The 143,257-nt window shown below is 47.5% G+C and overlaps 4 protein-coding genes across 8 annotated transcripts; 2 read left to right on the top strand and 2 right to left on the bottom strand.

Moving 5' to 3' along the window:
* The first annotated feature begins 12,407 nt into the window (after positions 1-12,407).
* CCR9 (C-C motif chemokine receptor 9) lies at positions 12,408-21,048 on the top strand. The gene is made up of 2 exons (XM_068558801.1): positions 12,408-12,428; positions 19,960-21,048. Exons 1-2 carry the CDS (start codon positions 12,408-12,410, stop codon positions 21,046-21,048), a joined length of 1,110 nt encoding a protein of 369 aa, XP_068414902.1.
* A 15,901-nt stretch (positions 21,049-36,949) lies between these two features.
* Positions 36,950-123,416, bottom strand: FYCO1 (FYVE and coiled-coil domain autophagy adaptor 1). 5 transcript variants are annotated; one of them, XM_068559335.1, is made up of 18 exons: positions 123,286-123,414; positions 113,252-113,394; positions 110,134-110,240; positions 108,381-108,506; positions 104,061-104,167; positions 94,646-94,789; positions 91,277-91,367; positions 87,873-90,317; positions 86,721-86,813; positions 85,901-86,019; positions 83,566-83,733; positions 81,470-81,619; positions 80,496-80,707; positions 78,932-79,076; positions 53,983-54,078; positions 50,166-50,376; positions 42,852-42,961; positions 36,950-40,849 (listed from the first exon to the last, which is right to left on the bottom strand). In XM_068559335.1, exons 2-18 carry the CDS (start codon positions 113,304-113,306, stop codon positions 40,774-40,776), a joined length of 4,455 nt encoding a protein of 1,484 aa, XP_068415436.1. In that variant the 5' UTR covers positions 113,307-113,394; positions 123,286-123,414; the 3' UTR covers positions 36,950-40,773. The 5 variants fall into 5 exon arrangements, with proteins under 5 accessions (XP_068415436.1, XP_068415438.1, XP_068415437.1 ...); XM_068559337.1 differs by lacking the exon at positions 110,134-110,240 and having other exon boundaries at positions 123,286-123,415; XM_068559336.1 differs by lacking the exons at positions 36,950-40,849; positions 42,852-42,961; positions 50,166-50,376; positions 53,983-54,078 and adding an exon at positions 72,903-74,032 and having other exon boundaries at positions 123,286-123,416.
* On the top strand, positions 67,239-72,566 carry CXCR6 (C-X-C motif chemokine receptor 6). Its single transcript, XM_068559340.1, has 2 exons — positions 67,239-67,304; positions 70,775-72,566. Exon 2 carries the CDS (start codon positions 70,796-70,798, stop codon positions 71,819-71,821), a length of 1,026 nt encoding a protein of 341 aa, XP_068415441.1. The 5' UTR covers positions 67,239-67,304; positions 70,775-70,795; the 3' UTR covers positions 71,822-72,566.
* Positions 123,417-129,491: 6,075 nt separating the features above from the next.
* Positions 129,492-130,502, bottom strand: XCR1 (X-C motif chemokine receptor 1). The gene has a single exon (XM_068559105.1). It carries the CDS (start codon positions 130,491-130,493, stop codon positions 129,492-129,494), a length of 1,002 nt encoding a protein of 333 aa, XP_068415206.1. The 5' UTR covers positions 130,494-130,502.
* Positions 130,503-143,257: the final 12,755 nt, after the last annotated feature.

Below are 143,257 nucleotides of genomic sequence, written 5' to 3'. Positions count from 1 at the left end.
ACCTCAATACATAAGGCAAATACTAACAGCCATAAAAGGGGAAATCGACAGCAACACAATCATAGTAGGGGACTTTAACACCGCACTTTCACCCATGGACAGATCATCCAAAATGAAAATAAATAAGGAAACACAAGCTTTAAATGATACATTAAACAAGATGGACTTAATTGATATTTATAGGACATTCCACCCAAAAACAACAGAATACACATTTTTCTCAAGTGCTCGTGGAACATTCTCCAGGATAGATCATATCTTGGGTCACAAATCAAGCCTTGGTAAATTTAAGAAAATTGAAATCATATAAACTATCTTTTCCGACCACAATGCTATGAGACTAGATATCAATTACAGGAAAAGATCTGTAAAAAATACAAACACATGGAGGCTACACAATACACTACTTAATAACGAAGTGATCACTGAAGAAATCAAAGGGGAAATCAAAAAATACCTAGAAACAAATGACAATGGAGACACGACGACCCGAAACCTATGGGATGCAGCAAAAGCAGTTCTAAGGGGGAAGTTTATAGCAATACAAGCCTACCTCAAGAAACAGGAAACATCTCGAATAAACAACCTAACCTTTCACCTAAAGCAATTAGAGAAAGAAGAACAAAAAAACCCCAAAGATAGCAGAAGGAAAGAAATCATAAAGATCAGATCAGAAATAAATGAAAAAGAAATGAAGGAAACAATAGCAAAGATCAATAAAACTAAAAGCTGGTTCTTTGAGAAGATAAACAAAATTGATAAACCATTAGCCAGACTCATCAAGAAAAAAAGGGAGAAGACTCAAATCAATAGAATTAGAAATGAAAAAGGAGAAGTAACAACTGACACTGCAGAAATACAAACGATCACGAGAGATTACTACAAGCAACTCTATGCCAATAAAATGGACAACCTGGAAGAAATGGACAAATTCTTAGAAATGCACAACCTGCCGAGACTGAACCAGGAAGAAATAGATAATATGAACAGACCAATCACAAGCACTGAAATTGAAACTGTGATTAAAAATCTTCCAACAAACAAAAGCCCAGGACCAGATGGCTTCACAGGCGAATTCTATCAAACATTTAGAGAAGAGCTAACACCTATCCTTCTCAAACCCTTCCAAAATATTGCAGGGGGAGGAATACTCCCCAACTCATTCTATGAGGCCACCATCACCCTGACACCAAAACCAGACAAAGATGTCACAAAGAAAGAAAACTACAGGCCAATATCACTGATGAACATAGATGCAAAAATCCTCAACAAAATACCAGCAAACAGAATCCAACAGCACATTAAAAGGATCATACACCATGATCAAGTGGGGTTTATTCCAGGAATGCAAGGATTCTTCAATATACGCAAATCAATCAACGTGATACACCATATTAACAAATTGAAGGAGAAAAACCATATGATCATCTCAATAGATGCAGAGAAAGCTTTCAACAAAATTCAACACCTATTTATGATAAAAGCCCTGCAGAAAGTAGGCATAGAGGGAACTTTCCTCAACATAATAAAGGCCATATATGACAAACCCACAGCCAACATTGTCCTCAATGGTGAAAAACTGAAACCATTTCCACTAAGATCAGGAACAAGACAAGGTTGCCCACTCTCACCACTATTATTCAACATAGTTTTGGAAGTGTTAGCCACAGCAATCAGAGAAGAAAAAGAAATAAAAGGAATCCAAATCGGAAAATAAGAAGTAAAGCTGTCACTGTTTGCAGATGACATGATACTATACACAGAGAATCCTAAAGGTGCGCCAGAAAACTACTAGAGCTAACCAATGAATTTGGTAAAGTAGCAGGATACAAAATTAATGCACAGAAATCTCTTGCATTCCTATACACTAATGATGAAAAATCTGAAAGTGAAATTAAGAAAACACTCCCATTTACCATTGCAACAAAAAGAATAAAATATTTAGGAATAAACCTACCTAAGGAGACAAAAGACCTGTATGCAGAAAACTATAAGACACTGATGAAAGAAATTAAAGATGATACAAACAGATGGAGAGATATACCATGTTCTTGGATTGGAAGAATCAACATTGTGAAAATGACTATACTACCCAAAGCAATCTACAGATTCAATGCAATCCCTATCAAACTACCAATGGCATTTTTCACAGATCTAGAACAAAATATTTCACAATTTGCATGGAAACACAAAAGACCCCGAATAGCCAAAGCAATCTTGAGAACGAAAAATGGAGCTGGAGGAATCAGGCTCCCTGACTTCAGACTATACTACAAAGCTACAGTAATCAAGACAGTTTGGTACTGGCACAAAAACAGAAACATAGATCAATGGAACAGGATAGAAAGCCCGGAGATAAACCCACGCACATATGGTCACCTTATCTTTGATAAAGGAGGCAAGCATATACAGTGGAGAAAAGACAGCCTCTTCAAAAAGTGGTGCTGGGAAAACTGGACAGGTACGTGTAAAAGTATGAAATTAGAACACTCCCTAACACCATACACAAAAATAAACTCAAAATGGATTAAAGACCTAAATGTAAGGCCAGACACTATCAAACTCTTAGAGGAGAACATAGGCAGAACACTCTATGATATAAACCACAGCAAGATCCTTTTTGACCCAGCTCCTAGAGAAATGGAAATAAAAACAAAAATAAACAAACAGGACCTAATGAAACTTAAAAGCTTTTGCACAGCAAAGGAAACCATAAACAAGACCAAAAGACAACCCTCAGAATGGGAGAAAATATTTGCAAATGAAGCAACTGACAAAGGATTAATCTCCAAGATTTACAAGCAGCTCATGCAGCTCAATAACAAAAAAACAAACAACCCAATCCAAAAATGGGCAGAAGACCTAAATAGACATTTCTCCAAAGAAGATATACAGATTGCCAACAAACATATGAAAGAATGCTCAACATCATTAATCATTAGAGAAATGCAAATCAAAACTACAATGAGATATCATCTCACACCGGTCAGAATGGCCATCATCAAAAAATCTAGAAACAATAAATGCTGGAGAGGGTGTGGAGAAAAGGGAATACTCTTGCACTGCTGGTGGGAATGTAAATTGATACAGCCACTATGGAGAACAGTATGGAGGTTCCTTAAAAAACTAAAAATAGAACTACCATACGACCCAGCAATCCCACTACTGGGCATATACCCTGAGAAAACCATAATTCAAAAAGAGTCATGTACCAAAATGTTCATTGCAGCTCTATTTACAATAGCCAGGACATGGAAGCAACCTAAGTGTCCATCATCGGATGAATGGATAAAGATGATGTGGCACATATATACAATGGAATATTACTCAGCTATAAAAACAAACGAAATGGAGTTATTTGTAGTGAGGTGGATGGAGTTAGAGTCTGTCATCCAGAGTGAAGTAAGTCAGAAAGAGAAAAACAAATACAGTATGCTAACACATATATATGGAATCTAAGGAAAAAAAAAAAAAAAGCTCATGAAGAACCTAGTGGCAAGACGGGAATAAAGACACAGACCTACTAGAGAATGGACTTGAGGATATGGGGAGGGGGAAGGGTAAGGTGTGACAAAGAGAGAGAGTGGCATGGACATATGTACACTATCAAACGTAAAATAGATAGCTAGTGGGAAGCAACCGCATAGCACAGGGAGATCAGCTCTGTGCTTTGTGACCACCTAGAGGTGTGGGGTGGGGAGGGTGGGAGGGAGGGAGATGCAAGAGGGAAGAGATATGGGAACATATGTATATGTAAAACTGATTCACTTTGTTATAAAGCAGAAACTAACACACCATTGTAAAGCAATTATACTCCAATAAAGATGTGAAAAAAAAAAAGATTACAAATCGAGACTTAGATATGGAGAACCTGGAAAGTAGAGGACTGAAGCAAAACTCATTTATTCTCTGCCAGAGATAGTGTCAGACACTTGGAATGTGAGGATGAACACGGGAGAACCCAGACATGGCTCTCCCACTGGCCCCTGTGACAAAGTCAACTTGGGCCTTTCCTCTGAGGTAGACATCAGACTACCTCAGGGCTACAGCTACCATTCCACAATTAGTCCCTCAATGACCCTGAACTCCAGGCTCAGTCCTGGGCCCTGGGACCCAGAGGGCCTACCCACCACCCTGCCCTCTAGAACTCATCTAGGTGAGAATGCAAAAAGAGAAATCCCCGCTGCAAAAGGGAACTGGCAACCTCCCATAATCACCCAGCTCTGAATTCTACTTGCAGAGAGAGAAACACAGCAAAGAAAACAAACAAAAAGAAACAAAACAAAAGAATGGGGCATTCCCTCCAAGGAATGAACCCAAACTGGATGACAGCAAAAAGAATCCCATTTGTCCTAGGCTCCTTAGAGAAATCAGAAGTTCTCTCTACTACCTCCTTGCATCTTCCAGCCTCATGCCTCCTTTGCAGCCCAGGGGAGGGGACCTGGGAGTTCTAAAGCAGCTCATCCAGAACTTCTGGACCAAGTTCCAGAACACCTGGACCATGGGGGCAGGGGAGGAGCCACACAGAAGAGGGCATCTTCCCACAATAGCATATTTACCCCTTCTCTTCTTCCCTGACCACCTCCCCCAATTCCCTTCTTCCCACCAGACTCACCAGCCATCTGGTGGGCAAGCAGTGTCTACTTGGGATGTCCGTACCTGGTGAAGAAGCAGCTTGAGTCAAGAGGAGGTAGAAAGTACAGCATCTTCCTCACCCAGGGCTCTTGCACCTGTAGTGTGTGTCTCAGCCTCCTGGAAGCTTTCCCAGGCCTCAGTCAAACATAAGGGAGAAGCAGCTTCACTACTCTCTCTGCCAAGACACCCAGAAATCAGTTAAGGGAGCATTTTCATCCGTCTATTGCCCCTTCCTTCTCTGTCATTATTTGCCAATTCAGAGGGAGAAGTGAAAGGCGAGAGCATTTGGTTGATTCTCAGTCATGCGCCGTTTTAGACACGATGTTCAATGAATGTGGACGAAGGAAGGGAATTCACAGCTCCCTCAAGGCTGCTGAATCAACCACTGCTTTCATTCTTACTGCTCACTGCTCTGTACCTTTCATATGGGCTATTCGTTGGCCTTTCCATTTAGATAATAAGGTAATAAATCAAGCTGCATCTTGTGCATCGCTTTGTTCTGTAGGAATTAACAGTGATTGACGGGCCATGTGCCTAGGAGAGCACCACCAAGGCCACAGGATGATAAGTATACTGAAAAGATGAAATGAGTCTCCACTGCAGTGTAGTTGTGATTTTTCCCCAGAACAAATCTAAAAAAGAGGTCTTTGCCATAATGACAACAAGGAATCAACTTGGGTCTTTTTTCTGTTATGGACATCAGAGGTTGTGGACTGCAGCTTCTCTTCCACAATTATTCCCTAAATGCCCCTCAAATGCCAGGCACAGCACCTGGCCCTGGGACCCAGAGTGGGTGCAACTGTGTCATGATCGAAGGCCCCACCATAGCCATGGCTGGTGAAGACTTCCTCTGTGACTCTGTTAAAAATATAACATGTATTTGTTTAGGCGTTTTCAAAATTTCACCTAAACATCCATGATTAATAAGATGAAATGCATCCTTGATGTTAATCTATCTGATGGATAGTGGTCACGTCAAAATAAAATCTTACTGTATTTGACCCCAATTTTAAGGTGTTTCTGGTTCTCCAACACTCCCTGTATTCCCATATATGTGTCACGTACATGACCTTCTAATAAAGTAGCGCCATTCGATGGAACGTTCAGAGGTGACGGGCCTGCTCTGCATCCGTGCCGTCCACTACGGTAGCCACGGCTACACATGGCTGTCGAGCACTTGAAATGTGGCTAGTGTGACTAAGGAACCAGTCACATTTTAAACAATTTAAATAGGCACATGTGACTAACAGCTACGGCATTAGACAGCACAGCTGTAGGGGTTTAGGTATATCTAAGGCCAAAAGGGTTACATTGGGATGCACGGTGCTGGGGGGTGATGACCCCATACAGGCCTGTTCAGACAACGCCACCCAAAGAGATCCTATAAAGGTACACACTTTAGCCTGCCAGAAAAGGCTGACCTCTCTGGATGGGACTCTCCATTTCCCCATTCCCTGAAAGTAGCCATGCTGTCTAGGAAAAGAAACTGTTCTCAGATGATCAATCTGCATGTGCGTCTTCAGAGAAGACGGTTTTTCCTTAACCCAGCATTTCTCTGCTTTTCATTTCTGGTTGCAGATCACCGACTCTGCTGAGTGCTGGAAACTGCAGCTGGTGACTCCCCTCTCCCCACCCTCCTGGCCACCCCACCAGTGACAGCACAGGCAGGGGTGGCCTGGCTTCCTTTCTGGTGTTTTCGTCGGGTAGCTGCCTGCTCAGAGCTCACAGAAGGCTTGCCCCTCGTCCCAGGCAGACAGCAGGCCAGCCCCATCCCCAGACCCGGAGCTGGCGGGGCGGTCTCCTCCAGGGGCCTCACACGCTGCCCTCCACCGTGAGTATCGCCCTTCCTCCTCCTCCCCGTCCCAGTGTCACCCGTGTCCTCCATTGTGTGCTGCCACGATGGCTTCTAAAACCCACTCGTTTGCTCAGTGGCCTTGAGAACCAGGCACTTGGCTAGAAGCTGCCAGGGAGGCAGAGGTGAATCCGGCGGCGCCCTGGCCAGGCTTCCAGGACAGCCTGCCACCCACATGTGTGAAGCTTAGGTTCAAGGCAGTCTGTTCTGTGATTTGTTCCTTAAAGGAGGGAGAAGCAGGAGGGGGCACAGATGGCAAGAAGGTGGCCAGGGACTGGGAAAGTGAAGCCCCGATGAGGTCCCTGGGTCTGAGAGACTGTCCCAGGGAAAGCATGCTTTTGGCAGCATTCTCTGTAGCAGTGAAAAACTGGAAACAAACGAACTTTGCACCGAGAGGCGACTGGTTAAATGAATTGTAGAGAATCCGGAGAGTGGAACACTTGGCAGCCACCCAATCTGGTGATACGGCCTCAAACTGAATTGGCATATAAAGTGGTCCATGAAAGACTGTTCCCTAGAGAGCAAGACAGAAAATGGTTTGTGCAGTCTGATTTCCTTTCAGAGTGTGTGTGTGCATTCGTGTGTGTGAGATTGTGTTACAGAGAAAATGTCTAAAAGGCTGCATCTCAGAAGATGAACAGTGGCTATTCTAGGAGAGAGGTGTTTGAGGGGTTTTTTTTTTCTTCATTATATATGTTTGCTTTGGGGGGATTTTTTTTTTTTTTTTGGTTGTTGTTCATTGTGAATATACTCCTTTATAATCAGAAAAAAGCAAAGCCACTCTATTTTAAATGACTCATCAGTGACTACTGTTTTGTCCTGTCAACACACTCTCTTTAGCTCTCAGTTGGCTGTTACTGCTTGGATGCGCTGCGGGGGAGCCGCTGCTGAGTGCGGGGCTGGGATGTGGGGCAGCCACCAGCGGGTGAGGCCCGCTCCTCCCTCCCCTCGCCCAACAAACCAGAGTTCATCTGCCATTTCAGCACCTGGAGTTTGACAGCCTCTTTTTTTCCAGTATCTGTCCGTCTGTTCGGAAGCCCCCTCACATGCAACCCACTCACAGCCCCGGGCCCAGCACAGTGCCTGAGGGGTGGGCACCTGGCCCAGGCCGGGGCAGTAGATAGCCTGATAGACAGCTCAGAGTCCCTGCTTTCGTGCAGGGTGAAAAAGGCAGAGCTTCCAAACAAAAACAAAAAAGCGAGAGGTGATTCAACCTCCGTGCACAAAGTCAGACAAAGATCAAAGTCAGGACCTGACTTCCTGACTCACTTTAGTATCAGTATCCAATTCACTGGGGCTGCTACCAGCAACTCCATGCTGATTTTCATGTTGGTTACTTTTAAGGACAGCAGAGAATAGAAAAATAATGGTTAGATATTAATGGATTCCAGGCAAACTTTTTAATAGGCACTTTCCACTCTCGGAGACTTAACAACTCCCTACCTCTAAGGACCCTGCACATACCTTCTGCTTTCTGGCGTTCATGCCTTTGTGGATATGTTTTGTGTTTCCCTGCCCTGGAGTCATGTTCTCTCCCCTTGCTCTCCAGCCTGCAAGGGTCAGCAAAAATGTCACCTCCTCAATGAAGCCCTCCTGGATTTTCCCCAGCGCTGGAGACCCAGCTTCCTTCTCCCAATTCCCAAATCGTCTCACAGCATTTCCCATTATTGTTATTTGCAGCCACGATGTATTCCCTGTACTTGAATGTGAGCTTCTTGAGGACATGGATCATGTCTTGTACAGTGTTTAAGCCAAGCAAGTGTATCTGGTGTCAAGTAAGCTGTGGGATGAAAACTGCTCCCTCACTGTTGCAGAGTTCTCTGCATTCCGCTAAGAGCCTTAATGCACAGCATTGCACTTGACCCTCGAAACAAGCCCTTGGAGTAGGCTGGGCTATGACGTGCATTTTACAGAGGAGGAAACCAAGCCTAGGGGAGGGCAGGTTGCTCCTTGCTGAGGTCCCACAGGCAGCAAAGGATGGACCAAGGAGCAGATGGGGGCCAGTGTGCTACCCCCACCTCACTCCACTGGGCTTCGAAACACAAGCAGGCTTTTCAGATTGGGCAGCTGCACTGCCCCGGATGAGGCCACACCGAGCAGCAAGGGGAGAGATTTGGGGCAGCACTGAGTCCAACGCTCGTGTTCTCCCAACAGACAGTTGAGAGGTTCCTTGCTTTCAGTGTGTTTTGTCACATGTGGGGTTTTTCCCCTCTGTTTTTCTCTCCTTCTCAGGGGCGAGAAGAAAATGAAAGCAAGCTCTGAGACTTTGCAGTTTGTGGAATAAAATAGACAAAAAGTATTCTGACAAAGAGAAGAGAGGAATAGATGAAAAGGCTCTCAGCGGTGTCTTTAGGTGGTGGGTCCATGGAGGAATATATTTCGTTTTTATTTTTACTCTTGGGCTCTCTCCAAATCTTCTAAGAGCCAGAAACACATTTATAATGGAAGGAAGAAAAACCTTTATAAAATGCTAGTGTAGGATTCCAAAGTTGCAAAAAGTAGCCTGAGCAAGTTACTTGCTAGATTTGCTCTGCCAGTGCTGCTTTCCAGGCCAGCTGGAGGAGGCTACGAGTTCCTCCTTTGGACGAGTTTTGCAAACAGGTGTACAGAATGGAATAGCACTAGGGCTGCTTTTTTTTTTTTTTTAAGCTGACAAGTTATTTTTATGATAGCCCTTAAAATAGAATGTCACACACAAAGTAAAATATTTAAATAGTTTACAAAACCTAAAGGAAAAAATGAAAGTCTCACTTTCCACTGGTCATCCTTGTTCAAGCTCCTTCCAGAAAACGTTTCAGTACTGATCAGCTGTGAAGTGTATAACCTTTTATATATTTCTAAAAAGATCATGCATCATAATCTTCTACACCTTGCATTTTTACCTATAATAATCTTCGTGACCTCTTTGTATCAGCGTGGGGTCTATTTTATTCTATGTATTGACTACATGTGGTTTACTGAATGGATGTATCAGAATATTAACTATTGCTAGATACGTAGGTTGTTACTAGTTTTTTGGTTCTACAAAAAAAAAAAAGAAATGCTGCAACATATATGCCTGTACATGCATCTTTATGTTCTTTGTGTGACTACTAAGAGGGCATGTTTTCAGCAGATGAACTGCTGAGTCAGCGCTGTTGTGCTTTGTATGTTTTGAAAGATTTTTAACCCTCCAAAAAGGTCACAAAGATTTACACTCCCCACTGCCGAGTGGAGACTTTTCCCCCAAACTCTTACCAACATCATTACCATCAATCCTTATTTTCAACCTATAACTATAACCAAAGCCATTCTTTCATGTGGCTTCCTTCTTTGGGCATTTGTTTTCTCAGATATTATCTGGTTAATATTCAGTCTCTTCATGCAAGTTAAAAGGAAATGACATAAGCCACAGGTACTAGAAATACATGAAATGTTTTCTAACGAATGTCTCAAAAACCATCTCCCTATTACCCAAGCTGTATTAAAATTAAATTAGCTGAGTTGAGATCTTTCAAACTTAACTGGGCAATTTTTTACAAAGATTTTATTTTTTTAGAGCATGATTCAGAAAAAAAAACCAGAGAGAACAATAAAGTCAATGGGGCAATATGTAATTTGGGGGGAGATCCTTTGAGATGAAGTAAATTCCTCATCAAACATTCACCCACTAATTTCATCATCCATTGGTGATTTTCCAATTACGTTATTCATTCTGTACTTATTAGTTGGCACCATAAGAGGATATTACTTTTCTCATGTATTTACTCATTTATTTTCATTAGTATGGATTCATGGATCCTCATTTAATTGAATGTGCTATAAAGACTGCTATCATTATTTAATTTGATGCTTAAATTGCCTCAGATTTGGCTAGTGGAACCCCATCAAGTTGGCGCCTATGTCCTTTGACAAATCCTCACCGTCTTTGAACACTTGCATTCTGTGGCAAAAATCAGTCCCAGGTTCATCCTATAGTTTCCCTGCCCTAACTCTGGAATCAGACATTTCTCCTAGGAATCCTGGTTTCTTGGCAGGAAGAAAGATATTTAGAAACCAAGATCTGGGCACTAGAAGGTCATTCTACCGTGTGTCATGGCTTTTAGGTCCTCTCAGCAGACAGAGCCAGGAAATATGCTCAAATACATAGCACCTGTCCATACAAATTTATCTATCTATCTATCTATCATCTACCTCTCCATCATCATCATCATCTGTCTAATCTCATCTAACCCTAAAACGCATGAGTTCATACTGAGCCCTCAATTCCCACAGAATAGCACAAGGCACTCACTCCAAGGCACTGTGGAGAAGCTACTGGCAGGAAGGGTGCAAGGAGGAAGTTCTGGCCGCCTCTCTCCTTGCCTGCTAATGGCCAGATATGACTCTGAGGAGGGACGAAAACAAAGTTTTCATCAGATCTTGCTGTTCTTCCTTTCTCTACTTTCACCACTTTATTGAGGTCCAGCTACAAACACTGCAAATATATGAAGTGCAGAACCTAAGTTCTGACATACGTATATAACTGTGAAACCATCACACAATCAATACAGTGAACATACTTATCACCCCAAAGGCTTCCTGGCGTGCTCTTATCCCCCTCCTGCCTTGCCCCGTCCTCCCCTTCCCTCTCTCACCATGAAATTACTGATCTACTTTCTGTCATTACTGATTAGTTCACATTTTCTAGAATTTTTTGTAAGTAGAATCACACAGTATGTACTTTTTTGGGGTCTGGCTTCTTTACTTAGCATAATTATTTACCCACGTTGCTGTGTGTATCAGTAGCTGTTCCAATTCCATTGTATGGCTATTCCACAGTGACTTATCCATTAGCTATACTTGAAGGACATTTGAGCTGTTTCCAGTAGTTGGCTATTACAAATCAAGCTGCCATAAACATTCATATATCGGTCTTTGTGTGGATATAAGCTTGCATTTTTTTTAGGTAAATACTTAGGAGTGGGATGGTTAGATCACAGGGTGTGTGTTTAACGGGTTTCCAGAGTGGTTGTCCCACATGTTATGTTTTTTAAACGACTGCACTTTTAGAAAAGCAGGGACAGTTACAACGTTGTGTTACGAAAAAAAAGCCCAACAGGTTAGGGCTGGATTTATGAAGGACAATGTTTCCTTCCAGAAGCTTGGGGTGGGCTGAACATGTTTCTTGGAAATACGGGCACAGACCCCTTCCTTGAAGGGAGCCAAGCTGTTGTTCCTTTGGTCACAGAGGGGGGAGTTTTGCAGAGATTCAAAACACAGGAAAACAATAGCTGAGATTTATCTCAGCTCGGAGGCCCTCTGCATTAGACAAATACCTTTTCTTTGGTAAACAAACCTAGGACTTCCTTTTCCTGCTGGAGCTGGGGTACAGAGTAAATAGGCCCTGAATTTGTAAACAGAGCACACAGGTAGGTGCTGGGGCACGGGGCCCCTCCTGGAGAGGGACTGATACTGACAGACGCCACCGCACTCCTGTGTTCTTGCCACCCGGTTACCCAGAGGCCCCTCCCCTGCAGAGTCAGCCCAGCGCATTTTTAAGTCACTGCTGTCCTGCCATCTTCTGGAGTCCTTTGGTGGATAAAATGGGGGTAGGTGGCACCTGATAGAGAAGTTGAGTCAAGAGAAAAAGGGCTAAGATTAAAAGGATGTGCTGGGAAGATGTCAAAGCCACAAAGGGCTCTCAGAGGAGAGGTTTCTTTCATTTCTAGGTTAACAACCAAGATGATACTGAAATCTAGACTTGACTTGAAATCTATTTGACTTGACATCAGTATAACACGGACTCTAGCTCTTGCTTGGGATTTTTTTTTTCCATGAGAACAAACAGATTTAATGCTTAATCTCCATCTTTAGGTACTAGTTACTGTTCAGTTAAGAGCCAGTCCTCTTTTTGATTTTTGCCCTCTCTTTCTAGAAGCAAGCTTGCACCTGACCCACCATGGTCCCCACAGAAGTCACAGTGAGTACAGCCACGCCCCTCGGGTTCCTCAAAATGCACTCTATTTTGGGGCCTCTTTTCAGGGAGTGGGAAGGAATCCATTGTGGCGGAAGGATTTCTCTGTGGTTTCCCAGGGTAAGAGCTCTGCTGAGCAGTGCCCAGGACAGGGGGTTGATGCCCAGCACAGGGGGCTCTGCAAACGTGAAGCGCTAGAAGGGCTTTGGGGTATGTGGGAGCACAGAGGAAAATGCTACTTTAGATTTTACTAATAGGTGAGGGTTGTATGATCTTTAGGATGTCTTTGTCCCATGTGTCTGTTCTGAAACTCAGACAAAAGAGGGCAAGAGAGAATCCATTCAGTTTGTTTTTAAAAGACCCACGGTGGGCATGTTAGTTTTGTTTCTTACATAACATTATGTAGCCTTTACAAAAAACACATAATGATATATATTTCTCTGAAAGAGGAAAAGAGGCCAACAAAAATGAGTGAGTAAAGTCATTATCCAGAGAATTGTTTGTGATTTTATAGTCAAATGTAATTAATTATAGAATCAAATCAAATTCCCATGCTTTTGTTATATTCATAAATGCTCACAAAAATATCTAAAGGTTTTAATTTTGCTTTTCTCAAAGTACGAATCTGGGTTTTACATGTAGGTGTTGAAATCAAACCTTCTTAGTGGAGCTGACAAACTGTCCCTCACAGTACACTGTAGGTTCCCACCATCTGTGGAGATTGGTGGTTGCCACCCCTGATGTCAAATAAGTTATTTATCATATGCTAATGATATTTAGTATTGCATATGTCACTGCATATCCCGTAACAACAACAACAACAAGGCAATTATTTTGGACCTGGTGAAGTAACGAGGTAAGTCTCTATTTTTCTAACCAGAATTAGACCCTTAGTTTCTCCTGAGTTAGAATTTGCTCTTCATCCCTGATGCTGGAAACGGGGCTGACACTCTCAGTCATTCGGTTTTATCCTCTGGAATCTTGGAAGATATCAAGACTCTGCAAGGCAGCTCCAGAGAGGAAGAAAAATGCACCCCAGTAATGACCTTTTGTGGTCAAGAGGTGTCCAGCACCACCTACATGGGGACAAGATGGGGTCTCTGTGGCTATGACCCTGGGAAACAGCCATGACGTCCCTGTGGCCACCTTTCTGAGCACTGGCCATGTGCCAGCAACCAGCCAGGGTGCCACTTTCCTGCAGCCTCACGGTAAAGGCAGAGCCATGCTTACAGATGAGGAAACGAGGCTGGGAGAAGGAACGGAAGGTTCCAGGTCTCGTGGCTACAAGGAGGAGGAGCCCTAGAGGGTGCTCTCAGAGTCACGGCTTCACTGGGTTCCCCCCTGTGGGCAAATGTCAACACGCCGAGGTCCAAGCCTCGCTGTGTGGAAGTCTCACTTCCTCAAGGGTGGGGACAGAGCACCTTGGGGCGGTGCCTGCCACCTCCCACTGCTCCTAACGACTCCGCATCCCTCCCTGCCTGTCTCCCTCCCCTCCCATTTCCCGTCTCCTGTCCCCAGACGCCCATCTTGGTACTAAGGAGCAATGAGGGACACAGTTTTTGCCCTCTACCCTGGCCTCTCCCCAGAGGTGGGAATGAGGGGCCTGGAGCTGGGGGAAGGTTTCCAGAGACAATGTGAATCGGTGAGGGAGGCCTCGGAAAGCTCTGGAGACCTTCTTCCTGCTCCAGGAGCTGCACGACGTTCACTGCCTGGGCTGCTGCTTCGGGGCCAACGTTCTCCTGAGGGGAGGAGGACACACCTGCCCGGGCTCGGGGGCCGAGGCCTGTGGGGCAGAACCTCGCTGGGGGCACCAGCAGGCAGCGCAGGCCCCTTGCCCGGCCGTGCCCTGAGGTTTGCCCCCAGCATCAGGCAGCTCCCGGCTGCTCCGGGCAGAGGAAGCCACAGGGCATCCTCTGGTGCCCAGAATCTTTCCGGGGTTGGGAGTGGGGAGGTAGGGCACCTGACGGCCACTCTGCTTGGGCTCCGTGAGGCCCAGCTCAGGTGCTGGGACCCAGATGCCGTGGCTCACGTTTGGTGTGGCCACTTTGACAACATCAGCACAGGAGAGCTGGGCTTTGGGTCAGCAGGGATTAAAAGTGCCCCAGCTTGGGACTGAGGGGCTGGGGGGATGGCTCTGGCCTTGACCTTCCCCCAGTGGCTGAGGGTTTGGGCAGAACCTTCCATTCCTTGGGTCTGTCTCCTCCTCTCTAAGATGGTCTCTAACATCTGAACATCATTCTAAAACCTGTTGAGCTTCCAAAAAAATTTTCCAGAGCAGAAACAAAAGCTTACGTGAGGAGAAGGCACCCCATTGCTGAGTTCCAGGCCGGCCACGGGTCACGCTGTGACACATTCTCTCGTCTACTTAGATCTATGACTATAATGCGCCTCTTTTCTTGATCAAAATGCTAAAAATCATCCAAAATAAATGATATAAATCCCCCAATTAAGCAGCCCCCTGGGAGTAACAGAGCCATCCCACGATGCCGCCCTGTCTAGGGCACCTCTGAGCTGTGGAGCTGCCGTCAGGGCCCTGCACACAGAGGGACCTCCCCTCCCCCCACCCCACCCCCATCCCAGCCTCGAGCTCGACAGGCGAGGCCTGGCGCAGGAGCCATCGACCTCTCTAACATTTTGCTCCAATTCTATTTCCATCACCGAGGCGAATGGTGTCCTTTGGAAGTGGTTTCCTTGCCTGGCATGTACTCTGTGCTCAGTAAATATCGGTCGAATGAGTGAACAAATCACATTATTTATCGGCAAGGAACTAGAAATAAAGAGCTGTTTCTCAAGCCTAGGACGAGCATGCCGTTTTCTTAGGCAGGCAGGGAATGAGATGGCGGCATTTTCACACAAACACCATCCCGGCCAGGTCTGGGCCCTGTCCACCCCAGCGAATCACCACTTCTCCCACTGGAAGAAGATTCTAGATCTGGCTCAGACCTCTGCTCATGGGGGTCCACAGGCTCCGAATAGTGGTCTAGTTGGTAAAGACGTCATGTTTTTAAGAGTGTCTGAGAACAACACAGTTTGCTAAGAAATGCAAGAGAAACCTTAGGTAAGAAGATTTCTAGACATTCTAATATGATGTGGAAGAGAATGGTCAGCCCCTTCAGAGAGCAGGGCCTGGACACTTCCCAGCAATAACAACACCCTGTCTCACTCCGTCTCCACTGCCTGCCTCGTGTTCCATAACAGGCTTGAGGCACCGTACTGGGTGCGTACAACAGAATAGAAAAGAAAGGACATACATTAAAACAGGGTCAGAGGAAATTGACAGAATAGGGAGAAAAGACCAAGAGAAGGAGTTAGAACTTGGGTTTTCAGCCTAAAGCTGTGCTGTCTGGTGAGGTAGCCACGAGCCACGTGGGGCCCGTGAGCACATGAAACGGGGCCACTCCAACTTAGATGCCCCGTGAGTGTAAAATGCACTCCATTCAAATATAGTCTCCGCAACAAAAGGATGTAAAATATTTTGGTAACTTTTACATTGCTTATGTAACGAAAAAATATTTTAGACATACTAGGTTCCAATAAAATACATTATTAAGGTGAATTCCACCTGTCTCTTTTTCACTTCTTTCACTTGGCTACTAGAAAATGCAAAATTAACCCAGAGTTGCCTTATACTCCTATTGGACAGCGTTGGTCGAAGGATCTTATTTGGTTACTATAATTGGGCTACCAGTTTGACTGAGTTTCCCAATTAAAAAGGGAATCCTGATTAAGTCACAAAATTTATATGGTGCATGAGCGAAAAAAAAACACCTCACCTGTTCTTCAGGAGATACGAAAGCCCTTCTTCACTTCTCTTTTATATTTAAATGCCAAATAAATATCTAGGCTAGGTCTTGGTGAGTAGGACACAGAGCTATACGGACAGGCCCTTGGAGGTCCCCTCTCGGTGGAGAGGGTGGGCTCCACGGGGAGCCCCTTAGATGCCACCTCGATGCAGACCCCGGGATAAACTCATGGCAGCTTGTGGGAAGTCGTTCTACGCAGTGCTCAGGCCAGGAGGCTCCAGCAGGTGCTCTTGGATGCACGCGAAACCGTGTGGATTTCAGATGCTTACACTGATCTTCTCTCAAGATGTTCTGACCCAGACTTTGAAAACAGCCTTTGTGGGTAGCTTCTCCAGCAAGAGCAGTGTCTCTAGGACTCAGAGAGCAGGGAGGGAGGGAGGAAGGAATGGCTTGGCAACCTCAGAATTCCTCCCGGAAGCCAGGTGCCCCTCATCTGGAAGAGGGGCCCGTCCCTACCTGGAAGGTCAAGGATTAAATGCATGCATGTCCTGTACTCCGCACTGGGTCTGATGTGCACTAGGTGCTCTGACAGTAGGGAATCAAATAAATTGGTAACTAATTGACGTTTACATTTGCTGGAAGATTTTCAAAGGATCCTTGGGTATTTACCTATCAGGCATGGACAAAGCTATGAGCACAAGTCTCGATGCAGGTGGACAGTTTGTCCAGGCTCCCCGTAGCCTGGGACGTGAATTCTTCCTTTGTCATCCTCAAAAAGATGGCCAACGCTTTGAACTTGTAAGGATGATATAGGCTTACCTTGTAGTCTTGATAAAATTCACACAAACCCAGGTTTTTTGTGTGTGAATTCAGTCACTCTTAAAATATGTCTGGGGAGTCCCTAACTAAATATAATTCTATGCTGAAGCACTGGTCCTCCAACCCTCACCCAACAAGAAAACGTGCTCCTTGTGCTTCAAGCAGGACACAGTGTCCCCACTCTGGGACACAGTCTTGGGGAGCGGTGGTCACGGGCTCGTTTACCAGGCCATGGAGAAGGCTGGGTCTCCCGGGACACTGGGACTGCTAGGGGTCCCCTCTGTGAGACCCTCTGTGCCACATCTGTGAATGGGGATGCTGTCTGCCTCCCTAACTCACAGCCTTGGGTGCAGGCTCATGTGAGAGTCTATTAAAGCTATTTAACCCCTGCAAAATGTAAAAAACCCACCCTCTACAGAGCAGCTGGACGCTTACTCACTGTGGATTCACAGTTGACACCTGCTCATCTGCTTGGCTTTACTGACTTTCCTCCAAAATGTCACCCTCCCAACTTCTTAAACCTCCAGTGATACTTCTGTGGGTCTCCGTGCTCTACATGTTCTTCCTTCCACCTGAAAGTTCTTTCTTTCTTCTCAAAGTCTACTCAAACCCCACCTCTTAGGGGATGCCCTTCCCAGTGGGGCCATTGACGGTGCCTGGCTCCCATGTCCCGCTTTGGCAGAAGTCTCCTGGCATCTTCACTGAAATACGAGTCATCTGTAAGATCTGTCCTCCCAATGATCTGGGCCTGTAGACAACGGCCAAAGCTGGGAGGGAAGTCTTTAAATGTACGCTGAGAATGGGTGAACCAGGCCTGGGGACGAAGCACATTCAAAATGGAGAGCTTTCCTCAGCTCTTCCCAGAAGCGGGCCGTTCCCGGCTGCTGGCTCCTGGATCTGGCCCCCGGGGGTCTCTCTGCAGTAGGACTTTCTCTTGGTCGCACACTAGAGGTGGATCAGGACCAGATTCCAGATTTTCCTAATTGTAGTCCAGGTTACCCTGGGTATCCCCCTGGCACTTCCTGCCGGTCGGGGCCCAAACGGAATGGACCCATCACCTCAGCTCTCGGCACGAGCTTCAGAATTCAGGAGACCACAGCCTCCTGGCGTCTACTGCACCTTATCAGTCCACTCAGTGTGTCCTGATATCTTAAAAAGCACTCAGTAAACACACACACACACACACACACACACACACACACACACACACACGACAGGTTCCATGCTCATGTAAGATTAGGAAACATTATTAAACAAAATTCAACAGATTCTGAAGGACTTCTCAGAGCCTTTACTATGCTATCATGCCGTTAAAATAAAACAAGCTCTGCAGGACTTCTCAGAGCCTTTAATATGCTCATGATTATTGTGAATTTCAAAGAAGGTGATATAGTGAGCAGAGATTCTCAACTATTTAACTACTGGTGTTCCACCCAAAACATGGTTTGGGAAATGCTGGTTGAAACTATTAGAAATAGATGGAGATTATAATGTGTGTAGAAGGGGAGCTCCCAGCTAAAAGAAGACTGGTAGAAGATGTTTTATTATTTCAATATGAATAGTTTAATACATAAACTAAATATTTTTACTTAAATATTTATTGGCATTAAATATTTAATATTTAAAACAAAATGAAAACCTAGTGGGGATCTGAGGTTACTTCTAGTCCAAATGCTTCTAGATGAACTGAACAACTGCTGCATTTCCGGAGCAGAAATGAAGGGAGAGATGAGATTTGGCAAGGCGTGTGCCTTGGGGCAAGGGAACGAGAGCTAGTGGTCCCTGGCAGGATTGGGGGCCCTAATGGGGGCCCTAGGAGGGGGGTGCTGGTGGGAAGTGAGAGCATGTGAGAATTTGTAAGTGGAGGCCTTGGAACATGTCAGATACGGGACCGAGTTTCCCCTCCACCAGGTAACCCTCGCCTCCATTCCCTCCATCCCAGGCTTGACTCAAGGGCTCCATCTCCAGCCTTTATTTCCTCCTCCCCCAGCAGGGGTTCTAGGAAGGCGTCTGAGCCAGGAACCCATTGAAGCTGTAATGAGGGGTGTGTGTGTGCATGCGCATGAGCACACGCGTGTGCACATTGTGAGGGTGTGTGCGCACGTGTCTGAATGTGTGCATGTATGTGTGTCGGTATGTACATGTGAGTATGTATATTAGTGTAGGCATGTTTGTGTGCACGTGTGTTTGTAAATGTGTGTGTGTGTGTGCTTGTGAGGGCTGGTTTCATGGGTGTGTGACCCCTACTGCTGCACACTTCATGCTTAGAAGTGTCACTTGCTTGATTTAATGCTCTGCTATCTTGAAATTCTTAACAAATTTTGAACAAGGGACCCTGAAATCACGTAGTCTGTCCTGGTTCTTATGTATGTGCGTGTATGTGAGAGTGTATGAATATGTGTGTGTGTGTTCATGTGTGTGCACATGTGTAAGTGGGTGCATGTGTGACTCTTTGGTGCTTCTCAAACAGAGGATCCACAGCTTTCAGAAGACTCAGGGGAACCTGGACCCAGAAAAGTTTAAAAGCCTCTGAGGACCTTTTTGGGAGGGTAGAGTAGAGAGAAGGGACAATCAGAACCATTCACTTAGTTTGATAAAGGTCCGCCCACCAGTGGTCCCAGACCCTCTTTCCCACGCCGTCAGAGCATCTGTCATGCAGCCTGTGACTGTTCCTTTGCTTGAGTGTCTCCTCCCAGAGTAGGTAAGTTCCATGAGAGCAGGAACCATGTCTGACTCTTCAGCATGTACCCATTACCTACCATGTCGTAGGTGCTCAATAAACATTTGTTGAATAAATAAATCATTTACAATCCAAGCAGATGCTCTCAGAATTCCTACTTCCTACACATACATTTCTTTTGTCTTATCACAGACTTTGGGAGTGGAAGGTTCAAGGGCTCCATGCCTCTGACATCATCAGATAGAACCTCCAAAAGCATGCCCTTGACCCAATGCCATCCTGTGTCTCCTTGCAGAGCCTGATCCCTAATATGGCAGATGACTATAGCTATGACACCACGTCTTCCATGGAAGATTACGGGAACTTCAACATCACTGACTTATTCTGTAAGAAAAACCACGTCAGGCAGTTCGCAAGCTACTTCCTTCCACCCTTCTACTGGCTCGTGTTCATCGTGGGGTCCTTGGGCAACAGTCTGGTCATCCTTGTCTACTGGTACTGCACGAGGGTGAAGACCATGACTGACATGTTCCTTTTGAATTTGGCAATCGCTGACCTTCTCTTTCTTGTCACCCTTCCCTTCTGGGCCATTGCCGCCGCTGACCAGTGGAAATTCCAGACCTTCATGTGCAGACTGGTCAACAGCATGTACAAGATGAACTTCTACAGCTGTGTGCTGCTGATCACGTGCATCAGCGTGGACAGGTACATCGCCATTGCTCAGGCCACGAGAGCGCAGATGTGGAGGCAGAAAAGGCTTCTGTACAGCAAAATGGTCTGCTTTACTGTCTGGGTGATGGCAGCCGCACTCTGCATCCCGGAACTCCTGTACAGCCAAGTCAAGAAGGAGTATGGGATTGCTATCTGCACCATGGTTTACCCCAGTGATGAGAGTACCAAACTGAAGTCAGCTGTGTTGACTCTGAAAGTCATCCTGGGGTTCTTCCTCCCTTTTGTGGTCATGGCTTGCTGCTATACCATCATCATTCACACCCTGAAACAAGCCAAGAAGTCATCCAAGCACAAGGCCCTGAAGGTGACCATCACTGTGCTCACTGTCTTCGTCCTATCCCAGTTCCCCCATAACTGCGTTCTGCTGGTGCAGACCATCGATGCCTACAGCACGTTCATCTCCAGCTGTGCTGTCTCCACCAACATTGACATCAGCTTCCAGGTCACTCAAACCATCGCCTTTCTCCACAGTTGCCTGAACCCTGTTCTCTACGTTTTTGTGGGTGAGAGGTTCCGCCGGGATCTTGTGAAGACCCTAAAGAACTTGGGTTGCATCAGCCAGGCTCAGTGGGTTTCATTTACAAGGAGAGAAGGAAGCCTGAAGCTGTCATCTATGTTGCTGGAGACAACCTCGGGAGCTCTTTCCCTCTGAGGGATCTTCTCCTTGAGGTGGATGGTCCTTTTGGAAGTAACAAAAAATACAGCTACGGCTTCCCTTACTGGTAGGGCCAGAGGGAAAGCAGAGAAGGAAAAGGAAGTGAATAAAAGGAAATAAAAAACTCAGAAAGGGATGAATTTGAATAACGTTATACTTTTTGTCAGGATTTGCCAAGCCAGAGTCTTCAAAATTGACTGGCCATCCCAGGGGGCTGCTGATTGGCTCCTGGCTGCAATACCTGCAGTTTTCAAAGGAGGACTAATGAGCAGCATTGCAAGCCTCCCTGGCTTTGCCACTTGCCTGAGCGTTAATGCAAAGCCTCCTCCTCTGGAGGAGGCTTTGATTTCTCAGTGCACAGTGAATCGCTGTGCCTTCAGTTCTGATGCCACCCCTTCCAAAAGAAGACACAGAAGCACTGGCCACTGCCATAGTCCACAAATGTACAAGGCTTCATGAAAACTCCCATCTTTGGAGAATTTCTACCCTGGTTTGGGGGGCTGATACCATGCCAGGTCTTAGAGATTCCTGCTCTAGAATCTTTCCAAACAACCTCAGATCTAATGCCCTTCTGGTCTCCTTGATCTGTTTTGGGCCAGTGAGGGTCCTTGTTCCTGTTCTGAAGCTATCTGCAGCACTGGTCAGTGAGGCCCTGGGTAACTGACCCTGGGTAACTGACCATACCAGCACGTCATCCGGATTCTGTTGGTTTCCAACCCATTTCTGCCAGAGGTTCTGTGATTTCACACCTGGCTGCCACGCTGATCTGATCAAGGATTCAGCTTGTCCAGTGGTGTCATGGAAGTGGTCCTCTCAGCCCATGCAGGGAGACTAAGAACCTCAGTTGGTGGGAACCTGGCTCCATTATGGGCTCACTGTGTTGAGTGGCTTGTGTGATGGTCCACTCTGTCTGCTCCCTATAAAACGGGCTGGTCCTATTTGCCCTTTTGTTTCTGAGGCCACTGCAAGGATATCTGCTTCCATGCTTCTCTTCTTCATACTGTATAACGCTAACATGTTAAAAAAAAGCTTTCAACTTAGAGATTAGGCTGAAAAACAGTTAATAGAACTCACCTTTGCTCTGTGTCTTTCTTTTAACTATTTGGCAAATTTATCACATTTAAAATTTTCATTTATTAGAAAAGTGCTTTTTAAATGACTGTTTAAAAACATCCGTTACTTTTCACTTTCTTCACCCTGTCTCTGTATTTTAAATGTGTACAATTAGAGATCAAATAGCCGTATCAGAGTGTGAAGAATAAGAGACTAGGATAGGGAAATAACATTTCCAAAATACCATAAAATCATCTTGGTTGACCAATTTTTAATTTCTCCTCTGTTCAAACTTATCTTCCAAGTTTTTCCAGGTTAGTCCAATGGAATTTCCAAGAAGGACAATTACAGCAGCACCATAAACCATACGAGCTTTGCCACTTGCTCCTGAGGAAGCATCTCATTTTCCCAGCAGGCTGTGAATTGCTGTGGTTTCAGTTCCAAGGCCATCCCTTCCAAAGGGCACACAAAAGCTCTAGACTCTGCCATGGTGTCCATCTTCTCCCCACCCACTTCTAAACTACATGTCAGTGCAAAATAAGGTGAGCAGAAAGTGGGCAGCAACAAGGGGGAGCAAAGGGTAACACAAAGGCTGCGCCAACCCACCCCGAGTGTGGGCAGTTGGTGGCAAATAAGCATTGGCCTGGGACCAGCACAACAACATGGGTCCCGGCACAACAAGAACTGCCTACGGTCAAAGGGAAGGATGACTTCCCCAAGGCAGTCTATGGACGGAGCTGTCTATATGGCCACCTTTTCCAGGAGGAGACCCAGATACCCTTTGAGGAACCTAGAAGAATAAGCAATAGGCATGGGCCAAACCTAAATAACACTGTGCAGTTAAGTGGAAGAACTCAACTGAGTTTGGCTCTTCCATCCCATGCCGTTTTGTTTGTTTGTTTGTTTTTGTTTTTTTTTATACAGCAGGTTCTTATTAGTTATCTATTTTATACATATTAGTGTATACATGTCAATCTTAATCTCCCAATTCATCACACCACCTCCCCCTGCGCTTTCCCCCCTTGGTGTCCATACATTTATGCTGTACACCTGTGTCTCTATTTCTGCCTTGCAAACTGGTTCATCCATACCATTTTTCTAGATTCCACATATATGCGTTAATATGTGATATTTGTTTTTCTCTTTCTGACTTACTTCACTCTGTATGACAGTCTCTAGGTCCATCCACGTCTCTACAAATGACCCAATTTTGTTCCTTTTTATGGCTGCGTAATATTCCATTGTATATACGTACCACATCTTCTTTATCCATTCATCTGTCGATGGGCATTTAGGTTGCTTCCATGACCTGGATATTGTAACTAGTGCCGCAATGAACATTGGAGTGCATGTGTCTTTTTGAATTATGGTTTTCTCTGGGTATAAGCCCAGTAGTGGGACTGCTGAGCCATATGGTAGTTCTATTTTTAGTTTTTTAAGGAAGCTCCATACTGTTCTCCATAGCGGCTGTATCAATTTACATCCCCACCAACAGTGCAAGAGGGTTCCCTTTTCTCCACACCCTCTCCAGCACTTATCGTTTGTAGATTTTCTGATGACGCCCCTTCTAACCAGTGTGAGGTGATACCTCATTGTAGTTTTGATTTGCATTTCTCTAATAATTAGTGATGTTGAGCAGTTTTTCATGTGCCTCTTGGCCATCTGTATGTCTTCTTTGGAGAAATGTCTATTTAGGTCTTCTGCCCATTTTTTGATTGGGTTGTTTGTTTTTTTAATATTGAGCTGCATGAGCTGTTTATATATTTTGGATCCCATGCCATTTTGATACTGTGGTTCTGGTACTATATGTCCTAGGGGTCCCAGTGGAGCTGAGGATTGGGGGAGGGATGGAAGGAGGGAGGGGTGAGCCATGATTACACTTGTTCAATCTACTCCAGCCTAGAGTTACTTAAGGGACACCATGATGGAGACTTAGTAGGAGTTCAGAGGTAGATAAGGCTTTGGTCAGTGTACATTAGTTGAGAAAAAAAAAAATGCCAGGGACTGTACCTTTTTCCCCTCTGATTTTTAAGAAAGGAGATGTGGGAACACCACAAGAACTACGAACCCTGCATTGCACCCTAACGCACAATGACCACACCTAGTTCCAAAGACTTCTTTTAGGACCCGACCGTCACTATTGGACTGTCCCAGTCCTAACGCAGCTTCAATGCAGGATTAAAGACATGCTGCAGCTATATTATATTTTAAAGATTTTAAGTATCCTTTGTTGGCAAATTGCCTTAGTTTTTAAATGACTGCATAAGTAGGACCATTTTATATTCAAATTAAACTAGGTTTTAGTAGCAGATTTATCCTAAGATAAAAACGTTGGAAGAATCAACAAGGGGAAACCCACAAGGAAGTTGTGATCCATTCAACATTTCTATAAAATATGCTGTGTGCATACTTTTCTGAAATAATGATAAAAGAGGATTATAATATAATTACATTTGACTGGAACTCTATAAATCAGAAAAATCAAGAAACTGAATGAAATGTGATGTGTGTTTATTATAAAAAAGAAATTGCCTTTTCTACTGAAAAACAATTTTTAAAAACTAATCTTAAATCAACACATCACAACATGCACACTCAAGTGGGGATTGCCATTCTGAAGTAGTCAGCTTGCATGACTAGAGATTTGGTCTTTGGCCTGTCTTTCAGGCCTACAGAATCCTCATTTGTTCATTCAGCAAACATTTGTGTGCACACCATGAGCCAGTCCCTTTCTATTCACTGAGGTTATAATGGGAATATGATAGTCCTTTCTGTCAAGATGCTTACATTCTAGCAATATGGGAAAGCCAAGTCTCAGGTGAGACCCACCCCCCCTCGGCTGAGAACCATGAGGTTGGTGTCACTGCATGGCTTATAAGCTGGTTTGTAGATAGTTTCCAGGACAAGCAGCCTCTTTGGGCGAGTGAGCCCTTGGACAACAACTTCGTGTGTGTGTTCCTCATCTGGTCTATGTGCCAAACATACCCCATACACAGTGCCTTGGATATAGCAGATACCCTATGCTGAATGAATAAATTTGTTAAAGTTGGTCATTTCTCAAATTTGTACTTCACATATCAGAAATCAGGTGCCGGAAAACTTCCCCCCCAAAATTAGCAACGTTGAGCAACGGGACATTACGTCTATTGGGCAGTAGTGCTGTCCTGTTACCCGCAGCAGCTTGAGAGGAGTTGGTGGTCAAGGAGGGCTGGCTAGAGTGGTACTGGACACCACTGCCTTCCCACGGTCCACTGAGTGGCTCAGACCACCGCCGCCAACCCCTGGAAGAGGCGTGTGGTTATGATTTCCTCCATCTGTCCATAGCGGCTGCTACAAATAGTCCTGTGCAAGGAAGCAACCAGCTCCAGCGAGCTCCTTCCACTGTGACCTGTCAGCCTCACAGAAGGCCATCACCATTGTAGTGTGGCGGTTATGCGGAGTGCTTGTATGATGGGCTTAAACACACAGCAAAACTGCCATGAAGCTTAAACCTTTGGACACCTCCAACTGTCTTTCTGCTTTAATAAATGAAGAGCTGGCACATGTGTTTTGTGGTTGTAATCTTTCAGCAGGTGTGCTTGGTTTTCCAATTCTGAGTTGGCCTCATTGGTTGGAGCTTCCCATGGGTTCCAGGTCAAAGCATCACCCCATGCCACCCCTGGATCTCTGTCCATCAGTGGATTTGACCTCTCTACACTGGAGCTGCTCCTCCTCCTCCTCCACTCTGGTCAGCTTGTCTCAAAGTGAGGTCTGGTCAAGGGGCTCTAAGTGACTTTGAGAAAAGGGAAATAACCAGGGCCTCCAGCACCCACACCTCACACATTTTAGATGCTCCAAACAAATCTCTCTCTTCATTTGACAAATGTTTACTGATTGTTTACTATGTGTGATTAACAAATATTGTGGCTTTAGAATTACCATCACAACCAAGACATGGTGCTTCTGCAACACAGTTTCTTCTGCCCCATTCCATATGGCCCTCCTGTTACAACTGCGTCTAAGCCCAGCATCCTCTTGGGACATGGAGTGTTTCTCTAGTCAATTCTGTATTATTACTACAGACAACCCAAATAGCTAACATCCCTTTCAATGTTTGTTTTATAAAATCCTATGAAAGACATGCAAATGTGTTTCTCCAAAACGAGACCCTTTATGAGTTCCTCTCCGCTCTTGTACACAGGATAAGTAAAAAATCTCTGTGGTTAATGGAGAGGCACCAACCGGATGTCCTTTCGTGAAATAACTTGTAGGGAACCTGGTCAGCATGTAATCTCCAGCTGCCAGTTCCTTCAGGTCTGCCTCCGCTGCACAGCGCAGCCCTGGTCGGAGCCACGTGACCCAAGGTCCATTCCCCTGCGTCCAGCGCCTGGAAGCGGGTGTACAGGGTGTCAGCCTGTCGGGGGGGCTCTGATGGGCAGCATCTGCTCCAGAGCTTCCTGCCAGGCTGGCAACACCTGTTGGGTTTGCTTCTCAGTTTGACTCCTCCCTCTGCACAATCCTGTCTCCCCCAACTTCCCTTCTTAGTTATTGATCCCTAATAGACATCTCGCCCCCCAAATTCTAGCTCAGCATCTGCTTCTAGAGAAGGAAGCCTGCAACAGTCTTTTCACCAGGGGCTGCCAATTACAAGAGCGCGTTTGAGACCCGCTGGGTAAAGAACACGGGGTGTCCAGAGCTACAGAGAATTCTGTGAGCATCCGTCACAGAACTCATCTCAGGAGGCTCGGAGCACGAGCCTGCCTGATCTTAATTCAACCCTCAGCAGACCTTCGTGCACACCAGTGGCCTGCCAGGCCCCGCGGGTACCGGACAGACACAGTCTCCCCTCGTGACCTTTCAGCCGTCATCTCCTGCTTGCTTGCTCTGTGCCAGGTAGACATGGTAACTCACCCCGTTTTACAGATGAAGGGGCTGAGCTTCAGAGATCAGGAATTCGCTGAGCATCATGCCATTAGTAATTGGCAAGGCTAGGACATGACCCTGGGCATGTCTGGCACTCAGGCCTTGGCTTTTGCCCATGCTGCTGTCCCGCCTTTCCTGACATGGTCAGACATATCAGCCATTGCTTTGGAGGGTCGACCAACAATTTGCCAAGTACCAGGTTGAGTACCAGGGGATGCAAAGATGGATGGGCACAGCCTTGGCCAGCACTGCTTCATATACCACTGCACACAAACTCTAAATGATGACATGTGACAGCTGAGGCCGTGCTGAGCCCTCCTTCAAAAGTGGGCCATGCGGGAGGACCAGCACAGGACAATGTCATCATCCTCACGGACTCAAGAAGGTTCCTCCCTGCTCCCTCGCCCGGGCTCCCCGCCAAACACATGCAGTTGTGGAGCCTCAAATTCTTTGTGAAGGAACCACAGATTCCGCTGCAGGTCTGCAGACGTGCAGGTCCAAGGAGACTGCACCCAAATCTCGCCAGACTTCTGGACACTCACCTGTCCTCCTCACCCCACTCTGTCCCCACCTGTCTTTCCTAGCTCCTTTCTCACAAACAGACTAGCCCATCCGCCAGCTGAACGCCACCAAGTGTGGCAATACCACATGGAACAGAAGAATCACCCTGCCAAGCCCTACTCAAACTCCTGACCCATAACATCATGAGATATAATAAAATGGTTATTATTGTTTTAAGCCACTGAGTTTGAGGTAATTCATTATGTAGCAGCTGATAAACAGAATGCTGAGAAGCCAACAATTTCTGGTGTTAGTCTTTCAGAGCCAACACAATAACGTGACCATCCCGGGTGAACCCCCCGGAGCATACGGCAAAGACCCAGCTTTAAAGAAGAGGCTGGACGAGGTATCAGACAGTTCACCCTGCAGTTCTCTAGGTGACTCTGGCTGGATCCCCACCAGTCAAGTTTCCTACCCCGCCTCCTTAGGTCTTTGGTCAAGCACCACTTTCTCCTCCAGGCCTTCCCTGCCCACCCTCAGTCCTCCCCCGCCAGCGCCCCCGCTTTTGTTGTTCTCCACAGCTCTTAGCACCGCCTGATACACAACTGTAAACTCCACAGGGTAGGGATTGTTTTTCTGTTCTGTTCATTGCTATTTCCCTAGCACCTACAATAGGCTTCACACATGACAGACAATAAACGTGTGTCAAATGAATCAGTGGCCCCTCCAATTTCAAATATTTGGTTTCATGAAGCACCCATGCTCGTGAAATCCTGTATCTTGGGAAAATACAGCAATTGACAACAATACTTTAACAACCTCATTCAACAGAAACTTATGGAACATTTTCTACGTGTCAGGCACCGGGCTCAGGTGATGCTGAGCAAAAGCAGACACAGGCCCAGCGCTCAGGAAGCTCGCAGTCCACAGGTGACAGACCCTAATCAGACTGTCACAAAGAGATGCTTTTAAGATGCTAGAAAGTGCGTTACAGGAGGCTCTGACCTACTCTGGGGATGGGGGACAGGGAAGGTCTCCATGAGAAAGTGACATTGAGCTGAGAGCTGAAGGATGAGCAGGAATTACCTACAGGAAGAAGGGGAGGGAGGGTGTACTGGGAGGAGGGAGTGGCACGTACGTACAAAGGCCCTGTAGCACCCATGCCTGTGCCAGGCTAAGTACTTAGGAAAGTGTCCCTGCCATTGAGTTGGTTCAGGTTATCTCCACTCATGTTCTTTTCTTTTTAAACTCTTTAATTATGGAAATTAAAAAAACTTACATAAATGTAGAGAGAACAGCATAATGAACCTCCACATACCCATCACCCAGCTTCAACAGTGATCAACATTCTCTCCATTCTTACCCCGCCTACACCACCCACTCTTTTCTTCTTTCTTTCCTTTTCTCTTCACTCGTTGTTTCAATTGCCTCCCTTCCTTCCTTTGCTCCTCCCTTCCCCTCTTTCTTCCTTCACTCCTACCTTTCTCCCTTAGCTCCTTCCTTTCTTTATCTTTGCTAGAGTATTTTAAAGCAAATCCAAAACATCACATAAATTCCTTCAAAAACCATGCTCTTATCCTTTCAAAGCTCCAGATATAAACAAATGAATGAATGAATGAATGAATGAATACTGGATGGAAACTTCCTATCTGGCTGGGCCACTCCTTACCAAAGGGACCAAGGGAAGTACAGAGACAGTTGGGAATGAATAAGCAGACTCTAAAAGGTCTCACACTGTGGGCGACACCTTCTCAGTGGGACTAACAATCCAGGGAACTCAGAATACCCTGGGAGACTAACAAATGCAGAGTGAGCCCCAGTACTTTCTCTCGTTCAACTTTTGAACTTTTGAACTTTTTCAACCAGAAACCCTCTAAGGGCCAGAAGAGATCTGACTCACTGAGACAGTGTGGGACCATCAGCTCTAATGCTCACTGGTGTCACTGAGATAGGAAAATGATCATCACAGTTAAGGAGCTGAAAGAAGACTGTGGCTTCTTTCACTGTTGATTGGAGGTTATGAGCGTGAGGGAGGTCAGACTGGAGAGAAAGGTAGGGGTTTCCTCAGACCCAGACGATGAATTTAGATTTTATTCCACTGTCAGGGATAAGATATTTAAGTGGGAGTGTGACTTGATCTAAATCATGTTTTAAAGATCTCTAAAGCCCCTGGGTGAAGAAAGGTTGGCAGGGGTTCTGGGAGTGGGAAGGAAAGGGTAGAAGCAGAGAGACCAGTTGGAAGGCTGCTGCAGTTGTTCAGGAAAGAGACGACGGTGGCTGGGCTTAGGGTGATGGTGGCAGAGGTGGTGGAGAGAGGTGGATGACTTTGAGACTCATTCTGGGAGTAGAAGCAACAGGTGCGGGTGAGGGTTGAGAAAAAGGAAGGAATCAAGGATGACTCACGTTTTGAGCTTGAACTTCTGGGCGGTCGGTGGTGCCACCACTGGGGAGGGGAGGATTAGTGGAGAAGAAGCTTGGGGGTAGAAATCAAGAGTTCCATCTAGGTCCATCCAAGTGGAGATGTCACCTAGCTATCCATGCAAGATTGGAGTTCAGAGAAAAGATGCAAATCTGGAGGTCACCCACATGAAGATGACAGTCATGCCCATGGGAAGTGCTAAGATCAAGACAGAGTGGAAAGGATGGGGGCTGAGGGTAGGGCAGGATGCAGCTCTAGGAACCCACTATTAGAGGCTGGATAGAGGAGGAGCCTGCGTGGGGGACCAAGCAGCGACCACTCAGGTAAGAGAAATGGGAGAGGAGTGCTACCGTGGGAGGCAAGCAAGGGGGGATCAAGGAGGGGTCAATTGTGTTGAGATGTTTAAAGGTTGGAGGCTGAGGACCGGGAGCATTTCTGGACTTGGCTCCGTAGCAGCTGGCTGTGGCCTTGATGTGAGTGGCTTCTGAGGCCTAATCAAGGCAGATTAGGGCTGGGTGAGAAGCAAATGGGAAGTGAGGATATGGAAAGGGGATGTATAGACAACATTCATGTCAGATCTGCTGTGATGAAGTATAAGGGGTCATCCAATAGAACAATTTTTTTGATACGGTGTTCTCTTTTTGTCTCACTCACAATTAAATGAAAGGAGTGATTTTAGAACGCGCTTGTACTCTGTTCAGCTATGTCCCAGTTACTGTTGCCACAAAGCTCAGCAGTATGAAACAATAATCATTTATTGTGCTCCCCATTTTGAGGGTCAGGAATTTGGAAGGGGATTGGCTGGGCGTGTCTAGCATGAGGCCTCTGGCTGCTGTCAGATGCTGGCTGGGGTTGTGGTCACCTGAAAGCTGCACTGGGAGGGTCAGGCCACTGGGCCGGAAGCTGAGCTGCCTGCCAAGTAGGGTGCCAACACATGGTCCCTCAGCACAGGGGTCTCACATAGCAGCTGGCTTCTCCTGAGCAAGGGTCCAAGAGGACCAGGGGGAAGTTGTATGTCTTTTTCTGACCTGGCACCAAAAGTCAGTCACATAGCGTTACTTTGGCTGTTCTCCCCAGTCAGAGCAGTGCCAGGCCAGCCCAGGTTCAATGGGGGAGTGGCCCCAGACCCACCTCTTATGGGAGGAATGTCTAATAACTTTGGGTTGTGTTTCACAACCACCAGAAGCTGCTATTCTGTAAATTAACTTGTCTTCAATGATCCCAACAGCTCAATCCCTCAACTACCTAGCTGACTGATACCCAGAGAGGAGAGGAAAAGGGCTTGGACAAGGTGTATGCAGAGAGCTTTCTTGATAACAACAGCTATCACATTTCTGAGTGGCTCTTTATGGGAAACACTCCATAGGGCCCTTTTTGATCTTATGTGGTTTCCGCAGCATCCTTATGAAGAAGCTACTGTTATGTCTCCCATTTAACAGATGGAGAAAGTGGGGCACAGAGTACCCCCATCGCCGCAAGCCACAGCTAGCAGGTAGTGGTACCAGGAATCCATTCGTGCCTTCTTGATACTAGAATCTGACCTCCCAGATACTGCTATACCTTCTCCCCAACTGGAGTTCAAGCACTTTTGTTTCAGTGGTCAACTCCCACCATGGAGCCTAGGAATAGCTCTCTTCTCATGTGGGTAGAGTCAGGATGGTGCGGTGGCCCCAGATGGGTCAGCCCTGAGGTCAGGGGAGCAAGAGGCCTGATCAGATTGTGGCTTGCTCCCAGGCCCTCCCTTTCTGGCTTCATGAGGTCATGCTTACAGGAGCAGTGGCCCTCTGGTCAATGTAGGAAGATATTAACAACTCTGTTATGACTTGAGCTTGGAGGAATTGGGCATTTGGTTGTTTACTGGGAAACTGAGATAACCATAAACTGAGGTGAATTTGTTCTTTTGATAAATTAGTTTTCAAATTTTAAAAGTTAAACTGGCAAGCAGTAAAAATAATGCTATGGTACAAAAAGTTATAAGAGAAAAGTAAAAGCCACCATCTCCAAAGCCCCATTTCCACAGGCAGCCATTCTTCAACCCACCCACCTTGAACATGCTCTTTCCTGTGTTTTGCTGTCACAGACAATGTGTCCATGAAGAGTCTTGTGTGTATCTTTGTGCACATGGATGAGTGGATCTGGAGAAGGTCTGTGTTTTCCTGAAGGAGAGTGAGAATCGGGGTGGAGGGGGAAGTGCAAGAAGGGAAGATTGACTGACTCTGCGGTAGAATGATAGCAAAAATGGTCCGAATTCTCCACCCCTTGTCCCCAAAGCCTTTACAATGTGACCCTGCAGTTCCTCCCATCAAGGAGTCCCTTTCCCTATACCTTGAATCTGGGCTGGCCTGTGACTTGCTTTGGCCAACAGAATGTGTTTGAAGTGAGGCTGTGCGCTTCTGAGACTAGGTCTCCCAAGGCTTGTGTACTCCTTGCTCTCTTGGAAACCTGCCCAGCAGGCATCTGAGCAAGCCTGGGCCACCCTGCTGGGGGAATGGGAGACTGTGAGGAGCAGAGCACAGTCGTCTGGCCAAGGCCATGCTAGCCCAGCCCCAGGTGACCAACCAACTGACCACAGACACGGGAGTGAGCTCAGCCAAGGTCAGTGAGCAGCCAGCCGTCCCAGATGTGAGAGAGCACAGCTGAGATGAGCGGAACTGCCTAGATGACACACAGCTGACGGAGGGCAGACACATCAGCGAGCCCGGCAAGAGTGAGTCCAGAAGACCTTCTAGTCAACCTACAGATGTGTGAGCGAAATAAATGCTTAGTGGTTTAAGCCACTGGTTTTGAGGCTGTTCATTATGCAGTGTTATTGTGACAATAAATAACTGATAAAGCCTCGTGTATGGAAGATGATACACAGTAAGGGTCTGAAGGTCAAGAGCTGCCATAGCATAGCCTGGTATATGGAAGGTTGTTTTTTAATCACTGGAGAATCTATGTTCCAGTGAAATGGTAACGGTTTGGAGAAAACTACTTCCACAGCCGTCTCAGCCTAGTAGTGACATGTTCTCCAAATGGCTCAAACTTATCAGGTTCCCTGGGTCTTTGGTTTCCTCATCTGTAAAAGGTGGCTGACTTATGGCAAGAGCCTATTAAATTATATATGCTATTAATTATGTTATTATTAATAAACCAGTGCTGCAATGAGATGATCTTTCTATTCTTTTCCATGAAGACCTGCCAGAACCCGAAGGTCCTTAACCTTTTTTTTCCCCTCATGCACCCCTTTGACAATCTGACAAAGCCTATAGCCTCCTTTTCAGAATGTTTTAAAATGAGTAAAATAAAATAAATAGGATTATAAAGGAAACCAATTACACTGACGCATAATTCTCTAACTATTAAAACAAACTTGTGAACTAGTAACACACATGCCTCTTTATGAACACGTTAAATAAAATCTACCAGCAGGCCTAATGACAACCTTCATTTCACAATGGAAATCAGCATAAATGATATTTTGAGAGTCTGCAACAACTTTCGTGTAACTTGAAAATATCTGTCATTTCCACCAGTGACCGAGTCACAGGTCTTGCTAATACATACTAGTGTGACATGTAGTCTATATTCATAACTGAAGGAAGACCTAAATTTTAGTTAGATAATAGGGGAAATATGTCATTTTCCAAGTCCATAGACCTTCTGAATTCTGTGTATGGACCAGCTTAGGAACCCATATTTAACCCAAACTCTTTGGTACCAAACTCATATTTCTTCCTCTAATTTTTAAATTGTGGACACATATGGGACTACTTTGGATTTGGGGAAGGGAATGTCTTTCCATTTACAAATGACGCCAGTTAACAACATATCCCTTGAATACAAATACAAGCCATAAAGAAGAAAATTATGGTTGTAAAAAGATTTTACCTGTAGAATAGTTTCATAACAGGTGATTCATTTAGAAATATCTTCCTCTCCAAGAGTGAAATTTCCATCACTGCATCCTAGTGCTTGGATCAGTGGATTGAGGGATAGGTCCTGGTTCCAAGATTTGAGGGTCACTGGTAGAGTTAAATTAGAAGACATATCCATTAGCTGATTTTACCCCTTTCCTCAAGTTCTAACCAAAATGATGACACAGTAGTGATCATCAACGACTTTCTGGTCCATGGGTCACCTCCACCAGAATCACCTGGCAGACTTGTGAATGAACCAGACCTGATGAAACAGAGTTGATGTAGGGAGTGCCCATGACTCTGCATTTTAATATGCCACCAGGTAACCCAAATAAGAGGACTTTCTTCTAAGAAACTCTTTGCTACTTGCTTTGTATTTACTGACACTTAATAAATGAACAGTTTGACTCTGGAGCAAAATTGAGCCCTGGGTGAGTCTTGGGCTTTTCCTGATAGCTTAACACCTGAACCCTTGATCCTAAGGAGCCAGTGTGCCTGATCTGTGCCTCATGGGTCCCTATCCCTCTTCCACATGTGCCTTATGGGTCCCTATCCCTCTTCCACAGGGTTATCTTGGGGGTGTGAACGTGTGATCCTCTTGCTGAGAACACCCAACAGTCCTGTGGGGTCCTTGCTGGTGAAGAAGGGCTGTCTTTACAAAGACCTTTGTTTCTACACATGGACCCTGTGTGTTGTGCAAAGGCCACTTGGAGGGCTGACCTGCTGCCACGCCCAAGGGCCGTTGTGTGAATGCACATGGGGCCTTGAGGTCGGCCTCCGAGACTGGGGACAAATTGGATTACCTTCTCCGTGTCTGCAGTCACTGCCTTTGGTGTCTGTTCTGTAAACCTGCCATTTCCCCACTACTCCTTTCCTCCCACGAGAAAGGCGGCTTCTGCTAAGCTGGCCTGCGGTGTGGCACCCCTCCAGGCCTCCTCCGGAAAGGCCCTCCCTGCTGCTGGCCCTCTTTTCCAACTCCTTCTTCACTCTCCTATGCTTTCACCCTCCCCCCCCCCCCACCCGCTTTCCTTTCTAACGCCAGGGAGAAGACAACGCCTGACCCACTGACCTGGCAGACGGATGTGTGACCTCCCAGGAATGGTGTCCTTCTCTCCTTGGGGCTCAGTCAGAGGCCACCTTGGGAGTGGAAAGCTGGGAGGCCTCCCTGAAATCACCTCCCCTTTGAGGATTCTGTGGAGCCACAGGAACAAAGCCAAACCTGCTCTGGAAATGAGGCCTTCCTTGGGGAAGGGCACTCACGCATCTCAGCTTTGGCGAGGCCTGGCTCCCTTTGTTCATTTTTGAGCTAAGAAGACAACTCATTCCAGGCTGAAGATGGGGCTGCCAAGTCTGCGATAACCTCAGCACGAACCTGCCAGGAGGTGTGAGGAAACCACACCAGCCTCCATCCTCCCCCAGAGCTCGGGGGATGGGGGAGGGACCAGGAGACACACATCAAAGACCAGAGGTTGGCAATCACACTTCTGCTCGGCTTTACCATCTTTCTTTAGAAACCAGCAGGTGTGGAAAAAGTAAAAGGCTGACCTTTCTTTCAACCCTAACCCACTCTGAGCGGCTTTCATAATAACTCTGCTCTCCCCTGGGTTTTGATGGCTTCGGCTTCAATCTCTCCCCCCGAAAAAGTCCGTTTTCTCATCTCGGGCGACAGGTTTCACCATCTATTTGCTTTTCAGATGTGCGTGGGTGGCGGGCCCCACTCGCCAGATTTTTCCCACGCATCTTCAAACCGAAAGGGCTGACCCTGCAGACAGTGTCCTTCTGAGTCACCTGGGGAATCTCTACGTTCTCCAGCACCACGCGGCGACCGGGCGGAAGAGGCGGGGAACCGAGTGCCACGGCGCGTATGGGCGCCGAGATGGGCCAGAATGCCTGGAATCGGGTGGGGGCTGGGAAACCCTGGAGCGGAGGATTGGTTTGGTCACCTTGGACTACTCAGCGGTTCAGCAGGTGGGGTGAGGTGCACAGGGATTCTGCCACGAAGGATCCCAGCCCAGATAGAGCAGCCTGCACATCCACGTGTCCCCGTCGGTTCTCCTTCCAGGCCCAGTCCACGTGGCCACCTGAGTCTCTGGAGGGACTGTCCTATTAACAAAGAAATCCTTCTGCTGTGCTGTTTTGGGCACTTGGATAAACCACTCTTCTGTTACTGGACAGTAAGAGGCTTGACTTGAGGGTATAGGGGGTTGTGAGGGGTCGGATCTAGTGACCAGCTCACCTCCATCCTCCCCAAACCTCCCCTGCAGGCTTGCCCTTTGTCCTTCTCTGACATGGGAGTTTTGGGAGTTTGTCTCTGGCCAAGTTGGCCAGTGGGATTGTTGATGGCTTACAGCTGACCAAGGCACCGAGTGTCCTCGCTGATTCAGAGGCTGGAGAGCGCTCTCCTGTCTGGCACAGTGCTGGATGCTGTGAGGTGAGGTAGAGGAGGGAGATGAAGATGGAAGAAACACAGGTCCTGGCCCTTGCGGGAACAATCCGATAATGGAAAGTAACTTATTCCTGAGTAACTGATGAAAGAAGAGGCCACAGGAGAATCCGGGGCGCTGGGAGGGGTTTCTGTGGGGCACAAGGCACTCAGGAGAGGTGAGTGCAGATGGACTGCCCAGCCTGAGCTCAATCTGCCCAGTGGAGTGACTGGGACATGCACCTCGGGGCCTGTGTCCAGGCTCTCTGCTGATCCTCTGTACTGCCTCGTGCTGGCAGTTTTGCCCAGATTTGTATCCAGATTCACTAATTGTGGTTTTAGGGCACCGTGACCTCCTCCCCCACCCCATTATTCTGGTAAATCAGGTTGCTCTTTGCTCAGTGTGCTCTTTTGAGGACCAGGGGAAGGCTGGGGAATTTTGCTGAAAGCAAAATCTCATCTGGCAGAGGGCAGTGGGTTGGTGCGTTGCGATGGCTCAGGCAGGTCTGAACACAGGCCTCAGAGCAGACTGTGGGTCCAGATATCAGGCCACGTGGCAACTGCTCAGGACAGCTGCTGGCTTGGGCCCTTTTGAAAAGTCATGGTACAAGACGTGTCCCAGAAGGGCAGCTCGACCCCGACTCTGCTGTGGGCAACTTCATCACTTGCCTTATGTCTCAACAGAATGAAAGATGACACTACTGTCAATGACATAGTGTTTATTTGAACCCTGAGGTTAAAAATAAAGACATTCCCAAATGGTGCAGCAGATGCTGTAAGGAGTATGTTTTGGGATACAAAAGTTCCTCACCCCTGCTGTGCAGGTGGACTGTTGACATTTGATGTGCTTCTGGGTAATTCTTTGGCAGATAAGAATGCGATGGGTTTCCAGACCCGCTATCCTGTAAGGCTGCAAGAACTGAGGATTAGTCAATTAAAGTGCAATTCCGATTTGGAAGCCATCCAACTGAGGCTTCACTGTTGCTCTGCAGCCACCAGGGGCAGGATCATCTCTGGATAACACTCGTCCTAAGGTTCTAAGGAAGCCTTTTTATCAGAGATGCCTCCCAAAATTTAAAGATGTACGTTACTATTTTGAAAAAGTGCTTAAGAGAGAAAAGGCATTAACTCAGTCTTTCCTGTTTCCTTGGAAGAAGCATAATGAAAAGAGAGAAACTTACCCAAGGTTCCACTGAAAAGTACCTTTTGGGTAAGCATTTTGTAAATGTGGATGGCTGACTCCAGTCTCTGGGCAACCCTTGGTTCTGAGCATCACAGATGGCGGCTCTGCTGATTCTCAAAACCTCTGAGTCAAGGATGGGATTCTCCCATGTAGAGTCACCAAGGTGGGCTTCTGAAATTTAAACTCCTATAAAACCATGTCAGTGGACATCTAACCAGTATCATAAAACAGACTCTGAGATTTCATCCCCAAATGGGGATTTCTTTTCATCTGAGTCTGTAATGGCTTCACCACAGAAGGTGAGTGACAACTGAAAATTTCCAGAAAAACCATCCCCTTTATTTTTGAATTACATAGTGTGGCTTTTCATGTCTACTTTCTAAACCCTATGTGGTTCCTGCTTGAGAATTTCCTTGCCTGCTCTTGGTCCAGTAGACCTGGAGTAGGTGGGCTCCAGCCAGAAGTGCTCTGCAGAGGCCACACTTTCTCCCAAACGCCCTTCCTTGAGGTGTATGAGTGTGCCTGACAGAGGCTGTATTCATAGGCGAGGGTGATCAGTGGCTTCTGAGACAGTGGTGAGCAAGGTGGCTGGTATCAATACTAAAGAGTGACAGTTATTCAGAGAGCTGGGCCATCAAGGGACTGCTGGGGTTTTGTTTTCGTTTTTAAATAGTGATCTGAGATCCCAAGGATGTTTCCTTCTTGTTGACTTCTAGTGTAATTCAGTCTACTGGCTGGGGCCACCACTTTCAATAGCTGTCTTTCATTGTCGTTTGCATTAAAAAAAAAATACTGCAACCCCAAAACCTCAGTAAAATTGGGAACCTGTTTAAAATAAGAAAGCTATTTCTACAAGCCATACTTAAATATGGCTGCAAGCATATTTGCAGCCGTAGATATTCTCTAGCTGCGTAGTGCACAGCAAACCTGAGCTCGCACAGCAAAGTAACAAAGGACATGAGTCCATTCAGCACAAAAAATAAATACGCTGCAGAAGCGGGGTGTGACCAGGGGTCGGGGGCAGGTCTCTGAACACAGCAAAGGCCTTTTTGCACAACTGCAGCCACCTTTTGTTGTGGTGCCACTAGGGGCCCACGCTCTCCTGCAGGAGTGGCTCTGGGTTGGCTTCACAAGAGCCAAGTGATTTTTTAAGCTACAGTTGGGCTGAGTGACAGAGGTTCAGAATCAGCCTCAGATGGAATGTCCCAGGCCTTTCGCAGGAAACACATCAGCTACTCTCGAAACGCTGGTTCTAGCTGCAGGTGATGGTGGTGATACCAGCAGAAGGCCATCAGCTTGGCCAGAGTCTCCACGGTATCCTGGGAAAGCTAAGCACTCAAACCAAGATTCCAGACTGTTTTGGGTTCTTTTGTTAGTCTCTCTCATGTGGTGAACTAGCTACATCTGATTATCCTTTCCAAGAGGGTGGGTGGCTTTAAAGGCAGGATAATTTGCCCTGGAACCATCTTCAGGCTGTGTGGCACCCTGTGGGGACAAGCATGAGGCTAGGGAGTCTCTGGGTGCCTGGCTATTTCCATTCTGGTGCTGAGCACTGTCAGGACCTTGCTCGAGGACATGCTAGAGACGTGGCTTTCTGCCACAGGCGGCTACTCCCAGGAAAGAGAGCACAAGAGGTCCAGCTTTTCTCTGGGCTAATCTCTCTGGAAGGTTCTGTTCACCATGTCCCAAACCCCACTTAAAGTGACTGGGAGTGCCTAAGTCTCCTGTTTAAATCAAAGTTCTGAGTCCATCGCCAAAGTCATTTCCTCCTGCCCCTGCCCCACGAGTCCTCTCTGCTGGTGCATGGTGGGTGTGGGGTCTGAGCTGAACTTGGCCTGGGGTTCCTGACCCATTCTCCAGCTCTCAGAACTGGTCAGACCAGGCTTGTGAACGACGAGATGAAGCTTCGAGGTGGTGTGGCTTGGCTTAGTCACCAGGCTAGCTGGAGGGCTGGCTGGGCCCGGCACTCAGACCCACAGTCACCCTGCCCGGCGCCCTCTCCCTTGTCCCCAGCCAAGGTGGGCTGCTTTGTCAGATGCTCTACTCACTGTGGAAGTACCTGGGTCCTGACTGCCCAGTGAACAGGGCACAAAAAGGCCGTCAAAGGTGAGCCCTCTGGTGGGAGAAGAGGGCCACAGAGAACAGGAAGCTTATCTCCTTCTCGTCCTGGAAAAGGACAGAGGATTCATTGGCCCCAGAGGGAGGCAGCTCCCAGGTGTCAGGTGCAGGCTGAGCAGCAGGAAGTGGGCAAACGGGGTGTGGGGAATCTGGTAGGTGGGGAGGAGGGACCAAGAGGTAAGCCAAGAGCAGATTCATGAATTATGCCTGTTTACACTTGAGTTACCAAAGACTTCTGTTAAGAAGCCCCAATTTTAAAAAGTGGTTCCTACCCTGATTTATGATCATTAGTAAACATATCTGCAGGTGAGGCAGAAGCTCTTATTGATATAAACAAAGACAGGCTGTCAGCTGAGGAGTGAGCCCTATAGGCTGATGCACAACCCTGTGTTTTGGTCATGGCGTTGACATTACCCAGCATCTGGGCTCTGGCCATCCGTAGACAGACAGCACTGCAGGCCCCCGGTAGGTGGGTTCTGTTCCCTGGATTAGCTTCAGTTCTGATTCTTAGGGTGATGTTTTGAGCTGTTGAGAGGCCTGGCTGAGTGAAGGGCTTTGCTTGAGGACAGAATTGCCAAGACAGAAGGGCCAGGAGGCAAGTGCAGCTGGAGGCCCCTCTGAAATGGCTGAGTTCTGGAGCAGCCCTGGACTCACGGGGCAGGAAGGGACAGGAGCATGATGGAGGAGGCTGGTTGGGATCTTGGGTGGGCCCCTGGGTGCCCCGACCTCCTCTTCCTGGGAGGACTCAAGGGCCTCACAGGGTCTGGCCAGGGCATCCCAGCTCATGGTCACCCATGATGCATGGCCCCAGGCTGGGCACAGAGGGGCCATGTCTCTCCCTGAGCAGAAGTTGGGATCCTCTCTGGCCTGGGAAACTCTCCACAGGAGGCCTGGAACCAACTGTGCCCCCAGGAGAGGCCAATGGTCTCCTGAGTGTTTAAAACTTTGGCATAGTGTCCCTCTTGGTGTGAGGACAATGGAAACGTTGCTTGAGCCCTTATAAGCCACAGGGCTAAGAGTGACGTGCATGGTGCTGAGTACAAGGAACAACCCAGCTCCAAGGAGCAGCCAAGGGCCCGTCTCTTAAAGTTGCACAGTGGATCTTGATAGCTTCAGAGCAGCTGTTTTTTGTTTTTTGGGTTTTGTAAGTGCTTTATGTGACAGGAGAGGAAGAGTAGTGTTTCCTGTGGGTAATGGGAAACTATTAAAATCCACGTGCTTGAGGCTACGGGAAATCACTTCCATCGTAGATCACAGGCCGGTCAACCGTTAAGTGATAAAATACTTTCTTGGAGACAAACCTGAGGAGACAGAAATGGAAAAGGAGGTGTTACCCTGAAGGCTAAAAGCCCGAGGGGCAGCAGCTGCAGTGACCTGGCTGGAGTGGGCGCTGGCTGGCACATGAAGTCTTTGTGCAGAGACCTCTGCTCGGAGGCTGGGGCCTCTTGCAGAATGTGTGGACTCTTCCAGGCCCCCTCACCCCCACTTCCTGTCTGTCTAGCAGAGACATCTGCCTGCACAGTATCAGGGGTCTTGGGACACCGCCACGGACTTTCCTGGGGCTTGAGTGCAGAAAGGCCCATTTGGTCTCACACTGTGAAGCCCCACCCCTGCTTGCCTTGCTGCTCTGAAGCAGTCCCGGGGGTCTCTGGGGTCTAGGTAGTCTGGACTGCACTGGGGAAGTGAATGGAGCAGGCATGGAGGGGACATATACGGTGGAAGTGAGCCTGGATTTCATTCTGACTGGGCATCTAAATCCATTTTGCCGTCCATGCTTTGGAAATCTCGAGTAGGCCCCTGAGATGACCTCAGTGGATTAAGGCCAGAGTGTGTCACAGCACCACGGCCGCTTCTAACAATAACTGGGGGCCGGCCTGGGGCTGCACTCTGCCCTCAACACGCCTCTACCGGCCTCTCCGTCAACACAGTGGGGCTCCGTGAGGTAGTAAAAATGCTGGCTGCCACTGCAGAGGAAACTGGGGTTCAACTAAAACCCACAGAGGGAAGAGCAGAGCCTGTGCCTGGCTGGCCTCCACCCAGTCTCCTAACCGCTGCCCCAGAGGGGCTGAGGCCCACGTCCAGTCCAAAAGCAGCTCTCTGGACACGCTGGGCCTGTGCCCGAGAGTCCTGCTAACTCAAGGTGTGTTCATGTTCATGGGGGGGTTGGGGGGAGGGGCAGGAGTGGGGCAAGGTGGGAAGCCCATTCTTCTAACCTCTCCCTTGGTGGATGCCCATGGCCACAAGCCCTGGGAGTTCAAGGCCTGGAGGTGGTGAGGGGGTGGCACTCTAGCTTTCCCCTAGAGTGTCCTATTAAGTAATTCCCAGCCTATTAAGTGGGCTGGGAAGGGCACCCATGTGGAGGGATGTGGCCGCTAGCTCAAGGTTCCGCTCAGAGAGGATGTGGCTGGATGCTGACAAGACAGGTCTTATAACAGAGGCAAGCCCCAATTAAGGGCTTACGCTGAAGCAGAAGACATAAAAGGGACAGGTGCCCAGCAACCTGTCTCACGTCTCCATGACCTAGGCCCCTGGCTCACAGCAGATGCTCAATCAATGGTGGTCCTCTGTCCTGCTTCCTTTCTTGGCCGCCCCTCCAGCCTTATCTCCCTACATCCCCATCCTCCTGCCCCCCAAGCCCTACACTCCTGGATCTGCATCTGGTGCTTTGAAACAGTGCTTCCCAAAGATGGTACCTGCTGCTCCACTCCCATGACAGGAGGGCCCAGGGGCCTCACCTCACAGCTCTGGTCCTGATTATCTCAAACTTTAGCCTTCATTCCTTCGCTTCTCTCTCATCTATCCATCCACCTAATCCTTCCACTATATTTACTGAGCTCTTCTCTGGTCTGGGCAGTGGGAATCTGGACAGCAGAGAGGCAGAAGGGTGTCCCGGGTAAGAGCCTAGAGTCTGGAGCCTGGCCACCTGGGTTCAAATCCAGCTCTACCACCAGCTGTGTGACTTGGGATTGTCACTCTTCTATCTTTCTTGTCCTCAGTCCCTTAGTAGTAACACGAGGAGAAAGACAGTCCCTATTACGTGAGGCTGATGTGGGGCTGAAGTGAGTAAGTACGAGCAGAGGGCGGAGAACACACCTGACATGTGGCGAGACTCTGTAAGTATTAGCCTGTGTGTTACACAGTCTATAACAGACACTGGAACACCAAAGCGTAGGTCTAAAATCAAAGCACTACTGATAATAAGCTACTGATAATTAAATAACTTCTTTTAAACATCCACCTCTGTTCTTGGGACCAGGTGCCAGGGGGATTCATCTGGATGCTGATGAATGAGGTGGACCCTACCTGGAAAAGGTGTTGTCGAAGATGAGCATGTAGATGCCTGGTGTGCGGACCTTGAGCTGGCCCTGGATGTTCTCCTTGTGGGAATTGCATCGGGTTGTGGGAATGAGCACCTGGGAGACAAAGCAGATAGGAAAAGTGAAACAGAAGCTGAGAGGGCACCATGGATCCTCTGGGCAGACTCTTTATCTTGGGGAAGGAAACTGAGGCCCAGGGAAGCTGAGAGCCTGCCTCGTCTAAGGTCACAGCTGAGCAGGGTTGGGGCTGAGATCAGCCCCCAGGATTGGTGGGGTACCTCCCACATGCCCTGGGTTTGTCGATAACTTGAGATAGTGGGGAGGCTGTAGACATGAGTTTCATCCAGAATCATGAATTGGTCAGCATCCCAAAAGAATGGTCCTCCAGCCTCCTCTGACCATGGCCAGTGCCAGAACGCTCCACCGTCCAGAGGAACAGCCCCTTTCTGGCTTCAGGAAGGTGAGGCTTATTCTAGGTGAAATCCTGCCTGGCTCTTTCCTTTGCGCTGGTGCTGCTACCCTTGGGGGTCTCACAGGACAGGCCGAGCCCTCTTTCCACACCTCTTGAGCACTTTGTGAAGCTGCTGGGCCCACTTTCCTCCAGGCTGACCACCCCTGGCTCCACCCGTGGCTTCTCACTTGGCCCCAGTCGGTCCATATGTCTCAGAGCCCTTTCATCTTTCCAAGTCTCCTGCTTCCTCTCTATGTCCTCTGAGAATGAGAAATTAATCCCAGGAGACGTTTATTTTCTAAGGACATGTTCTAAGGGCCTCACTGTCAGAGCCCAAATCTGAGCAAATGGTGTGAGCTGGACAGGGCCAGGGCTGGGGTCTATGGATGGCCAACTTCTTTCCCATGGGCAGAGTCTTCAACCTGTTAGCCAGCTAAGGTACTTTAAAACTGAAGATATGACAGGAATTAACACAAGAGCCAACCAAAATTAAACACATTTTTCTGAAGGGGCAAGCACTTAGAGGGTCTTGTCTCATTAAGCATCCATAAGCCTCCCATTTGGGACTACACATAAATAAATGGTCACGCAGACCACGTAACATCTTAGCAACGGGTCCCTAAGGTAGTGAGCTGCCTCACAATGTAAAAATTTTCATTCTCTACAAAATTAAATGTTGCTCCTTTTTTGGAAATTCAATTTTTGTTACATTTAGTTTTAATTTTTTCCTATTAAACATTTTTCAACCTGTGCAAAATGACTGAATCCAAAATAGTTATAAAGATGTGATTACTTTTTCAACTCAAACTTGAATAAAGCGACCTATTTCTTGAAACACTACATGGTGGCCACAAAGTTCCCAAAGTGAAGTAAGTTCCCACAGAAGGCTCTGCTGCCCTTAAGGATCTTGTGGTTTAATGGTGACAATAGATAAAAAAAACATTCAATTATGTTGGGTGAAACTGTCACGAGGGGTCTACCAGGGAGGGGTGCCTATCCCAGCCTCTGGGTGGGAGGGGGGAGAGGCAGAATCAGGGAAGACTTCCTGGAAGAGGCAACACTGAGCTTGGACAATTTAGCTAGTTATAGGGAGGTCTGGCAGCTCCAGGCAGCAGGGACAACATATTCAAAAGCATGGGAGAATGGCTAAGATTTACCCTCTCAAGTAACAACCAAAACCGACAAAATATACAAAACAGTTTTTAAGACACTGTACATCAGGCAATGATGGACAGTGATCTGTGAGAGAACAAGGTGAGCCCTGCAATTGCCCTAGTTTACTGCTTTGAGAGGAAAAGAGAACAACAAGCAGATGGAACAAATAAAAAACAGTAAGATGAGAGACTCAAACCTAACCTTATTGACAATCACATTAAATGTAAGTAGGCTAAACATCCCAATTGAAAGGCAGGAATTATCAGGTTGGATAAAAGCAAGCCCCAACCCCATCATGCCTACAAGAAATACAATTTAAATGTAAAGACACAAAGAAGTTAAAAGGATGTAAGAAGATACACCATGCTAACACCAGTCAAAAGAAAGAGGGATTGACTATATTAATATCAAAGTAGATTTTTACATCAAAGAACGTGGCCAGGGACAGTTTCATAATGATAAAGATGTCAATTTCATCAAGGGGGACAAAACAATCCTAAACATTTATGCCCCTAATGACAGAGCTTCAACACACATGAAGCAAAAAGTGGTAGAGTTACAAGGAGAAATAGAATAAATTCATAATTATAGTTGGATATTTTAATGTCCCTCAATAATTGATGGAATAAGTAGACAGGAACTCAGTAAGGAAATAGAAGAACACTATCAACTGACTTGATCTAACTGATATGTATAGAACACTCCACCCAACAACAGCAGAACACACATGCTTTTCAAGTGTACTTGAAACATTCACCAGGTAGGCCATATTCTAGGCCATTAAAAAAAAAAAACCCAAAACTTACATTTAAAAGGATTCAAACTATACAAAGTGCATTTTCTGACAATGGAATTAAGTAAGAAAAAAAAAAGCAGTTGTCTGGAAAATTCCAAAATATTTGGAAACTAAATAACATATGGGTCAGAGAGACGTCAAGAGGGAGATCCCAAAGGCATGGGAGAGAGAGACAGAGCACACAGTATGTTCCTGACACCACAGTACATTTGCTCTGGCTGGAAGCTGGTGGTGGTGAGGGAGTAGGACGGGCCCAAGACAAGCCTGGAGGGGACAAAGATGCATGAGGACCTACTATGCGTGGGCTCTGTGGCAGCTACTTCTTATCTCATCAAGTTCCATTTATGTTCTACAATATTCTAATTCCACTGGGGACTGAGAATCCCGGGACGTTGGGTGGTTGCGTCTGTTCCCATGATGCATAACCTAAAAATTCTGAGCCTGGCCTAAGATACTTCAGCAACCACATGTAGGAGGAAGTGCTGGGGAGAAAGGCTTGCTGTTTACACAGGGATGCCTGTGTGCCCCACACCTCAACCTTCCCACACACTACTTTGATTACAAAGCAAAACCCAAGAGCTTGTTAAGGCAGATCCTCTGAAGAGGACATGTGTAAGATAATACTCTTCATTTCTTTAAACAGTCTACTCTATGGACTTTTGGTTCATTCCAGCTGCTGTTTTTTCTACCATGGTCAAAATCTGTAAGACTGATTTTAAAATCAGTCAATCAAAACGTCTAGGGGAGATTAACGAAGGCTCTGGTGTCAAAGCCCATACAGCAGAGGTGACGGGAGATGACTGGGGTCTCATGTAACCCTGAGTGAGACAGGTCTCTGCTGTGTGAGCTCTGGGGGCATCTCCCATCAGCCTCCAGTGCTTGGGTGCCCATGACCTGATTTATGTGATATGTCTGTAAAACAGTCCAAGTTGGTTTTACTGCTTTCTCGAGGGACTCTAGTGACCTGGCGGCCTGGTACAGAGCCAGGGTTCTATGTTAAATGGAAAAAGTCAGTCTGAAAAGGCCACATATTGCATGATTCCATTCACATGAAATGTCCAGAACATGGAATCTGTAAAGACAGAAGGTAGGTTGGTGGTTGCTGGGTGGAGGTTGGCGAGTGACTGCTAATGGGCACAGGGTTTCTTTTTGTTTTGGGGGATGATGAAAATGATCTAAAATCAGACAGTGGTGATGGTTACACAACTCTGTGAATAATACTGAAATAACAGTGAATTGCACATTTTAAATGGGTAAATTATATGGTGTGTAAATTATACCTCAATAAAGCTGTTTAAAAAATAAAGTCAAGGGTCCTTGCTCCCAGTAGCCCCAGGCAGGCCTCTGAGCTTCTCTGGCCAAAGAGAGAGGCAGGGCCTAGGTCTTCTTCCCTGATATGTCCCAGGCTGATTTGTCTCAGGGCAGCAGTCTGCACATGGGTAGCCTCAAGTCCTTGATTTACCGCTTCTTTCGTCAAGTGCTTCCCAAAGTCACAGTCTCTAATCTCAGTGTCGAGGCATGGCCTTGATAGAGGAGGTCCCTCTGGAGAGAGGGTGGTCCCGGGTGGGAGTGTCTGACATGCCCCTAGAGATGGGACTGGCCTTTCATGCTGTTCCCTCCACCTGTATGCTTTTCCTCTAACCCATGTCCCCCTGCCATCCCCTCCCCACAACTTCTCTTGGTTTGGCCCAGGAGTCTCCTGCCCTGATCACTGCTCCCCAGGTTAGGTGCCTGCCCCCCACCCTCAAGTGCCACCCCACCATGACAGTCACCACCTGGAATCACAGTTGTTTCTTTTCTTTTTTCTCCCACAGTTGTTTTTTTAATAAGGTCTCTCTCTGATCACACCATGAGCTCCTCAAGGGCAGATCCCATGCTGTTCCTTCTCTCTTTATCCCCAGTGGGCCCGCCCTACAGAGCCCAGTATACAGCAGTACAGTAAATGGTTGTGAACAGAGTGCAAGTACACAGCAGAGCTCCTCACGCCTGAACCTCCACAATCACGAAACCTGAGTGTTGCAATTCGCACTATGTCCCATTATTCCCAATAAGGTCCAGTCTGGTCAGGGCATCATACGGGGAGTCCCCAGGATAGATGCTAAAGGTGTGAGCCTGGACGTAGGTTCTCCAGGTTGATGTCTGTAAGGGACCTCAGGCAGACGTAACAGCCATCCCCACAGCTGGCTGGTGACAGTCGGGCCTGTGACGGCAGAGGAGCACCTGAGCACCCTTCTCACCCACCCTGCAGATGGGCTCCTTCTGCCCCCTGGTGTCCACTGTGGGAAAGACAATGGTAACCATATCCTTCAGGCAGTAAGGGAGCCAGAGATGAGGATGGCTCCTGGGCGTCCCTGAGCTCCTGATTCCTGGGAGGAACCACACAGGTCTCCCAGGGCCATGAGGATTAGGCTGGTGAGTGACTGAGCAAGGAGAGAGGCGTGGAGACCGGATCTAGTCACCTCCCTCTCTCCCTCCCACAAATATCCACCAGTATCTAACGTGGGCAGACACAGCACGAGGCGCTCGGCGGGCGTTGGGAACAGGAGGTGAACAGCGAAGGTGCTGGTGCTGAGTACCGGGTGGTGCAGCCGGTTGCTAGTGCAGAGCTGAGAAGCACGCTGCTTAAGCTGCTGCCCAACCAACTGCCCAGAGGCCGCTCTGCACCCAAGTCTCCTCATCAGCAAAGTGGGACTAAGACCTGCCTCATGGACTGAGACATGTGCCCAGGTGGCAGCAGTGAGCCTGAATCCACTCTCTGACCACAAGCCCAGGACCTCCCAGGTGGACGTTCAGAACCGCTCAGGAAGGAAGGGCTCCAAGGCTACATGTGTGGTGTGGCTGTGAGCCTCCAAAAGGAAAAGAGGGGCAGAGCAGTTTTTAAATAAGCACGAGCATGAGACTCCAATAATCAAGGCCAACTCAGGGGGGCTAGAATTAAATTTAAGGAGTAAATCTGAAGAGGACAGAAATGACAAAGCAATCTCTATAATAGGCAGATACCACCAGGACAGGGATGGCAGGAGAGCAAACACAGATGGACACATGTCTTCCCCACGTGGATACCGAAGCTGGAGCGGGGACCTGTGTGCCCAGCATGCCCGAGCCTGGCCCTCCTGGGGCTCTGGGCCTTCCCCAGCCCTCACCGCGAGCCCCTTAGGACACCCAGAGGACCACAAGCGTGAGGGACTAGTGGATGTCATCACAGAGACTTCACAGAAGGCTCCTTTCACACAACTTCAAATTGCTCCTCTCTAGCTTCATTCTTAGAAAATGGAGATTTTGTATTAAAAGTCTAGGATCTACCCGGAGCTCCAATCCAGCCTGTGTGACTGTCCTCACTATTCCTTCCACTCACAGTGATTCAAATGGAACTCGCGTTTCCACCCAAACCAGCTCTCCCTCCATCATCCCCTGGCACCCTCCCTGCAGAGATTCAGGTGTGGAATTCAGACCCTCCCTCTTCCTCGGCCCACAGTGAATCAGCCCCCACGGAGGCCTGTTCATTGTCCTGTGCTCTGCATCCTACTCCATCCTTTCTACTCTTCTTCTCCTTGATCTAAACCAGTGGCTCTCAACCTTGATTGCCCACTGGGACCATCTAAGGATGCCTGGATCCCCCTTAGAGATTCTGGTTTAGTGGTCTGGGGTGTGGACTCAGAAGTATGTTTTAAAAAGCTTCCCAGGGGGCTTCCCTGGTGGCGCAGTGGTTGAGAATCTGCCTGCCAATGCAGGGGACACGGGTTAGGGCCCTGGTCTGGGAAGATCCCACATGCCGCGGAGCAACTAGGCCCGTGAGCCACAAATACTGAGCCTGCGCGTCTGGAGCCTGTGCTCCCAACAAGAGAGGCCGCGACAGTGAGAGGCCCGCGCACCGCTATGAAGAGTGGCCCCCGCTCGCCACAACTAGAGAAAGCCCTCACACAGAAACGAAGACCCAACACACCCAAAAAATAAATAAATAAATAAATAAATAAATAAATTTATTAAAAAAAAAAAAAAAGCTTCCCAGGGCTTCCCTGGTGGTGCAGTGGTTAAGAATCCGCCTGCCAATGCAGGGGACATGGGTTCGAGCCCTGGTCCGGGAAGATCCCACATGCCACGGAGCAACTAAGCCTGTGAGCCACAACTACTGAGCCTGTGCTCTAGAGCCCGCAAGCCACAACTACTGAAGCCCACATGCCTAGAGCCCGTGCTCCACAACGAGAGAAGCCACTGCGATGAGAAGCCCGTGCACCACAATGAAGAGTAGGCCCCACTCGCCGCAACTAGAGAAAGCCTGCGCACAGCAATGAAGAACCAACACAGCCAAAAATAAATAAATAAAATAAATAAATAAATACATTTATTTAAAAAAAAAGCTTCCCAGGTGTTTCTAATGTGTGGCCAAGGTTGAGAACTATGGTCCCGGCCACTGTCAATGTGCCATGTTTAGAATGTCTTAGGAGTTTATGAACTGGTATCTGCCACGAAGATTTCCAGCCCAACCACCCAAGTGACACAATGGCTATGAGTCTCTACTGACCTTTCTGAGGTGAGATGCTGAACACCCTAAGCTCATAACCAGAAGCAAAGATCTTGGTCCCCACCTCCCATGGTGACCCGTTCTTGCTCGGCATGGCTCTGTTAAAAAAATGATCCTTAAACTGAGTCACACATCTGTATTCCTTTCAGTTTCACCTACTGACCTATTCCAAGGTCAGTCTGAAGCTGACCCGGGAGTGGGCCTTCAGACATTAGGAGACAGCTCTCCTCCCCCAGGCTGGACAAGCCCGGGTGTGTTGCCTGCTCTGCATGATGCAGCCCAGGGGGTTTTCCCACTCTGGTCACTCTGTGCCCCTCTCAGAACATCCCAGGTAAGGTCTGCCCGGGGAATCCTGCTGGCAGGGAGATGGCCTCACCTTACATTGATCCAGCGGCGTGTCCTCCGCCTCCCGGTACACCACACTGAAGGAGATACTCTTGGGGTCGGAGAAGAAGACCCAGCTGATGGTGAGGCCTGCCTCGGCCACAGTGATGGGGATGAGGCTATAGGTACTGGACCTCACAAACAGCTCCCTGTTGCCCTCCCCGAAGTTGGCGATCTCTTCCACCGTGAGGGGTAATTTTATCCTAAAATAGGAATGCAGAGAGAGACTTGATCAAAGCGGGGAAAGCGTTTGAGTCCACTGGCCACGTTGTCTGTGACTCCGAGGTGACTGGAAACCCTGGAGGCTCTTGGGAGGACGAGCCCTGGGTCACCATGACTGACACGCTTAAACATGGGAGAATTCTTGACGTGCAGCTCACGCCATCAGATGTTTCCTGAGCACTTACTAGGTGCCTGGCATAGCTCTAGGCACTGGGGACACAGAAGTAAAAAATACAGACGATAACCCTTGCCCGCGAGGAGCCGGTGTGGTCCCCGCAAGCTGGCTAGAACTGAGAGGACGGCCTGGGCCACTCCGCGCCCCTCAAGGACAGGAAGTGCATGCTGAGGCCTCAGCTTTCTGCAGCTCTCCTGCAGCTGCCCTGCTGCTCAGCTGTCCACTCTTTCTCTCCCCTTTCTCCTTCCAGTTCCTCACCTCCCGCTTTTACCTAATTAGCACCAGAAGTAAGCACACGCATCGTTTGAAACCTCCTGCCCTTTCGGTCAGTCGTCCCTCTTTTCAGCGGAAATCCAGGGCCTGCCAAAAAATTCCAAGCAGGCACCCTGACTTTTCATAAATGCAAACACCCCAGACTCTTTAATGCAGGGTGGTCTGAGGGCCCTGGGGAGACAGGCTTCTTGGAGCTGTGTCCCTATTCTACCTCTCATTAGCTGGATTAAGAGCCAGTTCCAAAAGTTTAAAGGGTTTAGGGACAGTGAGTTTCTCTGCAGGACCCAGAGAACCCGGTGCTGGTACCTGCCTCGCTTCTCATCTGCCGCAGGGCTCACCCTCACGTCAGCCTCAGGTTCCTCACCTGCAGACAGGGACAACCACGCCTGCCTCTGGCGGGTGTGACAATTACGTTAGAAGATGAACCTGTGCTGAAGGGCAAAGTCTCCCTGATTAAGTGGTGCCTCCTCCTGCCCAGCAAATCCGGAGGCAGCAGGTGAGCGAGGGCCACGAGGGCAGGGCCTCCAGTGCGGGGTTGCAGCTCAGGAGTGTGCGGCCCTGGACGGTCCCATCTCCTCTCCTCAACTGTACAAGGGCTAACTCTGCTCGCCAGCTTCGGGTGTTGTCACAAGGGCTATGTGAGGAAGCATGATGCTCCTGTCTACACACAAGGAAGCTAAGATTCAAAAAGACTAAGCAACTCTATCCAGGTCCATACAGGTCTGATCCAAAGCCATTGCCTTTCTACTACACCAAACTGCCTTTCATGGACAAAAATATTACTGTCCCCTTTAACACAGGGGTGGAAACCAAAACTCAGAGAGGGTAGGTAACTTGCCCAAGACTGCACAGCAAATAAGTGGTGGCGCTAAGAATTCTGTTGGCTCCAAAGGCGTAGAGGTGGATGGGAATACTCCCCAAGCTTTGCAAATGAGAGGACTAATCAATGATTAGAAAACCAAAATGCTCTAAGGAACAGCTCTGATATAGGTCATTCACCTGTGTAAAAATTTAATTCCATGGACCATTTTCCCATGTGTTAATTTAAGCTTTATTGCTAATTATAGTAAAAAAAGGTCTTGTCCAATATTTACAATTTTCAAGAATGTGCAAGTAGGCAGAAGGGTCCATTTTGGAAAAGAGGTCTCTCACAACATGGAAATCTTGCTGCATTACTTACTCTGACAGGGTGCCCCACTGATGCTGGGTCATTTCATAATTTTACATTCCAGAATTCTCCCCTTGCACCGAGTTACTTGGATTGTGTCTTTAATCTTTTTTACCTTTCTAGACCTCATCTGTTCAGTGAGAGGACAATACTCAGTCTCGCCAAAGGAGATGCTAATAAAAAGAAATCAAGGGTTTGCCATCTCTGCTCAAATACAATCTGAAATAAAAGAAGTCTGTTGTCCATAAGACTCACATCATAAATGTAAATTCAACTGGTCTCCCTACTTCTGTCCCTTCATAGTCATTCTCCATATGGCAACTAGAGTGACCCCTTTTATAATGTAAATTATATTAAGTCACACATCTGTTCCAAATCTAATTTTAAAGCTCCCATTCCCCTCAGATTAAAAGCCAAGGTCCTTACAATGGCCAAGAAGGCCTGATGTGATGTGGGCCCTGTTCCCTCTCTGACCCAGTCTCCTTCCCTCTTTCTGCTTCAGTCACACTGACCCTATCCCTATTCCTTAAACATACCAGACACCATCCTGCCCCAGGGCCTTTGCACTGACTGTTCCTTCTGCCTGAATGCTGTTCTCTCACATATCTGCATGAAAACTCCTTCAAGTCTTACCTTCTTAGCGTTTTCTATTTAAAATTGCAACCCCACAAATGTATGGACACCAAGGGGGAAAAGCGGGCGTGGGGTGGTGGTGATGGCAGTGGTGGTGGGATGAACTGGGAGATTGGGATTGACATATATACACTAATACGTATAAAATAGATAACTAATTTAAAAAATTAAGAAAAAATAAAATTGCAACCCTTCCCCCCTCATCCTACTCTTTGTTTCTTTTCCAAAGCAAGCACCACCTTGTAACATACTATATAATTTACTTATTTACTGATGTTTATTGTCTGTCACCCCTGCTGGAATGTAAAGTGAACATGAGGGCAGTAATCTTTGCTTGCTTTGTTCACTGATGTGCTCTAAGGACCTAGAACAGTATCTAGCACATAGTAGGTGCTGGATAAATATCTGTGAATGAGTGACTGAATGTACTCAATGACCATAACGCAATCATGCAGCCATTGGTCACAACACTGGAGAAAAAGAATGATATGGGGAAATACTCATACAAGATTAAGTTTAAAAAGACTGTGAAATAAGATGTAGGCTATTTGTTTATGTTGAAAAATTAGGGATATTAGTATAAACAAGACTGGAAGGCTATATGCAAAGTGGTTTGCTTATCTCTGTTTCCTGATTTTCTACAAGGAAAATTTTCTTACAATAAGAAAATAAAGTTATTTTCAAAAAGGAAGAACACAGGACATAGGGGTGAGGGAAGGATGAGTATAAAAGGACAGGGGAGCTTTTTGGGGTGATGGAACTGTTCTATATCTTCACTCCAGTCAATTTTCTTTTCTGGACCTAGGTTTCCTCTTTGGCAGACTTGGGAGTGGAGCTGGTTGGGTGCTGAGGCCTGAGACTGTAAAGCCACTGGCAGAGCTCGATGTGGGGGCTGGCAGATGCCTGGTGATTACACTGTATTACTTGTCAAAATCCAAGCACTGTACACTATAAATGGGGACCTTAACTGTATATAAATTTTACAAAAGAAAGAAAGGAAGGAAGGAAGGAATGAAGGAAGGAAGGAAGGAAGGAAGGAAGGAAGGAAGGAAGGAAGGAAGGAAGGAAGGAAGAAAGAAAGAAAGAAAGAAAGAAAGAAAAAGAAAGAAAGAAAGAAAGAAAGAAAGAAAGAAAGAAAGAAAGGAAGGAAGAAAGGAAGAAAGAAAGAGAAAGAAAGAAAAAGAAAAAGAAGCACAAACTTGAAAACCACCATGGGTGCCAAGTCTGAGCCTCTGGGGTGCTTTCCAGCTGGGACACCGGAAGGCCAGGCCTCCTCTGGTGTTCCTCCTCCCCAAAAGTGACACCCTGGGAAGTCCAGCTTGGGGGCCCATCACTTACATCAGTTCTCCCGACTTCAGCAAGCAGATTTCAGCATCCTGCCCCACGGGCATGTCTTCAGTGTCCTCAGGGGTTAGTGAGTTTGACGTGGTGTCCCTGAAATGTCACAAACGAGAACACAGCCAATTAGCTATCAGCACACAGGGTCCCGCATCCTGAAGCCCGTAGTCTTGGAGTCTGGTAGCCAACCTCAGAACGCACGGGGAACCCTTCAATCATGGAGGCCAGGACAGAGGCCCCGCAGACTCTGAGGGTGGAGAGCCATGGGGGCCAGGCCCAGGCAGGCAGGATGGGGAGGGAAGACAACAGGGCTGCAGTGACTTCCCCAATGTCTTCCCAGTGGGCGTGGGATGGGTGACCACAGCACAAATGGACCACCCTCCTGTCCCACGCCAGCAGAGCTACAGCCACGGGGTAAGTTTCCAGCACCACTGATGCTGCCTTTTCAGCGCCAGTCCCTGACTAGACGAGCCTGCTCTGGCCCATCTCTGGGGAACAAGGACAGGCACCCAGAGCTGATGAGGCAGGAAGCGGCATGGCCTGAGGAGGTTGTGGGACAGAGACTCATACAAAGAGGGCAGATCCACGCCACACCTCCTCTTCCCTCACAACCCACTGTCTGCTGTGCGGAGGACCAGCTGTAGGAGCTGCCTGGCAGTACAGAGGTGCCATGGTTCCCAAAGTGTGCTCTGTGGAACACCACTGCCAGGGAGGGGAACCCTGCACTCTTTCTTAGAAACTCATGGCATTCTTAAACAGTAAATTCAAGGCTCTGAGATGTGCTGCAGTAAAGACATCTATTAATTTTCTTTTAATATTTATTTTCCTTATTTTTTTGGCTGCGTCAGGTCTTAGTTGTGGCACACGGGATCTTTGTTAAGGCATGCAAGATCTTTGTTGAGGCATGCAGGATCTTTGTTGAGGCATGCGGGAGCTTTGTTGAGGCACGCGGGATCTTTGTTGAGGCATGCGGGATCTTTTGTTAACGGTGTGCGGGCTCTTCGCTAGTTGCAGCGTTCAGGGCTTCTCTCTAGTTGTAGCGTGAGGGTTTTCTCGCTCTAGTTGTGGCACGCAGGCTCCAGGGCGCGTGGGCTCTGTAGTTGTGGCGCACGGGCTCTCTAGTTTAGGCACGCGAGCTCAGTAGTTGTGGCACGCGGGATTAGTTGTGCCACGGCATGTGGGATCTTAGTTCCCTGACCAGGGATCGAACTCGAGTCCCCTGCATTGGAAGGCGGATTCTTTACCACAAGTCCCAAGACATCTATTAAATGTTAACTCTAGCGTTCCCATGGAACATTTTTAACCCCTGCTGAGTTGCTGATCCTCGGAGCAGTGCCCACACTTCACTGATGGGGACACAGAGGCCCAGGCGGGTCTTGAGAGGCAGGGCCAGAATCAGACACCCTGACTCCAGCTCAGTGCTCATCTTGCTGGGTCCCAAGCCCAGTGCAGCCAATCGCTTATATGAGCTCAGGGATCTCAAACCCAACCAGCTCCAGTGCCCAATGCTGCCTGAGAAGAACCTAGGTCCAGGAAAGGGAAATGATTTGCTGATTTGCCCTGTGGGAAGGGGTTAATGAGGAAGATCTCCTGAGCAGCATGGCTTTTTCCCAAAATGCTGTGATAATTCCCTTCTCAACTGTCCTGGCAGGCTCTCCCCAGATGTTTCTGGGGTGAGGTCAGTAGGCCCCCACATGCCCTCACCCAGTTCTGCTCCCCCATCCCACCCCCTACAGACACCCCTGGGCTCTCACCAGCCTGGCCCCCAGGCACATTCACTCAACCTCTGAGGCCCTGTGTGAACTTGTGTAAACTCAGACCTGCCCTACCCTCACCTGGCCTACTGTTGAGCGGGTCCTGAGGTGGCGGCCCAGCACTGCACAGGACACGTGAGGTGGGCATGGGCCCTACCCCACAGACGCGCTCCATCTGAGGCAGGGACAGACAGCTGCCGCCTGCCTGGAAGGAGGCCTCAGCACATACAGTGGCACACGCAAGGTCAGCGGCTGACAGCAAGCGTCCAGACCACGCGCTCAGATGGCCCTCCTCACCTACCCTCACACCCACTTGGGCACCAAGTTCACGGCTGCCCCTAGAGTGGACCTACAACTTATGCTGGAAAACTGGTGTGCTTCTCTGAGAGCGCTATCTGGGCTGCGGCCAGGTGTGATGCCTGGGGAGGGGCTCTGCAGCTTTCCCAGGGAGTTAACAGACCCTGAATCCCAGAGCTCAGGTGAGCCTGGGACCTCACATCATCTCTGGAACATGAGAAATACAAGAGAGCACAGTGGGTAGCCAGACCCTAATGCTCACAGAGCTTCTGCCGGGAGGTGGCGGCCATCGCCTCTGCTCAGAAATGGTTCTCACCACACTGCTCCTCACATTTCACTGCCTGGTGGGTCCCGTGGCCAAACACGCCACAGCAGGGGCACGAGGCTCATCCTTCCACAGGGAGAGGCACTAACAATGGGCAGAGACGCACAACCCGCCCATGGGGAGGGGCAGCAGATACCGTCCCCCAAAGTCTACCTCCTGTGTCTGAGGCCTGAGGCTCCTCACTCAGTCAGTAGGACCCTGGGAAGGTCCCTGGAGCACCCAGGTGTTCTTCACGCGGAGGTGAAGAGGGGTGGTTCAGAGTTGGCAAAATCCAGTGAGTCTCGCCTAAGCCTGTCCTGGCTGTCACTCAACCCTGGGGGCAGGAATATCTGTGCAACATGCAGTGTACCTGCAGCAACCACGATGCACCAAGAGTTTGGGGTCAGTGACTGGTGGCGTCACCCCAGGGGCTGTGACAGATGCGGCACCTGCAGCTCGCTCCCACCCCCCATGCTCCTGCACCCCATACTCCTCCCCGCCACCCACGTGTCACAGCCCTGGTCACGCTGGGCTTTGCCTATCTGCCTTTGGGTCTTATCTTCCCCTGGTCCACAAGCTCTTTGCAAGCAGGGGCTGTGGCTGGGCTTTCCCCGTCCCAAAGGACAGGTCACTGCCGTGTGCCGGAACCAAAGAATGTCTGTGCTACTTGCTAAAAAACATACATGGGGGCGTAAATCGTTAGCGTGTAAATTCAGGATAAAAGGGCAGAGGTAATGCTGATGAAATCAAGAAAGGAATCAGCAACAGATCCTGAAGGAGGAAGACCCCGAGTCACACATGGAGTGGCAGACGCTGGGTTAGCAAAGCCACACCTGGGGACAAACTGCAGCACCTCCACCTCGAACAGGATTTTCTCAGACACAAAGCAGACTGTTCGCCGCCAACTTACAAAGCCTCTCTGTCTGGAGGACAGCACTGCACAGGGGGAGGCCTCCGGCCTCTCTGGAAATCTCTGAGCTTGAGACTTGGCTTCATTCAGACAGCTGGACATCACGCCTGCTCGCTCCGCCATATGGCCCCGCTTCCCGGCCTCGCTCCTGTCTACTGCTGGAGTGCTGAGGCCGCTGGCTGTGACAAGCTGCTCAGGGCGCTGCTGCGAGGGGGTGGAGGTGGCGGCTGGCACGGGGGCCTCCAGGGCTGCCTAGATAATCAGACGCCCGCTAGCGCTCAGGTGTCAGGCCGGGGCTGTCTGTGCACAGTCTACATCAGCCCACGGCAGGTGGGAGAGCCCATCCTCACAAACACCTCGCCCTCAGCGCTGAGGCCTAAGCAGTGGGCTCCCTCTGGCTGGAGCTCACTGTGGTTCCAGAGGGCAGGGGAGGTGGTATGGCTCAGGGGAGGGGGGTATCACTCGAAGGTGGTCCCAGTCTTGGCTTTATGACTGTGACTCTGGGTGAGCCCTTTCCTCCTCTGAGACCTCAGATTTCTCCTTTCTAAATGGGAGGAGATGGAACTGGATGGACTCCAGGTTCTGCTGGCTTAAAAAGGCTGTAAGTTTCAAAGGACTTGGAGAAGGCGTTTTACTGGCTGGGAAAGAGGTGGGCTCGCTCTGGTCGGCAGCTCCTGACCTCAGCCTTCCCCACTCTTCCCAGGGAAGGTGCAGCAAGAACATGTCCTAAAGTGCCTGCTGCCACCAAGGGCAAGCCTTGTCACTCCTTTTTCTCCCCAGCCCAGCCCACCTCTGACCTCCTTCCTGTCCAACACCTCTTTCTTGTTCATCTTCCAATCGCTGGCTTCCAGATTCCCCCACCCCATCAAAGAATGTCAGTGCGAGAAGAAGCTCAAAGGACCATCCAGTCCAACTCCACTTGATGGCTAATGAGGCAGGGGCCAGGGGACAGGAGACAGGCCCAAGGCCACTCAGGCCTGCCTCGTTTCATTTGCTCTCATCCTTGTGCAAAGTGCAAGTACCATAAATGAGAAAGATAAATAACATATGATGAAATGCACTCTGAAAACTGTGGTTGGTTCTCTCAATATACCCGCATTAAGAATAAAAGATGTCGGGAATTCCCTGGTGGTCCAGTGGTTGGGACTCTGCATTCCCACTGCAAGGGGCACGGGTTCAATCCCTGGTTGGGGAACTAAGATCCCACAAGTTGTGGGGTGCAGCCAAAAAAACCCCAAGATGTCCTAATCTTTTATTCCCTCTCCTCCTCCATCTCCCCACCTCTCTGACCATCACAACACAGACAACCCTATTACCAGAGTAGGTCCTGCAACCCTTGCTAGTCCTGGCTGAGGCCCTGCATGGGGGAGCTTTGTTAGGTGGGAAAGGGAGATGGGTGGAGGTGGGAGTGTGCATGGGTGGGTGATGCAGTCTCAAAGGCAATGATTAGGGACACAGAGTCTCCTTTCAATGGCTTTTCAAACTGTGGGTCATGACCCATTCCGTCAGTTGTGAATCAATTTAGTAAGTTATGACGAATATTAAAAGAAATAGGATAGAGAGGGCAGACAGCAGAGGCAAGAAGAACTACAATCCTCCAGCCTGTGGAACAAAAACCACATTCACAGAAAGATAGACAAGATGAAAAGGCAGAGGGCTATGTACCACATGAAGGAACAAGATAAAACCCCAGAAAAACAACTAAATGAAGTGGAGATAGGCAACCTTCCAGAAAAAGAATTCAGAATAATGATAGTGAAGACGGTCCAGGACCTCGGAAAAAGAATGGAGGCAAAGATCGAGAAGATGCAAGAAATGTTTAACAAAGACCTAGAAGAATTAAAGAACAAACAAACAGAGATCAACAATACAATAACTGAAATGAAAACTACACTAGAAGGAATCAATAGCAGAATAACTGAGGCAGAAGAATGGATAAGTGACCTGGAAGACAGAATGGTGGAATTCACTGCTGCGGAACAGAATAAAGAAAAAAGAATGAAAAGCAATGAAGACAGCCTACGAGACCTCTGGGACAACATTAAACGCAACAACATTCGCATTATAGGGGTCCCAGAAGGAGAAGAGACAGAGAAAGGACCCAAGAAAATATTTGAAGAGATTATAGTCGAAAACTTCCCTAACATGGGAAAGGAAATAGCCACCCAAGTCCAGGAAGCGCAGCGAGTCCCATACAGGATAAACCCAAGGAGAAACACGCCGAGACACATAGTAATCAAATTGGCAAAAATTAAAGACAAAGAAAAATTATTGAAGGCAGCAAGGGAAAAACGACAAATAACATACAAGGGAACTCCCAAAAGGTTAACAGCTGATTTCTCAGCAGAAACGCTACAAGCCAGAAGGGAGTGGCATGATATACTTAAAGTGATGAAAGGGAAGAACCTACAACCAAGATTACTCTATCCGGCAAGGATCTCATTCAGATTCAATGGAGAAATCAAAAGCTTTACAGACAAGCAAAAGCTAAGAGAATTCAGCACCACCAAACCAGCTCTACAACAAATGCTAAAGGAACTTCTCTAAGTGGGAAACACAAGAGAAGAAAAGGACCTACAAAAACAAACCCAAAACAATTAAGAAAAGGTCATAGGAACATACGTATCGATAATTACCTTAAACGTAAATGGCTTAAATGCTCCAACCGAAAAGACAAAGGCTTGCTGAATGGATACAAAAACAAGACCCATATATACGCTGTCTACAAGAGACCCACTTCAGACCTAGGGACACATACAGACTGAAAGTGAGGGGATGGAAAAAGATATTCCATGCAAATGGAAATCAAAAGAAAGCTGGAGTAGCAATACTCATATCAGATAAAATAGACTTTCAAATAAAGAATGTTACAAGAGACAAGGAAGGACACTACGTAATGATCAAGGGATCAATCCAAGAAGAAGATATAACAATTATAAATATATATGCACCCAACATAGGAGCACCTCAATACATAAGGCAACTGCTAACAGCTATAAAAGAGGAAATCGACAGTAACACAGTGATAGTGGGGGACTTTAACACCTCACTTACACCAATGGACAGTTCATCCAAACAGAAAATAAATAAGGAAACAGAAGCTTTAAATGACACAATAGACCAGATAGATTTAATTGATATTTATAGGACATTCCATCCAAAAACAGCAGATTACACTTTCTTCTCAAGTGCGCACAGAACATTCTCCAGGATAGATCACATCTTGGGTCACAGATCAAGCCTCAGTAAATTTAAGAAAATTTAAATCATATCAAGCATCTTTTCTGACCACAACGCTATGAGATTAGAAATGAATTACAGGGAAAAAAACGTAAAAAACACAAACACATGGAGGCTAAACAATACGTTACTAAATAACCAAGAGATCACTGAAGAAATCAAAGAGGAAATCAAAAAATACCTAGAGACAAATGACAATGAAAACACGACGATCCAAAACCTATGGGATGCAGCAAAAGCAGTTCTAAGAGGGAAGTTTATAGCTATACGAGCCTACCTCAAGAAACAAGAAAAATCTCAAACAAACAATCTAACCTTGCACCTAAAGGAACTAGAGAAAGAAGAACAAACAAAACCCAAAGTTAGCAGAAGGAAAGAAATCGTAAAGATCAGAGCAGAAATAAATGAAATAGAAACAAAGAAAACAATAGCAAATATCAATAAAACTAACAGCTGGTTCTTTGAGAAGATAAACAAAATTGATAAGCCATTAGCCAGACTCATCAAGAAAAAGAGGGAGAGGACTCAAATCAATAAAATCAGAAATGAAAAAGGAGAAGTTACAACAGACACCGCAGAAATACAAAGCATCCTAAGAGACTACTACAAGCAACTCTATGCCAAAAAAATGGACAACCTGGAAGAAATGGACAAATTCTTGGAAAAGTATAACCTTCCAAGACTGAACCAGGAAGAAATAGAAAATATGAACAGACCAATCACAAGTAATGAAATTGAAACTGTGATTAAAAATCTTCCAACAAACAAAAGTCCAGGAAAAGATGGCTTCACAGGTGAATTCTATCAAACATTTAGAGAAGAGTTAACACCCATCCTTCTCAAACTCTTCCAAAAAATTGCAGAGGAAGGAACACTCCCAAATTCATTCTATGAGGCCACCATCACCCTGATACCAAAACCAGACAAAGATACTACAAAAAAAGAAAATTACAGACCAATATCACTGATGAGTATAGATGCAAAAATCCTCAACAAAATACTAGCAAACAGAATCCAACCACACATTAAAAGGATCATACACCACGATCAAGTGGGATTTATCCCAGGGATGCAAGGATTCTTCAATATATGCAAATCAATCAATGTGATACACCATATTAACAAATTGAAGAATAAAAACCATATGATCATCTCAATAGATGCAGAAAAAGCTTTTGACAAAATTCAACACCCATTTATGATAAAAACTCTCCAGAAAGTGGGCACAGAGGGAACCTACCTCAACATAATAAAGGCCATATATGACAAACCCACAACAAACATCATTCTCAATGGTGAAAAACTGAAAGCATTTCCTCTAAGATCAGGAACGAGACAAGGATGTCCACTCTCACCACTATTATTCAACATAGTTTTGGAAGTCCTAGCCACGGCAATCAGAGAAGAAAAAGAAATAAAAGGAATACAAATTGGAAAAGAAGAAGTAAAACTGTCACTGTCTGCAGATGACATGATACTATACACAGAGAATCCTAAAAATGTCACCAGAAAACTACTAGAGCTAATCAATGAATTTGGTAAAGTTGCAGGATATAATATTAATGCATAGAAATCTCTTGCATTCTTATACACTAATGATGAAAAATCTGAAAGAGAAATTAAGGAAACACTCCCATTTACCACTGCAACAAAAAGAATAAAATACCTAGGAATAAACCTACCTAGGGAGACAAAAGACCTGTATGCAGAAAACTATAAGACACCGATGAAAGAAATTAAAGATGATACCAACAGATGGAGAGATATACCATGTTCTTGGATTGGAAGAGTCAATATTGTGAGAATGACTATACCACCCAAAGCAATCTACAGATTCAATGCAATCCCTATCAAATTACCAATGGCATTTTTTACAGAACTAGAACAAAATGTCTTAAAATTTGTATGGAGACACAAAAGACCCCGAATAGCCAAAGCAGTCTTGAGGGAAAAAAACGGAGCTGGAGGAATCAGACTCCCTGACTTCAGACTATACTACAAAGCTACAGTAATCAAGACAATCTGGTACTGGCACAAAAACAGAAATATAGATCAATGGAACAGGATAGAAAGCCCAGAGATAAACCCACGAACCTATGGTGAACTAATCTATGACAAAGGAGGCAAGGACATACAATGGAGAAAAGACAGTCTCTTCAATAAGTGGTGCTGGGAAAACTGGACAGCTACATGTAAAAGAATGAAGTTAGAACACTCCCTAACACCATACACAAAAATAAACTCAAAATGGATTAGAGACCTAAATGTAAGACTGGACACTATAAAACTCTTAGAGGAAAACATGGGAAGAACACTCTTTGACATAAATCACAGCAAGATCTTTTTTTATCCACCTCCTAGAGTAATGGAAATAAAAACAAAAATTTTTAACAAATGGGACCTAATGAAACTTCAAAGCTTTTGCACAGCAAAGGAAACCACAAACAAGACGAGAAGACAACCCTCAGAATGGGAGAAAATATTTGCAAACGAATCAACGGACAAAGGATTAATCTCCAAAATATATAAACAGCTCATGCAGCTCAATATTAAAGAAACAAACAACCCAGTCCAAAAATGGGCAGAAGACCTAAATAGACATTTCTCCAAAGAAGACATACAGATGGCCAAGAAGCACATGAAAAGCTGCTCAACATCACTAATTATTAGAGAAATGCAAATCAAAACTACAGTGAGATATCACCTCACACCAGTTAGAATGGGCATCATCAGAAAATCTACAAACAACAAATGCTGGAGAGGGTGTGGAGAAAAGGGAACCCTCTTGCACTGTTGGTGGGAATGTAAATTGATACAACCACTATGGAGAACAGTATGGAGGTTCCTTGAAAAACTAAAAATAGAATTACCATATGACCCTGCAATCCCCCTACTGGGCATATACCCAGAGAAAACCATAATTCAACAAGACACATGCACCCCAATGTTCATTGCAGCACTATTTACAATAGCCAGGTCATGGAAGCAACCTGAATGCCCATCGACAGATGAATGGATAAAGAAGTTGTGGTACATATATACGATGGAATATTACTCAGCCATAAAAAGGAACGAAATTGGGTCATTTGTTGAGATGTGAATGGATCTGGTCCATGTGGATGGACTGTCATACAGAGTGAAGTAAGTCAGAAAGAGAAAAACAAATATCGTATATTAACGCATGTATGTGGAACCTAGAAAAATGGTACAGATGAACTGGTTTGCAAGGCAGAAGTTGAGACACAGACGTAGATAACAAACGTATGGACACCAAGGGGGGAAAGCCGCGGGGGGGTGGGGATGGTGGTGTGATGAATTGGGCGATTGGGATTGACATGTATAAACTGATGTGTATAAAAATTGATGACTAATAAGAACCTGCTGTATAAAAAAATAAATAAAATAAAATTAAAAAATTAAAAAAACCAAAAAACAAAAATCTAATACTAAACTTTCTTTGGGTTATTTGCATGGAAATATGTTAATATAAATGTTTCAGACATTACATGAAATTCCTAAAAATCTTATATGTTCTGGTATAATGTTATAAGTCATAATTCTAGTTATTATTTTAAAATGTGTATCTCAGAAATAACTAAATTTCCTTGTCAATTGCATTATTATGAACTTTGATCAGATCTTTAACCGTGGTCATTTTTAAGTCTTTTGTCATTTACAGACAGTTCTGGGTGTACTCTGATGCTTTTGCAAAAATGTTCCTATAAAAGGGTAAAAAAAAAAAAAAAAAAGAAATAGGATATAATAGAAAATATGAACGCGTTTTTGCACTATATTGCAATGTGGTAAGGATAAGTATTGCTTTATGAGCCTCTTGTTTGACTCTGTCTATACACATACACACCTGGGTAGTCATGTAAATTTCTGACTGTGGGATTTAGCAGAAAATGTTCAAGCAACTCTGTTGGAAGATGTCAAAGGATTTTTAAGTTTTGAGAATGACGGGGAACAAAGATAAGGCCACTAGGGGGCACCCTATCTCCTTTTGTTGCCATTGAGGTGTTTCCCTCAGAAAAGATGCAAGACAAAGTCACTGCCCACAAGTGACCTTCCTCCTCCCCTTACTCTGGCCATGGGAGCCTACTGCTAGCTATGGTGGCCTCTCATGGCTGATGGCACGTCATCCCTTCCTGTCCATCTGAATTTCTGTCACTGAGCCTGTGGTCAGTCGAGCTGAACTGTCCTAAGGCACCTGTATCTGTCAACTTGCTCCACCCTATCAGGGTGGTCATCTTGGCCACACCTGCCACATTTGGCCTGGGCACCTGTCATGCACACAGCCAAGGTGGTCTTCTGTCCCAAATGTACCCAAGGACATGACCAAGGCTTGCTCCACTTCGGAACCAAGTAAGAATAAAGTGGTGACCACAGGCAAGGACGCTGAGGAAGTCCCCAGCAACGCAGTCCAGGGGTCCACGCCTGCCTGGACTAGGGGTCACAGGTGAGGTCCCTCCAGCTTGCTCTCTGCAACTGTGATATACAGTATTCTCCTGTCACAAATCACAACACCTTAGCCTCTTTTTTCTTTAACTTCAATTCTGCCAGTTGCCCAAGGAGCAGATTCTCTGGCTGTTCAGGTTGGCTGAGGAAGGAATGGAGCCCAGAGAGCCTCATGGCCTGAGTGTCCTGCTGACAGCCTTCCCCAGAGGGCTCCATCCACCCCTCCGCCTTGCTAAGCCAGCACGGTTAGGAGTGCTGCTCTGCCTGTGACACGGGGTCTCCTGTGAACTGGAGAAGTCTTTGGTTTACAACTGCCCTGTTCAATACAGTACCACTGGCCTCACGTGGCTGCTTAAATTCAAATTCATCAGAATTAAAACAAAACTAAATGCTTGGCTCTGTGGTTGCACTAGCCACACTTCGAGTGCCTAATAGCCACAGGAGTTAGTGCCCGCTGTGTTGGATGCACAGACACAGGACACGCCTGTCATCTCAGAAGGCTCTACTGAACAGCTCGGGTTTGGAAGGAGAGGCTGAGCCACACGGTGGGCCACATTCACTGTGGGGCTTGGGTGCATCTTTCAATTTTACTATTAAATTCCTAGTAGTTTTCCTTTTAGTCATTGTTTTCCTTTTTGCCTAAAAACCAAGTGAAGAAGATAGCTTCTGGTGTTGATTTCTGATTACTTGGTAACTATGGGCTGACCAAAACACGCAGACCCACATGCCCGTCCTCACCACTGACCTGCCGCCCACTGCCCTCTGGTTAGGCTGCTTTTCTGAGGGTTTTTCCAACTCATCCTCCACAGCCGCCGCCACCCACCACCGCCTGGCAGTTACTCCTCTACCAGCAGCAACTGCCCCATCCCTGCGTCCTGGAACTGCCGTCCCAAGCAGGGCCATGGCTCCAGAATGCCAGGTGTTCAGCAAAAGGAAGCAGGTCAACACAGTCTGACTTCTGAGAGAATCTGCGGGGGGGCACGGCTGCCACAGCCCTTTTACTCTCCCCCAATTCTGTTTCGGAAATGTTTGCATATTCTGGGAAAAACCCAAGACATGTGGTTGGGTACTTGCCCTTAAGTAGTTCAGAGTTTTGTTTCAAAGAAAAGCAATGAGCACTACAAATTGGAAGACAACAGAAGGCACTTTGTAAAGTGGTTGAAATAAAATTCTGGCCCCCAAATTGTGAAGGGCTCTTATCCTCTAGTTTAGTTGCAAGTTTTCCATCAGAGAACTTTCCATTGGAGAATGGTTATGACAAGTACGGTCACGCTCTCTCTAAGACACACATCACCCCTCCTTCCCAAGCATGTACGTGGTCACGGAGGGCACCGGGCCGAGGCCTGTTTTTCCCCACGGAGGATAAGCGATTGCTGAGAGGGACGAGCATGGCTGAGCCAGTGTGTCTGCCAAAGTTCAGCCCCTTCTAACATCACCCTGTGAACTGGTCCTAAGTGACACGGTTGGCTTGTCTCTGGGAAAAACTCATCTCTCAAAGCTTAAAGATTCCAAGATGTCAGGCTGGCTGACTGTGAAGGAATGTCTTGTCTCAGAAGATTTCCTTCAGGAAGATGGGTGCTTTGACCTTCAGTATTTGGTTCAGCCTGTTCACTGTTGATTCTAGCCTGGACAAGCAGGGCGGTGATCCCTGTCTGAGTGGTGTGGGTTTAGGAGGAAGGGCTGTGTCTGGCCCTCTGGCAGACCCATCATCTAGAAGCCATCTGGTTCACTGGTCTGGCAATGACGGAGACCTGGGTTTGTATCCTGGAAGTGGCAGTTATTAGCTGTGAGTCCGTGGGGCTGTTCTTTGGCTACAGTCCTCTGTATTCTCATCTATAAAATGGTGTAATACCTACTTGCAGGACTGGTATGAGGATCAGGGCTGTCACGTATATTGGAGCTGCAGGCACACAGGGAACCCAGGCCATAGCATCGACTTTGCATTGGTCCAGACCCAAACTGCTCCAAAGAGACATACGACTAGTGAATGAAATAATTTTAGGGTACAAATGCCACCATCTTCAGTGGACTACCAGACACTGCATATTGCTCCCCTTCAGTTTACAAATTAAAACCCTCTTGGATCCTGGCAAAAGAGTAAGACCCCAGCCAGGTTGCAGGGGGTGTGCAGCATCAGAGCCACTGCTTCGTCTCTTTGACCCCCAAATTACATGGGTGCAGGCTGGTCATGTGGATTCTGAGCTGCAGGATGGGGAAGGGCTGGGTCTCCTATCATCACCAACCGAGAGCTCTTAAAAATCACTCAACGGAAACACAGACCACATGAGAGAGGCAGAGGCCGACCTTGCTGCTGTGAGCAACCTCATCTCGGGAACAAACTGAAAGAGCATCTCTACTGGTGAGTCATTGGTCTTCTTCTTTATAGTTAAAAGAGGGGCTAACTCCAGGTTGTTGGGATTGTCAGAGTCCTGCCTGCAGCACGGTACGGTGTCAAATGCCCAGGCTTTCAAGCTCAACTGCCCTTGGCTCAAACTCCATCTCTGCTATTTGCTGCCATGAGGGTCCGAGGAGAGGATTATGACTTAACCTGGTTCTGTAAGATGATGCTTGTAAGATGATGCTGATAGTAATGGCATAATTAGACCCTCCCCAGGAGATAAGGAGAGTCTGGTCACTGTGTGTGTTCATTGACTAATCTCTTTTTCTGTTTTTCTTTTCCATTTTATAAGACAGGCTGTTATCTTAGATTACGGTTTACTTTCTTTTCTCCATATATGTCAATATACAACTGTAGCAACTTCAGAAAATACAGAAAAGTATAAAGGAGGAATGGAAATAAGTCACCCCTAATTCTACCAGCCAGGGGTGAACTGCTGATAAAATCTGATCATTTTTCTATGTTTTAAAAAATATAGTCAAAATCATATCGCTTATCACAGATTTGTAAACAAAGTCTATAGAATATGGGGCAGAGGGATTTAAAGAGTTCATGAACCCCCGGAGTTGCAGGCATGTTTGTACATTATTACTGAGGGAAAAGAGCTACAGCTTTAATGAGACTCTCAAAGGGGTTTATGATCAAAGAAGGCTGAGAATCATGATCAATTTTACATTCACTTTGTCATCTTTTCGTTGTCATAGTAACAGCCAATATTATATTGCATTTTTGGGGAGCGGGGAGGGATAAATTGGGAGATTGGGATTGGCACATACACACTACTATATGTAAAATAGACAACTAGTAAGAACCTGCTGTATAGCACAGGGAACTCTACTCAATACTCTGCAATGAGTTATATGGGAAAAGAATCTAAAAAAAAGAGTGGAGATATATATATAATATATATATATATCTATCTCAGTGGTATCTATATATATAGCTGATATATATATATCAGTTATACATATATAACTGATTCACTTTGCTGTACACCTGAAATTAATACAACGTTGTCAATCAACTATACTCCAATAAAAATTCTTTAAAAATGTATTGCATTTTCCAAAATCATTAAAGGCACTTCCTAAACATTTCAGTCATATTCTGTTTTATGCCTAAATTATACTTTGCTTATTTATTTATTATCAGACACTATTTCCAAAGTTGTATATATTACTTTCTTTCTAATTTTCACAAATCAACATAGGACTTTGGTTAGAGACAATAAAGAAACAAATGGCTTTAATATTTCTAGAAGGGAAAGTAATTTTTAATACTCAATCTGCACAGAACTGTGCAGTCCCAATCTGTTAAACACTGTTTAGTTTACCAATTATTACAAATGAATTTGCATGGGTCCTTTGAGGAAACTGCAATGCCAGCCTAAGGATGCAGCAACAGCCTTAGTAGGAGAATTATTAATTAATTAATCTATTTATTTATTTTTGGCTATCTTTGTTGCTGAGTGGGCTTTCTGTTGTTGTGGCGAGCAGGGGCTACTCTTTGTTGTGGTGTGCGGACTTCTCATTGCTTGCGGTGGCTTCTCTTGTTGCGGAGCACGGTCTCTAGGGCACGCGGGCCTCAGAAGTTGTGGCACGTGGGCTCAGTAGTTGTGGCTCGCAGGCTTTAGAGCACAGGCTCAGTAGTTGTGGCACACAGGCTTAGCTGCTCTGCGGCATGTGGGATCTTCCCGGAACAGGGATCAAACCCGTGTCCCCTGTATTGGCAGGAGGATTCTTAACCACTGCGCCACCAGGGAAGTCCCAGGAGAATTTTTTTTAAAGGCCAAGAGTAAGTCAAACAATAATGGAGATCTGATATTACTTTCAGTGTCACATTCTAAATGATGAAGAATATGTTTTTGTCCCCATGTGAAGCAGTAACACACACACAGCATCGTCTGACTCACTTAACCCAGCAGCCCAGAGCTGGTGGGGTACAATGCCTATGGGTTGGCCTTTCACTCTTAGAGATCTAACATTTTGTGGTCCAGGAGGAGGGACTTTTCACTGAGTAGTCTTAGCCCAAAGACAAGGTCCTTCCTTGGAGAGAAAGGGTGCTTTGAGCCCATGAAATACCAAGGTGGCAGCAGGGCTGACATCCCTTCCTGTCAGGACCCAGCATCAGGAAAAGAAAAGTCTCTGAGGAGATCAGAAAGGAGGGATCATCTCTCCTTTTACACCCCCTTGTCTGGCCGGGTGATAGTCTGACTTTGCTGAACCAAATGCCTGCTCTTCTTAAACATTTCCTTGAGGTGCCAGTGGGATGTGGCACCGCTCACTGGAAGAGTCCCTGCATACTGAGTACCTGCAGGACAGTGGCAGGTACTGACCTGGCCCTCCAAGGCCGATGCTGCCGCAGCTGCCCCTACTCCCACAACACAGATTATATCACCCGTGTCTGGTCCATGGTCCCCAGCGGGGTCACAGGGCCCAGAGAAGGGTCAGAGGGAAGTGATACCCTTGAAGGGCTGCGACCCCCACGCAAGAAAGACAGCTATTTGGTCTTTGCTGTAAGTAGCCCCACTGCAAGGCTGGCCACCAGCCCTGCTGCGGTAGCCCACCCACCTGACGTCCCACTTCAATCAGCTCTTCCGTGTGTTAAAGGAGACCCCTCAGCCCTACACTGCTGGTCATAAAAGCTAAAGCAATGTTCCCTTCTGGGGGAACCTACCTTGTAAGAGATTCCTGAAGATCAAAGAGGCCCTGAGGGTGGCATGTCATACACTGTGACAGATGATGAAGGGGAAAGCTGGGGTTGGGCGTGAGGGAAACTGCCCAGTTCCCTGGTCAGAAAGCCACTCAGCCAAAGCACTGGGCAGCCTGGGCTCTTCCCTGCCCTGGCTCCCCATCACGGCAAGACGAGGCAGGATGGATGGCCCACCCAGGCAGAAAGGCCCAAACTCCTCTTGGTCTCCAGGAGTCTCCTTGATGGTGGACCCTCTGGAAGGGGGATACTGCCTTAGCTCTCACAATTCGTAGTCCAGGGGTCAACTTAACAGAAGATGGGGCACAGGCTGGGTGGGCACCTTCTGCTAGGCATGGGCAGATGAACACAGCCCTCCCCACTGAAGAGCAGCACAGCTCTTCCAAAAGGACACAGTCCCCAGCTCACCACGTGGTGACCTTTGCTTCCAAGGCCATTGAGCACAGGATTTTATGGAATGTGGGTGGGGTCAGTTATGTGCTGTCTCCCAGATGGGTAAGATCCTGAGAATTTTAGGGCCAGTGAAGGGTTCCTCGTCCTGTCTGAGCAGTTTCCCCTCAGAACTGGTTGTCCCCAATATACTGGGCTGTTACTGAGCAGAACAGTGGGTGGGTTTAGGAGGTGACTATCTGCCCCCTAACTGTGGGCAAAGGGACAGTGGGAAGACAGGAGGGATCACCCTCAGCCCCAAATATATATAATTCCTGTGGTTTGACTCCCAGGGGTCCATCAGAACAGACACCATGGCCGAGTACGACTACGGAGACCCCGGGTTCTTCAACGCTTCCAATGACAGCAGCCAGGGGCACGAACACTTCCTGCAGTTCAGCAAGTTCTTCCTGCCCTGCATGTATGTGGTGGTGTTCATCTGTGGCCTGGTGGGGAACTCCCTGGTGCTGGTCATATACATCTTCTACCAGAAGCTGAAGAGCCTGACGGACGTGTTCCTAATGAACCTGCCCTTGGCTGACCTGGTGTTCGTCTGTACTCTGCCCTTCTGGGCCTATGCAGGCATCCATGAGTGGGTCTTTGGCAACGTCATGTGCAAAACCCTGCTGGGCATCTACACTTTGAACTTCTACACGTCCATGCTCATCCTCACCTGCATCACCATGGACCGCTTCATTGCAGTGGTTCAGGCCACCAAGGCCTATAACCAGCAGGCCAAGCGGATGGCCTGGGGTAAGGTCATCTGCTTGTCCATCTGGGTAGTTTCCCTGCTGGTTTCCTTGCCACAGATCATCTATGGCGACGTCCTTTACCTTGACAAGCCTGTCTGCGGCTATCACAACGAGGAGATTTCCACCATGGTTCTGGCCACCCAGATGACACTGGGGTTCTTCCTGCCACTGCTTGCCATGATTGTCTGCTACTCAGTCATAATCAAGACCCTGCTTCAGGCCCGAGGCTTCCAGAAGCACAAGTCTCTGAAGATCATCTTCCTGGTGGTGGCGGTGTTCCTGCTGACCCAGACGCCCTTCAACCTCGTGAAGCTCATCGGCAGCATGAGCTGGGAGTACCACACCATGACCAGCTTTCACTATGCCATCACAGTGACAGAGGCCATCGCCTACCTGCGTGCCTGCCTTAATCCTGTGCTCTATGCCTTTGTTGGCCTGAAGTTTCGGAAGAACTTCTGGAAACTTGTGAACGACGCTGGCTGCCTCCCTTACCTGGGTGTCTCAAGCCAATGGAAGTGTTCAGAGGACACTTCCAGGACTGCTTCAGCCTCTCGCAACATGGAGGCGACCAGCATGTTCCAGCTGTAGGCCTTGCTGGGCTTGGAGAGGCTGCTCAGGAAGTCACAGGAGCATGGCTGTGTCCTCTAAGGCTTTGTGTATAGCATGAGCATTCTCACGGAGAAGTTACCAAATGGTGCAGCTGGGGTGGGATGCTTCTTCTCAGGCATGCGCAGATTGTGCTCTCTTCTTTTACACCCAGGCCTAAGGCTCAAAGGGGAGTCTGAAAGCTGCCAGGGCTTTCCTTCCTCTACCCCGAGAATACTGACACCAGGGAATGACGTGCGATTCTCAAGGCCCCAGGTTCTCCTTCAACGGGAATGGGACTGGGACTAAGGGTTGAAGAGGGGGACCTGGCCAACAAAGGTCGTGATGGCAGGTGACACTCTGGGCTCCCAAGTTCAGAAGATTCTTCTGCCGACTGGGAAGCAGGGGAGATTAAAGCAGCCATGAAAACCAGTGCTGACACTGTGACTCAGACCTCCATCACCAGGCACCCAACAGAAATGAGCTCAGGTTCTGCCACGCCTTGTGGGTTTGGTGTTATATAGATAGGTGCTTTATGTTCTCTTTGATTAATCCTGGAAGGACTAGCACCAGGGAATATGAACGGGCCAAAGCAAATTAGGGTCGGCTGAGGATTCCAGTGGGCCACAGAATGCTAGAAAAATGTGCAAAGCTGAATTTAAGACTATCATGAGTCTAAGCAGCACCTCTGAAATGGATCTTTGGTGGGTTTGCTCATTTAAAACCTGAATTTACCCAATGCCTCACACACACACAAATCATATATAAATGTATATATAATACACACACACACATCTCAAAGAGCATGATTTTCATGACTGAGAAATAAAACTTTTTAAAAGTCTCCAAACTACTTTTATCCTTAGGCACATTCCACCTTACTGTGGTATTCCTGAATATACCAAAAGTGATCACTTGTGGGCTCAGAGCACAGGAAATAAGTTAAAACTGTCAACTTTCAGGGCACTGCTCTATCAATACACCAATGATAACAACTGTGGCTTCAACCTCCTGCCCAGAACGAGAGGTGCATTTATTACCTCTGAGATGTGGTCACAGAACGAGGCAGAGTTTTAAATGTCAGTCACTTGTTTGTGCATGTTTATTAGATCCCAGCAACCTGCTCAACAGGCTTAAAGTGGCCTTTTTGGCTCACATGTCACAAAATCACTCACTGAAATATGGAGAACCTGTTGACAACAGCTAAGAAGAGCGCTCAGGGAGGTGGGCCAGAAAGGGCTGAACAGTGAGGTTTCGCAGCTTGGACAGACTGGCGTCACGAGTGGGTAAGACCAGCTGGTAATCTCTTAATCGCTTCCACTTTGGTGAAACGTGGACCGTAACAGTACCACCTCTCAGGGCAGGCGTGCGAGGACTGGAGAGGGTGCACACAAACACTTAGCACAGTTTGCATTTGTGGGAGGAAGGGCCCCCCAAACGGTGGTAGCTCTTCTTCTCTCAAGAACCAGCCACACAAAACGTTAGCCGCCTGCCTTTCTCTGTGCACTGGCGGGGCGTGGGCCGGTCGGCTCCGTACCTTCCAGAGGTGCACGGCACCTTCCAGCTGCGCACAGGCCGGCCTTGCAGGGCCCACAGGGCCACCGACTGTTTCATACACGTGCCTAAGTGCACCCACGGGGAGAGCGGCTTTACTGTGCTGAGGCCGCACGGACTACCCAGGGCTCCTCAAACACCAAAACCTGCCCTTTTCATGGAGTCAAGGCTGACTTTCAACTTGTTTACGTTGGCTTCAGAGGGGGAGTTTTGGTCACCCTCCTCTGTGCTGTCACCTTAATGTTGAGCACTTCTGGTAGGGGGGCCACGAGCCCCTGGCCTCCTCAACAATGTCCCAGAACAAGAGGCAGAGGCCCTAAATGGGAAGGAAGGAGTGAAGAGTCGGGGAGCCAGGGGCCCTGCGGCCTCTCCATGTGTCCCCACGGAGGAAAGCAGTGTGGTGGGATGGGAAAAGTAGGGCTCTGGGGTGACTCAGACACTGCCCCGGGGAGAGCTCCACATCTGTCCATCCCAGGACAAGCCACGCAGCCTCCTCAAGCCCGTTTCACCATCCACACCACGAGCTGACGACGGCCCTCCTTCCAGGAACGCTGTGAGGCACGGACAGTGCACTCCAAGCCACGCTGGGGGCTGCTGGTCACGGCAACAGAGGGGCGGCTGCTGGGACTGCTGGGTTCTCCCCGAACGGTGCCTGCCTGGCTGAGTCAAAGGAGACCAGGCACCCATCAGGCCGTGCCCCATCCCAGGCCTATTATGTGCCCTCTCTCCACGCTCCTTGCAAGAAGGTTTTGCACTGGCCCTTCCACAGCTTAGGAGAACCTGCCTGCCTGTCCTGAGGAAAAGCACAGCAGCTGAATCTTCTTTCACCTTCTCTGCCTCCCCAGTCACTCGTTGGCCCTACTCTCTGGGCCCTCACCTGCTCACATTTGGGAGTAGAGATCTTTTTCCCAAAGCCCTCCTGGGTACACACCATTACGGGCAACAGACACTGGCACAGCCCAAACAAGGCTTTCACTCTCGACTTCACTCATCCACGAGACAGCCCCATGGAGCACAAGCTCAGACCCGCCCTTCTCCCCTTGGCTCTCCCCTCTGCTCCCACGCACCAGTGCTTGACGTATGCAGCCTGGGGTGTGGGGGAAACTGACGGGAGGGGGTCAGGCTGGGTGTGGACCCTGGGTGAGTCCAGTTGGCCTCACGTGCGGCCTCAGGGTCTCCTCCCCCACCAGCTTCCCTGCAATTGCAGGCCGGGGGTGGGGCGGTTAGAGGCCATGACGGCCACACTGTCCGAGATGCGGTGAACACAGGGTGAACCTGATTCCAGGGGCTACCTGGAGCCAGAAGCCTGGGATTCTCAGTGAGCATTCTGGACTGAGGAAATGGTGCTGCAGGAGAGAAAAAACAGAAGCTGCCCGTACTGGAGGGGTGGAGGCGGGAGCAGGAGTGGCCGGGGCGCTGGCTCTAGCCTTGTTCTCTCAGGGCAGCACCCCTTCCACAGGCCCAGTCCTTTGTGGTCCACGGTAACTCCCAATGTCGTTTGGTAGGACGCCTGGTACTATCATCCCTGTTTTCCAGATGAGGAAACTAGTTCAGAGACATTACTACCTGCCAAAGCTCACACAGCAGAGCTAGGGCTGGAACCCCGGTGAATAACCTCTTTCTCTTCCCCCAAATGTTGGCTAAGACGGCCCGGGGTACCTGACAACTCTGTACTTGTCGGAAGGCGGAGATGCTAGGTTAACCCAATCACAAGGTGGCTTTCTAACCTTAACCGTTATCACCATATCCTGTTCTCGGTTTGAGATACCAGGTATTGTATCTCCTGGTTGGTGATAAACCTGCCACAGATCCCCGAAGCACTCTGACCACAGAGCACCTGTTCTAAAGCAAGTACTGGCAAAGATGCTCTGTGGGTCAGGGACAGTCTCTGTGCGTGAGTTTGAGCTCAGTATCATCTGGGCATCTGGCGGGATTTTCGTTGGCGAACACCACTGAGCTACGAGATGTAAGGAACCAGGGCCCGTGGCAGTAGACACCACAGTGTGGCCCTTGACCTCACAGCTCAGGGAAAACATCACCAAAACCACGCAATTCCGTGGAAGGCTTTCCACATCATTTCCGTCTGATCCTCCTAACAACCCTAGAGGTGCCGTCCCTGTCTCTTCTGTACGAGGGAGGGAACCGAGTTTGCGGGCTGCGGTGCTCAAAGCCAGGGAACCTGGAGGCAGCAGACCAGGAGTGTCTGACTCTGGACCTCAAGCTCTTCATCGGCACGGTCTGCTCGAGAAGGGAGGCCGGGCCTGGAGGAGGGAATGGCTGCTGGAAGCAGAGCAGAGGCCAAGGGACCCAAGGCCAGGCCTGTTGCTGGAGGACAGTTTCTTTCCTCCTCTGCCTGCCTCGGTCCTGAGAACAGCTGGGCACCTGGTCAGGGAGATGGCTGAGGGTGGGCCTGGGTCACTGTGGGGAGGGGTGTGCACACCTGCAGGGTTCTGGAGAATACCGCCCCTCCACTTGAGGCAGGCTGTGCTCCTGAGCCACGTGCAGGGGGGCTCTGGGAGGCTGCTTAGGGATCTGCGGGATCCTGCCAGGTCTCCCCGAGAGCCTGGATTCTGGGACCTGTTCCTGTCCCATCACGGCCAGGAGGGCCAAGGCAGACAACTGTGTTTGTCCTGAGAATGTGTGTGTGTGGCGGGGGAGGAATGGACAAAGAGGCAGGGAAGGTGGGCAGGTGTTTGATGTGAAGATAGGGAAACGGGACCAGGAGAAGAGGGCTGTACTCTTCAAAATGAATCTCGTGCCTGTGGACTGGAGGGAGGGGTTCTGGGCACAAAGCTCAGTGCTAACACTTACAGCCCCCTGACCCTGAGAAAGTTACCTGCCCTCCTGAGCTTCAGTACCTTGACCTGTAAAATGGGGACCATAATCCCTACTCTTTGAAGGGTTGGGCAGGGACTAAGTGAGGTCACGTGCAAAAGCTGCTACACAGGGAAAGTGCTCAACAGACACTGCCTCCAGGCAGCCTCCTTCCCCCCCTCATCAGGGCTTTCACAGCCTTTAACCCCTCCTGGACCACTTCTTCCTTTGGACTTGCTGATTTCTTTCTCTCAGTGTCTTGGCAGGGATGTATACACAAACCCAGGCTCTATACCAACCCCTCACCCCACCACCCCGCCAAACCTGTCTGAGTTTCTCAGACTCCTGGTGGTTTTGATTGGTCCTAAGCTTAGGAAGAAAAAGAACATAAGAAAAAGCCACCAGAGACACGGGGGTCTGTCTTCGGCTAACTCACAAGGAAGGTGTGAGACAAGGCAGGCCCTGAACTGACTTGGAGGGCTGGCCCTTCACCCAAACAGATGATGCATGGGGACTGCAGGTCCATCCATTAGCCCTGGATCTCCCTTGGAGGCCGCAGGCCAGCATGCTGGCAGTTTCCTTTCCTTGGACCGCTTCCTGATTTCCCATGACCAAAAACACACTTATTTGTCAGCGGTCAGAAGACCTTCTGCTTTTGTTCCTACTGAGAAAGGGGAAGGCGAAAGGTGAAGGGAAGAGGGAGCTGCAGGATGGCACTTCCTCTTGCAGGTGACAGCCCAAGGTCATCCTCCCAGGCCCTGAGCTTCCGGTCCTGCTCCCCGGACCCCCTACCCACCCACCCACCTGGCCGGCAGTTGAGGCACAGTCAGTGAAGAGTTGCCAGGTGACGACGGCATGAGTATGGCTTAGTGCAAATGCAACAGAACGTGCCCTGGGGACCACTGAACCATGGGGGTTGGGAGAACGCTGGAGGCTCACGCAGCCAGGAAAGGCTTCAGAAGGAAAAGAAAGGGCCCGTGGTCACAGTGAGCAGAGGCTTTCTTGGGTTGGGTGATGGGGCTGGCTTTATCCATGAGGCAAGGTCAGTCACCCTCAAGCAAGAGAACAGAAGAGTATGGAGACATACACTTGAGCCTAAAATCTCCTGCGCTGAGAACCTCCCGAAGATTAAGTGCATCTCCTCCCACACAGCAGAAATCCTGGATGATAAATCTGACAGCCCTTCCTCTGAACTCTGGGCAGGAATAGAGGAACAGAGATCTCCATACAAGTCGGCAGGAGCATCACAAAACTCCCTAACTGGATGGAAAGTGAGTCAACGAACGTCTGGACACAGGAGCCATGTCAATTCTCCCTTGAGCTTCTAAACAGGCAGTGCTTTGCTGTAGGAACCGCAGTCAAGCCAGACCACAGGGGCCGAGAAACACCAAGCAAGGCTGCCATGGAGGGGAACTTGACTTTTCCCATGGGTCCCCTGGCTTAAACTCTTGACACTTTAATACAATGGCACTTTGTGCAGTTACTTCATATATTTAGAAATTAGCCATTGCAGACTCTCCTCACAGGCCTTGTTGGAAAAGAGCTGGCCCAGAAAAATGAGAGGGCCAATGGAGAGCCGGTACTAAAGGACGCCCCTGTGCCTGATGCTGTCCATCTGTGGCATCGGGAACATTTGGTGGGTCTGGGTCACTGATTAAGAGCAGCACAAGATACTGGTGATGGGGCAGGCACGGGCTGGGGGAGGGGAAAGTCCCTCGGGTTCCACAAAGCACTGGGTAACAAACTTGGTTATATTTTTATTGCTTTTAGAACTTTGCGGTGGATGTCCCTGGCAGTCCAGTTGTTAAGACTCCCCACTTCCACTGCAGGGGGCACGGGTTCGATCCCTGGTTAGGGAACTAAGATCCTGCATGCTGCATGGCGCAGCCAAAAAAAAAAAGAGGACTTCTGAGAGAAACATCTACTTGAGACAACAGAAATTAATCTTGTGGCACCATTACCAAGCCTGATGAGTGGTTCCAAAAGATGAACACGGTTTTTAAAGAGCAGTGCGTTGCTCTGAGCGTGGCTATAGCAGCCCAGCCAACGCTGCTCTTATGCGCTGAATTGTGTCCCCCCCTTAAATTCATATGTTGATGTCTTAATGCCCAGTACCTCAGAATGTGACTGTTTTTGGAGATAAGACCTAAAAGAAGTAAGTTAGTTAAAATGAGGCCAATAAGGTGAGCCCTAATCCAATCTGACTGGTGTCCTTATAAGAAGAAAAGATTAGAACACAGAGAGACATGGGTGGCACATGCATAGCGGGCATGACCATGTTAAGAGACAGGAAGATAGCAGCTGTCTGCAAGCCAAGGAGAGGCCTCAGGAAACCAAACCTGCCGATACCTTGGCCTTGGACTTCCAGAACTGTGAGAAAATAGATTTCTGTTGTCTAAGTCACCTGGTCTATGGTATTTTTTTTTTTTTTTTAATGGTATTTTGTTATGGCGGCCTGAGCAGATTAATACAGGCGCCTAAGCCAAGAAAGGCCTTCCTGGAGATGCTGAAATCAGGGGAACCGCTGACAGACACGCCCAGGAACTCTCTGACAAGGCTCAACACTGACTACTCCTGGAGCCCTGGTGCTCCTCAAGGGCACCCTGCCCCGAGCACTGTTTGCAGGCACCTTCCCTTAAGCAAAGACAGCCAATCCTGCTTCCGAGCTTTCCTAATCCTTTGATAAGAAACCACAAGGCCAGGCACTTAACGAGCACTCAGGAAATGGAGGTGATGTCTACTCACTGTTCAGCCACGTTTGGGTCAAGAGAATCAGTTTCGGTGGGTGTTTCAGGCAAGGAGGAGCCGGACTCCTGTATCTGGCACAACTCCTCATCTGTGATGATGTCAAACACGGCATCGTCTGGCGGCCGGCAGTCTGTGTTAGCACCTGGGGTGCAGAGGCAGGTCGGGAGAGAAAAGAAATGCACAGTCATGGACAGTACGGGGAGGGAGTGCAGCTATGTGGGACGAGCCACCAGGACACACTCTAAGTGCTCACTCAACCGACAGCTATTCTGTCCAGATGGAGAGAAATGGCTCTTGGGATGTTCCAGAAAAGCAGATGAGGGGACTACAGATGAAACTGAATGCACCATGTAAGAGATTTCTCTGAAGTCCCTTAGGCAGTGGCGTGGAGAGGTTTTAAGCTCTTACATGTTCTCTGAGCCCCTTTATTTAGAAGGAAAAAAACCTATCAAAATCTTATCAGGAAAGAACCTAACAAAAAGGTAATCATACTTCTGTGCTGCTGAATCCTTGCTCCAGCAGACACAGACCTCACTCATGCCTCTTTGAGAGGAGGATTCTGTCTGACCTGCATTTTCACCTCAATCCACTGGGGGGTGGAAAAGAACCTCCCTCTGCACAGCAGCCATTGTGCTTCTGACCAGGGGACTTGTGCCCAACTTTGCAGGCTCCCCAGTAGGAAGGATGCTGTGCGATGCTGCTGTGCTAGTCACCCCCGACCCCGCCAACAAGCAGTCTTTTGCATGTGATGGAAAATGTGATGGCAGGCCTGAGACGAAAAAAGACAAGACAGAAAGTAAGACAGACAGACAGAGGAGGAGACAGGAAATGTCAGAAATCAAAACAAGCAACCTCAGCATGCTGGCACCATGCCACCCTCTGTCGTCACTGGAACACCCACTAGTGAGCCAGGCGAGGGGAAGATTCCTGGGCTGGTCAGCAAGAAGAACAGTTCATGGGAGTTACAAGTTCCCAGCAGGCCCTGCCGCATGGCTCCTGGGACAGGCCGTGCTTCAGAATAGACACCCACAGTCCAGTCCTGAGAGGGCAGCCTGGGCTGGTCTGCGAGGCTGTGCTGAGAAGCAGCAGGAACCAAATCCCGCTTCCTTTTACTGAGCTGAGTGAGAGGACATGAAGGAGAATACACCCTTCTTGGCCGCCGAGAGAGAATGTGAGCTACAGGGAGACAGGGAAGGATGTGCTCGTTTCCACACTCAACTCCTGGCCTTTGGTTACCCTGAAAGAGAGGGTTGGATATGGGGCTGGGGCCCTGGGAGACAGCGTTTTCCAAAGCTGTGGGATCCACTGGTGCTATGTGAGTTGAGAAGTAAACAGACCCCACGTTAAATAACACTGAATCATACCAGGAGAAAGTTATTCCCTTTTCAATTCTCCTTCGATCCTAATTACATCAAAAAGAAAGTCTCAGATTGGTGGTACTACCTTTTTAGTGCCTAAGTGTGGAAAACACTGAACTAAGCATGTTCCAGCTAAGCAGCCACAGTGGGGTAGCAGTGAGGGTGGCACCTGGAAAACACCGAGGGCAGTGGCGGAGCCTGACCTTGGCCTCTGGTGGCTTGCGGTGAGGCCTGGGCTGGTGACCGGGCGGGGCTGGGCTCTCCCTGGCTGGTGCCCGAGCTGGTGCTGTCGGGGGACCCGGGGCCCTCGCTCAGCTTCTGGAAGCAGGCCTGGCAGCAGCGCTCCTTCTTGCTGCTGTGCTTGCTCACAGCGTAGTTGTTGCAGCAGTAGTAACAGAAGATGTGACCGCATATCCTGGGGACGACACAGGCACGGGCCCTGAGGACGCTGCACTAGAGGTCTCGAGTGACCTGCTCGGCACCGGAACCGGGCTCTGTTCTGGGCTCTGGACGCCACACGGCTTGTCAGACCTGGCTCTGCCCCCACTCTAGAGTGAGGCCTGAAGGCTTATCTCATAAGATTCCAAGAAAGCCATCTTGGTAAGCCTGATGGGAGACACTTTTACTTCCTAGGGTCCTGGGAGGCAGGCCAAGCCCCCTTCCCTGACGCAACGATGCAGGTGTGCATTCCAGGCCTCGGGGGCTGGGCTCTAAGAGACCACAGACCCCATCCCGCTGTGCTGACCGTTCTCCATCTGACCCCACCCCAACCCAAGATTCATTCCTGTCTGCCCTTCTTTGGGCCCTGGGGGGTGGGGGGTCTTTGCTCTGTGTTCCTCCGGTGAAGCCTCAGCCCCTGCTCTCTCTGGGTTTCGTTTCCCCTCTGACCCCTGCAGGCCAAGAGAGGGTCAGGGGTTGGGTCTCTGGGTGCTCTACATCCCTGTGAGTCCCCTTAACTCTGCCTACAACCCCTGTATTAAACTCTCTTCCCTTTCGGGGATCCCTGAGTGTCCTGCTGAGACCCTGCCTAACATACCCTCCTCAACTGGTTCCCTTGAAACTAAGAGGCAACGTGCTCTTCCTAGACAGTTGGCTGAGGTGCCAACGCCTGCCACGGAGTCCTCGTTCAGAGGCGTCTGCTCTAGTGCTGGGCCCTGCCCGCAAGCCGCCTGCTGACCTGCAGTGGTGCCGCCGCACCATCCAGCTGAACTCCCGCTTGCAGTCAAAGCAGTAGTTCGCCTCCGTGTCCCCCAGCCACCTCTCCTCAGCACTGAGCTTCTGTTGGAATTCCAGGGCATCTGACTTCTGCCAGAGAGCATCCTTGTCCCTGGGAAAAAGCCGCATTAGAAAAACAGAAGAAAGAATCCATGAAAACAACAGAATTATCTCTGGTTCATTTCAAAAGACTGCTTCCGAATTTCCCAAAACACAAGGAGAATTCACTTTTACCTTGCAAATAACCCCCCAGTCTAGGTCTCCTCTGTCACCCCACACCAGTCCCAGACTCAGCAGGAGCCTCCCAACGTGTAAGTCCTCATCTGACACCACACGTGTGAAGGTACGGGGGGCCTGCGATGTCCATAAAGGGCTCTGGCAACTGCAGAGACCTGCTGGCACTGACAAGGGTCACCAGCTGCTCAGATGTCTAAATGACAGTGCATGTGGCCACTGGGAGTTTAAGCTGTCACGTGCTGCCATGATTACATGACAGTCTGTGTGCTGTGAGCCCAAGAACCCAAATCTTAAATGTGCTCGGGATCCTTCATGTTTTTATGGTTTAAGTAACAATTAATGGAGGAGAGTCGAGCTTTTCCTGAAAATCCGATGGGATGTTGACCTCCTCCACTCCTTAGAGAGACAGCACAGCCACTACAGGAAGCAAGCACACTGAAAAAAGTGGCAGGATTTTCAGGAGGCTCTAGCAGCATCTGAATGTGCCTGATGCACCAGGGAAGATGTGTATAAAGCCTTCCTTAAAACTGCTATTAATTTTCGGGGCTATAGGAAACACAGAGGATGGAAGAACACGTTAAATGACACCATGGGCATGCAATCAGAAGAGTCCAGGCTATGGGAAACTCTACCAGATGAATGGCCTGCTTTCTTTAAAAGTAAACTGCAAAGGAAAAAAAAAGAGAGAGAGAGATGGTGGGGGAACCATGACTAAGTAAGAGAGATCTAAGAAACATATCACCATGCAATGTATAGATCTAATATAGATCCTGATTAGAAAAAATTATAAAGCAATTAGAAAAATTTCAAACTGACTAGACACTTGATGATATTGGGAATTAGTTAATTTTCAAGCGCGGTAATGATGCTGTGGTTGTTTAAAATAGAGTCCTTGTGTTGGAGAGGTACGTATCAAAATACTTGTGGATGAGATGATAGGATGTCTGGGATTTGCTTCAAAATCATCTGAGGAGGTGGGGGAAATCGGTAGGACTCTTGGATGATACAAGACTGGTCATGAGCTGAATAATGTTGAAGCTGGGTGACAGGTACACAACAGTGCATTTTGCTATCCTATTTTTGTATTTTTGAAAATTTCCGGGACTTCCCTGGAGGTCCAGTAGTTAAGACTCCACGTTTCCACTGCAGGGGGCGTGGGTTTGATCCCTGGTTGGGGAACTAAGATCCCACAAGCAGCCAGGCGCAGCCAAAAAAAAATTCCATACAAAAACCTTTAAAAACTTTTTGAATGACTTGTCAACATTTAAAAGTCAGGCCAATTTCACATAAAAATCCAGATTTCCACCTTCTCTTAAGAAGTAACGTGACCTGGCAACCCTGGACTCGATGCCTGTGGGGCAACAGTCAGCAAGAGCAGGGCAGGCCATGTCCTCCGGTTTCTCAGAGCCCCCGTCCTGGCCCGGTTCACACATTTACATCACTGTCTGCTACCTGCAGGCACTGGAGTTTGGGGGCCCAGGTGCTGGGGAGAGTGGGATGGAGGAGAAGGAGAAAAGGGCTCATGAGAGAGGGACAAGGGAATGGAGAAGTCCCTGAGGATATTAAACATCTCTGATTGTCACTCTTGTGGCTGAGCACATGGAGATTTTGAAAACTGTTAGCATAGCAATAAGAAAACACGGACCAGGAGCAAGGCTGCCAAGGGCCTGAGCAGACCCTGTTCACATGTGTGGGCGCTTACAACAGAACACAAGCAGACAGGGGCCCATTTCCCTTGAAGAGTCCTTTCAAGAACAGTTGCATTTCTTTAAAGAAAAGCCAAGCTTGCGGGGAGCCCCTGGCCCCTTGTTTGACACTCACCTGAGCAGCTCTATCAGCCGCTCCTCCAGGTACTTCTTGGTTCTATTCAGGTCATCCAGGTCAGCAAGCATCTTCTGGTCATTCTTCTCCCTGTCTGTCGCCTCCTGGCAGAGTCTATTGTAATACTCCTGGATCTTTGTCGTGGCTTTTTCAAGTTCCTTCTGGGTCCTGGTGGAGGAGCAGTAAGTTTTCCTTACTACCCACTACTTCCAGCTTCCCCCGTGCCTCTGGGCTAACCCAGGCCTCTAATGGGGGGTCCTGCTGCCCTACCAGTCTTTCCCCTTCATGGGGGGAGCCACCTGGCACTGCCCCACTCACAGGCTGTACACTCTCTTAAGCCTTCAAAACTTCCCTCACACACCCAAACTCTTCACACACCACTACCCCTCACAACAAATACAAGGGACATTTGGGAGAGGAGGTTGACCTCAGGTCACTAGGAGCACCCCAGGTGCGTCAAACTCTGCACCACTTGGTTCTTGGGCAGAGACTGAGGCTTTGAGAGGAGCCCAATGGGTTAAGTGCATGGGCTGGTGATGGCAGTATACACAAGAGGAAAAAGGAGCCAGGAGAGAAAGAACAGAGGCGTAGCTTCCTGGAGATGACCACACAGAGGAGCGCCTATCTTCCATGTGTCTTTGGGACTCTACACATGGGGCTTGGCATGGGGCACACAGCAGGCACTCAATCTACACTGCAAGGCGTTCAACCTGACAACCCTGAGGCCTAAGGAATCCTGTTCTGGGTGCTTCGGAGCCTCAAGCTGCAGCAGAGGGGCCGGCTGAAGCACGGTCTTCCCGCCCTTGCCCACTTCTCTTTCAGCTCACCTGTCCCCTAAGGCAGTGGTTTTCCAAGGATGCCTTACAAAGCAAGGCTTTCATAACAGCTCCATTAAAACAGAGGGCTGTGCAAGACTAATTAATCTGTATCTAATCCAGCCTTTCCATGTCCAGTATAAAGTTGTCAGGAGGTTTTTTACTAGACACTGTCCTCCAAAATGATCTCGGGTACACACAGACACACACCCACCCACAGAGTTATAGCATTAAAAAAATGCCACCAACTTAGGAGGTTCTACTTAAATTGTCACATGAACACCACCTGGCTAAGGGCAGCCAGAGTCCTATAGGATTCAAACTTTGTAAGGAGTCAGCTGAGAAGAGTCAGATGAGAAGAAATGTACACTGAGGTTACTAAACATCCAGTGTGGTCTGGATCTCCCATTGAGCCTGGGCCCAGGCCTAGAAGCAGATGGTAGGAGATGGGTGGAAAAGTTAAAGCCTCGGGAGAATGTGGTGTGTCTGTTTTTGCTGGGAGCACACATGCAATCAGGTCCCAGCATCCCCTACAGGACCAGTTTGGCCCCATCACCAGACAGTGGGCTGCTGATGCTCACAATTCCGGGTGGCCCCCAAGCCTGAAGATGAAGAGGTCTTGGGGTTGGACACAGGTAGGGCCATACTTTAAGGTTAAAAAAAAATTACGATAAAAGGGTGACAGCACAACGTGCTCTCCACAGACACGGCACCAGAGAGTCTCCAGGAAGACAAGCCGGTCCTGCTCCCTGGCTCGCTCACTCACTCTCAGATGAGCTTGGGAGAACCTCACACCTAACCCCGCAGCCTCTCATTTCACAGAGGAAATGAAGAACCCAAGTCAAAACACACAGGGGGGGAAACATGCACACACAATACTCACACACCAGTACCCTAAAACAAAACAAAACAAAACACAAAACTATCTGTCTATATATTTTTTAGGGTAGTTGTTGAGACAAAGACTCTGCAGCCAAATGTTCTGAGTTCCAATCCTGCCATCACCACTTACACACTGTGTGACCCTGGGAAAGTGACTTCACTCCTCTGAGCCTTGTTTTCCTCATCTATGAAATGGGATAAATAATAATACCATCCTCACAGGACCGTTGGGAGGATTAAATGGGCAAATAAACACCAAGTATTTAAAACGGTACCTGCCACATTTTAGGCATTACTTAAATGTCTGCTGTTAGTAGTACCATGATTATCTCCCAGCTTTTATTTCATTTTAGTTTTACCAAAGCATGAAGTTACTGAACTGAAATATGCCCTGCTAGAGATAAGACAATGGAATTAAGAGAAAGGGTCTCTGCAGCCTTCTATAGGCTTGTGACAGGCAGATTGCCAAGGTTCTCTGTGGCATGCTTCTGACATAAGCACTTTATGAGTCTGTGGCTTTTCTTGCAAAAGGGCTTCTTTAACCTGATATGAGTGGTTGACTCTCTAAATGACTGTACCAAACACCCCTTCCCTTGAGGACTCTCTCACTGGCCGCGTGGGTGGACCGTGTAACTAACCTGTCCAAGTCTTGGCGCAGGGCGGCCCCCTCCTCATCCTTTCTCAGCATGGCGGCCTGGCACTCGGCAAGGTGCTTGCTGGTGCAGCTCAGCTTCTCCGCTGCATCGGCCTGGGCAGCCTGGAACAGGACAGCAGGGAGAAGACGCTCGGTTGCAGAAGCCCACGCAAGATGCCATCAAGTGACTGGCATGCTCCCCACCCCATCTGGCTGGCGCACTTCTAACAGGAGGGGCTTTTGTCTGTTTTCAGGTTCAAGAGACCATGAACTAGTATGTGTGTGGAGTATGACAGACTCCCATTTGTAATTATGTCCCTCAAGCATCAGCTGCAACCGGTTGTGGTGGCTGGAGGGGCAGCAGGTACCAGAATCTCCAGGGTGGGGGTAGAGGTGGGGTGGCAGGGTACAGGAGTCACTGAAAAAAGTCACTGCCCTGAAGACGGGTTTCAGTCCCATCCCTGCTCTGGCTCACGTCAGAAACACTGACTTGGAGAGCATCTGCAGAGGGGGATGACTTATTTCCTTTCCATAAGACACAGGGGCGGTGAAAAACACACTTGACAGCTCTAGCCAGGTGTCCAGGGAGTGGAAGAGCCATGACACAGACTCAGGTTGTCTGCAAAGGTGAGCCGACGGCAGCTTTAGCCAGGGCACTGGAACTCCTGCAGGGAGGCCTCTCTGATGGTCCAATGAAAGCCAAGCCACATCCCCTTCCTCGACAGGCCCACACCCTGGGAGTGGAACGACCAGGCGAACGATGGGCCGGCCGCTGCTCAGGGCTCACAGGAGCACCGCCCCTGGGCCTCAGGGGCCAGGCTTACCTTCAGCTTCCCCACAGCCTCCTCGGCGGCCTGTAGCTGCCGACCTTGCTCCTCCAACTGGCCCCTGAGGCTCCTGCATTCTTCACTGGAGGTCTGGAGAGGATGAGAAAGGGATCAGAAAAGTGGGGTCCTTGTTCTGAGACTCCCTCGGCCCCATTCCCCCAAAATGGGTGAAAACAAGCTACCTCTCTCTTTTTCTCCCAAACTCAATAAACTTTGGGCTTCCCTGGTAACACAATCCCGTCAAGCCAAGAGACTTAGCTTGGCCCCCAAACTTAGAATTTCATTTCTGCCAAGGAAAGGGTGGAGTATGAGCCACACGGAACTGCAAGGGGTGGGGTGACACAAGGTGGGAGGCACATCTGTGGGAATGCAGTAGTTGCCTAAGAGAGAGGTCAGGAGTGGTCTGAGTGCACAGACCCAGAAGCAGACAGACACATCAGAAGCCAAAGCCCCGCAGACGTCTGCCTGTGTCCTCACTCTTAACCCTTTTTCTCTGCAGTTCAAGACACACGGTAAACACTGTTCTCATAAGCTTGTCTATCCCAAGGGCTCTGTGAAAATGAATTGAGTTGGTTTCCTACAACTGCTCTGCTATCAGGAGGCACCTGAAGGGACAGAGAATCCAGGGACAGGACTTGAGGCAGTCAGGAACTCACATGCCAAAAGGGGCTGGACAAATACATAAACGAGTGCAAGGAAAATAGCAGAGGATGCACGCTTCCTTAAAGTGGGCAGTCCCCACCCAGCTCCTGCTGACTGCTGCCACGTAGGAATGAGAGCACAGGCTTTAGGAACTCCCAAGATTTCAAAAGAAGTCCAAAAATGGAATCTATAAACACCCTGCTCTTGAAATGTTGGCTACTAAGTTAAAAAAAAATTCTGTGTGGGCCAAACTTGTCTGTAATGGCCTTAAATTTAGACGTCTGGGTTAAGGCATCCCTCTCCAATGCTGTGTCCCTAACATGTTCCTGCAGGGAGAAGGATGCTGTGAGCTATGACACCAGGACGAGACCATGTTGGCCTGGGCCCCCAGGACATTCTTGGGCCCTCATGTGCCACCTGGCCGAAGGTGCATCCCAACCACTCATGGACCCACCAGGCCCTGCCGCAGGAGACAGGTGCAGCTCAGACGGTCAAGGTGAGGGTTACCTTAAGTCTGCTCTGGTAGTCCATGATCTCGGTGCTCAGCTGGAACTTGAGGGTGTCGAGCTCCTGGCGTGCAGTCTCCCGGATGCTCTGGGCCTGCTGCTCGGCCTGGGCCAGCTGGGCCTGCAGGCCAGGCAGTGAGCCAGCTGCCTCCTCAGCTGCCTTCAGCTTCCCCTGCAAGCTCTCCTTCTCTCGCCGCAGCCCTGCCACTTGGTGTTCCAGGCCCTCCAGCTCCTTGGAGGATGCCTCCTTGGCATCCTGGAGCTCTTGCATGGCGTGGGCCAGCGCCCCCTCCACCGGCTCTTTCTCCGCGGTCAGCGCGCAGACCTGGATGCCGAGCTCGGCCATATCCGTGTTGGCCCGGTGCGGCTGCTTCTGCAGCTCAGCATGTTCTAGCTGAGCCTCCTTGGAGCCGCCTTTTGCCTGGGACAGCTCCTCCCACACTACTTGGAGCTCCTCCTCCCTCCGCTGGGTCTCTCCGGCCCTCTCCTCCTGCAGTGCCCCTTCACGCTCCGAGCACTGCAGCAGCTCCTGGACGTGGGCCCTGTTGAGGGCTTTGTTCTGCTCCTTCAGTTGCTGCACGAGGGCCTTGTGCTCCCTCAGAGCGGCCTCGGCCACGCTCAGCTGGCTCTGCACCTTCTCCCGGTCACCCAGGGCTGCCTGCAGCTTGGCCTGGAGGTCCAGCACCCCAGCCTGCAGTCTCTGGGCCTCCCCCTGCTGGCTCTCCAGCTGCGCCTGAGACAGGGCCAGCTGGGCTGCTAGCTCCTGGGACGCGTGGTCTTGAGGTGTGCTGGACCCCTGCTGGCTTTTGTCTGCCGTGAGGGTCTCGATCAGCTGGGTCTGATGGCGGCAACGGTCCTCAAGCGCTCTGAGCTCCCCCACCCGGGCCTCTGCCAGCTGCCGGCACTGCTCCACCTGCTCCCGCAGCTGTTGGCATTCGGCCTCCTTGCTTTGCAGGGCAGCCTCCTTCTCAGCCACATGGGCCCTCATGGTCTCCTTGGCCTTCTTCACAGCCAGGAGGCTTGCCTCCATCTGGTCTCCCATGCGCCGGATGCTGGCCTGCTCTGACTGCAGGGAGGCCAGGGAGCCCTGGATGGCCGCCTCGCGCTGCTGCAGCGCTTGATAGTCAGCCTGCAGGGCCTGAAGCTTATCCTCCAACAGCTGGTTGCGCTCCACCACATTCTGCAGCTCCTTCTCCAGCTCCCTGTTGGCCTGCTGGAGCTTCTTCTCCTGGCCGGCCCCTTGCATCCTGGGATCGTCCACCTGTTCCTCCCACGGGCCCCGCGGCTCCTCCTCCAGCTTCTCCTCCAGCTTCTCACAGGCCTGCTGCAGGGTGGAGCTCAGAGCCTCGCGCTCCTCAGCCGCCACGGGCAGCTCTGGGCCGGACTGCGCAGCGAGTCGCTCCAGCGCCCCCACCCTCTGGCTGAGGCGGTCTTTGTCCTGGATGAGCTGCTTCCTCTGCTCCTCCAGGTCACTCACGTGCTGGCTCACCTGGGCCAGCTGGGTCTCCAGGAGCTGCAGCTGCCGCGTCAGGGACCTGGCCTCCTGCTCCAGCAGCTCCTTCTCCTCCTGCCGCCGCTGCTCCTGCCGCCGCCCCTCCGCGAGCTCGTCCTCCAGGGAGCTCAAGTGGGCCAACGACTCCTGCAGCTGACGCTGGAGCTGGGCTGCCTCCTGCCCCTTCCTGGACAGCTCTTCCCGGAGCGGGGCCATCTCCTCCACCAGGCGCTCCAGGCTGGCCCGGGCCTCCTCCTTCAGCTGCAGCTCTTTGGCCAGCTGCTCCAGCTCTTTGGCCAGCTGCTCCAGCTGGGTGCTCTGCTGCCTGCTGAGCTCCTGGACCCAGGTGCTCTCCCTTTCCAGGACCTTCTCCCCCAGCTCCTGAGTCTCCAGGGGCGAGTCACTGGGGATGCGCTTTTGCCGCCCCTTTGCATCCAGTGCCACATCAGCCTTCTGCTCGGCTGCACCCAGCTGGTCTGGGACATCAGCTGAGCGCTGGTCCTTCCTGCCCAGGGAGTCACGTGTGGCCTCGAGCTCCCGAGCCAGGGGCTGCAGTAGGGACTCCAGCCGCCGCAGGGCTGAGCGGTAATCCTCCTCCTTCTCCGAGGCCCCCAGCTCCAGGGCCTGCAGGCACATCTGCAGCTCCTTCACAGTGTTCTGTGTGGCCTGGGTGACTTCCCACTGCTTCCGGAGCGCGGCCACCATACCGGCGAGGCGAAGGTTGTCCTCGGTGGCGGCGCGGCCCCTCTCTCTCTCTGCCTGCAGCTGCTCTCCACGCAGGCTGACGGCCGCCCTCAGCTCCTCGTTCTCTCGGTCCCGCTGCTGCATCTGCTCCTTCAGCTGCTTCTCCCGCACCTCCAGCTGGTCCAGCTCCAGCCGCAACTCGTCAAAGCCCTCCAGTGCCTCGTGGTTTAAGGGGTTGCTCAGGTCAAGGTGGGAGGCCATCTCCTGAGTCTGGGGAGGAAACACGAAAAACAGGTGGCTTGGGGATGAAGCTACATGGCTGCTTGGCAAAACTTTAGAATTTAATGAGAACAGAAGTAAAAATACAGCAATTACATGACCTAAGGTTAGTCTATCGAGCTATTCAAAGGACCAGAACCCCTTTGCTCAAAGCATCTGCCAGAGGAGGTCAGTAGCACATCCTAAAATATGACGCAACGTCACACGTGTGAGCTCCACTGAGACGCAGAACTTGCCTTTCCCATTCAGCCTCCTGTAGCTTTGGTAACATAATGGATGCTGGTTCTTAGGGAAATGATGTTATATGTAAACTACTGCTTACCCACTGCACTGCACCCACGATTCCTGTTGCAATTAAATCACAAAATAGGGTAAAAATGCTACTCTTAATGCTTCTTATACTGATTCGTCTTATATTGCTTTGCTGATTAATTTCAGTGTTCTTTCCCATTAAACTATACGATAATTCACATTTCTAACAAAATTAATGAAACTGACCCGACGTACTAACGTTTACTGAGCACTAGCCTGTGCCAAGCCCTTAAGCACTGTGCGTGTGTGCCCTCATTTACTCCCTACAACCACCTTACAGGCTGGTATGAGATTTTACAGATGAGAGAGGTCAAGTTTCGACCGGGTAGGTCACCTTCCCAGGGTCACACAGGGGGCGAGTGACAGTCAGGATTTGACCTTGCCACTTTTAACCAGAGTGCCAAACCACTTCTTCTGAAACACTTTAAAAAGCTTTTAAAAGGATTTATTTTTTAAAAGGCCTAAATTCCTTTTGGTTGTAAAAACCTGGACTCGAGGAAACAGTGGGTAGGACTGAGGGGTTATATCGCTTGGGCTGGAACACCAGGCGTCTGAGAACATCCCCCTGAGCTGGGAGGGGCAAGAACGTGCCCTGGTTGACATGACAGAGAGCGAGTCCCCAGCCTTCTCGGCATTACCTGCAGGTAGCTGCTCACCAAACTGCTCATGCTGGAGCTTCGGCTGGGGGGTCTCCATAGGTAAGCAGAAGAGCCAGTGCCCAGGGTCCTCCTGTTGGGCCGCAAAACAGACATGCCTGCATCAGAGCAGGAAACACACACACACACACACACACACACACACACACACACACACACACTCAAACACACACACACTTGGGGAGGCCTTGGTTGTCACTAGGCAACCAGGTGGTGGTAGGGGCAGTGCCCTCCCAGGTCCAGTAAGAGGGCAAAGTCCAACAATTTCCACCAAAGCACACATTCAGGTTGGTCGTAGCAGCTGGACCCCGCTGTTGAAGTCTAAGCATGATGGCTTTGCTCTCACTGCCAAAAAAGAACGAAGTGAACATAGTATTTCCCAGTTTTTAGTTTAAGTTTTCCTAGAACCTTCGATGCCAGCCATAACTTGTCTACCAGGGAGGAACCAGCAACAGTTAATCTGGTAAATAAAGGTCACGCTGTGCTTCGGGCCTTGAGGTCACTGCTTTACGTTATGTTACACGAGTAATGTGGCTGGAAGACCTCTTCTGGTTCACACTGGACATTTCCCTCACTGCAGAAAGTTCTATTTGATGGCACTAGTCATTGCAAATGAAACACACTTTTACTTAACGACCAGAATCTTCTCCTTAATCTACAATTATTGCATTTTAAACCTTGTTAGTCTCCACAACCCAACAACTGCACTCCTCAGTACTACCTGAAAGACAGTCACATGTGTGCATAAGGTGACGTGTGGGGATGCTCTTGGCAGCACCGTCATGGTGGAAAAAGCAGAACCTTTCTAACTCCGCATCACTAGAGAAACAGATAAACTGTTTACTCACACAATGGAATACTCTATGCCACAGGTTGGCAATCTTTTCTGTAAAGGGCCAGAGAGTGAATATTTCGGTTTGCAAGCCTTATGGGTTCTGTCACAATTCAACTCTGCCACTGTAGCATGAAAGCAGCCATAGACAATAGGTAAATGAAGGTGTGTTACACACTGCCCTGTGGGCCATGGTTTGCCAGCCCTACTCCACATCTATAGAACTCCCTGTACAAACACAGATAAAAATCTCAAAAACAATGTGGAATGAACAAAGCAACCTGCAAAAGTAAAGCCATCTCATGAGTCAATCAATGTAGCAAATTTTAAAAATATATATAAAATACAACTATACATATGTAATATTTACGGGCACATGCAGTGAAACACAAAAATATCTGGGAATGACATGCATCAACTACAGGGTTGTAATTACTTCTAGAAAGGGAGAAAAGGAGAAAGGACGGCCATGGGTTGGGGCTTTATTTGGATCTATAATATTTTATTTCTTAAAAAAAAAAAAAGGTATCAGACATAACAAAAAAATCCCATAAGAACCAGCTTGAAGGGACTTTGGCCAAATATAAGACAGCTTAAGCTTTAAAATAATCACAGTGACAGAATATAACCTATTGAATAAAATAAGAATCCACGAGTCAATGCTGCTATAAATGAATAAATAGATGGGGAAGAAGGAAAAGATCTTCCTTACAATAGAATGCCAACTATTAATGTAGAAGGAATGATGGAGTCAGAAAATTACTCTGGTAACCATGATAGTAATTGATTCAGGAAAGATTTACCGGATGCTAAAACTAACAGGAGGGAGATTTAAAAGAAACAGGATAAAAACTTAGTCTCAAAATGTCTTCCCATAAGATACATATTAATTACAAACAGAGAAACAGTAACTTTAGGAGAAACCTGGCTAACACCACCTTAACCAAATGATCATGGTTAACCTTGCAAGTAATGAAACAAACCAACATCCTGCGTCTCTGGGTACAACATGCTGAGGACACAACACCTGGGGTATTTCCGCCAAAAATGCTTAATCTGAATCCAATAATGAGAAAACACTAGACAAACTCAAATTAAGGAACATTTTACAAAATAATTGGCCTGTACTTTTCAAAAATGTCTGTGCAAAGAGGAGAAACTGTTCCAAATGAACAAGGACTAGAGAGACCCAACAATTCACTGACATGTGACCCTGGATTGGCTCCTGGATTATAAAAGACATGTCTGGCATAATTCTTAAAATTTGAACACAGTCTGTAGATTAGACAGCAGTATTGTATCAATGTTCTGTGATTTTAACAATTGTACTGAGGTTATATAGATGTCCCCGACTTTAGGAAAGGATGTCCCTGATTTTAGGAAATATACGATGAAGTACTTAGGAGTAAAGGGGAATCAGGTCTGTAACTTATTCTCAAATGATGCAGGAAATAAACCAACATGTTTACATAAAGATAAAGTATGATAAGAATTCCCTGGCAGTCCAGTGGTTAAGACTCCACGCTTCCACTGCAGGAGGCGCAGGTTCGATCCCTGGTTAGGGAACTAAGATCCCACATGCCATGCGGCACGGCCGGAAAAAAAAAAAGAGAGAGAGAGAGGAAGAATGATTAAAACGTTTGTAGTAAAATACTGATAACTGGGGAATCGAAGTGAATGAGTACTGTGTACTATTTTTACAACTTTTCTGTAAGTCTGAAATGATTTTAAAATTGAACAGTTCTAAAAATGACATGAAGTAAATACGGCAAAAATGTTAGCTCTTAAATCCTGGTGGTTGGCAAATGGGTTCCATTATAGTCAGTATTTTTTCCTCCATAGAAAGAATTCCCTAATAAGAAATACAAAAATTGGAAACAAACAAACAAACCACCACTTTATTAACGGAAAGCAAAACAAAACAAAGAATGCTGGACTTGAGTTTAACTCAAGTCTAGTACCCTGGCCCTGGCCCTGCTGCCTGCCAGCTGTGTGACTCTGGGCAAATCCCTCCAATTCTCTGAGCCTGTTTCCTCAGCACCTTGCTCCTAGAACGGTTGTGAGGATGCAGTTGGATGGTGTGTGAGTGCCGTACTGGTGTAGGAAAACACAGCAAAGCAACCTTTCCAGCAACCCTTACATGGACAAGCCTTCGCTCCCTCTCTTACTGGCCTCCATGATAACTGTATCTATGAGAACACATCAGGGAAAAGCCCACTTGCTCCCCCCTCGCTCCCACACCAAGTCCCTTAACACATCTGAAAACCTTGGGTTTCACATATGCGTCTCCACTGACTCATGCTGCCTGGCCAGTTAGGTTAGTTTAAGGTTGGAGCCTCCAGATGCTATCGTTAGTCACGATTCAACCAAGTCTGTAAAATTAGCAAGCATAAGAGTTGCAAAGCTACAGGTAATTTACTGCACGAGCAAAACTGCTTTGAGTAGCCTGGTGGCAAGCTTCAAAACTTCAAACATCTCTTTCCCCTCTTTTCAACCAAGCAGTTAATTCTTCAAGGTACCTGGCAAACGTCGGCCAGGCAGCATCCAGGTCATAGCCCCTCGATGCCAGGTCAAACTGGATGTCGGTCAGCTCGTAGAGTTGGCCCACGATGTCAGAGCTCAGCTTTGGCTTCAGAAAGGGGCTCCTTGCGTAGTACCAGTCACTGCAGGGAAACACAAAAAGGGGTCAAGTACAGGAGTACATAAAGAAAGGGAAGAGTGCATTTAATCAGTCCTCCCAGTAAGGCTCTGCCTCATCAAATTTCAACTCAGATTACTAAATTAATTAAAGACAGACACATACACCCTAATTTGATTTTCACTGTAGGAGCACATAACTCAAATAAGCTTGCTCTTCTTCAGGGAAATTACTGAAATGAATTAGATGCTTATTTGTTTATTATTTATATCATACCTATTTCCAAATGAATGCGAGAAACCTTAAATCTGAATTACTGTCCAAGAAAGGGCAGTTGTAGGGGGAAGAACACTTCTTTTTTAAAAGAAAATCTTGTCCTCTATCCCCTCCAGAGAACTCAATACAGGACATTGAACTCACTGCTAATTTCTGTCCAGACACCAATATAAAAGCCAAGGAACAAAACATCTCCATTTTGAAGTGGTAGTTGTTTCACTTCACGTGAAGCAATAAGAATTAAAAAGACAACACTGATGAGTTTAATGAGCTACTTGGCTGATATCCATGAACTGGGATACACTGGAAGTCAAGCTGTTTATGACAGTTTTCACCAAACATTACAACAAAATAACCTTCAAATCAAATGTGCAAAGGTTCTCAACTCACATGCATTCACAAAGCCTGGCACATACAAGAGAAATACACATTTATGCAAATCAATCTTAAAGGTGACAAAATGAAACAAAATATTCCCCCCCAATGGTTTTTCTTTTATTCAGAAGTATTTCTTTTAATTAACTGGAAGAACACTCCAGAGGTAGTGGGGAGGCAGAGCTGGAAAACGGGTGCCGGGCGAGCCAAAGAGGTTCAGCTGATTGGCAGCTGATCTGCGGCTCCTAATCTGACACCCTCTCCCCGCCTTACACGCTCAACCCCACCTCTCCCTCCTCCTTCCCCTCCTGCTGAGGCTTCAGCACGAGGGGCACAAAGGCTCCCAATCTGGTCACCCATCACAATCTCCAGGGAGCCCAGACCCATGGGGCGGGTGCTGACTCAGTGTCTCAGGTGAGGCCCCAAGCTCGTTGGTGTTAAAAACCCCACAGGTGATTCTGCTGAGAGGCCGAGGCTGCAACCCACTGGTCCAGGGTGACCAGTGGGGTCTGCCCATTAGTGCCAGCACCAAGGACCTGCCATCCACCAGAGGAAACTACCTGGCATTAGTTCAGAGACCTAAACCCAAGCTCCTGCTTTCTGCCTCAGCATCAGTGGGGCCCAGAGAAAGGCATTTGGCCTCTCTGAGCCTCACTTTCCTCACCTGTGAAAGCTCAGTGCTACCTGCCCAATGTGCGCCAAGGACTGTGGTAGGGAAGGGGAGAGGAGGATGACAGGTGGAGGTCCCTGCTCGTGCCAGGGTGCGACACAGACAGGCACTGCTGCTGCGGTTGTCATTATTACTGTTTAGTTTATCACATTTATTTGAGGTCTTCTGAACTTGTTTCAGAGACCTTATACACTTTAATACATGCTGAAAAGTGCTGAAAAATTGTTCACTGCAAAAACAATAATTTAGAAAGAAAAATATACATAATCCTATCCTTTATCAAATCATGTTCTCATATACTTTTTTTAAAATAGATCTTTATTGGAGTATAATTGCTTCACAATACTGTTAGTTTCTGTTGCACAACAAAGCAAATCAGCCATATGCATACATATGTCCCCATATCCCCTCTCACTTGAGCCTCCCTCCCATCCTCCCTATCCCACCCCTCTAGGTCATAGCAAAGCACGGAGCCGATCTCCCTGTTCTATGCTGCTGCTTCCCACCAGCCAACTATTTTACATTCGGTAGTGTGTGTATGTCGATACTACTCTCACTTCGCCCCAGCTTCACCCTCCCACCCCATGTCCTCAAGTCCATTTTCTATGTCTACCTCTTTATTCCTGCCCTGCAACTAGGTTCATCAGTACCATTTTTTTTTTTAAGATTCCATATATATGCGTTAGCATACGGTATTTGTTTTTCTCTTTCTTACTTCACTCTGTATGACAGACTCTAGGTCCATCCACCTCACTACAAATAACTCAATTTTGTTTCTTTTTATGGCTGAGAAATATCCGTTGTATATATGTGCCACATCTTCCTTATCTATTCATCTGTCGATGGACATTTAGGTTGGTTCCAAGTCCTGGCTATTGTAAATAGTGCTGCACTGAACACTGTGGTACATGTCTCTTTTTGAATTATGGTTTTCTCAGGGTATATGCCCAGTAGTGGCATTGCTGGGTCATATGGTAGTTTTATTTTCAGTTTTTTAAGGAACCTCCATACTGTTTTCCATAGTGGTTATATCAATTTACATTCACACCAACAGTGCAGGAGGGTTCCCTTTTCACCACACCCTTTCCAGGATTTATTGTTTCTAGATTTTTTGATAATGGCCATTCTAACTGGCGTGAGGGGATACCTCATTGTAGTTTTGATTTGCATTTCTCTAATAATTAGTGATGTTGAGCATCTTTTCATGTGCCTCTTGGCCATCTGTATGTCTTCCTTGGTGAAATGTCTGTTTAGGTCTTCTGCCCATTTTTGGATTGGGTTGTTTGTTTTTTTGATATTGAGCTCCATGAGCTGTTTGTATATTTTGGAGATTAATCCTTTGTCCGTTGTTTCATTTGCAAATATTTTCTCCCATTCTGAGGGTTGTCTTTTTGTCTTGTTTATGGTTTCCTTTGCTGTGCAAAAGATTTTAAGGTTAATTAAGTCCCATTTGTTTATTTTTGTTTTTATTTCCATTACTCTAGGAGGTGGGTCAAAAAAGATCTTGCTGTGGTTTATGTCAACAAGTGTTTTTCCTATGTTTTCCTCTAAGAGTTTTATAGTGTCTGGTCTTACATTTAAGTCTTTAATCCATTTGGAGTTTATTTTTGTGTATGGTGTTAGGGAGTGTTCTAATTTCATTCTTTTACATGTAGCTGTCCAGTTTTCTCAGCACCACTTATTGAAGAGGCTGTCTTTTCTCCATGGTATATCCTTGCCTCCTTTGTCATAAATTAGGTGCCCATATGAGCGTGGGTTTATCTCTGGGCTACCTATCCTGTACCATTGATCTCTATTTCTGTTTTTGTGCCAGTACCATACTGTCTTGATTACCGTAGCTTTGTGGTATAGTTTGAAGTTGGGGAGCCTGATTCCTCCAGCTCTGTTTTTCTTTCTCAAGATTGCTTTGGCTATTCGGGATCTTTTGTGTTTCCATACGAATTGTAAAATTTTTTGTTCTAATTCTGTGAAGAATGCCACTGGTAGTTTGATAGGGATTGCATTGAATCTGTAGATTGCTTTGGGTAGTATAGTCATTTTCACAATATTGATTCTTCCAATCCAAGAACATGGTACATTCCATCTGTTTATGTCATCTTTGACTTCTTTCATCAGTGTTTTATAGTTTTCTGAGTACAAGTCTTTTGCCTCCTTAGGTAGGTTTTTTCCTAGGTATTTTATTCTTTTTGTTGCAATGGTAAGTGGGAGTGTTTCCTTAATTTCTCTTTCTGATTTTTCATTGTTGGTGTATAGGAATGCCAGAGATTTCTGTGCATTAATTTTGTATCCTGCAACTTTACCAAATTCATTGATTAGTTCTAGTAGTTTTCTGGTGGCATCTTTAGGATTTTCTATGTATAGTGTCATGTCATCAGCAAACAGTGACAGTTTTACTACTTCTTTTCCAATTTGGATTCCTTTTATTTCTTTTTCTTCTCTGATTGCTGTGGCTAGGACTTCCAAAACTATGTTGAATAATAGTGGTGAGAGTGGACATCCTTGTCTTGTTCCTGATCTTAGAGGAAATGTTTTCAGTTTTTCACCATTGAGTATGATGCTTGCTGTGGGTTTGTCATATATGGCCTTTACTATGTTGAGGTAGGTTCCCTCTATGCCCATTTTCTGGAGGGTTTTTATCATAAATGGTTGTTGAATTTTGTCAAAAGCTTTTCCTGCATCTATTGAGATGATCATATGGTTTTTATTCCTTGATTTGTTAATGTGGTGTTATCACATTGACTGGTTTGCATATACTGAAGAATCCTTGCATTCCTGGGATAAATCTCACTTGATCGTGGTGTATGATCCTTTTAATGTGCTGTTGGATTCTGTTTCCTAGTATTTTGTTCAGGATTTTTGCATCTATGTTCATCAGTGATATTGGTCTATAATTTTCTTTTTTTGTGATATCTTTTTCTGGTTTTGGTATCAGGGTGATGGTGGCTTCATAGAATGAATTTGGGAGTGTTTCTCCCTCTGCAATTTTTTGGAAGAGTCTGAGAAGGATCAGTGTTAGCTCTTTTCTAAATGTTTGATAGCATTTGCCTGTGAAGCCACCTGGTCCTGGACCTTTGTTTGTTGGAAGATTTTTAATTACGCTTTCAATTTCATTACTTGTGATAGGTTTGTTTATATTTTCTAATTCTTCCTGGTTCACTCTTGGAAAATTGTACCTTTCCAAGAATTTGTCCATTTCTTCGTGGTTGTCCATTTTATTGGCATATAGTTGTTTCTGGTAGTCTCTTATAATCCTTTGTATTTCTGCAGTGTCAGCTGTGATTTCTCCTTTTTCATTTTTAATTTTATTGATTTGCGACCTCTCCCTTTTTTTCTTGATGAGTCTGGCTAAGGGTTTATCAATTTTGTTTATCTTCTCAAAGAACCAGCTTTTACTTTTATTGATCTTTGCTATCGTTTTCTTTGTTTCTATTTATTTCTGCTCTGATCTTTATGATTTCCTTCCTTCTAGTGACTTTGGGTTTTCTTCGTTCTTCTTTCTCTAGTTGTTTTAAGTGTAGGGTTAGATTGTTTATTTGATATTTTTCGTGTTTCTTGAGGTGACACTGTATTGCTATAAACTTCCCTCTTAGAACGGCTTTTGCTGCATCCCATAGATTTTGGGTCATTGTGTTTTCATTGTCATTTGTTTCTATGTATTTTTTAATTTCTTCTTTGATTTCTTCAGTGATCTGTTGGTTATTTAGCACTGCACTGTTCAGCCTCCATGTATTTGTGTTTTTTCCAGTTTTTTTCCTGTAATTCATTTCCAATCTCATAGCATTGTGGTCAGAAAAGATGCTTGGTATGATTTCAATTTTCTTAAATTTTCTGAGGCTCGATTTCTGACCCAAGATGTGATCTATCCTGGAGAATGTTCCATGTGCACTTGAGAAGAAAGTGTATTCTGCCACTTTTGGGTGGAATGTTCTATAAATATCAATTAGATCTATCTGGTCTTTTGTGCCATTTAAAGCTTATGTTTCCTTATTTATTTTCTGTCTGGATGATCTGTCCATTGGTGTAAGTGGGGTGTTAAAGTCCCCTACTATTATTGTGTTACTGTCGATTTCTCCTTTCATGGTTTTTAGCATTTGCCTTATGTATTGAGGTGCTCCTATGTTGGGTGCATAAACATTTATAATTGTTATATCTTCTTCTTGGATTGATCCCTTGATCATTATGTTGTGTCCTTCCTTGTCTCTTGTAACATTCTTCATTTGAAAGTCTATTTTATCTGATATGAGTATTGTTGCTCCAGCTTTCTTTTGATTTCCATCTGCATGGAATATCATTTTCCATCCCCTCACTTTCAGTCTGTATGTGTCCCTAGGTCTGAAGTGGGTCTCTTGTAGACAGCATATATATGGGTCTTGTTTTTGAATCCATTCAGCCAGTCTGTGTCTTTTCGTTGGGGCATTTAATCCATTTACATTATCGATATGTATGTTCCTATGACCATTTTCTTAATTGTTTTGGGTTTGTTTTTGTGGGCCTTTTTCTTCTCTTGTGTTTCCCACTTAGAGAAGTTTCTTTAGCATTTGTTGTAGAGCTGGTTTGGTGGTGCTGAATTCTCTTAGCTTTTGCTTGTCTGAAAAGCTTTTGACTTCGGCATCGAATCTGAATGAGATCCTTGCTGGGTAGAGTAATCTTGGTTGTAGGTTTTTTTCTTTCATCACTTTAAGTATATCCTGCCACTCCCTTCTGGCTTGCAGAGTTTCTGCTGAAAAATCAGCTGATAACCTTATGGGGATTCCTTTGTATGTTATTTTTTGTTTTTCCCTGCTGCTTTTAATATTTTTTTCTTTGAATTTAATTTTTGTTAGTTTGACTAATATGTGTCTTGGTGTGTTTTTCCTAGGGTTTATCCTGTATGGGACTCTCTGTGCTTCCTGGACTTGGGTGACTATTTCCTTTCCCATGTTAGGGAAGTTTTCAACTATAATCTCTTCAAATATTTTCTCAGACCCTTTTTCTCTTCTTCTTCTAGGACCCCTATAATTTGAATGTTGGTGCTCTTGGTGTTGTCCCAGAGGTCTCTGAGATTGTCTTCAATTCTTTTCATTCTTTTTTCTTTATTCTGCTCCTCAGCAGTTATTTCCACCATTTTGTCTTTCAGCTCACTTATTCGTTCTTCTGCCTCAGTTATTCTGTTATTGATTCCTTCTAGTGTATTTTTAATTTCAGTTATTGTGTTGTTCATCTCTGTTTGCTCTTTAGTTCTTCTAGGTCTTTGTTAAATACTTCTTGTATTTTCTCAATCCATGCCTCCATTCTATTTCCGAGATTCTGGATCATCTTTACTCTCATTACCCTGAATTCTTTTTCAGGTAGATTGCCTATTTCCTCTTCATTTATTTGGTCTTGTAGGTTTTTGCCTTGCTCCTTCATTTGTGACATATTTTTTTGCCATCTCATTTTCCTTTTTTTTTTTTTAATGAGTGGGATTGTGTTCCTGTCTTACTGGTTGTTTGGCCTGAGGCTTCTAACACTAGGGTTTGTAGGCTATTGGGTAGTGCTGGGTCTTGGTGCTGAGATGAGGAGCTCTGTGAGACCTCACTCCAAAGGATATTCCCTGGGGTCTGAGGTTCTGTTAGTCCAGTGATTCAGACTTGGAGCTCCCACCGCAGGAGCTTCGGCCCAACCCTGGGCTCATGAACCAAGATCCTGCAAGCTGCCTGGGGCAGCAGGAAAAGAAAGAAACGTACAACAGTAACAAAGTAAAAAATTAAATTAGACCAGGAAACTAACAGATATGCTAGGAAGAATATAAAAATAAAAATATAGATGAATCAACAACCGGAAGGTACATTAGTACCACAATAGTAAAAAAGAGGAGGAGGGAAAAGAAAACAAATAAATAAAAATTTAAAAAACGGGGGGAAAAGGCCTTGCCTGTGGAGGGTGGGGCCTAAGCAAGGGTGAGGTTTGGGTGGTGGGCGGGGCCAATGCTCAGGACCCACAGGGCTGGAAAACACCCTGGGGGCTGTGGGGTGTGGGGCTTAGGCTCAAGGAACAGAAGGGGCCCAGGCGTGCTCCCCACCCCTGGTCTCAGAGGGCAGGGGACCTCACCTGGGAGCCCAGCGGGCTTCCTGGACGCCCAGTGGGCTTCCTGGACTCAAGTGGGCAGGGAAAATGTCCTCCGCTCCTCCGGGGTGGCCCCTCCCACCTGCCTCTCCTGATCTCCCCGGCCTCCCTCCTATGCCCCCAAGGACCCACACGGCCTAGAGGGGGCCTTGGAGGGCAGGGGATTGGCTTGGGAACTCAGAAGGCTCCCCAGCCCGAGTGGGCCAGGCGATCGCCCTCCGCTCCTCTCCCGCTCTTCCCGGAGAGTCCCTCCTGCCTACCTCTCCTGATCTCCCTGGCCTCAGGGGCACTGATCCTGTCTGGCCTCCACTTCTCCTCCCCCTTCAGTCCCCCTACGTCCTACTGGTTCACTCTGGGGTTTCCTCCCATCTTTTTGGGCATCAGAGTCCCCCACCAGCGGCCGGCAGGCGCCCTAGTTGTGGGGAGACGCTAACTCTGCGTCTTCCCACACCGCCCTCTTGACTCCGCCTCCCCATGTTCTCATATACTTTCTAATTCTTTTATATATTTTTTGTAATTTCATTGTTGCCATTAGGATAGGTAAGATTTGCATCCTTTTTCATTGATTTTTATATTGTTATTTTCCTTGTTGCTATATAGACTTCCTTATTGCAATTTTATTTATTTATTTATTTGGCAGGCAAAGAGTGAGTTTATTAGCATAGGAAACTTGTGAGAGATACAAGTGGGCAGGCAAGGCAGCGCAGCAGCCCCAAGAACAGAGTAGGCTACATTCTTATAATCCAAGAAAAAGTGGGGAGGGGAGAAGACCACCTCCTCCTCACTCTTGGGCAGCTGTCAAGGCTTACATAATTAGTTCCTCCTTTAACCCTATACAGTCTAACCTGGACTGTCATGGCGCTACTTAAATCATATGTATATTAGCAAAAGGGTGGTAATGTATACTAAAATATGGTAATTCATCTCAGGTTTTGGTATACCTTACTGCAATTTTAAATGATGCCTTGCTATGCCATTTAAAATAATTTGCTGTAATTTTTAAAAATAAATTTATATATTTATTTATTTATTATTTTTTCTTTTTGGTTGCACTGGGTCTTTGTTGCTGCGCACGGCTTTCTCTAGTTGTGGCGAGTAGGGGTTACTCTTCGTTGCAGTGCACGGGCTTCTCATTGCAGTGGCTTCTCTTGTTGTGGAGCATGGGCTCTACGCATGCAGGCTTCAGTAGTTGTGGCTTGTGAGCTCTAGAGCGCAGGTTCAGTAGTTGTGGCACACAGGCTTAGCTGCTCTGCGGCATGTGGGATCTTCCCAGACAAAGACTCGAACTCGTGTCCCCTGAATTGGCAGGCAGATTCTTAACCACTGCGCCACCAGGGAAGCCCTAATTTGCTGTAATTTAACAGCCCCCCCATCATTGGACATTGATGGCTTCCATCTTGTGTATTAAAAGTAGCATCACCATTTTTTTTTAAATTGAAGTCTAGTTGATTTACAATATTGTGTTAATTTCAGGTGTACAGCAAAGTGATTCAGTTACACATATATATATGTACATATCTATATTCTTTTTTTTCGATTCTTTTCCATTATAGCTTATTATAAGATACTGAATATAGTTCCCTGTGCTATACAGTAAATCTTTGTTTATTTTATATATGGTAGTGTGCAGCTGTTAATCCCATACTCCCAATTTACTCCTCTCCCCCTTCCCCCTTTGATAACCATAAGTTTGTTTTCTATGTCTGTGAGTCTATTTCTGTTTCATAAATACGTTCATTCATACTGTTTTTTAGATTCCACATATAAGTGACATCATATGATATTTGTCTTTCTCTGTCTGACTTATAAGTAGTATCGTTATTATTAATGAGGGGACTTTGGGTCATTTCTGAATGGTGTGGGGTAAAGCCCAGCACTGTCATGTATTTACCTGGTCACTTTGGTGTTCATGAAGCACTGCTGTAAGGTGTCGGCCAACCTCTGGTGCACCAAGGAGTAGCGAATAAATGCTCTTCCCTTTCCCAGAGATGTTCGGAGCTGGAAAATGTAGATAAAATAGAAATAAAGAGCTGTTAGCCTAACTCCAAATACAGGTCTCATGGATGGCTGACAAAAGCAGCAACAGGGCAGAAAATGTCACCCAATCCTACCCTACACATAACCTTCACTTATGTCTCTCAAAGAACACAAAACATTTGAGAATGTCACCCCACAGAGGGAGGCCTAAAGTGGGTGGACGTCTTGCAGGCCTCCGTCTGAGAACACTCTGTAGACTCCAGCAAACGTGTCAAGGAAGATACAGTCACTAGAGGCTCAAACATCTACTGTGGATTCTACTGGAATGTCATTCTTCCTCCTCTGCTCCATCAGAATCCCTGGGTTTAGAGTCAGAGGTGAAACGGTCTGACTTAATTTGGAATATTTAGAAAACAGGTTGGAGGTAAATGAAGGGCTTCTCATACCAGAAGTACGCTTGAAGAGGAAGAGATGGTCTCAGTTTAGCTAATGCCTGGGCTTGTTTTTGAAGTTTTGGGAGAAGAGATGCAGGCGAAGAGGCCTACGGGGCTTGGCTGGAGCCCATTTGGGAGGGGGAAGAGAGAGGAGGGCAAAAGGCAAAGGAGTGTTAGGGGGACTTGTGATGGATGTATAACTGCCTCCTCTGTGTCCTCGTGGAACCATCACTAAAATCCACATATCTGTCAATGCTTTCCTGGTTGGATTTATTTTCAGCTATACCAACTCACTGCATTTAGTCAGAAGGTGCCCAGGGGGTGAGGGCAGGGGTGTTTCTAGGTGGCCCAGTTACACTGAAGTAATGAAAAATGGGTATGGTTCTGTTTCAGGAAGCCTGAGGTGGACGGAGGGTCCAGGTGCAGGCCTGTCTTCAAAACCTCTCCACACAGTGCCAAAACGTGGTTTCTAAAGAGGTTTCTGGAAGCTTGTTGTGATGGTGGTGGGGTATGCTGGTCACAGACTCTGGCCCTAGTTGCCAGGATGGACCAAGGGCTATTAAGCTGTCCAAGGGTACAGCTATGGAAGACACTTGAGATCTGTAGGCAAATTAGGATTCATGCTCCCAATGTTTCAGCCCCAGAAGCTCAAGATAAGTAGGCAGGAACTCAAAACCTCTCAACCTACCACATGCACCTGTTCTGTCAGGTGCTGGCTCTGAGCAGGGTAAGCCAAGACCCATTCCCTCCTCACCTCTTCAAAGGTCAGAAATGTTTAACTTGGTGGTTGGGGGAAGGGACGGTAGTGGTTTGACCAAAAGATGGTCCTAATCCTCCATCCTATTAAGAAGCCAGCCATGGTGCTGGAATGAGACAGGAAACATGAGGTATGACCTCAAGCACCGGCACATTCATGATGCTGTAAACATCCTGGTACCCAGCACCTTTTAGCTCAGAGCTGTATGCCTTCTCATTGCTGACTCAAGGAAATGATACCACAATATGAAGTAGTTTTAAAAAATAAGAAGGTGTGAAACCTCATAAGACATTTATGTAAGAGGCTGTAAGACATTTTTCTATGTGAGTTTTGTGGGTTTGGGGTATAGCCAGGAGGTCTGGAAATGAAGGTGGGCAGCAGCCTGACCTGGCTTTATAAAAACCACCATGGCACATCTGCAGGGAGTGGATCAAGACAGGTGCCCTGGGGAGAATCTTTTTTTTTTTTTTTTTTTTAATTTATTTATTTATTTTTATATTTATTTTTGGCTGTGTTGGGTCTTCGTTTCTGTGCGAGGGCTTTCTCTTGTTGCGGCAAGCGGGGGCAACTCTTCATCGCGGTGCGCGGGCCTCTCACTATCGCGGCCTCTCTTGTTGCGGAGCACAGGCTCCAGACGTGCAGGCTCAGTAGTTGTGGCTCACGGGCCTAGTTGCTCCGTGGCATGTGGGATCTTCCCAGACCAGGGCTTGAACCCGTGTCCCCTGCATTGGCAGGCAGATTCTCAACCACTGCGCCACCAGGGAAGCCCAGGGGGAGAATCTTGATGACATCCCTAGGTCCAAATGCTTTTCCACTGATAAGTGAGGTGAGAACAAAGTGTTCAGTGGTGATAACCAGGAAACCCAGGCAGCCGAGAACAGCTGAGCAAGGCATCCTGAAGTGAAGTGTGTTGGTCATACAAATGCACACCCACACATAGGCCCTGCAGAATCTAAAAAGAACCCCACATAACAGCCCATGTCTGTAAGCTCCCAAGGGAAGGGCTTGTTTTTGTTTTTTTTTTAATTAATTAATTAATTAATTTTTGGCTGTGGTGGGTCTTCGTTGCTGTGCGCCGGCTTTCTCTAGTTGAGGAGAGCGGGAGCTACTCTTCTTTGTGGTGCGTGGGCTTCTCATTGTGGTGGCTTCTCTTGTTGCGGAGCATGGGCTCTAGGCATGTGGGCTTCAGTAGCTGTGGCGCACAGGCTCGGCTGCTCCGCGGCATGCGGGATCTTCTCGGACCAGGGCTCGAACCCATGTCCGCTGCAGTGGCAGGTGGATCCTTAACCACTGTGCCACCAGGGATGTCCCGGGGCTTGTCCTTATTAATAAAATGGCCATTGTAACAGCATTTGGAACATTTAATTTTTTAAAGGCAAACAGTTGAGGCTACATTTTAAATCAGGCCTATTAACTGAATTGATTATATATGTAAAAGGAGCTATTTTAAAAGGTCTTTTTAGGGACTTCCCTGGTGGCACAGTGGTTAAGAATCCGCCTGCCAATGCAGGGGACACAGGTTCAAGCCCTGGTCCGGGAAGACTCCACATGCCGTGGAGCAAGTAAGCCCATGCGCCACAACTACTGAAGCCCGCACGCCTAGAGCTCGTGCTCCGCAACAAGAGAAGCCACCGCAATGAGAAGCCCACGCACTGCAACGAAGAGCAGTCCCCGCTCGCCGCAACTAGAGAAAGCCTGCGCACAGCAAAGAAGACCCAACAGAGCCAAAAATACAATAAATAAATAAATAAATTTTTTTTTTTTAAAAAAAGGTCTTTTTAAACATCCTTTGGGGAAGGGAACAGTAATAGTTCCCTTATACTGCAAATGAATATACTGCATAGCCTTGTTGGTTTTTTTTGTTTTTGAACTTTTTGAGATCATGGGTCCACTTTCATTATCTAATTTCTTAATTTTTGTTAGCATCTAATCAGAACTCATCGCACTATACTGAGAAGCAATACAACACTTAATCATGCACCTGAGTGTCCCACCAGGCAAGATCTCACAGGACCTATCTGTGCTACCCGGACATTAAACCAACTCCTCTGAGCCAGGATCTTTGCTCATTTTCTCAGCTGTCAGAAGGTACAGCTGGTGGAAAATGCCCAGCCCTCAGCGTCCACGTGTCTAACACCATCATTCTCTACAAGGAGAAACCCACCTGGCTCCAGCTGGCACGGCCAGGGAGTTCTTCCCAGAGCACCTGACCCTGTGGCCTTTGTGGAAGGCCGGCCAAGGAGCATGTCTGCCAACTTCAAAGGGACCTTAGACTTACTCATGAGATACTGGAAAGAAAGATGAAATATACAAACCCTTTAGGCCTCCTGCATCAAATCTAGGGGATTACTTGCTCCTTAATGTACAAAGTTCTTCACTCCCAGATGGAGTAGGCTGGTGTGTGTGTGTGTGTGTGTGTGTGTGTGTGTGTGTGTGTGTGTGTGTGTGTGTGTGTGTGTGTGTGTGTGTGTGTGTGTGTGTGTGTGAGAGAGACAGAGAGACAGAGTATGCGTGTTGTTGTTGATCTGGAGTTTTGTAAAACAGCAAAGCCATGGCATTCTGCTCTTGAGGGGCTCAGAACTTAATGTGGGAAGCTGCTTAGTTGTCTCTCAAGATCCCACATCACTCTCTTCATTTCAAATCCAAGTTTCCTGGGCAAATCATAGGGAAAGTAGCCTAGCAAACTCTAAGAATTTTATCTAAGAAACCGATTCTTTTAAAAAAGGTAAAGGTGTCCTATGCTGTACACCTCTCAGGGGCACCATGAGCAGACCACAATGTGAGCAGCCCACCCTGTTAGGTTACGTTTGGGTTCGGGTCTAATACAGTCATGACTGAGCCATTCCTTGGCTTGGTAAACGCTCACATAGGTGGCTTCCCGGAGCTCTCAGTGGGCACTGCACATACCTGGACTGGATTTCTTTACTTCTTTCCTACACGTAAACCCTCACTTCCTCACTTGGCTGTTTGCAGCTAAGATCTCTGCGAGAGAGGTTTAAGGCAGGCAAGGGAAAGGGGTGACGTCCTTGGTTGCTCTGCTTACCTCCGAAATAGACTTGACGAATCGGATCCCGTCATTGGCTCCTTTCACCTTGGCCAGGCAGGCACAGAAGTAATCCCAGTAGTCCTTCTTGTTGCCCAGGAGGGTGGCCTTCTCTTTCTGATCGAACTGGGCAGGGAAAGGAGAGTGAGGACGTCCAAACCCACTGCTGTTTATCCCACCATTTAAACGAAGAATAATAACAGCTTCTTAGTTGCCTGGCACTGGGCGAGGCCCTTTATTGGCATTATTTTTATTTACTGGTGAATGAGGGGGTTTTCGTCCTCAGTTTACAGGTGAGGAAACTGAGGCTAGGAGAGGTTAAGTAACTAGCTCAAGGTCATACAACTAGTGAGATTCAGGAATAATAGGCGCCCAAAGGGACCTCTGTGCACAGAGTTGGGTGGAAGACACCAACGGTGCTATTAAGACACGGTAAAGAAACGCAAATGAAAAGTTTTAAGGGCAACATGAAGAGTGTTGACAATGTCTTGATATAGGGAAATGTGTTAGTGACATTCTATCCGTTACTCAACTCAAGCTTCAATACTGTTTTAATATACATAGAATAAATCCAAATAAATGTCAGCCATGAGTCATTTCAAATCCAAAACCAAAATGGGCTAAGAAAAAAAAAAGCCCCATTAATACTTTCACAATGTAAAACAAGAGAACCAGTTGAAAAGGCATGTGACCAAAAAAGAGGGGATATATGTATACATACAGCTGATTCACTTTGCTGTACAGCAGAAACTAACACAACATTGTAAAACAACTATACTCTAATAAAAATTAAAAAAAAAAAAAAAAAAAGGCATGTGAAAGGTGAGCCTTCAACACAATGAGACACCTCCTCCAGTGGGCTCTCATCCTATACACGTTGGTGGGAGGTGACACTGCAAACTTATGGTGTTCTAAATGACAGAGGATATCTTCCTATAACGTAATGTTCTATAGCATTTTTTTTGATTATAAAAGATGTGCATACATCGTTAGGACAACTGGGTAAAAAAAAAAAAAAAAAAAGAAAAGAAAAAAATTATAATGCCTACACCATCACCCTAAGATAACTTCTGTTATCATACTGGTCCATTTCCTTCCTGCCTATTGTAGTTGCCTGTATTTTTCCACATCTGCAGAGTTCTCTAGATCTGTGCTTCTTGAACCAAGCAGATATAAGCATTACACTGTAAACATGTTAAAAGAAAACTTCCTGAGCTGACCTCAGAGATCCTGATTCAGCAGGTCAAGGTGGGAACCAAGAGCGCACCTCTAACCTGCTCCCAGGTGATGCCGATGCTGCTGGCCTATGGACCACACTTTGAGGAGCGAGGCTCTAAAACAGGGGCCTCTGGATAATCTTCAGAGGGTCCGCACACTCCTGGAAAATGTGTGATTGCGTGTGTATGCATATGTTTGGGGAGAGATTCCATAGCTTTCACCGGACTGCCAAAGGGGTATGTGACTCCCCCAAAGTTAAGACCCCTGTTACACAGAGAGACCTTGTGACCTGCATTAAGATGACCTACATCTCTGAAGAATGTTCTCGATTCCCAAAACCATCCTGAGGGGCAACATTCTGATTCCCCAGAGGATCACACTTGGAGGCTGGGGACGGCTGTGACCTTCAGTCTAACCAGGAGGCCTCAATGGCTGCACTGAGTTTTCGGAGCTGCATCCCGAATGTTGATGAAGAAGCCAAGAGGGAGACAAGAGACAATAGAGCAGAAATCAACACATGACAGGAGTCACTTACTTGAAGGAGATACTCAAGTTTATAAGAAAACTTATGCAAGCTGGTGCTGTCATCTGTGACGGGTTCCCCTGCTTCCTTAAATTCTCTGCTTAGTTCTGTCACAGCATCTTTAAGACAACAAACAGGATCATGTAACCAGTTGGAGACTGGCCTCAGAGAGAGCAGCGGGATGGCCCTGGGGAGCAGCAGGAGGAAGTGGCCCACGATAGCAAAGCGCTGTGCACATGTGGAGTGCTACATAAACATCCATGGGCTGGAACTCCAAGTCAGAAGGCGCTAGGATGTCCTGAGAGCCCACAGGTACTTTACAACAGCTCACTGACTGGGCACATTTCTTGGTCATCCCTGTAGGCCCACCGTGTAGGCCTTATCATTTGCGAGTACTATTTCGTCAAAAATGTCTGCTGTGTGGATAAAGCATACAGCAGTCCCCTAATACTGACTTCCTGAGAGCTTTAGCCTCTATTCCAGCCATGTTTCTTGTTCTTCACTATAACCCCACTGCTCGGTACAGGTTAAGTCCAGGTTTCCAGAGGACCCAGAATATGCAAACAGAGGTCATGATGACAGTACCAAGAATGACACCACCACCTGCTTCTGCTAACTGAGTACTGGTTAGGGACCAGGCCTCTGCATGTCTTTCTCATTCAATAGAGCACTGTGAGGAAGGAATTGCTTTATTTCAACAAATCTAAGATGCAACTGATTTTAAGATGATCCCAATTTCAGAGCTGTTAAAATGTGAAAAAAAAGTAAGTGCACGGTAGAATTGACGAAGGCTGGCATTATCATCCCCACTTTACAGATGAGGAACTCACGGAGAGGTCAGAGCCAAAGATCACGGGTGGCAAACAGCAGAGCTGAAATGAGAACCCTGGTTTTCTCAAGGGCTCTCTGACCCCAGAGCTCACCTCTTAACTTCTAAGACGATTTACCTCCCAGTGTTGAAAAAGAGGATAAACCCCTTTGACTCTCACTCACAGCCCTGCCGTGGGACAGAGGGACTGTCAGAAGTTGGGTTTGGTTTAGACACTGAGAAAAATGTCCCCAGCCGAGATGGTTGGGACATGCTGCACAAAGCTATCTCCTCAGACAATTCTTGAAAGAAAAGGAACCCCTAGCCACTGCTCTCAAACACCATGGTTAGAAAGCAGACCTGCCAGGACTGAAGCTGAGCCTGAGCTGCTAAAAAAGTTAATCAACACTGACCCCTCAGGCAAAGGTCAGCAAATGGCAAAGACATGTTCTTGGGACTGAGTCTCACAACAAGTGATTGTGGTCTGGTGTGCCCTACTAGAAGTGTGTGCTGTGGCAGCACTGAGAGCCAGCAGCCAGGGACCAGGAAAGACACACAGCCTTCCTCCCCCACCCTCAGGCTGGGGTAAAGCTCATAACCTGACCTGGGAACTCCTGAAATTTTCAAAGAAGGAGCCTTGGGTGTGCAATATGAAATTTCCAGCTCTAATCTCTGATAATTACCAACAGATGAAAAGAAAGGGTCTTGAGAAAGTGTGGTGCCTTTTAAAAATTCCCACCAAAGTGCTCTGAGGCCTGGGCATAGGACATTGAGATGGCCTTGGGATGTGGGGCGTGACAGACGAGGATAGCACATGGGGTGGGAAAGGGCAACTGAACAAATTCTGATGCCTGTCTTCCTCCCTGGATCAGGAGCTCTGCCATGGGCTCCTCCCTTCCTCTTCCTTCCCTCCAATAACGACCTCTGGGTCCCAGAGTCATCCTTGAGATCCAGAGACTAAAACAGAGAGAAGATGGCTTACTTTGTGGAGAAACCTCTGAAGACCAGGGGCAATCTCAGATTTGCAGGGACTGTCATTTTACTTTCTGTGTGTATGTGTGTGCATGTGTATGTGTGTATATAGATTTAAAAAGAAAAAAGCCATCTCCCACATTTTAGCTGGACGTAGACTGGTGTGGTTAAGAGCACAGACCCTGGCTCCAGGTGTGTGTGCAAACCCAGGCTCTGCCTGACTGGATGTGTGACTGTAGGCAAGTCACTTAACCTCTCTGTGCCTGTTTCCACATCTGCAAAATGGGAATAATAATGGTCCCTGCCTCATAGGACCAAACGTGAGGACTCAATGAGCTATTATCTGTGAGACTCGTGCCTGGCACACATGAAATGCCATGAAGGCCCAAAATACTACATAAACAGGAGATAAGCCTGAGAAAGTGATTTTTATCTCATCGATATTTGCCTTCACAGTGAAGACTGCTGTGGCCTCCACTGGCCCGGGTATGAGCGACTGCAGCTGGTTGTCACCATGTCTGAGCAGTTAGGAACCTGCGCCTTGAGTCTGTCAGGAGAGTGTCACTGGGGTCCCCATGACATGGAGGAAGGAGTCAGCTTCAGACTGTGTTGTAGCAAATGTGCTGTGCTCCAGAGAGGCTTAGTACTAGCCCTGGTGATCCATGAGGGACAGAAAACTTGCCAAAATTCTCCCCTTGGGACGTCACCTGAAAGGGTGAACTTGGGCCCTGGACTCCACAGCCAGTACAGAACACAGCGCGTTCCTCCCGAGCCTGCTCTCTGCACACGCACCCCCGCCTGCCTTGCCTTTGTCCAGTGAGCCAAGGCCCACAAGTCTCTCTCATTGGGCAACGCTGAGCTCAGGGAAGTCTGGGAGGCAGCAGGCCCAGAACTGGAGTGAGTTCCACCCGGGACCAGGTGGAAGAGCAAAACAAGAAAGACGGGTGTCTCGTCTTCCTGCTTAGAAGGAGGGAGAATATCTCTGCAAATGAGCCAATTCCACCATCTCCCAGAGGCTCACAATTCAAAGACTTAACAGGTGGTTTGAAAACACAAACACACAAACACACCCACACACACACAGAAATCAGACCCAGACCCAGAAAGGGGTATTTGATTTTGTTTACAAAGTGCCTTTACAGTGCCTGAGAGGAAGGCCAGGCAAGGTCTCCCAGCCTTAACAGGGCGGACATCTGAGCCCCAAATATTTCAATATGATGTGTCCCGAGGGCTCCGATTACTCTCGGTGTAAACACAGATCACAGGGCTAATTTCAGCTGGCAACAGCAAAAGCACAGTCACAGCTCTCTCAACACCAAGCTCGGCGTGTGCCCTGCAGCCAAGCCGTACCTTGCAAATCACGGATGATTCTCTGCAGCTGGCTCTCCACGCTGGTGGACGCCATGGTAACCGTGACCGTCAGGGGCCGCCTTTCCTGGCTGTGGGCCGCCTGCCTGGGGCCGCTCAGCAGCGGTCAGACTCCGTGGTGGCACCTGCACAGGAAGGAGGCCGTGGAGGAGGCGGTTACGGACACAATTTAAAGACAGTAGTAGAGGCACGCTGCTCCGGGCACAAAGTCGCCCCATCTGGGCATCTTCCCTCAACGGGAAGGGCTTGACCTTTCTGCGTGGGCCTTGCTCTGTGGGCATTCTCTGATACACTTATATTCAGACACAGTGACCTGGTTGGGAGCTTCAAAAGAAACAAGATCAACTAAATAACATGACCTATTCTTTCTGAGCTCCCCTCCTAGTCTGCCCTTAGACAGGCCTGCCGCACTTTCCACGTTTAAAAACGCTTTCCAGCGGCTCCCCCCATCCCCCTACACCAAGGCCAGAACTAGTCCAACCCCGCTCACTGACCTGCTAAGCCTAAGGTGCCACCACACCAGATCTGCCGGCTCCCCCAGGCCGGGCCCTACCCCCTCCCCAGGCAGCGGTGGAGGGTTGAGGCGTGAGGCTGAGGACACATACCCTCAGGGCTTGCGGACCAAGGAGAGCCTGGCTTGCCTCTCAGGGAGGTCTGCAGCCTCCAGCCGCCAGAGTCCGGCTCAGCTTGGGAGGGCAGACACCAGGGGCCGCCAGGGGCCTGCGCAGCCCTCAGGACCAGTCAAGGGCTGTCTCTATTTTAAGCTCGGTTACAGTCCTCTCATGGCTGGTGAGTCCCGAGTTACCAGCGCTACTTGGGCAGCTGCTGAAGTGATTTAAGGACGCAGTGGTGGCTGGAGACCAACGAAGAGGAGGAGATATGAGCAGCATTGGAAGGAGGTCTGGACGTGCACTTGGACACCACCGTATCCTCCTTTCAGAACCTCTAACCCTTTCCTTAGATGTCCGATGCAAAGGCATAACATTTGCTGGCAAAAGCACTTGGCAAGACTAGAGGTGGCCACAGTAGCCACCCCTAGACGAGGGCCTGCTGTGCACCGGGCCTGCTACGTGCTTTACACACTAACTCATTTTAATTCTCAGCAGCACCCTGGGAGATAGATAACATACAAGGGAGAAACTGGCATACAGAGAAGCTGTGTAACTTGTCTAAGGCCCTGGGCCAGTAGGGAGGGGAATCGTGATGTGAACTCTGGTCAGTCTGAATTCAACCCCTTTGGCTCTACAACGGAGCCACTGTCACTACAGCAAATGTTAACCACTTCCACTGGCTCCTAGGAACTGCCCTGAACTCCAGTGCCTCTCAACTGTGCCACCACCTTGAGTGTTTCAAACATGAACTGGTCCTCACTCTCCCACCACGCTCTTCGCCTTACTGCTCCAGGAGACAAGGCAAGAAGATCCAGGAGGACAAATGGTCGCCAACCTCAAGTTCCTCCAAATATTTACACAAGCATTCAGGTCAGCCTGAGGCCTGGGGAGGGCCTGGTGCAGATATGCCTAGGCCTGTTTTTAACCCACAAGCCAGTGCAGCTGTGACTCAGTGAAAACAAGGCCCAAAGAGGGCTTCTCCAGCCTAGGAAGAACTAGACAGGTACATACCTGTACCACACTCCCAGTAATTCGTGACACGGAGCCCCAGAGAGTCAGGGCATCCACAAAGACTCCGCCAAAGTCCCTAGCAAGTGCTGGCACCCTGCCATCACAGACACCAAACCGAGGGTGGGTGTGATTTACCAGAAGCCAGCCTGCCCATCCCTGGGCGGCCCTGTAGGTCACCTGCTGAACACAGAGCCTGAGCAGGGACCAGCCAGGGCCCTAGAGAGCAGGAGCCCAGGATGGGCCAGACTTCTGCAGGGGCTCTGCTGCCTGGGCAGACACTTGGCTCCTCCCCCAGCGAGGAGGAGAGGCTCAAGGATCATCACTGTCAGTGCACAGCTGCCCTGGCACTACACTGTCAAGTGCAGCCTGGGGATACTGGGGCAACCAGGCACCATCCAGCCCTGGAGGAGCTCGACTGTGCTCCAAGAAGACAGACAGAAAAGCATCCAGATATGCGGACATGGCAGAAGAGGTCCATGCAGAGACATGAATAAAAAGTTATGGGTACTCAGCAAGGAGAGGGAATGAACCAGGGATACACACAACAAATGATGTTTGCCGAGTGAAAGAAGCCAGACTGAAAAGCTACCTACTTTATGATTCCATCTGCATGCTGTTCTTACAAAGGCAAAACACTGGGGAGAAATCAGATCCGTGGGTGCCAGGAGCTGAGGGGGAAGGGAGGATCTGACTACAAGAGAGTATGCAGAAATCTTGGTGGGCAACTCTATTCTGTGTCGTGATTATGGTGGTGGTTACATGACTGTATATATTTGACGAACATATATTTGTCAAAACTCACATACTGTACATCTTATCTCAACAAACAAAAGAGCAGCATCGGTATGAGTTTAGCAAGATGCAATGGGACCTGAGGAAGGGAACTTTCATTCTGCTGGGGGAAGGGAGAGGATGGTGGACACTCTCAGTAATGGCAACTGAGTTGGGTGATGAATAGGAGGTCATCGAAGAGACCTGAGGAGGAAAGGGCGCCAGGGTGGAGGGCACGGCAGGTGTAGAGACTGTTTCTCTACCTGCACTCCCCTTATTTGACTATGGTCAACAGAGAGCTTTGTACCTTCGGGAAGAAATAATCTTGAAGGAAGATGACCTATGCCCCATGAGTTCACTGGGTCTCTGTGTATACTTACTTAAAACTAGGCTGAGATCCGCAAATGACAGAGAGGGCAGAGCCTGGAAAGGAAGCACTAATGACAACAGATTCTTAGTTATGTCATCCAGGCTCTGGCTGGGACAACGCATGAACTATAAGACCAGCTGGATTTCCTAGAAACCAGCCCTCTTTGGAGCCTGGCACAAGGGCAATAGCGTCTGTAAACCAAACTGGCATCTTGGAATGACGAGCCTGAACAGACAGAAACATGCTCCTTCAAGACTTCTTGGCACTTTGGTGAAGCCGCAAGTGTCAGCCCGAGCCCAGAAGGCCTTCTCCGCCTGAGCCTCGGAGTGCCTCCCTCCGCTGAGGCCAAGTTCCCAGGTCACGGGGTGAGCTGTGCCCAACCACTGGTTACACAAGTTGATTTTCCAAAGAGCCTCTGCCTCACCACCAAGATAATGAACCCTGAGAAACCGCTGCTGGGCCTGTAGGTCACAGTGACTACACAGTGACCCACCATGGCTGTGGGTCACCACCTCACAGGGTTTCAGGAAGCAAATGGTCACCACAGGAATGCTATTTTCATGGACTTTAAAGAATGACTCTTCGCATTCTGGCCTCCCTTTTCCTGGGCCTGAGGTTATTATTAAACTTCAAAAGACACAGAATGGGGCACAGTCTCTCTCCACCCCTTGGTCAACTTCCTTGTGTCTCTAGATAAGCTTGCCCTTTGGTTTAGGGATGAGATATTTTTTACTCACAAACACTTCTGACACCAAACGTGTGGCTTTTTTCCCCACACTGATGTCCAGCTGACACCAATGGGTGTCCTGCAATTCAATTCTTTTTCTTTTTGGCCATGCCACAGGGCTTGCGGGATCTTAGTTCCCCTACCAGGGACTGAACCCGTGCCCTCGGCAGTGAAAGCGCGGAGCCCTAACCATTGGACCACCAGGGAAGTCCCTCAATTCAATTCTAACTCTAACTACCTGAAGTCAGTGCAGACCGCACAGGTTAAAGGCTCAGTCCACAAGACTGCCCCGGCTTCAGACACCAGTCACAGGTCCCAGTACCTGTCACTACCTGTACTTCTGACCAACCAGCTATAAACTGGGGTTCCCACAATCCCCATCTCAGGTTCTATAATTTGCTAGAACGGCTCACAAAACTTGGGGTAACATTTTACTATAACCGGTTTATTTTAAAGGACACAACTCAGCAACAGTGAAATGGAAGAGATGCAAAGATAAGTGGGGTGGGGTGGGAGCTTCCATACCCTCAGGGCTCTGCGCCCTCCAGCACTTCAGTGTGTTCACCAGCACAGTATTTCTCAGAATCCTGTCATTTGAGGTTTTTATGGAGGTTTCATTACATAGGCATGACGGATTAAATCACTGGCCACTGGCCATTTACTCCACCTTCAGCCCCTCTCCACTCCCCAGAGGGGTCTAAGGGTGGGGCTGAAAGTCCTCTGGCAACCAGCCCTCAGGCAGAAGCTATCTATCCAGGGGCCCATGAAGAGTCATCTTATTAGCATATGGTTATGCTTATGGTTGAAAGGGTTTTGCTATGAATAACAAAAGACACTCCTATTACTCAGGAAATTCCAAGAGTTTTGGAAGCTCTGTGCCAGGAACCAGGGAAAGAGACCAAATATATATTTCCTATTATATTACAGGAATCACAGACTTCTGGCATGAACCAGTGCGATCCTGACCTCTACAGCCCATTGGCAAACTGCTCTCCTAACTCACGAGACACTCAGAGATTGCTTCTATCCACACCGCCATGGGCTCCAGGACTCCAGCGCCTTGCAAGGCCCCCAACGTGCAAATCACCTCCATCAACCCAGGGTCCTTGTTGCATGACATTGTGAACCCCTCCATCACTGTCTCTGGCAAGCTCTTTCAAATACCAGAGAAATTCATTTTATAAAATTTTGGGGAACACTGGATTCTCTTGTCAACAACTCAAAATGATGTTTAAGCTTATCCAGAATGTCTGAAAACATCCAATCTTCTGGTAAAGAGGAAAAGGGACTAAACGCATTTTTAAAAATTCTTATTTATTACATGGTACTGTTGCCTGGGTTCCTCGTCACAGCCTATGTATTACTTTAGAGGTAAAGGATCTTCCCTGACCTCCAAATTCCTCCCATACCTGCCTAGATGCCCTAAATGCCTTAAACAAGGGAGACAGCAGTTCAGTCCCAAATTAAGATACAAAGACACTGACTCATGTAAACTTCTTTACACTATGGTACAAATGACTAATACTCATGATGTTGCCCTCATACTGGCTGTGGCAGGAGAAACACAGTGCCAGCTGAAATTGGCACTTGCCATCTGCCTCTACAAGGATTAAGCCACTGCAGTCATTGACCTTCAAGACATCCTGAAAGGAGTTCAGGGTGGAGATCAGGAATGAAGCACTCTGTGCTCTGGGAAAAACTGGCAGAATAGGCCTTCAGATAGTTCGGTATTTTCAGGAGAAGATTTTACGAGCCTAAATTCTTCCATCTTCTCATATACAGAAAAGCACTAAAATCATTAACAGTGACATCTGCTCCTTGTGACTAGCGGCAAGCCTTGCCAAAATGTGTGCTTGACTGCACGTACCCCCCTTCACTAAAATCATATATGATACTGACGTTCCCCCCCCTTAATAAAACTTAACTCACGACTCTCATGCTGTGCATTTTTTTTCAGTTGATGATAGCATCGGAGTAGCCACATAAGGAAAGAAGGCTCAGAAGGGGAGGAGGAAGTCTGGGGCATAGAAGACAACCCTGCCCTGCCTGCCAAATTTGTCATAATTGCTCCCAACACAATAGCTAAGACGTGACCCAGAGAGGGCACCATACAGTTGGCTCCTCCCCGACTCCCGAACAAGGTGGGGCATACAAGTTGTCAATTCCACCCTGACTGGGAAAGAATGTTAACAGGGACAGTTCAGACCAGTCAAAAGCAGAAAGCCTTTCCAAAGAGTCCATTGCCTTGGCCTGGTTCAGCACACCCAACAGCATCTATCTAGTTACCACTTATGGAAAGGGGGCACTTGGCTGGTACCTGCAGCTTTGAAGGCCTGGAGGTCCTGGGGCTCAGTGCTAAAACGGTCAGTGGTCAGGCAGACTGCCCTCACCAGGGCTTCTAGATGGTGCCTAGGAGAGTGCTCAAGAGTTTGTCAGAGGCCAGCTCAGAGGCCAACATTTCAGCGCACGTGAACAAAGGCTCATTAGGAGACACAATTATAATTAAAGACCTATAATTAAAGGGCTGACCAACTGCAGGCCTGGGTCATCTCGCCCAAACACTCCTTGCTTGTCATCTTCTCTTTCTTAAAGGGAATGAAGACTTGAGACTTTGCCATCACTTCTTGAACCTTCTCTTGGCCCCCTCCCTCCCACCAACAATTCCAGGTCTCTTGGTCACTCCCCCTGGAACATACACAAAACTGGCCCTGATTCCAGTCTGCTGACCCAGTAGAGCAGGGTCAAGAGGAACTTGTGGTTGTGAGGTGTTGCTTCTGGGCTTGGAGAAAGCTATCTTTTTTAGGAAGGTGGGCAGTTGCTCAGGAAGGAGCCATATATCCATATTTGGGGGTGCAGGGCAGAGGTCTTGCCACTGGAAAGCCCAGAGAAAACATCCAGGAAGCAATGGGCAAGGAAAGTGTCTTCTCTTCTCTCAATCACAGCTGAGTCCTGCCAAGCTGGACCCTATTCAGAATGCAGAATCAGACTCATCTTGTGAAATTTCCATTCCCTATCATGTAACAAATAATGCGATAAAGATTATGCCATGATTGGGGGAGACCCATGGTACATTTAGTTCAAAGTATTTTGAGGCAATTTTAACATATCTGTCCTGGGGAAATTATTTGACCTCTTCCTACTGTGTGTGTGTGTGTGTGTGTGTGTGTGTGTGTGTGTGTGTGTGTGTGTGTGTGTGTGTGTGTGTGTGTGTGTGTGTGTGTGCATGTGTGCGTGTGTGTTTTCAGATACAGTGTAGAGAGGTTACCCTTTACCTTCCTCCACGGAGGAGGTGCGCAAGGAGAAGAACAGACATTCTCGGTGGTTAACTTTGGCTGAGGCTTCTAAGCCCCGCTCCTGACCCAGGCTGTAGATGCCCTGGAAAAAGCACCTGGGGCTACAGTTTCTTCCAGCTCCACATTAAGCCACCACCTCTGGTTCAGTTGCCAGCCCACCCTGGACCTCTTACAGGGATTCTCCTCTTGGCCTAGCCCTCTGCAGACTAATGGCTTGCTTGGAATGCTTTTTCCCTTCAGGTTTTTCTTCTGGACTCCAAGGGCTCCCCTAACTCGGTTTTCAGGTAACTCGGTACCCCAGGCTCCTGAGATGGTTAGCCGGACCTGCCCTTGGGCTCTGAAACTAGCCACACTGCCACAGGACTACACCCAGACCACAGACTCTCCTTAAGTCTGTCCTCGGAAACACACTGACACACACATCTTCATCCCTGCAAAGAGGATCTGACCCCAACTAGAAACAGGCACCTGATTTCTTTCAAATGCCACAGCGAACAGGAAGGACCACTGGCGGCCACTAAAACCACCAGGCTGACTGGCTCCAAAGTGAGGAAGAGGGAGAAACACCTCCTGCCCAAATCAGCACAGTTCTGTCATCCTCATCTTCTAAAAGCCAGGAGCCCATGCACTCTGAGGCCGAAGCTCTTATGGGGGCAGTATAGTAACACATCTAAAAACAGCATGATAGGGCTTCCCTGGTGGTGCAGTGGTTGAGAGTCTGCCTGCCAATGCAGGGGACACGGGTTCGAGCCCTGGTCTGGGAAGATCCCACATGCCACGGAGCGACTAGGCCCGTGAGCCACAATTACTGAGCCTGCGCATCTGGAGTCTGTGCTCCGCAACAAGAGAGGCCGCGATAATGAGAGGCCCGCGCACCGCGATGAAGAGTGGCCCCCACTTGCCGCAGCTGGAGAAAGCCCTCGCACAGAAACGAAGACCCAACACAGCCATAAATAGATAAACAAATAAAAAAAAAAAAATTAAAAAAAAAATAAAATAAAAATAAAAACAGCATGATAAACAGAGACCCACGGAAGCAGTTCAAAACCCACCCTACTGATTGATTTAGCTGTTCAAACAGAGGCTATTAAACCAATCAAGAGCTTAAAAAAAATCTGCCATTGAGATCACAAATAGGAAGTATTGTTTATCTTTTGAGCAACACAATGACATCCATCCACTAGGTGAAGAGATGTTCACAAGGCCAAACCCGAATCATCTCTGCTCACAGGCGGCCTCTGGTTAATGAATCTTACCTGCTCTGCTGCCTGGGCTGGCTCCAGTGAATGTAGCTCCAGACTTTTGAGCTCCTATCAGTGATTTTCACCATGACACCACAGCTAGACAATATGCTTCCTCTGCCTCAGGTTTAAAGACACTCTGGTTTTGAGTCACCAAAGCTGTCCTTGGAATCACCAGAAAATGCAGGTTACCCATTAGCCAAGCCTCTCCCCTAAAGGGAAGAGGGGGACTGCCATTCTTGAGCGCCTATTGTATGTTCTAGAGGCAGCAGCCCACAGCCTCAGTGACCAACATGGGACAAAGTTACCAACTGCTCTGATCTTGTGCTGTTTTGGGTGGTTCCTCTTGTCACAAACATCTGTGGGGGCCATCCCATCCCAGAAGGACCAGGTTAAAAGCGTGGCTCCTGAACCCACGCTGGTGTCCCAAAAACCAGCCACAAGGAGCAAAGACCATCCAAAGAGCAGCTAGAGGATCGACTCTAAAGCAACACAAAAATAACTGGAGTAAAATATTAACTGTAGAATCTAACAGGTGGGTATATGTTCACTATACAATTCTTTCAATGATTCTGTATGTTTGTTTTCCCAAGTTAAAAACTAAATGAAGCATTACGCAAAGAACACTTTTAACAGAAACAGAAAATCTTTTTCCTAAAGCCTTTTCACATTCTTTTCATCAAAGAAGGCCAGGTCCCATCACTGAGGCAATTAACTCTGATTTCCAGGGTGATTAATAATAATGGCTCATAACTGGTACAGGGCATTCAATAATTTGTGAACAGTAGCTCTCATGGGAGGGAGGGTCAAGTGGAACCTACTCAACATGGGCCCACTTCAGAGGGTGGGAGCCACTGAAAGCAGAACCTCAGCGTGACAGCTCTTCCCCGGCTACAATACCCAGCAGCCCGCATTAGGCAGATGGCAGGGGAGTTAAGCTGGCTACAGAGCACCACAAGGCTGGAAGTGGCAGGAGAGCAGTGAGCAGATTAACGCCTGATCCTCTGCCCTCAAAGAGCCCCTGACCCATTTCTCTGTTGGGAAAGGAAACTGCTGTGGTAAGACAGGCAGAGGGGCAGAGAGGCTGTGGCCAACACCGGTAGTTTCAAAAGAGTGCTCTATTTTGTTCTGGAGGGGGGCAGCGGATGGAACTGTGAAGAGTAACAAGGGGCATCAGATGACACAAGTGCACTATCTGAGAGCCACGTGGTTAAGGTGTCAACCACACATGCTTTTCTTAGGAAAAGTAAAATTCAGCCCTCCCCTTACACCCTCCGGCCTAGGTTCTTCATATCACGGACTCTAGCCGAAGTCCGGTGCAGCCACACCACAATCCAAAAATCCACAGGTGTTTCAGGAACAATCACCTGGGGGCTATCTCGAAACCCTGCACCAGAGCACAAGAGAATGTGCTCAGTGGGTAAAGAGAATGGGCCATGGCCTGGGGATGGCCCAGGATGAACAAACCGTCCCCTTACGAGAAGGGAGAGACCCGGGCAAAGTTAGGTCTTGGAGTTCTGCAAAGTTAAGGTCTGGGCGGTCCCGGCCCAGCTGAGCCAGGAAGTACGCCTCTTCAGGTCATCGGCTTCTTGGACAATGCAAGCAGAAACTCGGGGGCCTGTCCCTCCTGTGCTTAAAGACTCCAAGCCTTGTTCTGAGACCACACATGTGAGCTCCTTGGCCGTCGGGTGTCTTGGAACTGGTGTTTGGGCGGAGGCGGGGGGAGGGGGACTGTCTGTCTTTCTAACTGATTACCAGAGGCAGCCTGGGTTCCAGGGTCAGATTCACCGGCCCTAGGTGCTTCCTAGGCCCGCTGGGCAAGGGCAAGGGCATGGGCAAGGGCTCCGGCGGAGTCTGTGGGAGACCCGGCATAAGGGCGGAGGCGGTCAGGGCAACAGGTGACAAGCCGCGCCTGGAGGGAAGTTCTCCGCTCCAGATACGATAGCAACTAGAGGTGCCCCGTGAGTCCGGCCGGCCACCCGCAGCACTTACGCGCTCGTGGGTCCACAGTGGGACAGAACCGAAACTTTCTGCGGCCAAGCGGAAGAGTACGAGAGCGCGGCGTAGGCGGCCATGATACGCAGACCCCGCCACAGGCTGGCGCAGACTACAACTTCCAGCATGCTCCACAGGGCCTCTGTCTACAACTCCCATCGGACCCCACGGACAGACGAGTGCGGACTACAACTCCCGGCATGCTCCGCAGAGCGGATGCTCACTACTGCCAGGGGTTCCACGGGGTCGACCTGCTTTAAATTAACCCTTGCAATCCCTGGGAGCACGTGTGTCCACAAATCGTATGTCTGGGATCCTGAAAGCAGTGCTGTACACGTGTGGCTTTTGAGAACTTGAAACGGGACTAGTTTGAGTTGAATTGTACATATGCTGTAAGTGCAAAATACACCTGAGTTCCAAAAGAATGTAAAATAGCTCATTAACATTTTTATATTGATTCCATGTTGAAATAATGTTTTAATATATTGGGCTAAATAAAAAGCATTATATATTTTTGGGCCTAATGGTCTATCTTTTCATCCCCCTTGCTACTTAACACAGGGACCTGCTTAAAATCACTGCTCAAAAACTATGTGTTAATGAATGAACTACCACCCCTAACTTCTCCCTACTCTCTGCCCAATTTCTAAGTTACATTTTCTATTTATAAGTTGTGAAGCACTCTGAGGCTGCACTCAATAGAACAAAATGCACTCATCAGTAATGAATGGTCACAAGAGAGGAGAGCAACAGTACCTGGAGTACTTCAGCCTATGAACTGGGCTCCAAAACACCTTTCTACCTCACAGGACTTGGCCGTTGGTGTCCAGTCAGGAGCCATGGCCCAAACATTACAAATGCACAAAGAGGGGAGTTACCTGGTAGAATAATTCGGGAAAGGAAACAGATTTAGGCTACGTCATCTCATTAGCCATCTTTTCTGAGTTAGGTGTAGAGAAGGCAGTGAGTTAGATGACTGGAATAGTCAATTTGTGGGGGCTGGGGACAAGTGATTTCCATCCTTCCTGTTAGGATGGAAACAATGAAAGGAAAAGGGAAGAGGAGGAAGGAGATGGCAAGGGGAAGTCATTCCTCCTGAAATGCAGTCCCCCTAAAACTGAGTTCCCCTGCCAAGGGAACAGACACAGGTGGGTACTTCCTTCCCCAGACTCCCACAGTTCACTGCAAAGTGCCTTGGAATAATTTTCATGACACATTTAAGGTGTTCGTTCCCAGTTGTGTGGACAATCAAGCCAGGTCGTTCTCTCTCAGTCAAGAGGGTTCATCCAGGTCACCTGGAAAAAGGGCCAAGGTTCCCTGGGAAGGAAGTAATCCTATGGAAATCTTTCCCCACACAGGAATGACCAGAGGCTGGCCAACTTGAGAGTGGGGCTTTGTGGTCTCACTCCCCCCAACGTGGCCCTCCCACAGCCTTTGCACAGAGCCCGGAACAGGCCCTCTAAAAAAGTGGCCAGGGACCTCCTGGAGGTCTACATATCCCTCCCTCACCCCCACCCTCGTCTCTACTCCCTGCAACCATCCAATTCCATGTGCCATCTGTTGCCCATGTCTTCTCTCTAACTGTGGGTGATGCTCAAGGCTGATTTTCTTTTTTCTTTTAGTAAGTTTTTTAAAAAATTAATTTATTTATCTGGTTGTGCCAGGTCCTAGTTGCGGCAGGTGGGCTCCTTAGTTGCGGCTCAAGGGCTCCTTAGTTGCAGCATGCAAACTCTTAGTTGCGGCATGCATGTGGGATCCAGTTCCCTGGCCAGGGATTGAAGCCAGTCCCCCTGCATTGGGAGTGTGGAGTCTTAACCACTGTGCCACCAGGGAAGTTCCCAAGGCTGATTTTCTGAAATGATAAAGTCAAGGAGCCAGGCCACCTTTGTCATCCTTTGGTCCTTCTAGCCACACTCTTTCGTGGAGGGGATAGTGGTGTGGGATGTGGGGGGATTGCAACAACCCTACACCTAAAATCTGGGCTGACCCCAAGGTAGAGAGGGGAGCTCTGTACTCGGAATAACTTGGTGAGGATTTAGGATAACTTTCTTTCCCTTACCAAAATCCCCTGCAAACCTGCCAAATACATCCTACCAAGTTTTCAGAATGCCTGAAATTCCCAGCAGGAAGTGGTTACCACTCCTTCTGGCTGGAGGGTTAATCTTCGGAAGGTACTTGTTCAGGCACCATGGGTCATGAGACAGAGAAAACCTTGGACTTGAAGACAGAAAACATGGGTGCCAGACCAGGGGACAGATAGGGACAGAAAGCTGAGGCTAGGAGCTCTCAAGACAGACTTGGCCTCCTGGAAAATTTCACCTAAGGCCTGAGTGGAGCCAATTTCCTACCATCCTGACCCACACAGGGCTTGTTTGATACTTTATCTCCAGTCCTCCTTCTGTATCACTCCTTTCACCCAAGATCTTAACCCAGATCCTTCATAAGCAGAGAACTTTTGAGAATCCTAAAGAATGATCTTGGGTAGAAATGAGGGGAACATAACCAGCCTGAGGTAAGTCAGTACCTGCTAATCTTTTATTTGCATATATGATACAGTGATGCTTTCTGTTTTTATGAGATGATTTTAAGAGTAATTCATATTTGTCCCGTCACAGGCAGGTTTCACAAATGAAAGCCGTGAGTTCAGCAAACCAGGCACTGTCTGGGCTGGTGGGCCCAAGAGAAGAGTTCATGGGAAGCCCATTGGTGTGGTGCCTGGTGTTGACCGGAAGACATAAGCAAGTGTGAGAAGAAGAAACAGAAGTAGCAAAGAGCCAAAAAGATGGTCTCCTATCCTCTTACGCAACCAACCACAAACATTGCTGGGCACTGAGGGAGGTTCTAGACATGCAACATGGGGTTTGTGCCCTCAAGGAACTTCCACTCTGGCTTGGGTCATCTGAGGTCTGGGGCTGCCCCAGGCTTGGAGGCATGTTCCTATTTAGAGATCAGCAAGGTTTCTCTCTTGCTGATTTTGTCCGAGAGTGTGGAGGTGGAAATGCTGTGAAGAGGATCTTCTCTCAGAGCTGCTGTGGATTTTTTATGCTCCAGGAGTGGTAGGAGGTCTGCAGCACTGGGTCCAGGGCACCTTTTTTTGACTGGAGTAGGAGGGATAGGCCCACAATGGTCCAGTTGAGGTTGAGCAGTGGTTTCAGTGGGTAGCGGGAGGGGAAAGCAGGAGGTTGTGGTCCATGAAGAGTGTGGTCAGCGAATGTGGAGTGTGGTCACTGGGGTGCAGCTTGTGTGTTGCTTCCTTCAGCAGTCCTGCCCAGGTTCCCTTTCTGGTAGGATGGATGCCCCTCCATCTTCCCATTCATACCTCTCCTTCTCTGTGCCTCTTCCCTTGGATTCCCAAGGAGCTAGATTAGGAGAAGACTCTGGATTAAAAAGATTACCCTGGGAGCTAGTCTACTAGGGATGCCAAAACATCACTAGAAATGCAAAGAGACAAATGTGATTGTACTGATGAAGTGCTCCCAGGGATACAGCTATATGTGTTGAAAAGAATACTTAGATAAGTATCTTGGGATATGAAGGAATGGGATGGGGCGAGAAGATGGTGGAGTGAGGCTCTCAAAGGGCATGCATGCTCTGTAGTGATACAAGCTCCCCAAACCTGCCTTCTAAGAAGAGTGGGCTCAAAACCTGCTTTGGTTTGGCGAAGTGGGTGTGTCAGTGGAGCCCTCTGCTCTTCTGCTCCCTGGGCTCAGCCCGCCCTCTGAACAAAAGTTGAATAAAATTTTAATAATATCAATTTGAAGGAGTGCAGAATGATTAGCCTGACCAGAAGCTCACAGGCTTAGCTCTGACCCCATAACTGTCTTTCCTTTTGCTGTTCCTTTCTTCTGTGGTGAGTGATGGCCCCACCAACTGGCTATATAAGTCCACGGGAGTTTTATCCCTTCACGGGTGCACTACCCAGCCCTCTCCAACAGGTGCTACAGGCCTGATTCTTAAAACTAAACCCTCACTCTTCCCCAGTCAGGTCAAACTCCTTCAAGGCTGGCTGCCCAGGGGCAAATAGATCATTGATCAATTGCAGCTGGAAGTGAAGGGGAAAATGCTTTACAAGCTCTCTAGGCTCCAGGTGAGGGCTATATTAGCAGCTACTTTATTCAACAAGCATGTATTGAGTGCCTGCTGAGTGCAAAGTCCTGCTCAAGGGACTGTGGAAGACTCTGGAATTCCCATTTTCAAGGAGTTGCAGCCAAATGTTCCTAACTGGGGTGCATGTCAGAATCACATGGGGAGCTTTTCCAAAGACCCCTCTCCAGAGCTGAATCAGGTTCACAGATTGAGACCAGGTCTGTGCGGTATGGGGAAGCTCAGAGGGTGGTTTTTATCTGTGTCCTTGGATGTGAAGCTCTGGGACAGTGTAAGAGACAGGCATGTGTACCACTAACTAAAAAGCAAGGGCAAGTTTAGCCAATGCCACAGAGAGAGATAAGCAACGTGCTCTGAGAGTGGAGACTAGCAAAGAAAGGTTAATATTTATAAAGCAGCAGCCTGGGCAAACAAGGTAGAATATGTCACATGGGCATGGCTCTTACAAAGAGCACAAATTGTAAGAATAATGACAGCTATCATTCTTTTCTCCCACTCAGTACACAGTGATAGAACACCAGGGCCCATGCTTGGCAGGGTGCAAGACCAGGTTCCTGCCCTCTGGCAGTTTGCAGTGTGATGGGGCAGGGAGATAGGACATCCATGGGTGTAACTACGACATGTTGGAGAGTGCCAAATACTACTTTAGAGAGAACAAGCAGAGTGCTGTGGCAACCCAGAGAGTGCTCTTCTGATTTACAGATTGTGGACACCTTCCTGAAGGAGCTGGCATTTCAGCTGGGGCTTGTAGGTTAGGGAGTAGAAGGCCCAGCACGACAAAGGCCCAGAGGAGACTGGGAGAAGGGTATCTGGGAAAGGACCCGTGGTCTTTTGTGGCTGGATCCCAGGCTGCTTGGGGGGTGGGGGCTTACGTTGGAATAAAATTAGAAAGAATGGAAAAGTTAGTTGGCACCAGATTGTAGGGGCCTTTATTTACATGCAAATAAAGCCTAAGGTGTTTGGGCTTTATTTGCATGTAACATGGAGCCACTGAGGGTTCTGAAGCACCTTGATGTCAATGCAGAGGACGCTTGGTGGGGAAAGAGATGAGCAGCAGGAAGATGCAGAGGAAGTGAGGCGGTTTGGGGACGAAGCCACAGGCATGTGAGAGACACCGGGAAGGTGACATCAACAGGACCTGGCCGTGGGAGTGGGAGTGGAGGGAAAGGAAATGCAGGGCTCAAAGATAACTTGGTTTTGGGGGGAAGCTGGGACCATCAGCCAGGAGGGGGAGAACATTTTAGGTGGAACATGATGAATCGGAAATGTCAGCTCAATATCCACCTGGAGAGGAGGAGATGCTGGAGGAATCTTCACTCTGGATGCCTTCATCAAGGTGGGTGTATAGTTATCTGGGCCTTCAGAGCTGGACTGTTGGCACCTGGAGGGTAGCATCTGCATCTCATTCATTTTTATATCCTCCAAATAAATGCCGACAGAAGATGGCGCTTATCGCGTTCCTTCTTAAGATTTATAGACTAAATATGCAAGTGCCAGTTCACGTGCTAGAAACTGGAACTATGACACAGAACACGTCTCGAGTCCACCTGTGGGTTTTTAGAATCCAGATTTCCTTCTGACTAAGCTTATTTGAGGATGTGATTACTTCTGTTCTGCAGACAGCCCCATCCAGCAGTCATCCAGAGCCAACCCCCTCCAAAATCAGCTGGGACAGCCCTACAATCAGGGAGGGGAGAGACTGTCTTGCCAGCAGCCTACATTTGCACAACTGAATTTCAGACCCTCATAAAGTCTTGAGGGATGCTCCTTTCAGGGAATGCTTTCATATTTTAGAGCCTTCTGAACTAAGCAAGGATAAGAAATCTATGTCTGAATGAAGGAATAAATGCTAAAAGATTTTCTCAAAATCTAAGAAACGTTTTTCTGGATGGCAATATAAAATTTCCAGATGGGGAAATTTTCTGCAGAAAGGGGGCATATAGGACCCCTTGATGTAATGTACTTCTTTCACTCCCATCGCTGCAGTGGTAGCGTTTCCCAGTGCTATGCCTTCTATGCTCCTTCCTGCCCTACTTCTCCTTCAGCTCCACCTCCTCCAGCTCCTCTGTCTACCTCCACCTGCCCCACCTAACTCCCTTTCAGTAGAAGGAGGTGCCATCATAGGTGAAGGCACCTGGGGGGTGAGGTGACGGGGGAAGGCCAGGTGCCTGTTGCCGGCAGAGCCAGAAGCGCCGGAGCAGACTTTTGAGGTGTCTGCGGAACTTGACCCCGACAAAGACGTAGAGCACCGGGTTGAAGCAGCAGTGGGAGAAGGCAACGTTGCGGCAGATGAGCAGGGCATAATCCAGCTGCTGGCTGACCTCACAGCTCTGAATGACCCCAAGTTTCAACAGTGTCTGCAGAAACAGGATCAGGTTGTAGGGAGCCCAGCTGAGGAAGTATGCTGCCACAATGGTGAAGATGAGCCTGACTGTCCGGTGGCGCCGTTTGGACCGCGAGCGGAACAGGGTCCTGAGAATCTCCACGTAGCAGAACAGGATAATCCCCAAAGAGAGAAGGAAGATGATGTTGTGCTGGTAGACTGAGGCTAGGAACCACTCGAGTTCTGAATAATCACAGCCCGAAGGGAACACCTTGTGGAAGATGGCGTCGGGGATGGAGGCCAGGATGCTGGCCGCCCACACAGCTATGGTCACCAGCACGCGGCACTGGAGGGTGTGGACACGCAGGGATGAGATGGGACTCACCACGGACAGGTAGCGATGGACGGTCATGACGGTCAGGAAGGAGATGCTGCTGTAGAGGCTGATGGAGAAGATCATGTTGAGGAGCTTGCAAAAGAAGTCTCCCAGCAACCAGCCCCAGTGGTACCCCAAGATCCACACGGGCAACAAGCAGGAGAACACCAGGTCTGAGAGACACAAGTTGAGGATGAAGACGTTGGTGAGGGACTCCAGGTTCTCATACTTCACCAGGACCCACAACACCAGGCTGTTGCCCACCATGCTGAGGAAGAACACCAGGCAGTACAGGATGGTGGTGCTGAAGGTGGCAAAGACAAAGGTCTTCTTCTCACACAGAAAGCTCTGAGGATCATACTCAAAAGGGGTGGTGGTCTCCGGGATGTCTGAGGGCTCCATCTAGACGTTGAGAGCATCTGAAGTGATACAGACATGGAGTTCAAAGCCATGTGGTTAGGCTAGAGAGCAATAGGACCCATGAGACAAAAAAGTGTGGTCCATGGTCCAGCTACTGGTCGGCGAACTATTTATAATGAAATAAGGAACTTTTGCCAAAACGTGAAGTCACTAAGCATGCTGTTTAGTTTGGTTAGCATTTTTTCTTAGCAAGACTTTCTTGAAGGAAGTGACACATTAATTTACAGTATGTCATAAGCCCCTTCTCTTCTTGAAGACTGTCATTTGAGTAACACTAAGCTAGACCAGTGTCCCAGTAGGTGGAGGAGAAAGACAGTGGAACTGGATTCAAAGACCTGAGATCAAATGTGGGGCCCAATATCACGTTCCTGGGCAAGCTTTTTAACCTTTCTGAACCTTGGGTCCTCATCTACAAAACAGGACTAATGATCCCAGAGTCATTCCTTCATTTATTCAACAAATATCTACTAAGCATTTACTATGCCCACCTGCCTTTCCCTCTCCTCTCCCTCTGTCCCTCCCTTCCTTTCTTTCTTCCTCTGCTCCCTCCTTTTCTTCCTCCCGTGAAATGTACAAACGCTGATGGCAGGATTGTTTCAGGAAACTTGCTGTCTCCAGGAACTAGTCCAAAAAGAGAAGACACAAAAGGAGCAAACATCTCTCTCACGTAAATCCAATTATGAAATAATCTCAAGACTTCAGTGAATGTTGAGAATCTGGGAGACCAAATCCCCACTAACACAGAGGATTAACTCTCAGAGCAGAAAGCTTCATCATCTGGGAGTTTGGTCTACAGAGAATCTTACAAGCAAGTGGAAATAACCTAGTGTCCAATAGGAGGGGAGTAGCTAAGAAAACATATGGTCAAATTGATTTAATCCTCTGTGCTAGTGAGATTTTAGAAATAGTGAGACTAGGACTTCCCTGGTGGTGCAGTGGTTAAGAATCCGCCTGCCAATGCAGGGGACACAGGTTCGAGCCCTGGTCCAGGAAGATCCCACATGCCGCAGAACAACTAAGCCCGTGTGCCACAACTACTGAGCCTGCGCTCTAGAGCCCACGAGCCACAACTAGTGAGCCCACGCACCGCAACTACGGAAGCCTGCATGCCTAGAGTCCGTGCTCCGCAACAAGAGAAGCCACCACCACGAGAAGCCCGCGCACCGCAACAAAGAGTAGCCCCCGCACGCCACAACTACAGAAAGCCTGTGTGCAGCAGCGAAGACCCAATGCAGCCAAAAATAAAATATAAATAAATAAATAAATTTATATATTAAAAAAAAAGAAATAGTGGGACTAGAAGGCCAAGGAGACAAAAGAGAAAAAGTGATTGAAGAGCTGGAAATTTCATTGAGAGGCAAATGAAGCTGCAGGGCCTCAGATGGGAGACTCGGATGAAGCATCTGCCTGAAACAGATAAGACAGCTCTCATCATCCACTATGTGCCAGGCACTGTGCTAACACATTATACTCAACTGCTCCCTTAATCCTGCAACGCTCTCTCTTAAGATGTGACCATTTCCATTTTACAGAAGAGGAGACAGGTTCAGACTGGTAAAATGACCTTCTCAATGTTATAAAGCCAGGAAGCAGCAAGGAGGGCCAAGACTGGAACCCAGGCTTTATGACCTTGTATTCTGAGGAGGAGAACTGGAGAAATAGTTTCCCACTTCCTAGTTTGGGACAGGAAGAATAATAGGGGTGAGCGTGCAGTCTCAAAATGTACCCTATTTTAGGTAGTTAAATCAATTTGTGTCTCTAAACACAAAAGTGAAGATAGTTGAAAATATTAATATGGTTGTTTTGTTTTGTATTCTTTTGATATCTAGAGAGGGATACATATGCTTTTGCATGTTTACTGTCCACTTCTGTTTCTTATTTTTAAAGTGTTTATGGATTTTATTCATTTTTCTACTTGGGATAACACTGTTTTTCTTACGGATTTTTAAGAGCACTTTAGTCTGGTCAACCCATTCTGCTTTTCACTATGTCTTATGGTCTTATTTTTTTGACATTTAGAAATTGGGTACTTACATTTTAAAGAAGAGCTTATCTGACTCAATGCAACAGCCCTTAATGACCAATGACATATGCCAGGCGCTATGATAGATGCTGGATTATATGGTATGAACGTAATAGACTCTATCTACAAGAAGCTTACAGTTTAGAATGAAATCAGAAATGATACAAATACCTGGGATTTCCTGTAGTGTGACAAGTTGGAAGTGGAGATATTTGGGAACAGGGGGTTTGTAAGCACCCTTCATATCGTACAAAGCCAAAGCTGGTTGTTTGAAAAAAAATTTTTTAAAGGTACTAAAACTCTAGCTAGACTGAGAACAAAAAGAGAGAGAACACAAACTGTCAATAGCAGGTATGAAAGAGTGCAGATCTTACAGACTTTAAAAGAATAACAGAGAAATATTATGATCAGTTATAACGAATTCAACAACTTAAACGAAATGGACAGACTTCTTTAAAAATTCAACCTACCAGAACTGACATGAAATGATATGACATAGTCCTACCTTTATTCTAGTAATTTAGTTAACTCTAAAAAACTGTCCCAGATGATTTTTCTAGTGCGTTCTCTCAAACATTTAAGAAAGAATTAACAATGATCTTAGGCAAACTACCTGAAATACAGGATGGAATATTCCCAAATTGTTTTATGAGGCCAGCATAGCCCTGATACCAAACCAGAGAAAAATATTACAACAGAAAACTATAGACCAATATCCCTCATGAAGATAGACATAAAAATCCTTAGCCAAATATTTGCAAATCAAATCCAGCAATATATTTTAAAAGGTTAATACGTCATGACCAAGTGTTTATCCCAGAAGTATGAAGTTGGTTTAATATTTGAAAATCAATCAATTTAAGTGACCATATTAAGACAAAAACTATATGATCCTTTTTGATAAATGCAGAAGAGCATTTGACAAAACTCAACACTCATTCATGATATAAACACTCAGCAAACTAGAAATAAAAGGGATATCAGGCACCTACAAAAAACATTCCAGTTTTTTGTTGGTTATTGATTCATTTACTCAAATTTTCAGAGGAGCTGCCAGTCAGGGCCTGGTAGCCCTTGGGCATAGAAAGAAGAATGGTGCCAAACCCCAAACCTCTCTGAGTTACATCCTAGGAGTTTGGTTCCCTTTGCCTGTCATTGCTCTCCCACCCCATCTCTGAAGCCCACTTCAATTCTAACAGAGTAACTTTAGCTTTCTGGTCCACATTATAATTTGGATTGAGAAATACAGCTCTAAATTACCCAAACACTAATAATAACAGTGCCTTACACAGAGACTTATAACCAAACACCTCCACTTTCTTTAGCACAAGGAAAAGCAAAGCATTATATATGATAGTTGTACTCAAAGCACGGTCCACAGACCTGCTTTTTAGCAACACAGGTTTTTGGCAATCCCCAGATCCAGGGAATCAGAGCCTCTGGAGGGAGGGCTCAGGAATCTGCATTATTTACCTGCTCTCCAGGTGGTTCTGATACCTACCTGGGAGTTTAAGAACTCCTGCTATAGGCTATTAGAAGTAGAGGAAAACATATGTTTGAAATGTTTGTAAAGGAACTCACCTATATCTGCACCTCTTTACACGCGTCTTGAGGCAGAAATGGTGCTTCTTTGTTTCATATTTTGCGCAAAGAAACCGAAACACCTACCCTTCCCAGTAGGCTAGAGGAAGGTGGGGGAAGGCTAATGTGCAGAGTCTCAGAGGGAGACAGAGGGAGAGACAGCGAGTCTTCCTAATCCCTCCTCTTCCCACCACTAGGCGTCCTGGCTTGATCTGCTCCCAACCCCCCACTCCACCCAAGACCTCATGTAGAACCTGGCTACGTCACTCGTCACTTGGAAAAGAGCTGGTCACCCAGCCTGTCTCCACAGGAAGGTGGGGTCCACAGCTTAGGGGTCATCTAAGCCCCTGGGTTCCACCAAGGATAGATGCAGGTAATTTTGGAGTTGGAAGGGATCCTAAAAGATAATGTATTTTTTTAAAGTGGTATTTTAATCTTATCAAAAATTATACTTGATTACTGTACCAGTAATGCTTATTATTATTTTAAATTGAAATAATTCATGTAACAAAAAATTTAGCATTTTAAATTGTATAATTCAGTAGTTTTGGGCATATTCACAATGTTGTACACCACCATTACTATCCAATTCAGAACATTTCCATCACCCCGAAAGAAATTCATGCTTGTTTGCCAGCAGAAAATCCTACTCCTTACCTCGCTCCATCTCTTGGCAACCACTAATCTACTTTCTGTCTCTATGGTTTTGCCTATTCTGGACATTTCATGTAAGTGGAATCATATGTGACCTTTTGTGTCTGGCTACTTTCACTTAGCATAATATTTTGAGGGCTCATCCATGTTGTAGCATGTATCAGTACTTCATTCCTTCTTATGGTTGAATAATATTCCACTGCATGGATAAGCCACATTTCAACCAGTCATCAATTAAATGACATTTGGGTTGTTTCTACTTTTTGGTTATGATGAATAATGCTGCTCTGAACGTTCACTTGTAAATTTCTGTATGGATATATATTTTCAATGCTCTTGGGTATTTACCTAGGAGTGGAATTGCTGGATTGTTTGGTAACCCCATGTTTAGCTTTTTGAGGAACTTCCAAATCATTTTCCACAGAGCTGTGCCATTTTATTTTCCCACCAGTAATGTATGAAGGCTCCAATTCTGTTGATTTTCTCTGCAACAATGGGATCGTATGATGTACGTTGATTTATCCTTTTTCCATTAAACAAAATGGAATGAAAGTCTTTCCAAGCCTTCTTCTTTATAACAGCTGGAAAGTGTTCCACTGCATTATGGTATCAGGCTTTACCTATTTTCCTGTCAATGGACATCCAGTTTGCTTTCAATTTTTAAAATTATCACAATGCTGCAGGGATTAAAGGTATATCTAATACATACACCTTTAATGTACTGGTGTTGAATTACTGTAGGATGGATTTCTAGAAGTGGTGCATTTCTGGGTCATAGGGAATGTGCATTTTACATTTTGGTAAGTACTGCCAAAATACTTACTATTTAGAACCTCTAAAATGGTTGTATTTATTTACATTTCCAAAATAGTGTATACCTGGTCAAAATTAGGTGTTACTAACTTTAAAAATTTTGGTCATTCTGAAAGGATACTTGCAGTATCACGTTGTTTTGATTAAAATATTGTTATTTTGAGTTAGGAATTTTCTCTACAGATTTATTGTCCAATTGTGTGTGTGTGTAATTGTTCCTTGCTGAGGTAGGTAATTATTGCAAGGACTCATATAGCAAGTGTTTAACAAATGTTTGTTCCCTAAATATGAAGACACAATTTGAAACTAACGTTTTCACATTTCCTCACATTTGGTTTCATTGTGAAAAAAGTTCATGCTCTCACCTTAAACAGAAAGTTCTAAAACACTGGTCAGGCTGGACAAAGATGGAATTGAGTTCCAGCCTCATACAGACTCGCCGTACAGAAGGGGAAGTTCAGTTCTGGGTAAAGCACAATGTGGATAGGGGCCTGGTTATGACATTCAGGGTCTGGACCCATCTGTGGGGGAGTGGGATTCAGGGCAGAGACCAGCATCAGAGGTCTTTGGCATCAGCATCAGAGTGGGGCTCTTGGCGGGAATTAATTGCTGTTAATAGGGGAACCACTGACTCTAGATCCCCAGGGTCTCATGATCTAATTGGACCAAGTCCAGCAAGATGGATGGTTCTGTTTGAGCCTCAGCCCCATGCACATGAGAACAGGTACAGGCATGGGCACATGAAAGGTCTTGCAGCTTTGGGAGCCCTTGCAGACAGCATCCTGGCTTCACTGGGAAGTACATTCACAGGGCACAGGAGGGAGGAGGCTGACAGCATCCAGAAGGCCCATCCACCTCTCTGTTGGAACATCTAGCCCCTGGCTGGGGTGGCCCTAGTGGGAGAGACTAGAGCTAGTGTTTGATTTGGGCAGAGGTATGCTAGAGCTGGCTCATACCAGCTTGTGTGCGTTTTATTTTTAGGAATTTTATGAGTTGGTTGCTGTTGCATTAGTAGCATGAAATCAACCATGGTAGAAGTACTGACACCTTGGAATCTGGCAATCACTGCAAATCAGGGCTTTTCCCTCTGGAGAGCTGGTTGTTAAAATTTACCAGCACACCACTAGATAGAAGGTTAGCATTTTCTTAGAATTGCTCCTGAGATAAAGTCCCAAATTCCTATCCTTGCTGGTGTAGTGGTATCATTCAGGATTCCAGAAGGGGACAGATGGCCCTCTCAAAAGGGTGACTGAAGACAGTGCAAGGAAAGGACTTTTACAAAGGTGTGGGCAGGGTGTAGGGAATGCAAGCAGCGATGGTGAGGTACACCTGGGCCAGCAAGAGTGGGCAGCTGCTACTTAGCCCAGGGATGAATGCACAGGAGAAAGAGCCACTGAAGGACCTGGTGAGACGGGCCCTACAAGAAGGTTGCTGGACACTGAACGTGGATTTTGGCAGAGGAAGTATTCACTTCTACCACTTGCCCAGCAGAGAGAGAGCCAGAAGAATAAATACGCCAACCTCTTTCTCCTCCCACCCGACTCCACCCAAACTCCTGCTGGTGCCTTCTACTGGCACCAGCAGGGAGGCAAGGGAGACTGTTGATACAGCCCATACAGGGAAGCCTCAGAAGCAGAGGCGGGTGGGGAAGGTGGAAGGCAGACCTGGAGGGATGGAAGTAAGGCATCCAGTTCAGAGCCTTAAGTGGTCCGTCCCCATCCAGCTCATTTGATGCACGCTTCCCTTGCCCACTGCCCTCGGTGGCCACACACGCTGCTCCCTCCCTCCCCTGCTGGCTCATAACTCCTCCTCCTTGGCTTAAACTTCACCCTCCTGTTGACTGTGTTCTTTTACACCTTGTCATTCTTCAAAGCAATTCTCTGCTTATGCTTATTATGCTTATCATTTTTATCCAATAATGATTCATTTAACAATTAAAATACCAGCAGCCAACATTTACTGGCACTTCCCACATGCCAGGCACTGTGTTAACTGTCAGGCTGTATTCGAGAGGGCAGGCACCATGTCTCTGTCTTGTTCATTGCTCTCTCTCTCCAGTGCCCGGGACAGAGCCCGGAACACACTAGGAGCTTGACAAACATGTGGAGTAAAAATCCTCACAATGACCCTAGCAAGTGCTTCCCAGCTCGTCTGTAGCATGGGAGGTTACATATGGCTGCAAATGTTTTACTGCTCCTTCCACTGAGAGGCAAAGTCTAACTCTATTCTCCTTGAATGTTGCTGGTCTTGGTGACTTACTTGACTGATAGAATGTGGCGAGAGTGAGATTCAGGGACTTCAGCTGGGTCCCTAACATTCTCATTGGTAGCCTTGAACCACCATTTATGAAGTCCGACTCCATGAGGCCACCATGCTGGTGAGGCCACATGTGGAGCGGCTGCTAGTTCTGGCTGAGCCCAGCTCTCCAGCCTTCTCTGTTGGGGCTCGGCCTGGGAGGGAAGCTGCCTTGGGGCAGCCCTCCACCTCCTAGCTCAGTGGCATCGAGGGACCGCCACTGATGCCACGCGAAAAAGGATTATTACCCAGCTGAGCGCTGCTCAGGCTTCTGAGTCACAATTTATAAGATATAATAAAATGGCTCTTATTCTAGACCTCTGTATTTGAGGGTGCTTAATTACACAACAATAGTCAGAACTTATAATATTGGTTAGGGGGAAATCCCTATGCTGACTTTTCATCCCACATTTACCCATCCCACGTTCTACGTGCCCCTTGATGACTATCATCACCCAGGGTCTTGCTGACTCTCCAGCAAGCTACCTTTGATGTGGCTTCAACAGAGGTGCCCACTCAAGGGAGCTTCCGTTTGAACATGGCTGGGAAATCCCCCATGGGCAGGCCTGGCTGCTCGGTAGGCAGCAGAGAGCTGAGTTGTTCTGGGTCAACTGCCAAATCTTCACATGGCCCCCCTTCAACCTTTTGTGACAGTGAAATCACCGACTCCCGGGGAGAGGCCCTTTCCTTGGAGGCCTGCTCTGCCCACCCGACCACGCACAGGCCTGGTTGGATGGTTTTCATGCTGACAGTTGGGGATATCAGGCGCTGGCCGGGGCTGCCCCGCTCCCCGGCTGGTCCTGTCCCAGGCAGAGCAAACACTGCTGGCATCACCAGGACTTGTCTGTGAGGAGCTTCCGAGGGCCACATGGGTTTCAGGTAGAGGACTAAACCCTGGGGGTGTGCTCTGAAGGGGTGGAGGGTTCTGAATGGAGCCTTTTGGACGTTTCTGGCAGAACCACAGGCTAAAGAGACGTTTGAGAGGCTTGAGGCCTCTTGACCTTCTCCAGGGCCTCCGGAAGGGGCCGCGTGGGGATGCCCCTGGGGCTTTGCCAGCCCACCCTGAGCAGCAAGGTCTCACACCCGCCAGTGCTCCTCAAGCACACTTGGGTGGGTGGGGGGGGCGTCGTGACAGCATTCCTGGCAGAGGCAGCAAGAGTTCGGAGAAGAGCGAGTACAGGATGTGTTCGTGAGGCAGTGAGACAGGTGCATCAGGGCCAGACCTCACAGAGCCTCGGACACTCCTGGATGCCCTTGGCACAGCCATCATTTCTGCGTATGTGGGGCTCGTGAAGAATGCAGATTCCCAGGCCCTGCCCAGACCTATAGAAACAAGCTCTTCAGGTGAGGCTTGGGCCTCTGCATTTGTGACAAGTGTCCGGAGGGTTCAGAAGGAAGCCAGGCAGTGTAGAGATTAATACCATGGGCTCCAGATTTAGGCTGCAGGGGTGCAAACGTGGACTCCAGGATTCAGTGCCCGTGGAATTTTGGCACCTCAGTTTCCCCACGTGAATTGCAGATAATTACAGCATCAACCTCACTGACTTGTTATGAGGATTAGACAAAGTGAATGAGTTAGGTACTTAGGACAACGCCCAGTGAGTGCTCAATAACTGTGAGCTCCAGCTACCCGGACGATGGCAGTAGATGCAATGCAGGAAGCAGTACCTTCAGTACAGGGTCAGATCTCAATAAATGTTTGTTCAATGGAGGACAAGAGCAGAACACATTCAGCCATACCACTGGCACAACCATGCCATGAACATTTATTTTTATAGCAAGCTCTGGCATTATTCTAGGTGCTGGTGGTTCAAAAAGGAATAAATCATTCCCTGCCCCTTAAGATGCTCACAGGCTCACAGATGTGGAAATGGGTGGTTAGGATACAGTGTGTTAAGTGTGATGTGAGAGACAGGCTCTGGGCATACCAGCCTTGGAGAGGCAAGGAAGGCTTCCCAGAGGAGGTGATGTCAAAGGGAGATCTGAAGGATGAGTAGGAGTTATGCAGGGAAAGGGGACGAATGCCAGGTGTAGGGGAACACTTATGCAGTAGGGCACATTCTGAGCCTCCCAATGACTCGAAGTGAGAGAGACGTGTGGTGGAAGAGGCAGACCGCTGGGGTTTGAGGCTGGAAAGATGAGCAGCATCAGCTGGTTGGGTTGAGTTGGGTTGCCCAATGCCTTCAGGTCTGACTAGCTCACCTCACGCACTGCACGTCCTGATCACGAAGACTGCCTTGTGTGTCACTGAATAACGGTCCCCTGTATTAGTCAGTTAGCACCCTGCTTCAGTGTCCAGTGTATGAAAAGTCACAGAGGTCCAAATCCCTGCCCAAGTCACTCTCAGTGGAGGAGTGTCAAATAATTTGGAGTCCATCTTTCAAAATCACCACATTCAGGGAAAAGTTCCTGAAGGAGAGGACATGGGCCAAGTCTTGAAAGGTGAGTAGGACTGAACAGGGAGAGAAGAGAAGGAAGGATGTGCCATTCGGGGACCAGCAAATGTAAACATCAGGAGATAGGAAGTCTTGGGGCTGGGTCAAAGGACTCAACTTAGGCTCCAGACGAGATGTGTGCTGAGAGGGGCGGTGGGAGATGAGCAGGAGAGGGAGGCAAAGGCCCTTGGGTGCTAAGCTCAGGAGTCTGAAATTCATCCTGAATGGAGAACTAGTGAAGGGTTCTAAGCAGAGGAATAAGGTGATCAGTGGATTCACTAGGATGCTCTTGGCTGTAAGTGACAAAGCACAGGACTGAAGAGGCTTAAGTGGTCGAAGCTGTTAATTTTCCATAGGAAGGTAATGCTAGGGTTGGTGCAGCAACTTGGCAACGTCATCAAGAACCATGGCCCCTTCTACCTCTTGTACTAGCCTCAGCACCTCTGTAGTATCATTCCTCACGACTGCAAGATGGCTGCTATGGCACCAAGCATCACAGCTTTGTACAGCATCCAAATCAGGAAATAAGGAGGCATATGTCTAAACAAGCAGCTTTCATTGGGGGCAATTTTGTGATGTCTGGGGGGCATTTTTGGTTCTCACAGCTTGGAGGAGGTACTGACATCTAGCAGGTAGAGGCCAGGGATGCTGACAAACAGGACAAACTCCCATGAGAGAAAATTACCAAAATGGCAATAATGCCGAGGTTGAGAAACGATGGTCTAAACCGACTGGGTGTCCTTAGCTTATACACGGAGGTGAAGTTGTGTCACTGCACGTTTGGCGCTAAGAGCCCAGAGATTCAGTTTCATGGCTTAGCTGCTAAGGGACACTAGACACTGCCAGATATGTCAATGTATTATAAAGTTACAACCATATGAAGTTCTAGATAGACTGAAATGTACGAAGTGAAACCAAAAAAGGGGGAAAACAGAAATAGTTATCAGATGGATGGGGAACGACTTCATAAACATATATTTACATATATGCATATAAACATAAATACAATATGTCTATGGTTTTCAGCGCATGTCATCTGAGAAAGGCATTATTATCTGTCAGACAGTGAATTGGTTTGCAGGATAGAGCTTGCTTTCTTCTTGATACATCTTTAGTTCCTGGAATTTCTATTCTGTTGTTGTAGTCAGTGTAGTGTCTTTTTTCCTTTCAATTTTCTGAAGCAGAATTAGTTGGATTGACCTTGTTGTGATAGGGGCAGTGATGGTGGGAAGGGGTGAAGAAGCTGACTTAGAAGGCAGGTGTTGCCAACATACAAGAAATTCAGCTTGTCTACAGTCAACCCAGACCTGAAATGTCACTGGTATTTCTGCTGGAGGTTTCTGGTTTGGCCTAATTCTTTTAGAGATGCAATGCTGATTTGGTACTTTTTTTTCCTTCCTAAACAGCTTCCGTTTCCTGTTTCTTGTTTACCACGGTCTCTGCCATTAGCCTTGTTTTTTGAAAATGAGAATTTGAGCTCTGCTGGTTAGGTGTGGGTATAAGTATGCCATGGGTGTGTGTGTGTGTGCATGTGTGTGTGTGGTGTGTGTTCCTGAGTGTGTATGTATAGATTTCCATGTCAACACAAGTTGGCTGGCAAAGTTCTGGCCGCCTTCAATGATAAAGATGGGTCTCCTTCTAACCCACCCTCACCATGAAATCAACAGCTGGAAAGAATATAATAAAAATAGTAAACCAACTTATTGTGCCTGAAAATCTTCAACAAGTGAGTTACTGGAAAATAAACAGCACACTTTTCAATAATCCAAGGATCAAACAAGACTCAAGGGGAATTAAAAAAAAAACACATTGAATGGCATAAAAGTGAAAATACAACGTCAAACTTTGTGGGACACAGTTAAAGCAGCACTGAGAGGGAAATTTTTAGCACTAAATGCTTACACTAGAAAAGAGAAAATGTCCCACATAAATAATCTAAGCACCTATCTTAAGAACCTAGAAAAAGAGAAGCAAAATAAACTCAAAGTAAGTAGAAGGAAAGAAAAAATAAAGAGAAGAATTCATAAAACTGCAAACATAAACCCAAGAGAAATGAAACAAAAAAAGTTTGTTCTTTGAAAAGATCAATAAAAGTGATATGCCTCTAGAAAGACTAACGAAAATAGAGAAAGACACAAATTACTAATATCAGGAAGGCAACAGTGGATATTGCTACTGATTCTGCAGACATCAAAAATAATAATCAAGGACTTCCCTGGCGGTCCAGTGGTTAAGACCCCGCGCTCCCAATGCAGGGGGCCTAGGCTCAATCCCTGGTCAGGGAACTAGATCCCGCATGCCGCAACTAAGAGCCCGCATGCTGCAACTAAAAGATCCCACATGCTGCAACTAAAAGATCCTGCATGCCACAACTAGACCTGGCGTAGCCAAATAAATAAATAAATAAATAAAAATATTTTTTTAAAAAAAGATAATAATCAAATAGTATGAACATCTATATAACTTAGATGAAGTAGACTAATTCCTCAAAAAACACAGGTTACCACAACTCACCCAATATGAAATAAATAAATAAATAAACTCACCCAATATGAAAGGGCTCACCCAATAAGCCCTTCAAGGAAATTGAAGTCATAATTTAAAACTCCTGAGAAAGAAATTTCCAGGCCCAGATAATTTGACTGGAGGATTCTTTTAAATGTTTAAAGAAGAATTAACACCCATTCTACATAATCCTTTCCAGAAAATAGAAGAAGAGAGAATACTTCACACCTCACTTTGTGAGACCAGTATTATCCTGGTACCAAAACTAGATAAAGATGGTACCAAAAAGTACATAGTATAACTACAGACCAATATCCTTCACAAATACAAATGAAAAAACTCTTTAATAAATATTAGCAAATAGAATATGGGGTTTATTCCAGAGATGCAAGGCTGGTTCAATACTTAATCAGTGAAATCCACTGTATTAAAAGGCTAAA

This window comes from Eschrichtius robustus, chromosome 12 (assembly GCF_028021215.1).
Source record: "Eschrichtius robustus isolate mEscRob2 chromosome 12, mEscRob2.pri, whole genome shotgun sequence".
Lineage (NCBI taxonomy): Eukaryota > Metazoa > Chordata > Mammalia > Artiodactyla > Eschrichtiidae > Eschrichtius > Eschrichtius robustus.
Note: the sequence above shows the minus strand (reverse complement) of the source record. Positions and strands in the feature narration are given on the sequence as shown.

Bases quoted from the DNA above. Each gene is read 5' to 3' on its own strand.
- CCR9 (XM_068558801.1), top strand. From the start codon at position 12,408: ATGGTCCCCACAGAAGTCACA. The intron at 12,429-19,959 runs GTGAGTACAGCC...GTCTCCTTGCAG, and splicing joins TGGTCCCCACAGAAGTCACA to AGCCTGATCCCTAATATGGC.
- CXCR6 (XM_068559340.1), top strand. From the start codon at position 70,796: ATGGCCGAGTACGACTACGGAGACCCCGGGTTCTTCAACGCTTCCAAT.
- FYCO1 (XM_068559335.1), bottom strand. From the start codon at position 113,306: ATGGCGTCCACCAGCGTGGAGAGCCAGCTGCAGAGAATCATCCGTGAT. The intron at 110,241-113,251 runs GTACGGCTTGGC...GTTGTCTTAAAG, and splicing joins AATCATCCGTGATTTGCAAG to ATGCTGTGACAGAACTAAGC. The intron at 50,377-53,982 runs GTAAGTGATGGG...TTCCTATTTTAG, and splicing joins CTGAAGTCGGGAGAACTGAT to GATAAAATTACCCCTCACGG.
- XCR1 (XM_068559105.1), bottom strand. From the start codon at position 130,493: ATGGAGCCCTCAGACATCCCGGAGACCACCACCCCTTTTGAGTATGAT.